Source organism: Eucyclogobius newberryi, unplaced genomic scaffold, assembly GCF_026437365.1.
Source record: "Eucyclogobius newberryi isolate DKJ021-1_F unplaced genomic scaffold, fEucNew1.0.hap1 SCAF_15, whole genome shotgun sequence".
Classification (NCBI taxonomy): Eukaryota; Metazoa; Chordata; class Actinopteri; order Gobiiformes; family Gobiidae; genus Eucyclogobius; species Eucyclogobius newberryi.
Window position 1 is genome coordinate 16,637,454 of NW_027315779.1, and position 137,727 is coordinate 16,775,180.

The 137,727-nt window shown below is 40.3% G+C and overlaps 17 protein-coding genes and 1 pseudogene across 25 annotated transcripts; 8 read left to right on the top strand and 10 right to left on the bottom strand.

Annotated features, from left to right (window-relative positions):
- Positions 1-556: 556 nt before the first annotated feature.
- On the bottom strand, positions 557-26,339 carry LOC140360895 (connector enhancer of kinase suppressor of ras 2-like). Of its 3 annotated transcripts, none has more exons than XM_072446354.1 (22): positions 25,960-26,339; positions 21,717-21,880; positions 19,172-19,374; positions 17,725-17,812; positions 16,881-16,922; positions 15,151-15,270; positions 13,039-13,098; positions 12,864-12,932; positions 10,768-10,914; positions 9,001-9,134; positions 8,302-8,498; positions 8,114-8,203; positions 7,120-7,304; positions 6,753-6,801; positions 6,497-6,675; positions 6,354-6,427; positions 5,587-5,658; positions 5,311-5,378; positions 4,164-4,264; positions 3,542-4,028; positions 1,797-1,996; positions 557-1,482 (listed from the first exon to the last, which is right to left on the bottom strand). In XM_072446354.1, exons 1-22 carry the CDS (start codon positions 26,021-26,023, stop codon positions 1,435-1,437), a joined length of 2,841 nt encoding a protein of 946 aa, XP_072302455.1. In that variant the 5' UTR covers positions 26,024-26,339; the 3' UTR covers positions 557-1,434. The 3 variants fall into 3 exon arrangements, with proteins under 3 accessions (XP_072302455.1, XP_072302454.1, XP_072302453.1); XM_072446353.1 differs by having other exon boundaries at positions 9,001-9,119; positions 17,725-17,830; XM_072446352.1 differs by having other exon boundaries at positions 17,725-17,830.
- A 1,000-nt stretch (positions 26,340-27,339) lies between these two features.
- Positions 27,340-31,156, top strand: nlrc3l1 (NLR family, CARD domain containing 3-like 1). The gene is made up of 7 exons (XM_072445665.1): positions 27,340-27,408; positions 27,694-27,953; positions 28,418-28,525; positions 28,588-28,665; positions 28,746-28,854; positions 28,932-29,172; positions 29,267-31,156. The coding sequence occupies exons 2-7, from the start codon at positions 27,757-27,759 to the stop codon at positions 30,823-30,825; spliced, it is 2,292 nt and encodes a 763-aa protein (XP_072301766.1). The 5' UTR covers positions 27,340-27,408; positions 27,694-27,756; the 3' UTR covers positions 30,826-31,156.
- Positions 31,157-32,341: 1,185 nt separating this feature from the next.
- On the bottom strand, positions 32,342-37,749 carry rnf121 (ring finger protein 121). Its single transcript, XM_072446356.1, has 9 exons — positions 37,585-37,749; positions 36,294-36,331; positions 36,052-36,193; positions 35,809-35,963; positions 35,610-35,717; positions 34,285-34,405; positions 34,073-34,206; positions 33,885-33,986; positions 32,342-33,334 (listed from the first exon to the last, which is right to left on the bottom strand). Exons 1-9 carry the CDS (start codon positions 37,660-37,662, stop codon positions 33,214-33,216), a joined length of 999 nt encoding a protein of 332 aa, XP_072302457.1. The 5' UTR covers positions 37,663-37,749; the 3' UTR covers positions 32,342-33,213.
- Positions 37,750-38,451: 702 nt separating this feature from the next.
- LOC140360897 (mpv17-like protein) lies at positions 38,452-41,096 on the top strand. Its single transcript, XM_072446357.1, has 4 exons — positions 38,452-39,141; positions 39,396-39,466; positions 40,033-40,062; positions 40,597-41,096. Exons 1-4 carry the CDS (start codon positions 38,835-38,837, stop codon positions 40,816-40,818), a joined length of 630 nt encoding a protein of 209 aa, XP_072302458.1. The 5' UTR covers positions 38,452-38,834; the 3' UTR covers positions 40,819-41,096.
- Positions 41,097-42,657: 1,561 nt separating this feature from the next.
- On the top strand, positions 42,658-48,462 carry LOC140360898 (ribonucleoside-diphosphate reductase large subunit-like). Its single transcript, XM_072446358.1, has 19 exons — positions 42,658-42,810; positions 43,361-43,449; positions 43,897-44,074; positions 44,138-44,238; positions 44,312-44,371; positions 44,457-44,496; positions 44,579-44,741; positions 44,815-44,956; positions 45,033-45,116; positions 46,147-46,308; positions 46,395-46,474; positions 46,549-46,750; positions 46,838-46,987; positions 47,064-47,285; positions 47,367-47,443; positions 47,546-47,681; positions 47,770-47,865; positions 47,946-48,134; positions 48,206-48,462. The coding sequence occupies exons 1-19, from the start codon at positions 42,792-42,794 to the stop codon at positions 48,395-48,397; spliced, it is 2,382 nt and encodes a 793-aa protein (XP_072302459.1). The 5' UTR covers positions 42,658-42,791; the 3' UTR covers positions 48,398-48,462.
- A 1,400-nt stretch (positions 48,463-49,862) lies between these two features.
- LOC140360899 (short transient receptor potential channel 2-like) lies at positions 49,863-55,398 on the bottom strand. The gene is made up of 12 exons (XM_072446359.1): positions 54,711-55,398; positions 54,434-54,634; positions 54,193-54,357; positions 53,645-53,819; positions 53,360-53,560; positions 52,388-52,550; positions 52,189-52,281; positions 51,904-52,096; positions 51,706-51,833; positions 51,576-51,642; positions 51,345-51,462; positions 49,863-50,865 (listed from the first exon to the last, which is right to left on the bottom strand). Exons 1-12 carry the CDS (start codon positions 55,380-55,382, stop codon positions 50,123-50,125), a joined length of 2,919 nt encoding a protein of 972 aa, XP_072302460.1. The 5' UTR covers positions 55,383-55,398; the 3' UTR covers positions 49,863-50,122.
- A 4,777-nt stretch (positions 55,399-60,175) lies between these two features.
- Positions 60,176-74,816, bottom strand: rb1 (retinoblastoma 1). Its single transcript, XM_072446361.1, has 27 exons — positions 74,562-74,816; positions 73,998-74,118; positions 73,576-73,679; positions 72,940-73,074; positions 72,821-72,859; positions 72,671-72,720; positions 72,413-72,523; positions 72,064-72,206; positions 71,897-71,974; positions 71,503-71,612; positions 71,354-71,431; positions 71,180-71,267; positions 70,986-71,102; positions 70,853-70,909; positions 70,747-70,778; positions 70,597-70,673; positions 70,297-70,508; positions 63,339-63,457; positions 62,858-63,000; positions 62,630-62,775; positions 62,245-62,349; positions 62,058-62,171; positions 61,832-61,980; positions 61,722-61,752; positions 61,498-61,640; positions 61,378-61,424; positions 60,176-61,074 (listed from the first exon to the last, which is right to left on the bottom strand). The coding sequence occupies exons 1-27, from the start codon at positions 74,669-74,671 to the stop codon at positions 61,010-61,012; spliced, it is 2,724 nt and encodes a 907-aa protein (XP_072302462.1). The 5' UTR covers positions 74,672-74,816; the 3' UTR covers positions 60,176-61,009.
- LOC140360900 (lysophosphatidic acid receptor 6-like) lies at positions 64,496-66,220 on the top strand. Its single transcript, XM_072446360.1, has one exon. The coding sequence runs from the start codon at positions 64,645-64,647 to the stop codon at positions 65,764-65,766; it is 1,122 nt and encodes a 373-aa protein (XP_072302461.1). The 5' UTR covers positions 64,496-64,644; the 3' UTR covers positions 65,767-66,220.
- On the top strand, positions 69,501-70,121 carry LOC140360401 (probable G-protein coupled receptor 174; annotated as a pseudogene).
- A 917-nt stretch (positions 74,817-75,733) lies between the features above and the next one.
- On the bottom strand, positions 75,734-83,600 carry slc6a7 (solute carrier family 6 member 7). The gene is made up of 14 exons (XM_072446362.1): positions 83,371-83,600; positions 82,631-82,844; positions 82,175-82,306; positions 81,368-81,578; positions 80,354-80,492; positions 80,141-80,275; positions 79,645-79,748; positions 79,451-79,575; positions 78,642-78,754; positions 78,433-78,570; positions 78,246-78,345; positions 77,957-78,075; positions 77,404-77,577; positions 75,734-76,372 (listed from the first exon to the last, which is right to left on the bottom strand). Exons 1-14 carry the CDS (start codon positions 83,416-83,418, stop codon positions 76,202-76,204), a joined length of 1,923 nt encoding a protein of 640 aa, XP_072302463.1. The 5' UTR covers positions 83,419-83,600; the 3' UTR covers positions 75,734-76,201.
- A 3,881-nt stretch (positions 83,601-87,481) lies between these two features.
- On the top strand, positions 87,482-89,328 carry LOC140360463 (SLAIN motif-containing protein-like). Its single transcript, XM_072445666.1, has 7 exons — positions 87,482-87,919; positions 87,986-88,122; positions 88,198-88,278; positions 88,384-88,473; positions 88,575-88,802; positions 88,877-89,002; positions 89,096-89,328. The coding sequence occupies exons 1-7, from the start codon at positions 87,552-87,554 to the stop codon at positions 89,326-89,328; spliced, it is 1,263 nt and encodes a 420-aa protein (XP_072301767.1). The 5' UTR covers positions 87,482-87,551.
- A 1,314-nt stretch (positions 89,329-90,642) lies between these two features.
- Positions 90,643-103,308, bottom strand: taf1 (TAF1 RNA polymerase II, TATA box binding protein (TBP)-associated factor). Of its 4 annotated transcripts, none has more exons than XM_072446364.1 (40): positions 103,189-103,308; positions 102,970-103,093; positions 102,784-102,900; positions 102,581-102,706; positions 102,228-102,469; positions 101,943-102,158; positions 100,943-101,179; positions 100,643-100,862; positions 100,469-100,573; positions 100,239-100,406; positions 100,012-100,139; positions 99,802-99,909; positions 99,543-99,716; positions 99,293-99,466; positions 98,814-98,918; positions 97,300-97,500; positions 97,079-97,220; positions 96,644-96,774; positions 96,129-96,209; positions 95,885-96,034; positions 95,684-95,803; positions 95,440-95,615; positions 95,143-95,375; positions 94,848-95,052; positions 94,618-94,783; positions 94,268-94,479; positions 94,086-94,194; positions 93,904-94,002; positions 93,647-93,824; positions 93,474-93,541; positions 93,289-93,411; positions 93,083-93,175; positions 92,918-93,002; positions 92,786-92,853; positions 92,557-92,673; positions 92,197-92,304; positions 91,972-92,064; positions 91,617-91,836; positions 91,150-91,321; positions 90,643-91,081 (listed from the first exon to the last, which is right to left on the bottom strand). In XM_072446364.1, the coding sequence occupies exons 1-40, from the start codon at positions 103,300-103,302 to the stop codon at positions 90,859-90,861; spliced, it is 5,931 nt and encodes a 1,976-aa protein (XP_072302465.1). In that variant the 5' UTR covers positions 103,303-103,308; the 3' UTR covers positions 90,643-90,858. The 4 variants fall into 4 exon arrangements, with proteins under 4 accessions (XP_072302465.1, XP_072302464.1, XP_072302467.1 ...); XM_072446363.1 differs by having other exon boundaries at positions 94,612-94,783; XM_072446366.1 differs by lacking the exon at positions 92,197-92,304.
- A 1,295-nt stretch (positions 103,309-104,603) lies between these two features.
- Positions 104,604-108,165, bottom strand: fam76b (family with sequence similarity 76 member B). Of its 3 annotated transcripts, none has more exons than XM_072446371.1 (10): positions 107,688-108,164; positions 107,208-107,272; positions 107,075-107,129; positions 106,822-106,977; positions 106,559-106,746; positions 106,428-106,478; positions 105,952-106,029; positions 105,735-105,867; positions 105,548-105,649; positions 104,604-105,469 (listed from the first exon to the last, which is right to left on the bottom strand). In XM_072446371.1, the coding sequence occupies exons 1-10, from the start codon at positions 107,772-107,774 to the stop codon at positions 105,380-105,382; spliced, it is 1,005 nt and encodes a 334-aa protein (XP_072302472.1). In that variant the 5' UTR covers positions 107,775-108,164; the 3' UTR covers positions 104,604-105,379. The 3 variants fall into 3 exon arrangements, with proteins under 3 accessions (XP_072302472.1, XP_072302471.1, XP_072302470.1); XM_072446370.1 differs by having other exon boundaries at positions 105,735-105,870; positions 107,688-108,162; XM_072446369.1 differs by having other exon boundaries at positions 105,735-106,029; positions 107,688-108,165.
- Positions 108,166-109,558: 1,393 nt separating this feature from the next.
- Positions 109,559-113,182, bottom strand: mtmr2 (myotubularin related protein 2). Its single transcript, XM_072446368.1, has 16 exons — positions 112,940-113,182; positions 112,593-112,686; positions 112,492-112,515; positions 112,346-112,412; positions 112,186-112,280; positions 112,001-112,105; positions 111,736-111,840; positions 111,569-111,652; positions 111,336-111,485; positions 111,059-111,247; positions 110,745-110,930; positions 110,469-110,675; positions 110,296-110,388; positions 110,108-110,221; positions 109,857-110,033; positions 109,559-109,794 (listed from the first exon to the last, which is right to left on the bottom strand). The coding sequence occupies exons 1-16, from the start codon at positions 113,014-113,016 to the stop codon at positions 109,630-109,632; spliced, it is 1,932 nt and encodes a 643-aa protein (XP_072302469.1). The 5' UTR covers positions 113,017-113,182; the 3' UTR covers positions 109,559-109,629.
- A 370-nt stretch (positions 113,183-113,552) lies between these two features.
- Positions 113,553-115,651, bottom strand: cwc15 (CWC15 spliceosome associated protein homolog). The gene is made up of 7 exons (XM_072446373.1): positions 115,599-115,651; positions 115,049-115,190; positions 114,861-114,973; positions 114,288-114,376; positions 114,084-114,194; positions 113,848-114,008; positions 113,553-113,773 (listed from the first exon to the last, which is right to left on the bottom strand). Exons 2-7 carry the CDS (start codon positions 115,177-115,179, stop codon positions 113,644-113,646), a joined length of 735 nt encoding a protein of 244 aa, XP_072302474.1. The 5' UTR covers positions 115,180-115,190; positions 115,599-115,651; the 3' UTR covers positions 113,553-113,643.
- Positions 115,652-120,645: 4,994 nt separating this feature from the next.
- Positions 120,646-129,614, top strand: LOC140360464 (uncharacterized). Its single transcript, XM_072445667.1, has 7 exons — positions 120,646-120,815; positions 121,425-121,649; positions 121,750-121,827; positions 127,966-128,016; positions 128,099-128,378; positions 128,543-129,508; positions 129,609-129,614. Exons 2-7 carry the CDS (start codon positions 121,504-121,506, stop codon positions 129,612-129,614), a joined length of 1,527 nt encoding a protein of 508 aa, XP_072301768.1. The 5' UTR covers positions 120,646-120,815; positions 121,425-121,503.
- A 159-nt stretch (positions 129,615-129,773) lies between these two features.
- LOC140360909 (uncharacterized) lies at positions 129,774-130,786 on the top strand. Its single transcript, XM_072446374.1, has 4 exons — positions 129,774-129,984; positions 130,311-130,361; positions 130,434-130,533; positions 130,620-130,786. The coding sequence occupies exons 1-4, from the start codon at positions 129,776-129,778 to the stop codon at positions 130,725-130,727; spliced, it is 468 nt and encodes a 155-aa protein (XP_072302475.1). The 5' UTR covers positions 129,774-129,775; the 3' UTR covers positions 130,728-130,786.
- Positions 130,787-131,230: 444 nt separating this feature from the next.
- Positions 131,231-136,459, bottom strand: plp1b (proteolipid protein 1b). 2 transcript variants are annotated; one of them, XM_072446376.1, is made up of 7 exons: positions 136,245-136,459; positions 133,781-133,967; positions 133,551-133,707; positions 133,032-133,209; positions 132,828-132,901; positions 132,586-132,651; positions 131,231-132,156 (listed from the first exon to the last, which is right to left on the bottom strand). In XM_072446376.1, exons 1-7 carry the CDS (start codon positions 136,246-136,248, stop codon positions 132,085-132,087), a joined length of 738 nt encoding a protein of 245 aa, XP_072302477.1. In that variant the 5' UTR covers positions 136,249-136,459; the 3' UTR covers positions 131,231-132,084. The 2 variants fall into 2 exon arrangements, with proteins under 2 accessions (XP_072302477.1, XP_072302476.1); XM_072446375.1 differs by lacking the exon at positions 136,245-136,459 and adding an exon at positions 134,218-134,469.
- Positions 136,460-137,727: the final 1,268 nt, after the last annotated feature.

Here is a 137,727-nt window from a genome sequence, read left to right on the forward strand (position 1 = left end):
CCTGAAATCTTTTAGTAAATCTGAATTTAAAGCACTGAGGACGTGTATTCTCGCATTTATTGTAATTGAGTAACTATTCTGTTGGATGTTTCTTTAGATACAAGGCTGGTTAAAAAATATCACTTTCTCATACCAAACTAAGCTGTTTTTAGCCCTATATTTTTAGATTTTCCCACTAAATTTGAATCCAGTCATTTATGGTCTGAGTATGCAGGGGATAAGGGTCAAATTAATCCATCTTGTCGGTAAAAAAAAAGAGTCGAAGACGGCAAATAAAGTAGTACCAAAGCGATGATCTTTTTTTTTAATCATTGATTTTGATAAATGAGTTTTTACTTTTTAGAAATTGTACATGTAAATGTATATTTGCTACATTTACAATTATATGTATTTTATGCACCAGAAGGCCTATTCATGAATTGTGAATTGTGGTTAAAATGCCTATTTCTTTAACTACTGAATTGAATTTTTTTTAAATGAAACTAGCTCTGTAATTATGCATACATTTAGTGAATTAATAAAAATATATATCTCATAGATAAAATAGAACACATGATTTGAATGTGCCATACTTCACATTTATTGGATACAAAAGTACATGGCTACAGTATGGCACACTTGTGCAAGGTCAGTTTGACAGGGAATGTGTCTGAGTTACACAAAGCATGCGTGTACATTTAACACTCAATAAATGCAAATGTCCATCTTTTCGTATTTTCCATAAACATTTACAAAAGTATTGCTGGAGCAAATTCATAAAAACATAATGCTTTAGGTTTTGTATTCACCAGTAGCTTAATTAATGCAAAAAAAAGATAAAACAATGAGGTTAACCACATGCATACAAAAATATACAGCTATTCTGAGCAATGCAGTTCTGTCCATAGTTGAACAACATTTAGTCTGTGCCCGTCTTTGAGGAGGAGCTGCTATCCAAACATTAACTGCAGCCTCTTTATAAATTATGATGTACATTCACAATCAATGAGGCACAGCACTTCATTTACAAGTAAAAATATGTTCACCTCAAGATGTTGCTGTTGTACCTGTAATATTTAATATACATTACTACTTTGAATGTAACATCTCTACACTCTGAGAACACACTCATACTCACAAAACATGCATGACAAAATGTTGTGTACAACTATAAAACCTGATACCTGGTACACAACATCATTATTCACACACACTGGACAGAAGAAAGGGAAAGTGGCCATGCATGTAGCAAAATAATAAACTCAAAGTGCTTAGTCATAAACTGTGCATCTAACTTTTAGATTAGTTGTCCTGTGCAATTATCCTTCTCAAAATCTGCTGTATCTCTGAGAACGAATGATGAAGGTGAAGATTGAGCGTGGATAAAACTGCAGTGCTGTTGGACGCTGGCAGCTCAGGCACAAGCCGAAGTGGAGGTGTTGAGGTCGCTTAACTTTAGCCCAGAAAGCCCAGTGAGCGGTTCGTGTCTTGAACAGGGACATTCTGCGGGAAAAAGAAAACATTTAGGTACAAAATAAAAAATATAACAAGGCTAGTGTATGTGACAGTGGTGTAGATTTACCAGTCAATCAGCATTCCTACTCTCACCTATTGTCATGTAAAAACTCCCGTACACATAGGGTGCTATTTCCTCCAGTTACACAATTTGTTTTTAGTATATTTTTATACAGTATGATACAGATCTCTGTCAGATTCTTTCATTTACTCTATAGTGAGCACAGGCTATTACGCTCTCAGCAGCATACAGCAGATGAATATTAATTATTATTATAAAGACATAACTACTTTATAACTACCTTGAGTGCGCTGTGGAGGACGCGTAAACGGTGCAGTTTGTCGTTGAGCAGTGGATCGTTGACTCTGCGTACAAATGAGCGCTTGTACTCCAATCGACTGGCTGATCTGTGCTCAGCCGAGGTGGACAGGCCCGACTGCTCCAGAGCCCGGTACAGGTCCCCCAAAGAGTCCGAATGCATCCGGCTCTCACGGGGTCGCCCTAAAACAGGACAGAGTCAGCCACAGACAAGGAGACACCAGAACAGTCTTTGAGAACATCAACCATATATAATGATATCATGTTAATCCTAAAGCTGAACTATGATGAAGTCATGTTTAATGTTTTAATTACATTAGGAAATCAATTTGAAAGCATTTAAACTGTGGGGTAAATGTTGCTCATAGGAAAAAAAATTCAATCAACGTGTAAGATTTTTCTAAAAAATAGAAAACAAGTGTTGCTAATAGAAATAGCCAGTGAAGACTAGATGACTGGACACTCTAGTAGCTGATTTTCCTTCCAGGGCAATATTTTCAACAATAAATAAATAAATAAATAAATGAATAATTGGTCTAAAACAAACATGTATTGTTGTTATTTTAATATTTTCCCGATTAGCTGCCCATTTATTTGCATTTATTTGCTGCCCTCTGTTGGTTATTTGGACAAACTTCACTGCAGCTAGACTTCATGTTAGCTTCATGTATGACTGTGTGGTGAGTTTGGAAAATGCGGGTTTAGGTATTGAAATAAACATGCTTTTTGTCATCTGCTTTTTATGTTTCTCTCGACTCGACTTTCCCAAGACTCTAGAGAAAGAAAAAAAAAACATGAAAGGACAAGAAAAGAAAAAAAAGAGCCGCAAGCCAATTTCTTTACATAGAGCATGAATCAACATTAACATGGGATGAAAAGATTTCTTCTTGCTTGAGCATCCAAACACAGCCACGAGGCACAATGAGGCCCAGAGATAGAGAGATAGAGAGACAGAGAGAGAGGGAGAGATAAAGAGAGACAGTGAGAGAGCGAGAGAGAGGGAGAGAGGTAGACAGAGAGAGAGATAGTAAGAGAGACAAAGAGAGAGAGAGTTAAAGAGAGAGAGCGAGAGAGTAAGGGGGAGAGAGAAAGAGTTAGAGAGAGAGATATATAAAGATAGTTAGAGAGAGAGAGAGAGAGAAAGAAAGAAAGGGAGAGACAGTAATAGAATAAGAGAGAGAGAGGGAGGGGTAAGCAAAGAGAGCTGGTGTGGGGGAAAAGGGTGATCTGCCAAGATAAATCAGTATCAAATCACATACAAAATGTGATCTCACTTAGACAACTGCCCTGAGGGTCTCAAGGGAACAGCTAATGGGCGGGCCACAAATCCAATCTAATCATGTGGTAACGGTTGTATTTATCGGGTGACATTTGGCCAAGTCTGCTTATTAGCAGCTTCCTCTTAATAAATCCACTTAGACAGTGTCAGGAAGGGTGTCTGGTCGAACGCTCTACACATCGCAAGGATCTAGTACATGGTAAGAAAATAATCCAATAACAAAATAGCAAAATTTGATTATTCAAGATGAATTCATGTTGTTATACTTTGGCCAATTAAACAAAGGGACATATATTTCTTAACATAAAATGCAGCACTAGTTTATAAAATATTGACAATCCCACTATCTTTAACAATGAGAAAAGTTTTCGTAGATAAAGATATTTAATTATTGTCTAAATCCTTCTTTGTTCATATTTATATTCCATATTGATATTTTGTCTGATTACCTAATTCCCGAGGGCGCTCCAGGTGGTAGTTCTGTGTTTCTGCTTGTTCAGACGCGGAGGCAGCAGCAGCAGCAGCTAAAATAGCATGTAGGCCACTGTCCCGGGGCAGTGTGAAGCTGCGGGGCTTGCCCCCCATGTCAGAGTCGATGCTGGTCCTGAGGGGCAGAGGCAGTGCTCTGTACTGCTCCTGCAGAAGGCTCCTCTGGTTGGGCAGCGTGGAGCGACTGCGGTACTCTGACACCTGGTCCCGGACCTCACACAACATGGACTCTTCTGCTGGGAAGGTCTGGAGGTACTGTATCCTGGAGGAGCTCCCTGTGGGGTCCTGCCAGGAGTTCCGGTGTCCTGTACTGCTCTTCTGACCCGAGGAGTAGCCGTTGTTTCCTCCATCCAGTGTTTCAGAGTGATAATCTTCATGAGAAGAGCGTGACTGGAACGTGTCTGAAGAAGAGAGATGCCCGCGCTTTGGCTCCAAGTACGGGCTCACCTGAAGAGACAGTTGGCCAATTAACGTAAAGCACAGATTCAAACTGTCCAAAATATTCAGTGTTTCCTTTGAAAAAATAAAAAATAATGATTTATACTGGAAGATACCGGCCAATATAACAATGGTTTAACTCACTGAGGCTGCTCTGGGGAAAGTGTCGTAAGGAGGAGGTGGACTGTCCTGTTTGGGCATCGGAGGCAACTCTGCATCATCATGGTCGCTCTCACTCCAGTAATCTGTCAAACACACAATAAACGTGAACGTCTATACACTAAGTGTATATGTATATTTTAGGATAATTTGTGTGTACATATACATGATTGAGCGCTTGAGCCTAATGTGTGACCATTATTTGCGACAATTAAAGTGCATTCAATAATAAACTACATACCAGCTGACATGTAAAAGTCAGGCACATCATTAAACCATTCAGTACTAGGTTAAGGCTTATATTTGAACAATTAGAACTGTTACAGCTAAATCCATCCAACTGTATTTCCACTTCCAATTTTTTTTCACTATTTTGACCAGTGTCAGGAAGTACATCAGAAGTAGCCTGAGATATGTATAAACTGTTTATGTACATTTCTGGAAGGCTCTTAGTTATAGGAGTTATAGCTTCCACATTACAGAGAGCGAGCCAGTTCAGCTGAGGTGTGACGCAGAAAAAAATTATATGCTCAAGACTCAAGGTGTTAAAATGTACTGAGATGGGCTCTAACCACCCACTATTCAACAACACTTAAGCTCATCTACGTAGACTTCTAAGAACACTATGTTTTATATGGTTTTGTATGAATTTATCTGAACTTCCTCCTGTGGGAAGCAACATCTGAAAATGAAAACCATTTACTAAAGTTAAGGACAGGAAAGGTGGAAAAGGTGTGCGATATGCTCCAGTTTTCATGACATTTCCGTTTTATTTCAAGTGATTTCGGGACAAAAATAAATAAATACAGTAACAAGATAATGAGAAATTAAGATGTGGAAAGCATGGTGGTGGTAATTTGTTTATGTTTGCAACTGTTTAAATGTTAATCTGTTATGTTATTTTAATGTGTTGTTTTGTATTTGTTTAAAAAGTACACATAATAACTTTAGCATTTTCTAAAAAGACACTGCAAAAATATAAATAATACAAGGCGGCCATGAAATGTATTGATCAATTACACCCCGAATCTCTCCTGCCCGTTTTACTCATCAGGCCGGAAGTGTTGCGTCAAGCTCCCTATGCCCTATGACAGATCAAGAATAAGCATAAAAAATATATGAGTCACCTCACCTTGGTCCTGTCGGTTTTTCTCCTGCTCCGAGTATCCTGCCACTGCCATACTGAGCCGGCTAAGCCACCTGAGTGGGAGAGCAGCACATCATGACGCACTCTGCTTAAAACAACCTGCATTTGACACCTCACAAAGCTGTCCTGTTTAAAGGTAGAGTGGGCAGCCCAATAGCCGGACTCAATTTACAGTCAGCATGGGGTAGAAATGGTGACATATGAAAGGGATTTGTGGGTAAGAGGTAAGTGAGTAGTGCAAGAAGAACCTCATTAACTCACCGGGACATGTCATCTACATCATCCGCTGCGAAATAGAAAGTCTTTATCTTCGGATGGCAGGCCTTGAAAGCACTGAAAAGGGGAGCAGTGGTTACATTACAGCAGATGTGTGCAAAAGACTGGGACATATGGTGCAGATTTACACATGAATACACAGAAAAGGGGAGTTTAGGATTAACTGGCAAATCATCACATATTTATCCAGAAACAGGTGGCAAGCAAAAAGTGCGCTGTTATTTTTGTCAGTTTCAGACTAGTAGCGACTGCACTGAATTTAATGGTTTGGTGGTTACAATTATATAACTAGAAAATACATGTCACAAAGTTCAATCATATCCTTTGTAGACAAAAAATATGTACTTTAAAATGTAATTCGCTATATGTATTTTCAAAAAATAATAATAATAACAGTAACAGTAATAAATAATGACAATGATTATAATAATAATAATAATAACAGTAGTATTATTATTATTACATTATGTAGCTGCAGCTAAATTTAAAACTTATTTACAATTATAACAACGTAACCTATGATCAACAATATGAGCTACAATAATCTGCCATTATTCTTCTCTTGGTCACCATTGTTTTATCTTTGGACCACTTTTGATAATGATCCCTGTCAAATCGTGTTGAAATTGCTGAAATTGTTATTTCTCACATATCTTTGAGAACAAACGGTCACACCCTTTACAGAATATGTTTAATCTTGAGAAAAGTATTAGTAATACTGAGTCAATTGTGCCGTTTCAACCAGTACTCACAACTTTCTTCTGCACTCAGTGGCCCTTTCGATCTTGAATTCTGGGAGGCTAACAAAACCCTCAGCTTTCTCATCCTATAAAAATGTATTAGTCATTATTTTATGTCATTGCGTTATACTTATGATAAATGTGTTTGTTATTACCTCTTCATTGATGTACCAATACAGACATGTGCCTTTTAGAATGAACCAGTATTTCTTCCACTTCTGTGAAAAGTAGGTTTTGGCGTCCTTCTTCTTCCAAAGCCAGCCCTCGCAATCACCTTGTCCTAGATCTCGACAGGAGATGCGGCGCTTACTGACAGAAGGCATAGGACTCCCCCCTGCACACACAATAAACAACACAATAAACACCTGTTCGTGGACATCACCATAAGAGCTTTGCCCTGCACAAACTCACCTTTACTCTTCTTCTTTGACCGAGACAACAGCGAGGAGCGATCAAACACCTATACAGAGAAAAAACAACACCATTACTGTCTGCATAATGTATGAAATCATGAATATACAGAACAATTGTGAGTTCGGTGAACCCCATCGCACAGTAGATTTGAACACCAAAAAAAACAATAAATCATATTCGAAAATAGTTTTAATGTATATTTTAATTTCCTTTTTGCGTTCTCTACAACCAAATATGCACATTAAGTACTATTTAAAGGGAAAACTAGTTATGAAGACGTTTGTTGTATAACATTTACTCACACAAGGATAATCATACAATAGGCAATGCTACATTAGCTCATTGATACTGAAGAGGTACTGACATGGTAGAGAGAGGCCGAGTCGGAGCTGGAGGTGGACCGCGACACTTCCAGGGCAGGCACCAGAGTGTATTGAGTCGGGCTGCTCCCTCTATCTGCTTTCCTACGGTTCTGACTCAAGCTGCGGCTCAACAGGAACTCTTCCCCAGGGCCTTTGTCCTCACTGGCGAAATGCAGCAGGGAGTTCTCTGTGAGAGGAAAATAAAGAACCATTACCTCACTATAGCCCACTATTCTCCCGGCTCTCTTTGGTCGCACTTAGAATGAAATTTATAATAACATTAATTAACACCTTTCTATTAGACCCAGCCTCACTCTTTTCACCACTATTGATAGAATATGATCACACTTTATCTTGTGTTAAACTTGCTGAAATCCTTATTTTTCATTAGTTTTGGTTGGTTTGGTTGCAGACTAAGAAATCTGACACAGTAAAGTGCCAAGATAAAGAGATCATCTGCGATGTGTGAGTATTCTGAAGAAAAATCCCTCCAAATAATAACAAAACATTTATGTTGTCTGGCTGGAAACAAAATAGAAGCAGGGCTTTATGAAGGGGTGTATAAAACACCTACAGAGCTCAAAGAAAACACATATCTCCATCATCCAAAGTGGATGCAAACATATCACTCTAGTCGTTTCTTTTGAGACTAAACTAAAGCAATCCAGAGTCTGCCCACTCCATTTGACACCTAACTGTGCAGCCACAAACACAATGTGAAAACCTCAGGAAAATATCAACTCTGTCTGCTGTTGCCAGAGCAACCGTGCACTTTTTATATCCCAATGATGGAGAAATAGGGCGATATAGAGGGAAGGTACAGTCACAGAAGGTGAACTTATGGATATGTTACTGATGTGCAGCATGTTATGAGCTTTGACAGGCCAGCTCATGCGTCGACTTGTGACTTGGAGATCTGAAAAGCTGAGGATATTATGGGATATCCACCCACTCGCCTCAGTCCCTCCCCTTCCCCTGTTCTTTCCTCCCACTCACCTCTGCGGCTCTCTCTCTTCAGCTTGGTCAGGTCCTCGCCGTCCCCGACCCAGTTATAATCCAGAGGCATGGAGATCGGCCTCAGCCTGCCTGTGGACCAGAATGTGTCTATTAAAACATTTTGTGTCTATTAAAACATGTTGTCTAAAAATGTCTCAAGATGTCTATTCATGTTTTGGGAGTCTCACCATATGTAGGCGTGCTGGCCCTGCACACGGAGCCCTGGTTCTGGTCATACTCGTAGCAGTACAAAATGGCGTCCTCCTCCACCAGCGGAAAATGCTGCCGACACTCCTGGTCCAGATACGAGTTTGGCGACTCTGAGCCTTTCGCCACGTTATTGTCCGACTGAGTCTCCTCTCCAGACAGGTTCCCCTTGTCCTCCCTAGCGTCACACAAATCATCAGTCAAATAAACAAAGAAGATAACTAAACATTGCTTAAGTTAATTACTGAACCTCAAATGCAATTTATTTGCAGGATTAAGATGATGATAAACCAAACATCTTTGCCTTGGCAGGTGGATAGAAAAGTGTTTTATAGCTTGTTAATAAGATCAACACGTGAATGTTAAATGGTATATGTGATCTTTTTAACAATTAACACTGGGCAAGGACCTCCTCTGACAGCAACATCTCATACAATCCCATTCTGTAGATGTTATTTTATCACAAACATTGATTGAAAATGGTTTGCAACAGCTCTTGGCTTTATTCAAACCTTCCCAGAACAACTCTGTCTAAGTGAAACAAATCTAAAAATATTCTTGGCATGTGTGGGGACATGATGAGTAATCGCTAAAATTAAAAACTGAAGAAGGAAACTTGGTAAATCTTGGACAAAACACTTGGAGATTTGCTTTTTTTATGGATAAGTGAGCATGTTCACCTGGGCGTGTATGGCTCATTAGGCGGAGGTGGAATGTAGAGGTCTTGAAGGGCGCAGCTTCCCCTTCTCGACGGTGTGCTCAAAGTGCTGGTGGGCGTAACTACGCTGCTGCTCGGGCTCTGAGGAAAGAGGGGCTTTGTTTAGGTGTTAGGAAGTGAGGGAGCAGACAGATAAGGCAGGAGAGGAAGAGAAAGGTGTTAGAGAGATGGACATGATTTCAATCAAGTCAGTCAAACAGTTGGCGGGGCTAAAAGTGCGGCTGTGTGATATCTCAGGCGTGGAATAAGTACAATGTAGGTTGCTCTACTTTCAACTGGTGCACACAGACACACAGGTCGCAGGGCACTTTAGTCTGACATTCATTTCAGGTCAAGCGAAATAGCCTCATAGCCGATGTATACATTCATATTCACTAAACGTAACCCTTTGTCTTGATGTAGAGCCGAGGGGCTGCAACAGAATGGAACTACATTTTGGCGCTAATAAAATACTTCAATTTTTTCCAACTAAAGAATGCAAATGTGTTCAAACTATGCAAATGTGTTGCATAACTAACATCACAGATGACTAATACTGGGGTTGTATTGTTGCTATTCTGAGTGTTAATAATATACTAATACTAATACTAATAATGAGAAGAAGAAGAAGAAGAAGAAGAAGAAGAAGAAGAAGAAGAAGAAGAAGAAGAAGAAGAAGAAGAAGAAGAAGAAGAAGAAGAAGAAGAAGAAGAAGAAGAAGAAGAAGAAGAAGAAGAAGAAGAAGAAGAAGAAGAAGAAGAAGAAGAAGAAGAAGAAGAAGAAGAAGAAGAAGAAGAAGAAGAAGAAGAAGAAGAAGAAGAAGAAGAAGAAGAAGAAGAAGAAGAAGAAGAAGAAGAAGAAGAAGAAGAAGAAGAAGAAGAAGAAGAAGAAGAAGAAGAAGAAGAAGAAGAAGAAGAACTTTTACATATTTTCTGTCCCTAAAATGTCAGCTGTAAAGATAATTCAATCTCACAGTGGAAGCTGAAGAATGGGGGAGGAGGGTACAAGCTGCTGGGCCTCGAGGGGCAGAGGACATTTTCTGTTTGGCCTGGGACTCAAAGAAAAACCATCCACTTTAATACACATCCCGCTTACTTTCATAACATGATTGGTGAAGCACAAGTAGGACAACAAATGCCATTCTCTATGTAAATGTCAAATGAGTACCCAGTGGTGCTATATTGACTCAGGATTAAATAACCAAAAACTCAAAACTTAGACATGCAAGTTTTCTGGTGGAGGGTCTGTCAAGTGTTTTACGGTGAATGTTTTAGCTTGTCCATCTCGTTGATGTTCACTTTTATACCGGCACAATCCAAAAATATTAAACATATATGAACAAGCAGAATACACATGTTTTAAGGTTCACTCCTCAACTTCCTGGAGAAACAGCCTCTACTGCATATGGATGGTTCTTCATCTGCCTCGAAGAACTGGTTCTGGCTCCAGCTCCACTGTCTATCTCGTGTCCGCCTGTTCATTTGAGGGAGTCTGATCTCTCCTTCACTGTGGAACTCCTCCAGATTTCTACTTTTTCCCAAAGAGGTCTGGTAGTTTTTCCTGGCTGAGAAGGAGGGTCTAAGGACAGGGGAGCTGGGACATTTGTCTAAGGACACAGGACAATGCCAAGTCCTTATGAACATTATGTTTAATCTGTTTTTTCACTGTCGCCCCTCGAGGCACCTGCTGTTGTGATTTTGGGCGTTATAAAAATAAATTGAAGTGAATTGAAATGAAATGAAGGTCTTACTTGCAGCGCAAGTGGTTTCCATCTCATGTTTTTCAGCAGAGCAGGAGTCGAGGTGAGCGTGCTCTGAGGGCGTTTCTTTAGTGTTAGGGTCACTCCGGCTGGATCCCCACGCAACATGTTCACCAGGTTCTTCAACTGCCAGCCAACCTAAAATAAAAAAATGAAATAGCAAGATCCATGATTTACTCTATGACAAATCTTGCAAAGCAACAATAATTTTTCTTCCAATTTAGATGGGGTGCACTTTTACAGCAGGGATAAGTCCAAGGATCAAACCCACATCCTTATAATTACAACTATCAATCCTTTGTTTCATTATCTGGCTGTAAGTGTATGGTAAAAATAACATTTTAACATATTCAAACCACAAATTGAACAACATTAGAACTCTTGTACATTCAATAACAAAAAGCTGGCAGCAGCAGTAGAGCACTAGGCGGTGACATGCTCGTAATGGCATGCATTATAATAAAGAGTGTCTAACCCACTTCTGTGGATCTTTGGCACAAAAACCCTCAGAGAAACACAGTCTGTGGCTGAACCAAATCTGCCATGTCCTGTTTGGAGAGAAAGTATCCTCTTGGCTGACTGCACTGAATTTCAAAGCATATTTCGAACGATAGCCAGAAAACGCAAGCATTTTTCAGCCACTGACCAAGCAATCACTTTATTTCCTTCCAAGTCATTTTTCACCTTGACAACAACAACATAGAAAGCTCAAAATTGCAAGTGCATTAAAGAGATCTATCAAGTGAAAATTCTTGGATCCAAGCCCCGTCTCTTGGTGGAAAGAGAAGATTGGCTTTGTTGTCCAAAAGTTATTAAAAGCAATGCTGCACTCACCTTCTCTCATACTTGTTGTTTCTACTTATACAGTGCATACTAATAATGTGTATCGATGATAGATTTTCACCAATGTCCCGAAAATAATTCATAAACTGTAACCAACCAACTAAATGTGATTAAGTTAACATGTCTAATTCCATAAGAGCAAAGTTTGTCTGTCAAGATGACTGGCACTGACTGTCAAATCACATGCCATGAATGCCATCTCCTGATAGGCAGTCACTTCTTCCAGCTGTCAGACTCACTCATGTCACTCGCAGATGCTGTTCGTTTAGTGAAGAAACATCGACTGCAGCACTACTGTCTCCTTCACCTCAACATAGCACTGTCTCCATCACCAAACCCACATTTACCTACATCAAGGCTATATTCAATCGTATCAATCTGCTGCAAGTTGAGGCATAATACTTTTAATTACCGCTATTTGAATCAAAGAATAATAAAATTTTTCCATTATAGCCAACATCACAGACATTTAATAGTCATAAGCGATTCAAAGATGTGCTGCCATACACAACAGATGTTTAACCTAATACTATACTAACCTATACTGCTAAAATAGAGAGATTGCAGTGTTGAGACTATTTATTTGAATGACAGTTTGGGATAACCAGCACAGAGCTCCTTCCATCAGGTCAAGGCAGTTTTCAAACTTCAAGGAACAGATAAAAAGTGTCAATGCTTAAAAAACAAGTTTGTTGGTTGAAAGTGTCAGTTTTCTGTGGGTGAACTGACTGAAACACAATACACTCACTGCCTGCATAATCATTACACTCCTCGCTGTTGCCCTCACAAGTAGTAATTATTTTAGACAATGGCAGCTATTTTTGAAGTGTGCACGACTGGAAGTTTGAGCTACAATTTTTTTTTATTTCATCTAAGTAAGTGTATTTCAAAAAACAGACATACGGTTGGTACGTTTGAACAAGACTAGTCGTAACTAGTTCAGACTAGAAATAATCATTTAGAAATTGAATTCTTGACACCATAAAGACAAAACCTAATAGCTATGATCTAATGATGTTTGCAACAAACATAAAACTTTGCAATTAAGGGGAATAATACAATGTAAATTGAACACAAACAAATGAACCAAAATGTATATCTTTTCTTACATTGGGTAAAAACACAGGACATACGTTGAAAACATTTAGTAGCCCTGAGACCATAGTTGCACCTGTTATACCCTATAGTTTTGAATCCACCTCGCATATGAAATCCAATTGCAGTTTACTGTCGATAGTACTCACCACTGTCTGAAGATTGACCTGAATGACCTCATCTCCTGCATGGATCTTCTTACAGCGGTCAGCCAAGGACTAAAAACATGGACAAATGAATTATTGGTCATTTTCCTGTTTCAAAAGCTCATAACTAAAAGCATGACGTCAATGACAAGTTCCTCAAGTATTGCTCTGTCCTTACCCCTTCTGTTGTGCCTGTGATCACATGCAGCCCATCATATGTTGACTTTATGTACATGCCCTAGGGAAGAACAGAGTCAAAACACTGTGTAAAACTTAACATGAAAGTAAACACAAGGCTCATTAAACAAATCAGCGTTGAAGATTATCCATGCAGACATTTGTACATCATAGAGGGGTCACTGCATGTTGACATATTGTGTTCAATCTGCTTGAAGTGGGAAATGGCAATTATTACACAATAGAGCTTTTAATAAAATATGTTTCAATTGGTCAGTTCTCAATATTTAAGATTTGTAATCCAACCACATAAAAGACTATACGTTTAGATTTGTGTGAGTAACAGTAACAAACTGTTCTTGTTTTTTCAAAATAAATAATTTGAACTAAACTGTTGAAAAGGGGATTTTATAGGGCAATATAGTGTTTAATTATAGTGAAAGCCTGTACCTAGAGCAAGGTTGTATGAAATGTTGGTCATCTTTCCTGAAGCTAAAAGGTTTCTAAAGAGCAGAGACACACTCTAACCCAGAGCCACGCATGAGTAGGCCTCACATGCCGACACACACATTAATGGCCGTCTCAAGACAAGTAAGAGGTTTATTTTTAGGTTGTTGTATTCAGGTTTTCACTGAACGCATGAGAGGTCTTCCATTGCCCCCCACTAGCTTCTTCCACTTCTATGTGGGGGTGGGGTCTACCCTCTGGCCTGAAGCGCCAAGTGCAGGTCAACTACATCAAGTCCAGAACAGAGTAGAGTGATATAAAGGCACAATATCTTTAAGCAAGTACATTTCACAGACAGAAGTCACAAAGTGCTCCACAAAAACACATTTACGTAGAATACAAAGACAGTTTGCAAATATATTTTTATGGGCATGGTGTACAGTCCAGTCTGAACATGGTTTGTTAAATTTAGCAGGCGATTCACATGCCCACAAGCTCTAGATCCCTAGATTCAGGGCAGACATCATAGGTCAAACTGATGTTAATGTGCACCAGTACCTTTACTCTACTACCTTGTAGTTGAGTATTGTTTAGCTAGAGTTAGACCAAACATGTTGATGCTGTCACATGGGACAAAAATCATGACCAGGAAAACTCACAGGGGTGGTTACAGTCCCATTAGCTGTAAAAGCACTTGACTCCTGGATTTCCAATGATTACATTGTGCCATACACAGTCACATGATGGTACAGATAGTCCAACAGGGCATGTTATATATGACACATTTCGACTGGCTCAGGTAATCTGACCGGTCTGCTTCAGAGCTCTTTGGCATGGTTATTAATTTGACATGCTCTGGGCAGAGGTCTGCCTAATGAACAACATCACCCAAACATGAATGTTTACTTGAATTATACTTTTTAATCTTAAGGCAAATTTGTGGCGCTGTGAGACATGGGTAAAGTGTAGTAAACAGGAAACTATTTTCAGTTTATTGTCAGCTTTTACTGCATTTATTTAATTTCTTTGCGCTTCTGCGCCGCGTCCAAGTCCAAAAGCTACATTTCAGGCTTGTTGCCATTCCTTACCACAGTTTCTTCCCTGCCGTAATGGCGTCCTTTACTAATTGAGTCACGTGGGTGCAGGAGCTCTACACTTCATTTAGTGCAGGTCTCCCCACCGGTATTAAGATAATAGTATGCATTTGAAGCACTTGCATGAACTTGTGCTTAAAATAATATTAATTTAAGATATATTCTTTGGTTCATTAGAAGAAATCAGCAGTGCTTTTGATACAGCAACACCTGTGAGGAAAAACATCAGGCCTTTGATGTCCTTTCTCGAGTATTCTGATAATTTTCCAGCCCACATAATGTAAAATTAAGACAAACTTCAGTGTATGTATACAAAAAAGATGTATTTTTGTAATGCAAATGGATATTGCATACATACTACATGGCCTAATATATTCTACGGGGTGAGCATAAATATTCTTACCTTTAGATTACCACAAATAATGCCAATTAACTCCACACATGCACGCTGTTTGTTAAGAGGAGATAATCCACCTGCAAAGGGCCTGTCTCCCACAGATAAAAGCCCTTTAATCACATAAAGTGGACTGTAGCCCGGAGCTTCACATATGGCGTGGAGAGAACATCCTTACCAGTCCTTCAGTGGATTTGATGTTGGCAAGCTGCACCACTTCTAAATGTGCCGCCTGGGACACCATTGGATCAGATGAAAGTGAGATGATGTGGTCGCAGACTTCAGACAGGGTTTTACACTGGGGAAGAGAGAATACATTTGAACTAAGGCTTCACACAATATCTAAAGCATATGCTGTAATTATTTTCTTCAAGAATATTGCAACATGGATTTCATTAACAAAGTTTCTTAAATGATGGACAAAATGAGTTAGTAATCAAATAAAATAATCCTATCTTGACTTAAAATAAAACAGAATACCGGTACTAAAAGAAATTGAGAAATAACTTCGCAAACATACCAATTTGTCAGCCTTGTTCAACATCATTCTTTGCCATTTTATTCTTATTCTGGCTTAAACACAAATTGTGTTGATAAACTGGAAAAATATTACATGAAGAGAGTAGCTTTAAACTGAATTACAAAGCAAATCACATTTTGTTCAATTAAATGAACACAGCTCATCATGTTTAGATATAAAACTTATATTTTTTATAGTGCAAAGTGTCACAATGATTCAAATTTGTCTTATTTGCAGATTACACAAACTTATTTGTTGCTAAGGAAAATTCTGAGTCTGAAATGCTGATATCAAACACCTGGTTTGACAGCAACAAATTATCTCTAAACTTGAGCAAAACAAAAATAATGTTATTTGGAAATCATGAGACAGTGAAGATTGAGAGAGTAAAGAAAAACAAATTTGTCTGTAACATTATTGATGAAAACCTTTAAAGAACACTATATACAAACTAAAAGTATTAGGTAGGGTCAAGTATTTTTGGACAAGCTTTACATACCCTTAACATTTAAATATAAAGGTGATTTTCAAGACCATATCAGCTTTTTATTATTTCAAAAATGTTTAAACTCAAGGCCATGATTAGCTTCCAGACAAATAACGTGCAAGACAAATAATAAACAACTACCAAGAAAGGTTGTATTGTAAGGGAAAATATGAATTTATTTATGGTATATAAATATATATTTATTTAAGTCTGAACAACTAGGAAACGTTGTTGTGTTAGAATATGGAACTGTGTGAATGAAGCTCTCAAACAATGTCCAAATATGGAACAAGAGTATAAAGGAATGATATTGGCAACCAATGCAGAACTAATTCAGTCTATCGGTTGGCATGTTATATGTATTGACACAAAAAACTCAAGCATGCAGTCATTTATTTTGTATATTGAAGCTTAATAGACTCAAGGGATTTATCAGTAAATTACAACGAGCGGCTCAGCGTCTCTACAGATTTAGCGAAATAGTAGTTATCTGCCTACTTGTTTCAAGCATGCTCACTCAGAACTGTCTTGCAAACACTTTCTACAGCCGCCAGGAACTTTTGGACATCGGATCACAAAATTTGGACTACTTTATCGATGGACTACAACTTTTCCCAGAGATCGCTAAATTAGAATCAATTATGGACATATGATTATTGTTTGGAACTGTTAATTAGAAGTACTCTGTTCTTGTCAAATCAAAAGTTGCCTCTATATATACATTGGTTATTTTGTGGAACTGTAAGGTAAGTAATTATTCAGAATATCCAAATAAACTTAAATCCATTCTAAATATTGAGCCACCATTTATTTTCACCTCTCAACATTGATAAGTATGTTTTGTCTGATCAGCATATTGACACTTGCAAACCATAGTTTGAATTGAAGATTGATAACTCACCACGTTAAGGATTTTGTTTTCGGTCTCATAAACGGAGGAGTCCTGGGGAAACATGCAGAGCATAGAGTTACCTCTAGAGAAGGTGTCAGAATATGAAGTTATTATTGGTAGTTCTGCTGTAGGTGGATGTAAGCAAAAAATCTGAGCAGCTTGGCACCTCTAACCCCCTTACACCCCCACACAGACATGCAACAAACACCAAACAAATGAATCACCAACGCGGAGGCATGTCTCAATCGCTTCAGCCTGTCTTTCCTCTGTCCTGTCCCTCCATACGCCCCCTGCACTCCCGCCCCTTCCCTCCTATCAGTACCGCCAACGGACTGAGAATCTCCCCACTTCCTGCAATGTATCAGACTCATTAGCAGTACATGTCTGCACTTGACAAGCTTTCACATCCGACTAATGTTTGAAGGTTTATTTGCATAATCTTTTAAAACATCTTCCACCACCACATCATCTATCATCATATCATTCAATTCCCTTCTTTAATGATCAGGGCTCCCATCTCAAAACATAACGCCGGTATCAGTGATGCAAGGTCAATATATATAATTATACTGTATGGGTAAATGTTTACAAATGCATATTGCACTGTATTTTTGAATATTTAGAATAATAAAAAATCTTGTATTCCTTTGGCAACTTTGATTCCACATATTCTACGGACCCAGAATAATTGAAGCTGAATACATCCACACTACTGCGCTGCTAGATCTCTCACGTCACTAATGAGCCCAATGAATAAGTGCCACCACCACTTCTCATTTATGTCACACATGATTCACTTCAAGAATAAAAGTACAACTTAAATTGGGCCCAAGATGATATGCTTTTTGTGTACCTGTTGTACAATTGTGGTCAGCTCAAGACACAACTGGATGACATTATTTCTGGTGACAGAGTAATCCGCAACTGCCGCAAACGGAGACCTGAAAAAGAAAGAGCACCTGGAATGAACCATTAGACCATCCTTTGTTCAAATGAATATCATTGGTAAAAGTCGTTATGTTAATTATGAACAATATTTTTAGTGGTATTTCATCTAGAAGCTGCTGCCAACTAGGGATGGTATGTTCTGAGATTTGTAATGATTGTTGTGAGAAGAAACATCATCATTTTACAATAATCCATTTTCACTGACACCATGGTCCAAAAAGAACTTTCTGAATAATAAAAAAGTTAAAATGACAAAAACAACCAAATGAAAACCAAATAAAAAAGCATGGTAAAATTCAGGTTTACTTTGGAGAAGGTTGAAAATAAATTACTCTTCCAAATTGTGCACAGTATATCTCAGTATATTTATATTGCACCCTGAAAAATCATGATAAACAAATAAGCAGTTAATCTTGGCATCGCTATTACCAACTAGATCCTCGTACATGTTTTTCCACTTGATGCTGATTCTGTAAATTGGTATGCATTTTACATTCTTCATAACTCATATACCGACTGCAATAAAGTTCTTGATTCAAATTCAACATTGTCAGCTTCAAACTGCACATTGATCAGACACAAACACTGGCTCATCTCCACAGAGAAATAAATCCACATAAAAATAGATTTGCCCGATGCCTGTGAGGCCCTCTCCCTCTAAGCCTGTTTTCCTTCCTTGTTTGTTGATTAGTTATGGAAATTGCAGAGAAAATCTAATGCAAATGTGGTCCAAACCTGCTCTAAAGCAGTCCTAGGATTAAAACAATGTTCAAAATCTCAGTGGCAAACAGACCAACAGGCTGTTTAATGTATCATTTCCACATCTGCAGTACTGCAGTGAATCTCATGCGGCTCATTTTCCAACTTATTTTTTATAACAGATGTGAAACAATGCTGTGTGCTCTTGTTACAGGGTGTAGATGACACTGATGCATGGGAATTATTTACATAAACATCAAGTCAAATTATGAGCAAAGAATTCTATGATTACTTGTAATTTTTTTTTTTGTACAAAAATATCTTAGTGTGGCCCCGATAACACACAAGTGAGGTGAAAAATAAATGGGGTGAGTAATTCATAATTATATGCACCAATTTAATCAAATGTAAATGACAAGTAGCTTTTTTAATAGACTTTGAATGTATTGACCGGTGAATAAATTGTTGGTGACTAAAAAAACTGTATTCAGAAGAAACTAAAAGCTTGAAATAGTTTCTTCGATGGACAAATATTTTTACAAAACATGTATACATTATCTGTGTTGACGGGTAAAGGGTAGGATCGTGAATATGTCTTCTAATATGTGATGTGTTTTGTTTAATGCAGGGCCACAGCACTTTGCGGCTCTCACCTGTCGAGCCACGCCAGCAGGCTCTTGGCTGCTGCGATGAGGTCCACCACTGAAGTCAGGAAGTCATTGGGCAGTTTTCGAGAGGCTTTGCCGTCGTACTGTCCGCTGCGGCGCCGCCCTGTGATGAAGTTCTGCAGATTCTTCGCTGATGCGTTTAGTTTATGAGAAAGAGTCTTTAGGTTCTCAGTCTCCAGGCCATAGTTCTAAGAAGGAAAAAGGATGTTTTACTGCCATTGTTTTCGGTTGTGTAGAATAGGTTTGTAAATGTGTTTAGGAGTCAAGTGAGGTCAAGGTCAAGTGAAAAAAGCCAACCAGCCAAGATTTTTTGGTGTAGGAAAGAGATTATAATTAATTGTCAAGAAATTCCAATGCAGACAATGTGACTAACGTTTTAAATAGCTTTAGTCACATCAGAACATGACATTACAATTGTTTGGGTACAATTGTTAATTTATTTATTTCCTAATGTTTACCAAGTTCACATTCTCAACATCTGGCCAAGAAGCAGCACAACACAATAATGCAATGATCATAAATCATTAAAATAGTTGTAGTAAGTAAGTGTTAAAAACCTAAGCATTGATCATGTACTAGACTCCGGATTGAGTTTTTGAATTGAGAGGGATAGACAAAAGAACTGAGTTTTAAAGTCAGCTGTAATCGGTTACAGTCACTGGCTTCAGAAAACTGAAATGAGGGACAAATAAATCAGCATCTCTGTCAAAGCGAATAGATTTGACACAGACTCAAAGTCAAACGTCAAGTCAAAAGTAGTGAGTTTAATTCCAAAGTTTCATAATCTCTTGAGTGCCCCATCTTTGGTTTGGGGCTGGTATTTGATTTCTAAGAACGTTCTTGTTTGATCCATTAAACTGCCCCGAGCTGACAAAAGGCCGGCCTAACCAGCACCATAGAAGAATACTGATCATGTGACCACTGTCATGTGAGGGAACAAACCAGTGTCCTGTTCAGCCTGTACGCTCAGCGCGACTGTCACTTCACATGTGCTTGGAAAGCTGAGCATTCGTTATCACTGACTATTGCTGACTATTGCACAAACACACACAGGATTGCTGCGGGCATCTGTCACCTCACTGTTTCTTGGGAGAGAACCACTAATCATATTTAATACAGCACTGCCTTTCGGACTTATGGCAAAATCCCAGTCTTGTCCAGCATGTGCCATGCTGGACAAGAGACTTTAGTCTGAGAGAGCATCTGTGACCTATGAACGTTAAATCACACATTGTGTGATACACTAAGCATCTGTGAGGTAAAACATTTTTAACTGAATATTTTGTGGAATTACCTGATAGGCCACAAAAATAACCACAATAAAGCCTGATTTTAAATGTTTTTAACTTTGCACATCAAGTTCTATAGCAGGTGCATAGGAGAAGGTGTGCGTAACGCTGAATAAACTTTTAAAAATCTTTTTAACTTGAAATTATCAAAGAGGACAATTTAATTTAGCAGTGGGGGTCCCGGATCAGTTTCAGGATTATTTTTGGGAACCCCTGAAGTAGATTATTTAAATTGACAACATATCAATTTGGGTACAGTTTAAGTACAATGCCAGGATTTTTAGATGCAACTGGAACATTGAACAGTCTCAGAATTACTCATAGTGTCCAGCAGTTATTGCTTCCTGTTGAACATGTTTGGTCATGATAAATTTGTATTAACAGGATGGTCGTTGTTGTTGTTTTTTTTTCATTGGAAACTGTTTTAGGTTTATTAAAAGTGCTAGCAAAATAGTGTAGGCTTGGATTAAACTATGATCATGTGAACCAACAAAATACACACATCTGGCACAGCAATATGTGCCTCTGTCTAATCCGCAGACCAACACACAAACTGTATTTGAACAAACACACTTTGTTGGATTCACTACTTTTCCTCTTGCACTTTTGGTACTGATTACCCCAGAGTAAAAGTCCCACAATATTTATTTCCCCTCGAAAAGGGTCTGGAGCCGATGGGCCATTTTGAGCAGAGCTCCACTAGCTCCATACAGCGGCTGCAGCTCGATTATTTCTGTATAATCTCTGTTTGCATGTAAATGTTGATTGGTTTATATTGAGCAACTACTGTGCTCAATATATATCATATGAGGTCATCACAGAGGTTCGTCATAGTCACTGGAGTACTAAGTGCTAATATAGCGTGAATAGTAGAGAATGACTAAACCAGTCACAATGTTGATATTGGTGCACTGGCAAAGATTCATAATACTGTCTTTATACATCACATGTGTAAGTGATCAGCACATCATGATAAAACAACTTGTACTTGAGAAATCACTTGAAGTAAAAGAGGCAGTAATCCTTGTCAGCACTAATGACATCTGGGAGATCTGCCCGCCGAGGATGTTTGGGGCTGATTATTAAAACTAACATGTTTCAGTGATGTCTGAAACTTTTTTCCTCACAGAGAAGGTCAGTGATTACTTCTTAAAGCTTCTTGCAGTCTAAGTGATGTGCACCTCTGATTACAACAGTTAAAGATGGGAATGTTTACAGTACAGAGTGGCGTTTGGACTAACCAGAGCACAAAGCAGATCCACAGCCTCCAGGATGAGCTCTTGGTGTCCGATCCGAGACACTCCCAGGTCCTCCAGCTCCTGGTGGGTGATGCGCAGCAGCTGGTCTCCCCCAACGTTCTCCCTCTCAAAGTTCTTTATGTACTGCTGAAGGCAATCGTCCAAACCTGGAGCAAAGCAAGGCGAGTTGAACACAAACAGACACACAGGTCATCTCATTAAGAGGCTAATGCATGGTGGCGGGTGAAATGTAATGGGCCATAAGTACACATTTAAGTTGTCTGCCTATAGCAGTTGTCCACTGAAACAAAGGGTATACAGCTGATAAAGATATGTTTCATTTTCATTTTCATTTATGATTGAAGTGCCATTTGTATGTGGCTCTAACACCCACTACAGAACCCAAGGAGGGCCGGCCTGGATAAGCTGCAATATCATGACTGCGTGGGAAGTGTCAAAGCAGTCATCTTTGATTGACAGTTGATGGGAAAACTCAACAATAACATTCACTTGCAGCACTTATTCTGTTCAATGACAACAATGTCATTTGTTTGTATCTTACTTCAGTTTAAAATAAATAAATAATTTAAAATAATATATATATATAAAATATATATAACAAATAATCTTGTTATGAAATGTCCACATGATGTATTAACAGAGAAAACCTCACGTGTGTACCTAGGTCCATCTTTCCTTTTCAATGTTCCAATAAAATAGCTTTTTCTTTTTGGATTGCAAAACTGTGCATATCCCCTCAATTGCCAGACAGCCTCCTGCATGCTTAAACACTTCTTCCACATCCTTCTGCTGGTGACAGAGAGAGTATCCTTTGTTAGTGTTTTCTATACCCTTAGCCTCTCTCTTCTCTCACAGCCCTGAGCTCATCTCAGAAAAGACCATCCAACACGTGACTAAAGGCCAAGACTCGCCCCTGATCAAGTATTCCTCTTGGGTTCGGCTGACAGTTCAACCAAAGGCTGGAAACTTTCATGCCTTTGCAAGAACCGTCAAACCTTAAATAATCAGCATGTTTACCAACTTAATTGAGTCTTATTTTGTCAATGAAGTATTTCCTGAGTTGTCATGGAAACCAGTAAGAAGGTTTTGGCAGAGGTTTCTCTGACTTGAGGGACAAATGAAGAAATAAGGGAAGACTTGAAGTCCTTGAGAAGAACAAACCTCAAAACGCTCACAGAGTGACAGCTTTTTTGTAGTATAGGTCTGGGGTAAATGCTCTCTATAATGAACAACCAAGTCCATTAGAGTCATGGGGCTGCAATTTGGGACAATATCTCATTAAAATATTTCTGTATAAAGAAAAGTATTGCAATTATATTGCAATTGATTAGAGTTTAGATTACATTACACTACATTTTAATCATAGGCTCCTGTTCAAAGTTCACATTTTAAGATATTTTCTTGCTAGTGGAGGAAATTACCTTGCAAATTGTGTCCATTAAAAATTGCGATTGTGCAGCCCTAATTGATGACATGATCTATTTTAAATATAAAGAAAATCACACATAACTAACATATAAACAGAGCTATTACTGTAATATTTTGTATTGACTCAATACAACTCCAGAGAACGTAACATCTTGTTTCATACTTGTCCCTGGCATGTTGACACTGTAATCTGTGCTACATGAGGGATCCTGCCCAGTCCCTCCATAGGTCAGATTATCAAACATGCAGAGGAGAAATTAAAAGTGCAGCAACAACACATTCTAATCTCTCTTTGACATAATCCACTAATGGCGCTGAACCAGATTGACAAGGCTGTTCGTTCTGTGATAATGGCAGTTTTGTGTGAATCTTGACATGATCAGTGCTAAACAAGAAGAGAGTAGGCTGGGCACAGCAAAACAACAGAGAAATAAACGGAATTATTTGGACAATAAGGGATTGTACTAAGACTGCATTGTCATTACAAAAAGCATAAACATCAAAATGCTCCCTTAGACATTGTTGTACAGGGCTTTTAGTATAATGTACAAGTACAAATGCGGATTATGTTTTTGTGTTTTTTTTAATATGTCCAGTTTAATTCTAAAGGGCGTAGTATAAAAGTGTATGCTGAATTAAGGTTTAAAATGTACATTGTCCAAATGAAACAGCGATTACATACAATTTACACAGTGCCATATGTGAAAACGAATATGATGGCAAAATCGTACAAATATATTAAATTTAAACTTTAAGTACACTTCACTAGAGTGGACAAATTGTCACTCAAGTCAGAATCCTTTGTGCTTACTTATGAGACCCTCTTGTTTGAACGGTCTTTGTCACAGCTGGGAATGGGGCACCTCTCTCACACAAAAACGCTAAAGGAGGAGGTGGACGGAGGGAGCAGCCCGTGGGATTGTGGGAAGGTCACAGTTTGGTCTCCAGTGTCATCCCAGAGCACTGTGCATATAATGGGACGTGTGAATGGTAAAGTCGCCAAAGGCTACCAGTCTTTATAGAGCTGAGGAGACAAGAACAAACAGTTCCCCTCCCCTGCACTTCGAATTAGCATTAGCAGGCTCTGGGCACTGAAACGGTGGCTGCTCCAATTGTCAAATATGGGACACTAAAGAGCTGTATCATATGAGTCACATTCAGCCTATGTTCCTCTCAAACTGCCACTTCCTCCAGTACCGTATAGAACTACTAAACAGCACTATGGCAGCTTGGCTTAACACAACTTTTTAACATTTGTTTTTCAAACCAAAGAAGGAAATTAGGTTTGTTGTTCAAATTGACCTAACTCTTCAGGTAAACGCCAAACTCTGGGTCACACCAAACATTCTCTGGACGCTTTTGAGAAATACTGTAGGATTGCAACCAACAAAGATATACACCTATTTAAAGCACTGAAAATGATATTACTTAACGCATGGCCATCATTGTTTTTAATAGTATAATTTCTGGATGTCTTAAAGGATGCCATAATGCATTAAGACAAAACCCCATCTGTAACAAACCGCACGGGCTTGTATGAACAGAAGCAAACCATTTGTCTGGTTTATTAAACTACTGTAGCCACCATGACTCACACCTGAACATTAATGTTCAATTTCACAACTGTTTCTTCCCCTTGCGTCTTTCATATTACCAATTCAGACTTACTGGAGAATCTGAGCCAGCCTGAGGTTTTCGTTCAGTTACAGCTTATGTTTTTACATTTCAGGGCCTTGTCCCTATTACAGGTCGCGTGCAGACGCATTTTACGTTCTAATAAAACGTGTGTAATACAACGAAACAGGCCTGATCTTCACTATCACCATAAATCTGAGGGAGTAGAAGAAGCAGCCAGTCCGTGAGTTACGACCCGGGAGGTAGGCATGGACTGAATGTGGATAATATTTCATCTGAGAGACACCCGAGCAAAACAACAACACCCAAAACAAAGAGGCACGACTATCTTATTAAGATACTTACTGGATATAATCTAAAACAATTTACTGAGCAGTGCAGACAACCTCAAAACACACACAATTTATATTATGCTATTTTCAAAAAATGAGTTTTTGTTAATTTCAGTTTGTCAGCTGTTCATCAAACAAAATATAAAGTTGTAGAATAAGTTCTATTAGCAGCCAAAACCAAGCGAGGACATAAAGGGTCAGGCAACAGCAGTGGTCCTGATGAAGCCTTATAGAACTCCTTCTTTAGCATCTGTAAGGCATCTTCATATCTCAAAAACGACCATTGTTTACTTGTAATATTCCCCAAAGAAATTGTAACTAATATGTATTATGTGCAATGGACGTACAAGTGATAAATGTAGTAGAAATACTAGGACCAAAGCAAAGCTTTGAGTAGGCCTACACTGTAACTTTAGAGTCTTGATCATCTAAGCATCTTAAACCAGCAGGGGCCTCATTTACTTAATAACAGGTAGGGCTTTTCTCAGTGGCCTCAGGTCTAGACCTGGGAGTGGTGCTTATTATTAATGTAATTACTGGATGTGTGCAGTTTGCCAGGGAGTCTCACACGTTAACACTGAGCGAGGCAAGACACAATAGAGATTCCTCAAACGCCCACAGTTTGGGTTTTGAGGCTCTGATCGCTACAAACAGTGTCAGCATTAAACCCGCTTTGAGGTGATGGGGAAGACAGTCTACAGGGGCCAAAGCCGGGATCAGCAGGTGTTTTCTTCTTTTTGTTGTGGAGATATGTGTTCAAAAGCGTTTCTATTCGTGGTGTTATTTGGCTGCTAGGATTAGAGTTATCATTATCCCTCTCATGATCCTACCTTTCATCCAGTCGACTACTTGAGATGAGCTCCACTTGCTTACTGGCTCCATCACGAGTGCCATGGCAGAAGTTTGTCTCGACAAAGAAAAGATCGACACTACCCAGGTTGTCTACCTCAGCTCCTTACAAAAAATGCTCTTGAAAATTGAAAGGAAAAAAATGTGTTTCGTTGCACAGATTGTGTGTTTTGAAACAACATTTGAGTGGGTCCAAAATGTGCTTTTAAGTGAATCCGAAGCGAGTTGCGCACATTCCTGCGCTGGGGACGCGCATCACAAAAGCTATTTCCCTTGTTCCTGGTGCGGGGCGCAGGGGCCGTGGTGCTGCTGCATCAGTGCTGACCACAAGTGTGTAAACACATCCCGGAGTGTCCAAAGATGCAGATGCGTCTGGATCCCTCTCTCCCGTGCATCCTCAGCCTCTGAGACTGGACCAACGCGCGGATGGAGACAAGTGCCACGAGGAGGCGGGAAGAAACAGGGAGGAGCTGATCGCCTCCTCCAGTCGACTTGAGGACCATTGTCATCGTCTGTTTGATCACACCAGTAGGATTTTACCCTTTAGTCTATTTTATTTTATTTTGAACCATTTAAAATCATCAAGTTTGGGCTTTATTTGGGATTTATTCGGCAATCAGCACTCCTCTCGTTACACTTTAAACCGATTCTTTCTTTGCCCCCCCCGAATCGCGCGGCATTAACTTCTCCCACAAAACCCTTATTTCGTCCATTATCGCTGCTCACGCCTCCATCTCACAAAGCGCAGTGGAGTGGAAACAACACGACACCAATGGGACAAGCGGGACGCACATTCCTCCTCAATCATGTCACCAGTTCCACATGGCAGCCTGGAACAGCCCATGTCATTCCTTCCCACAGCATTTATGCCATACGAGACAGTAAAATGCAGAAACCAAAGACAACATTTTAAACTGTGCTGCATAAGGTCACTACAGGGCTACAGGCAGTTTGTCATACAACCACTAGAGGGCATCATACGAGTGTAAAGTTAAAAGTCAAGTCACTGTTCACTTTCTGCACTACATATATACATTTAACTGTACATTTTGTGTACATATTAAGCCTATTTTAATGTTTTATCTTATAGCTTATTTTTTCTTATCCAATAGCAGATTTAAATTGTTTTTCTTTTTCACTTTATATAGGTTTTTTTTTATCATTGTTCATTGTTTTATATTTTTACCGTATCACCAAGACAAGTTCCTATGTTTGTGAATTCTGTTCATTGACAATGGCAATAATATGATATAATAATAAACCTTTTCTGATTCTGTATCTTTCACTTCGTAGCCCGCCTGTAGATGGCAGCAGCGTGGCATGTTTTATATTTGAATTTTATTATAGATACTAGAAGAAGACTTTGCTATTTCCTGGATCTTTATAAAAAACGATCAACTTGAAGAATGGACTAAGTGGCCCTTGTCACGGTAATATATCATATCTTTGTAATCAAACGAGCGTGTATAGGTTTCTCTAGACATGTTGTTTCTATCATTTATAGTTTATTTTTCTTCTTGGTCTAACGATACTAAATTGCAGTTGCTAACTTTCTTCTCTAGTTAGTTATGTGTGATGCTCAATGTTTATTTTACCACCATAAAATGAAATAAACCAATATAATTGAGTCTGTTATGTAAGTGTAAAATCTAAGACAACCAGATCCAGTTTAGGTAAATATGATCTGTAATGTTATTCCTGTCTTTCCCCTGCAGGTGGAGACCTGTTCATTTTAATCCATGACAGTTTGTATCTGAGTTGCTGCATGATACAAAATCATGGCAGATCCAGATCCTGAAGCAGAAATGGAAATGCCTTCACCAACAGGCAGTTTTCTGGACGAAGAGGCTTCAGCCAGCATGGAGAGCCTCCCCATCGAAGAGCAGGAGGAGGAAGAGGACGAAGATCTCTACTACATCCCAGAAAGAAGACCTTCTCTGGACCTCGGGCCAAGGCCTATGGAAACAGGCGCACTGTAATATACTTTTTTATTACATTGTTATCATTGAGTACAGAGGTATTTGTCAAGCAGAAAAATAACCCAATAATTGTATAAGCATTGTGAATTATTACTGCTGCTACTACTACTACCACTACTACGATTTATATTCCAACTACTTACGAATAAGCCCAAGTTACTCCTAAACCATTCATGGCAGCTATTACTTGTCTAATCCTAACTCCAGTTATTCTATTTCTTTATATGTTTTACCTTGGTAAGAAATATCATCAGTGTGCTGCACATGCATGCCAGGCTCCACGTGCAGCCACCGCAGAGTTTGATTCCCGACTCTGACTATTTACTGCATGTCCTCCCCTCTCTCATTCCCCATCATCAGTATAAATATGATAAAGAGGCAAAATATAAAATAAAATGCATACATGTCACTTAAAATCATTTGTACTTTTGTGTAACCTCTATTTTCATTTCTTTGTCAGTGTTTTTGTGGAGCGGCCCGAGTCGCCAGCTGAAAGCTACATGTCGATGAGAAGTGAAGGCATTGGCACTTCTGTCGACTTGACTGAGGATGAAAGCTCACTCACAAGGTAAGAACATAACATAATTTACCTGTGATATGATCATTTATTTAACATTGTTTTGGTTACAGGATCCGTCTGGAAAGAACAGACTCTTTTTCAACCTGTTACTCTGTGGACAGTGATGACTGTGAAAAAAGGACATTGAAGTATGTGTATTGTACAAAGAAAATTGTATTAGTACTTCATGCATCTCTAAATATTTACATTGTTTCCGTATTTTATCTAGGGTTACACATAAAGATGGTGTAGACTCAGTGGATGATATGTATCCAGAGTTAAAGGAAAACCTGACAGAGAGTCCTCAGCCTTCTCTGACAATACCGTTTGTTTTTAAGGTGAGTTTTTATCATTCAAATCGATTATTACATGCACGGTCCCCATATCAAAATTCTAAGCATGTATTTTCATCCAGGCCATTTGTAAAGTGCTCCAGCTGCTGAAACCCTTGGGTCTTGACGCCTTTCGAACGTCCTTGTGGCAGCGTTACCCACAGTCCTTCAGCACCGCTCTGCAAACCATGGATATTGTGGACATAGTGGACCGGATGCTCGAGCGCTACAGTCTGCGCGTGTGTCTGCAAATGACCAAGACCCTGCTGCGAGAACTTGAACTAAAGAGGCTGGTTGATTTTCTTGAGGATTTAGAAATACAAAGTAAGTAAATACCAAAACAAAATACAATCGAATCATAATGAAATTAATTTGTATTGTTATTGATTTGGTGTTTTATGGCGTCCTCGTTTTGCAGATGACGTGCGCTACGAATTAACTGAGGGATTGAAGAAGACTTATGGAGTAATTGAATGTTCAGGTGGAGATGAGAGACCTTTAGATGAAGTATTCACCGATGTCCATATTAAATCGGTGCGTGACAATGGTCCCAACACCGAACATGAAGTAATGTTTATACAAAAACCAGAAACCACGGCGGGTGAAGATCTTTGTGTCAAGGACATTTTCAGCGCCGATTTCATGGAGAAGCGAAATGAACAGTTGATTTTATTATATGGAGCGGCTGGATCTGGGAAGTCGGTGATCATAAGGAAATTGATCCACGAGTGGAGTAATCAGAAATCTCACGACCACATATCACTAATGTTTCCGTTACTGTTAAAGGAGCTAAAGCAAAAGTTTGGAGATTCTGTCGTTTCATTTTTAGACATTTTGCACTCACTCTATCCTGAAACCAAAAGACTGAGAGTTGAAGACTACTGTAGCAAAGAATGTAAGATCATGTATATCTTTGATGGGCTTGAGGAAATTGCTGAGGACATTAATTTTCAAAAGGCAGAGCTTGTTTTCAACATCCAAGAGCCCGCTAAATTGAATATTCTCATTGCAAACATCCTTAGAGACCAATTACTGAAATTTGGCTATTGTTTGTTCGCTTCTCGGATACTGGTGGACTACTGCATTCCCTGGGACACGCACCACTTTGTGTATGAAGCGCTTGGATTTAAAGAAAAGGAGAGAGACGAGTACTTCAGTAAGAGGTTCAGAGACCAGAGACGGGCCAATCATGTTCTCGCATATGTCAAGTCCTCCAAAACCCTCCACGTCATGTGCCATCTGCCCTTGTTCTGCTCATTGTTGTATGATGTGTGTCGAAGCATATTTAACAAGCAGGGCCCACAAGAGGAACTACCCAAAGGCATCACCTACATGTACACAAGACTGTTCCTAGCACTTATGCATGACTACCACAAGGACCGAAAGGTCACCATTGACGAGCTAAAATTCATAATGGCACTTGGGAGACGGGCGTTCACCATGTTGGAAAAAGGCGAGTACTTCCTGAGCATAAACTACCACAAAGACGGAGGAGAACCAGTGGATGATGTTGAAGCTGTGACTTACTGCGGCCTGAGCACTTTGTTCTACACCAAACCACTTCTGTTTGTCGAGGAGAGGCTGTTCAGCTTTCTCCACCCCACCATGCAGGAATACCTCGCAGCTCTCTATGCATTTCTCACATTTGTAAACGAGGATAAGAACATTTTTGAGCCACCAAAAGGCAAAATGACATTGAAGCTCAGTAGAAACAAGAAAGGCCCTTTAGATTTGTACAAGTATGCATTGGAGAGGAGCCTACCTTGTGAAGATGGTAAACTGGACATTTTTATGCGTTTCTTATTTGGTTTGTCCAACGCAAGAAACACAGAACTCCTTCAACAGTTTTTCAAACACAAAGTGAAATGGAATCCAGTTACGATAGAGGCCAGGGCGCTTATTAGGAAGAAGATGTTAGAAAACCAGTATCCAGCTAGGGTAAAGAATTTAGAGATGTGTTTAGAGGAGCTGATGTAGTACAAGTCAGAGACGAGCCAGCCTACTTCAAAACACTGAAGACATGTTTAAATGTCATTACTCATTCGTTTGAATAGCAAGCAAATCTGTGTTTAGAGCTTGGATGGAAAGACATCAGACGGATACATTCAAACTTTGTATTCAACAGCAAATTACACAGTACATTTACAAAAACAATTTCTGTTTTCCTTTATATTTCATGCGTGTTCATGCACTTCTAATAAATGGCTTATTCTTGTGTTTGTTGCAATGCAAAGTCATTGTTAATTTGATGAATTTTTGTGCTGCACCAAATGCATTCGTCACTACACAAGTGAAGTTGGTCTTGAAATCATCTTGTGTGACTTTCTTCAAAAACAGATCTCTTTGTATGATTTCTCCAGGCAGGGTTGATCTTAAACAGAGATTGTCAGTAGACATCCAAAGCTGAAATTTCAACTACACAGAGTTTCTTCAATACTCACTGTTCTAACTCCATAATTCTTTCACTGCTTGTTGTGTCCTCAGGGAATGTGCCATTAACAAGCCAATAGATGAGAGTAACGTCATCTTGGTTTGTGAATGCCTCACAGTGAAGCATCAGCAGCTTCCCTAATGTAGCCATATCAAATATCAAACAGCTGTCAGACAAACTGCAGGTGCTTTCACACTTGCACACACCACAAATCTGGGAATAGTTACTAACAGTAAACAAAGTCTACATCAGGACCCAAACCATGCCTTGTCATTTCTTGTAACTTACCTGGACGAGTAAATATGTGATTTTGAGCCGCTCCAATAATCGTTGGCATGTTATCTGCGACTACAAAGATAACTGTCATAAAACAATATTTCTAAATTAATGTTTGTTGAAAAATGACATACCTGTAAACCCAACTATGAAAAGGCAGCAATAAGCAGAAAAGGCTAAAACAAAAGATGAGTTACAAACATGGTGATATCATTAAGCAATGTACCTCCAGCTGCACTTACCTGTGAAGATATGACAGGGCTTCATTGCAGTAGGCGTTCTCTGGTGAGTCCATGTGTCCACTATATATACACAGAGAGACTTCCCTACTCTCGCTCACAAGATCATGCCAGGGCAGGGGAACTCCTTTGAAACTAGTACACATGTCCAAAAATAAATGTCACGAGTAAATGATGCATTACTGACTAATCCCTTACTTTTGGTAGCATTAGGATGCTATACGTCTGATACCTGTTCCCATAGCAAATGCAACCTATGTTTCACCATGCATTGTTTTATTGTCTTTTGCTTTCTCTATGTTCTATATGTATTTACCATGAAACTATAGAGCCCATTAAGCTAATAAACAGCAAACATGAGTAATTTTTAAAGTTATAAAAGGTTTTTCACACTTTACACTGTTGTTCCTGGCTGTCCCATTCAACCGGTCCCTGAAAAAAAAAATCTTGTGATCATGCCAGTACCTGTGAGGAAAAAGGTTGTGGATCGCTGCTAAACGTTATGCTGTGACTTTTTAGTGGATAATCATAAAACAATGCACACACGTTAAACCATGTTGATATTTATTTATTTTTTTTAACGAAATGATGACAGAAATGTTCAGTTCTGTCCCGTAATACACAGTAAGACCAATTACTAATGTAGGCATATACTGCGCGTAGTACCCGTTACTGTCCCACATCTAGATAAACCCGTCCAGTGACCAATTTCTCGTGTTTGAGTTAAAGGGTTATTCTGGATTCTGGGTTTTCAATACACAACACAAAGCAGACTATTCATTTTTAATATTTGGCCTGTTAGTACATTTACTATCATCCATTTTAAAGTATAGTTATTGGTGGTTACCCTTTTGTCTCATTACTGTAATAATTCCCAGATTTCTGTAGAAATTGGACTTGCATAAAAACGGAACAGATCGTTGTTTGTTAAGACATAAATAGTAACGGAAAATCATTTGACTTTGCTCTATGATGTCATCCGCTTTACAGGCATTGAGGCAAATGCCAAACAACTTCTCTATTTATAATCATGACGAAATTCAGGTATTGCCTTTTTGACCTTTTCTCTGCGTTTTCTCCACGGATGAAAATCCCAGAGTAACCCTTCAACTGCATATCGTTTTAATTTAACATCATACACTACATTAGACATCAATTAATAAATTACTAAAACGACTCTATGATCATTTTAGAGCTGCTTTGTAGGCCATAAAACACACAAATTATCACTATTTCAGTGACATGAAAAATGAAATCTTTCTTCCAAATTTGGATAATCAATAAAATAGATGCAGTTGTGTAGAGCTTATAAATATGTACAAAAGGGATAGACACTTTTGGAGATGTATAGTTCAATGTTAGGGCGGCCAGTGCAATGTCCTTTAATAATCTCCAAGTCCATTTCTGACATCTTGAGGTTTACTCCAAACCCAGGATGTAGTTGATGCCTTGCACAACTCCAATGATCACAGGTTGCCAGGCAACAAGGTACCGAAGCCAGTCCAAAAGTTGTCCATACATAACATGCGGCCTTTCCCAACTAGAAAGCGTGTTAAGAAACAAGTGCTGTAAAGTAAAAATACCAACACTTTAAACTCAGATATACAATAATCACTTCTGATATACAGTGGGGAAGTATTAGAACACCATGTGATTTTGTATTACCGATAGTAACCTTTGAAATGGTAACCTTTGAAATGGTAACCTTTGAAACTGTGGTCCCAGCTCTCCTCAGGTCATTGACCAGCTCCTCCTGTAGTTTTGGGCCGATTCCTCACCTTTCTTATCATTGAGACCCTCCGAGGAGAGATTGCGCATGGAGCCACAGTCCAAAGGAGATTGCCAGTCATTTTTAGCCTCTTCCATTTTGCCATTGATTAGCAGGTGTTCAAATACTTATTTGCAGCAATAACATACAAATAAATTCATACAATGTTTTTTTTCCAATTCTGTCCCTCACAGTGGAAATGTACCTATGGTGAAAGTTTCCATAATTTCCTCCATAATTTTGGGAGAACCTTCAAAACCGCAGGGTGTTCAAATACTTATTTTCCTCACTGTAGTAGTGTCAAAATGTTCCAAAAGGATACGGATTACTGAACGTCCGCTTCAAGTCAACCTTTTCTTTGCAGTACGGGCAGATCTGCTTCTTGCCCACAATGCACCATCCTCTTATGCAGAATTCATGGAAACTGGCATTGAATTAAGGCAATATATACAATACAGCGACAGACAGTTAAAGTAATTGATAAATGTACTTGATAACATTAAAGGATACACATGGTTGCAGGTTAGTCTGTACGTATTCTCAATGATGCCCTCCTCATTCACATCCACAAGGATGGGCTGACCGCACACAGCACAGATGTCATCAGAGAGGTGCTTGGTTGGCATTCCAGAGGCACTGTAATACTGAGACAAAGTGAGAATAGTTAAAATTTGTGATCTCGCACATGAAATCACTGCTTGCATTAAATCCATACAACTTACACCTATAGTGGATGCCATGAAATCTGCACACATTTCAGCAAAGTCCCTTCCAAGGACCCCATAGTAGAGGCCATAGAAAAGGAGGGAAACTCCAAAATCCATTGCATCTTCTGGTTTTATCCTGGAAAAGATAGACATACAATTAAATGTAAAACTGTAAAAATAAAATAAAGTATGCCATACAATCTGCCGTTTTGCAATGCTGAAAAATGTATCCATGCATGTGCTACATCTAGATTAGACTACTGTAACTCCCTGCTCACAGCGTGTCCTAAAAACTACATAAAAGCTTTCAAATGGTTAAAAACGCAGCAGCAATATCACTAACAGGAACTAAAAGAGAGCACAATACACGGTGCTCGAATCTCTTCACTGGCTCCTGTCGAGTTTAGAATCAAATTTAAAATCCTCCTCCTGACTTACAAAGCCATAAATGACATGGCCCCATCCAACCTCAAAGACGCTATATCATCCAAACAGAGCTCTTCGCTCTTAAAACGCTGGACTTTTGGTGGTCCCATATCACAGTCTCTTCATTAAAGACCAGGCTCAAAATGTTCCTCTTTGAAATAGCTTATAGTCAGGCCAGTTAGTACCAGAAATAAAAACCTACAGGTTCCCAGTTACGCTGCCCTAGGAGCAACTATGCTGGGGGAAGTCTGGCAGCTTGAGCACAATTCTGCGCTTCCAACTACATCTCCAATCAGCAATATTTAATATTCTAGTGCACTTGTAATCTGCTAATTACACGCTACCCTGTGGATCCTGATGCTCCTCAACTGCCTGGAGAAATGGTCTCAACTCTAAATAAACTGTTCCTCATCTGCTTCGAAGAACTAGTTCTCCTGAGTGGTTCTAGCACCACAGTCTGTACAAATTGAAGCGTGTTGGGACATTTGTGTTAAGACAGGGGATGCTGGGAGATTTGCAAATTTACTATGAACATAGTTTAATCTGTTTTTCACCGTCACCCTTTGAGGCAACTGCTGTTGTGATCTTGGGCGTTACAAAAATAAATTGAATCGTAATTTAATTGAATGTTTTACAATTGAATGAACTAGAATGACAACTTAAGTTAATCCAGAGCCTTAACCTGCCGATAGAGGACACATAAAATTAGCGTTGCACTAGCCCCTATAAATGACTGGCTGGGGCGGGCTGAGGTAGATGTAGACGAAACGGATTTCAGCGCTGAAACTGACAACCCAAATGAGAAGCTTATGTGAGACTTATTTGACTTTCTGGTTACTTTAATCAGCCTATTTTATAATCCTAGTGATCTAGTAAATGCTGGAAGTCTGTTCCCACAAAATACAAGCACCCACCTGAATATAAGATTTATGCCAAAAAGTGTAAACATGACAACGCTGTATCCAGCTATTCCAATAGAATAGCTAATCTTGTAGAGGAGCAGGAACCATTTGTACACCAACCTATGATTGGACATCAGAGAATGAGAATTAGACTGGTTAATTTTATTTAGTGGGGAGCCCAGTAATAATTCAAATAAACTCTGGTTTGGACCTTGGTGTGGTGCAGGCAAGTGGCTTACGAGTCGCACGAAAGGAGACATATGCTGTGATGGTGGAAAAGATAAACCAGGTGGTCAGGAACCTCCACCAATGGAGTTTGGTTGTGAAGTAGAGCGGTACTACCCACATTTGAAACAGGGTCACCAACTACAAAAAGCAGAATGGGAAAATTAGGAAGACAAATTCTCGATGCAGAACATAATTTAGAAAGCATTTAATCAAAATGTTGTCTTACGTTGTAAGATTTTGGATGTCTCTGCTTCCATTGGACCAGAACTAGCTGAGCAATGACTAAAGTGACTATCAGGATCAGCACCATCTCTGCGTGCATTGCCTCGTGGCCTCTGTGTTTGGCATGCATTTGTGCATGTTCCACCCTGTTGGGAGAAAATGAAATGGTCAGGCAAAGATATATTCTACTACAGAGCGTGTTTGGCCCAATAAACATAAATGCAATACAAGCATTCAAGAACAAACCTCCATTTCTCCTCTGGCGAAAGTTTGGACAAGTCAATCTAGACAAAAGAAAATTAAGAACAACACTTAGTAGGAGGTTAGGTGTATAGACGACCCTGAAAGCCATGTTAAATGGGATACAGTTATTATCAAAAGGTTATTCAAACAAATATTTTAAAGCTTAACAAATACTTTGATCCTTTATTATTTTTTTTTTTAATAAAACCTTTTTATTATTTTACAAATCCTTTTCTGTGGCTCTCCTGGCTAATGCAAAGCAAATAATAAAAGTGAACAAGTGAGGAGCTCTCTGGTTTTAAAAGTTGCTCTAACTAATCAGACAGCGCCTAACTAGTTCTTTCTTTAGGTTATTTTAGCCTGAAGGAACAGGAGAGCCTCAGTAAAGCTAAACTGAGAAACAAATATGCTTTGCAACAGGTTTTCCTAATTTTTTTTTAAAATGCATGAAGTCATCGTTTTACTAAATTTATTTTAAAAAACCTCTTTCACTAAGAGCTTTTGTTCTTTAAAACAAAAATTAAGTTTGTCAAGATTTAAAAAATCATGTTTTAAAGGTAGCTTTAATAAAAGCATTTACCAATTAATGTAGCAAATCTTCTAAATTAACTTTTTTATTTAAAGCATTTGTTAAGCTATGTATTCAATCATTTCTTGAACACTTTACTTAAAGCTTTACTCGATTTAATTTGGCCCTCAGAGTCCTCCATAGTTGTGTTGCAAGAGGTGGTCATCTTAATACAGAGTTTCTCCTTTGATTATGACGATGTAACACGGAATCAGGGCATAAGATAAACATGGACAAACATTGTGTAATGACCGCAAGTCATTACAATTAGTTTATTTTGCATAATTGTGACACTATGAGGATGGTACCGGAAGAGTTGCAAATTAACCCATTAATCTATGAAACCAGAGACTGCTCTTTGACCTGATCAGCCACATACGCTGCATTAGCTTTGAATATAAATCTGGCCCATTTGATATAAATCACACGTTTAACCGACCACACTAGGAACGGGCTTGGGCATATTAAATGTTCATACATGGATTGACTATCAAACAGTTACATTTATAGTTGTGTACCACTCACACTTTATGCTCTTGCAATACCACATAAACTATGCACAGCTGCATTAATATAAAGCTTCCCGTTTCTGTTTAGCTAGCTAGAATCAAAGCGCTGGTATCGTGGTTCTCTCAAACTGTGACAACTGCAACGGGCTAACACAGAGCTAGCCCTCATTCAAAATAATGTCAGATTAAGTGCTTTTGTAGGGTCACTGGATATTACCTGGTGTGCTTCGTCGCGATGTTCCAGTCCATGGTTGTGCTCTACACCATCCACCTCCACCTCAAACACCCCGGCCATTTTCAGAATACAGTTTTACCTTTCAGGGGCCATTAGCATTAGCCACACTCTTTAAAGAGGGACTTCCGGCTCGTCATACACTTTAATGATTTCAAAATAAAAGTAAGTTTACGTGTCATTTTCTGGTCCTTTTATAACGTATTTATGATAAACATACGTAAATAAAATATCTATCAAAAAAGGCATTACCAACGTATCTCTCAGTGTAAACATTTTACAACAACACAATGCAAACATTTCCCGATTAACTATTGCATTTAGGCTACTGCTATTAATAAAACACAAATCTATTTTTTGGCTGACAAAATAAAATAAATGTACCGGTATATAGTTTATTATGAATACATTCTATACAAATCGTTCTATTTCTATGTCTCTGTGAATTCATTTAAGTAATCACATTGTATTATTACATCACAAGTTTTGCTTTAAAGTTTTGCTTTAAAGTAGCAAATTATTCATTCTTAGGGTTTTTGTGTGTTCAATCATGTTGTCTGAGGACTACGACAAAGTCTGAGGAATAAAGTCTGGCGGTAATGCAACACTTGGATGCCAACCGCCATAAAACAACAACAACAACAACAACAACAACAATGGAAGGAGTTCTTTTACGGACTACGACAGTCTGAGGACTACGAAAAGTCTGAGGAATAAAGTCTGGCGGTAATGCAACAATTGGATGCCAACCGCCATAAAACAACAACAACAACAACAACAACATGTTGTTGAAATTTCTCATTTCACATAAATAGTAGTTGGTTAGGAAGTGGACACTACTATTGCTTGGTGCAATCCATCAGATTAGGGCTTGACAGACACGCAGCAGGATTTGTGAGGAAGGGATTTGAATAACCAGGAGAACACAAATGCTCTGCAAAGGTCTGCAATCAGGGTACAATTCTGAACAATTCAGATCCATTCGATTTTTTTTCCACTGGACATTTCGGACCATAACAAAACAGGATTTTTGCTGATGGAGATTTTCCATGGATGTTTCAATCTGCCTCTTCTTAGAATGTCATTGATAGGCTGGTATTAGTGACAGGGAATAGACACATCTAGATTTTAATTTGTTTTCAACTGATTAGGATTGAGATCAAGCATGTTCTTACAATAATCATCAAGGGTATCAATTTAGCTAAGTGATAAGTAGTACGTAATACAGGTTAAAAATGCGAAGGACAGTTTTAAAAGCGGCAGCCCGGCGGTTCCCTTGGCTGGCCAATGCCACTCTGTACGGCTGCATGTTTGCCAGTGGAGACCTGGTCCATCAGCTTTTGGCCAAACACGAACAAATGGACTGGAAGCACACCAGAAACGTGGCCATTGTGGGCTTCTGTTTTCAGGGACACTTCAACTATTTCTGGCTGAGAGCTCTGGAGCAACGCTTTCCTGGAAAATCTGCCAAAACGCTTTTTAAAAAACTGCTTCTTGACCAAAGTTTTGCATCGCCGCTGGCCACCAGTGTCTTCTATACGGGTCAGTGTTGAATACACAAAGAGAAATAAGTGCTTTAGACAAGGTTTAGGCACCAATATTTTTGTTTTTGTTTGTTCTTAATACTAAACTAATACTGTTATATGAAAGAAGGTCTATGGGTATAATTGTATGTTATAAATGTATGAACAGAAGAATACAGTGCAATATCTATGCCATCTATAGTTTGTTCATTTCTGTGTTTAAATAACATTTCTGAGAAATCCTAATGTACTGTATAATGTGACCTACTACAGGAGTGAGCTTCTTAGAAGGGAAGGAGGATGTCTTTGAGGACTGGAGGGAGAAGTTTTTCAACACCTGGAAGGTAATTTTACCCTTGTGTAGAACTACATTAAATTGTGTACAGTCTTAGAACCTAGCTCTAGGTGCATGTTTAGAGACAGCTCTGAGGTAGTTTATTATTATTATTAGTTTAAGATTTTTTGGCCTATAGGCATAATCAGACAGGACAATTTAGCATGAAATGGGAATGAGAGAGAAGGGAGGACACGCAGTAAATTGACCACTCAACCACCGAGCAGCACAACTCTGAGGTAGTTTATTGAAGGTCTAAATGTTAAACAACATCAAACATTACCTTTACATTTGGAGCTGGTTCGGTTCATCAGAAGATTAGTGCTGTGCCTCATTGTGGACTTAGAGCTGGGAGCAAACCAGATAAAGCACCATTGCAGGTCAATAGGTTCAACGTGAAATCCAGCTGCGGCTGAACATCCACCACCATTATGATTTGTGCTCTGTAAAAGATTAGGAACACAATTAGTTGGATAGGATGGAAACTGATTATGATAATTTACCCAAACTGTTTTGATTCTTCAAGGATACATTTTCAAGCATTTATGTTTTCTTTGTTTTACCACTCTCTTTCAGACTGGACTCTTGTTCTGGCCATTCATGCAGGTAATTGTTAGATTATTATAATTCATTGTTTCCCAATAAGAGATGACACTATGGTGGTAGTCTAAAAACAGAACATAAACTGGTATCACAATTTATACCTTTTGCATTTTATACCTAACACAACAACTACGGAAAAAAAGAGGCAACATTTCGGCAACTGGGCCTTCGTCAGGCGGCCCAGACGAGGGCCCAGTTGCCGAAACGTTGCCTCTCCACCTGTAAATAAATTTTTACTTGCAAGTAAGACAGTGTGCGGGATTTTCCCCCCTAGTACATTTAGCGTCAGCGTCTTGATATATACTAACACAAGAAGAATTTAAAGTACTACACTGTTCAATGAAACAACATTTAAAAAAAAAAATATACAAGTGACATTCTCCAAATATTAAATAAAATAACAAAAAAACATAAAAAGATTGCGTGTGCTGCGTAGTCTCAGCAGGAATCTATTGGGAAACACTGTAATTATTATATAAAAGCACTTAAGAGTTACATATGTGATGATAATATTAACCATTGTCCTTTCATCTTTAGCTCCTCAACTTTGCACTGATGCCTCCATATCTAAGGACCTCTTTTATGGCCTGCTGTGCATTTGTTTGGGCAACATTTTTGTGCTTCTCGCGTCAGAAAGGAGATGGGACAGCAGGTGTTGCATTTGCTTTCATTATGGACCCAAGAAAAACGCTACAGGACCTCGAAGAAGCCAGAAAAAAACACAAACTCCAAAAGGAGGACTTCTGGATTCACAAGTAGAGAGTAGAGAATCCAAACATATGGTGCAACATATAAGTGAATAATCCAGTACTGCATTTCTGTCACACCCAGGAACCTTACTCTGATCTTATATATACATTTACTATTGCATTATTAAGCTCTAAGTAAACTGATGTCTGCCTGTTTTTGAATATGTGTATGTTTTAATTTGTATTACCAACTAGAAGACAGTACCTAAGAATCTGTATGAGAAACAGCATGTGGGCTAATTTGTCTATAAAAAAAACTGAATAAACTAAACTGTGTGATTTGCAAAGTGGTGTGTGTGATAGAGTTCACTTTTATTGCGTTTGAAGTGGATTGTAATAAATGCATTTAAGACATTGCTCCAGTGATGGTGGATTAACATGGATCAGATCATTGTTAATCCCCACGACCTGTAAAATCCCGACCTCACAGATGGGAAAGAAAACATCCGATCAGAAACGAGCAGGCTTCCTTACCATAACCAATGTGCATAAGTAAACACTGGCTATGTTTACATGCACACCTAAAGCTGACTTTCATTTGATTATTTAAATTACTTTAAACTACAAAATTTGACCATGATTAGAAATAAATAAGATGTTTCTGCTGTTTACACATTATTTTAATATTCATAATTTTATATCTGAAAAGAATCTGTGCATTTAATCACAACCAGGGACAAAATAAAAGTCATGAACCAACCGATTGTGTCCAGGGGTCTCATTTATACAACATGGAATTCTTAATAAAAGGTGTGTGTACTGACAAAACAGAAACTCTAAATGTTCATCTCTCTTAGCAGATTATCTTCTGCCTCACCTTTGTGCTGATGCACAAAGTTCAGCATTTTTTGACCAAACCACTCATTTTAGGTAAAGTTTTCTTTTTATAAATCCCAAACTTAACGTAGAAAGTGACGTATGTAGAATTTTCGTACATACACATGCTTTATAAATGAGACCTCAGGGGCTTTAGTCCAATTATCTGTGATGTTTTGTTGAATATAGAGTAAACTAAACCCTTTTCATAGTCAAGCCTAGCCTAATTATTATGCATTTATCCTTTACTCTTAGAAAACTTGTGGCTGGAAATAGTAACAAATAGCATGTACTGTAGCTACATTATTTTCTATTTTATGAATACACTAAAATGATCACACCTTACTATTACTAATTTTATGGCAACTTACCTTCCAACAACAGCTGCCTCATCGTGGACTTTAAGTGTTACTATACAAATTAAACTAAATTGATTTAAGGCTGTTTTGCAGACAGTAGGTCAAATTTAACCTGACAACCAGAAGCAATTAAATGCCTGCTGCTCCTCTTCCGTCTGCTGCTCCTCTTCCGCCTGCTGCTCCTCTTCCTCTTCCGCCTGCTGCTCCTCTTCCGTCTGCTGCTCCTCTTCCTCTTCCGCCTGCTGCTCCTCTTCCGTCTGCTGCTCCTCTTCCGTCTGCTGCTCCTCTTCCTCTTCCGCCTGCTGCTCCTCTTCCTCTTCCGCCTGCTGCTCCTCTTCCGTCTGCTGCTCCTCTTCCGCCTGCTGCTCCTCTTCCGTCTGCTGCTCCTCTTCCTCTTCCGCCTGCTGCTCCTCTTCCTCTTCCGCCTGCTGCTCCTCTTCCGTCTGCTGCTCCTCTTCCGCCTGCTGCTCCTCTTCCGCCTGCTGCTGCGATGTAAAATCTCCCGCCAGATTTCGACAGTTACAACATACACCCACAGAACTGATGTCGGAATGTGATTGGTCATATGAACCTGTTGCTGTCTTTTCATTGGTTAAACGCTTTTCAAGAGTCGTCACTGATTGGTCAAGGTGCGGCTTGAGTTTGATGTAAATAACCGGTCTTTGACTAGTTGGCGCCTCAGTTTGAGATTCAACTGCGATCGTGTCCTCTCTTCTCTAGCTTAAGTAGCTATAAACTGGACCTTTTCTCGTTTTTCAACAAAGAACAGCCGCGTATAGTCTGTGGGAACAACCGTAATATTGGAAAAATGCACGTCCTAAAGCGAGGTAAGGAGCGGATGCGTGAAAGGATTCCGTGTGCAAAACTATTGTGCATTTATTGTAATTGAACTAAAACTGCTTCACTGACGACATTCGATAATACAGGGTTTTTTTCTGTGTATCGTGTTTAATAAACTTTTATTGTGTTTTTGTTTGGCTTACATTTTCGAATTGAGCACCTAACAAAGACAAAGGTCCGCTTTTGTTCATATTTCTCGTTCACAGAAGTCTTTGATTAGTGTATATTATGTACATGGTTATAATCCAGGTGAATTATGATTGTATATGATTGTGTTATTATCCACAGATGATTAAAAAGTGAGCTACTTAGTTGACACTTTTGGTGTTCGAGTGTTGGCGCGAAGCTGCAGCCTCTTTGTTGTTGTAACAGGTTGGACAGGTGTCATATCTTGAGGATTATTGTTTATTGATTATTGACAGTTCAGTTTTTTCCCCCCTTGTTCAATTTAAAAAAATACACATTTTGTAATCTTTAACCACCTTTTGTTTATCACCTAGTTTTTAAGTTTCCTTCACACAATATCTCACATTTCAGATGGACGTAAGGAAGCAGTTTGTTTTGACAAAATTACTTCTCGCATCCAGAAGCTTTGCTATGGGCTCAATGTTGACTTTGTGGACCCGGTAAGTTAGATTTAAGTTAAGTTGAAACACTGACATGTACACCAATAATCTGAGCTTCATTTAATTTCTGGAGTTGTTAAAGTTGTGTCAACGTTGTGGCATGTAATATCTATATCACGTGCCAATAATAAGATCTCCAGTTATCGTTTCATTTTATTGGCCATGTAGATGTTGCCTCTGACAATAGCATAGCATTCAGTCAGTATTTTTTCAGTAAACGTGTTAAAACATGTATTTTTAAATGTATTAAATGACAAATACTGTAGACATTTTACTTTCCACTGTTATTAGGCAGTTGGGTTAGTTTTTTTCCTTCCATTTTCTAGTATAAACTAACCGTTTACTCAATAGTAAGATTTTGCACTTCTTCAAAACAACATTCACAATATTACGATAACCTGCCCACCTCTACATCAGAGTCTAGCATTAAAACCTGACTTCTTTCAGGCTCAGATCACTATGAAGGTGATCCAGGGGCTGTACAGTGGAGTGACCACTGTGGAGCTGGACACGCTGGCAGCCGAGACCGCGGCTACACTGACCACCAAACACCCGGACTACGCCATCCTTGCTGCACGCATCGCCGTGTCCAATTTGCACAAAGAGACCAAGAAAGTATTCAGTGGTATGTATAGATGTCTGGGTGTTATTGCTTCGATCACGTGACTAACATTCAGGACCATTTCAGACGTGATGGAGGATTTATACAACTATGTTAATCCACTGAATAAACGTCATTCTCCCATGATTTCAAAGGACACATTGGACATCATTCTTGAGAACAAAGCAGTGAGAGAACTTAACTTATTTCATTTATTTTGTCATAGCAAATCTGCTTCTAACGTACTGTTCAATTGCGTAGCGTCTCAACTCGGCCATAATTTATGACAGAGACTTTACAAACAACTTCTTCGGCTTTAAGGTAACAACTACTCCATATTTTGTATAATTCCCAGCAATCCTTAACTAAGTATAAATGCATGATGTATTCTTTTTTTTTATTGTAGACTTTGGAAAGATCCTACCTTCTAAAAATCAATGGCAAAGGTCAGTAAAGACAAGTAAACCAAAAGGCAGTCTATCTGGATATAATGGCTCATGTTAATATTGTTCCTCTTTTGTTGTGCAGTTGCCGAGAGGCCGCAGCATATGCTCATGAGAGTGGCTGTTGGAATTCATAAACAAGACGTGGAAGCAGCCATCGAAACCTACAACCTGCTCTCAGAGAAATGGTTCACTCACGCCTCGCCAACACTTTTCAACGCTGGCACCAACAAGCCTCAGCTTTCCAGGTAAGTGCTGCTATCTAACAATTTGAACATTTTAAGGACAACTTTTACTAACGTTCTTCTAAATATCAAACAGTTGTTTCCTTTTGGCGATGAAGGATGACAGCATTGATGGCATTTATGATACCTTGAAGCAGTGTGCTCTTATCTCCAAATCCGCTGGGGGCATTGGAATAGCTGTGAGCGGCATCAGAGCCACAGGCAGCTACATTGCTGGCGTATGTTATATAGACCACAATCCATGGCAACCATCGTTTTTGGGTATTAACTTTTTCAACATCTGATCCCTTTCAGACTAATGGGTGTTCAAATGGACTAGTCCCCATGTTGCGAGTGTACAACAACACAGCTCGCTATGTTGACCAAGGAGGAAACAAGGTGAGATTTCATTCTAAATTTCATTTGATAATTTAATTAAAAGACAATTGCAGAAAAGCAGAGCAAACAGAACACCGCTCCCACAGTATAAAAAATACTTTTTTCACCCCTCATAATCTCTTGACAGACCCTTGTTTGCACTTCAGTACATTTAATCATCATTTAATTCTTACCTAATGAGAGGGCAGATAACATCCATTTACTTGCAGTATCTTTCTTCTAATTACCAATAAAATGATTGACATCCAATAAAATGATTGACATCTTTTAGATGTCAGACTTTATAACAAAAACTGTTAGTACTGAACACTCGCAATACTGACCTAACCTAATACTGATGTGCAATTCTGTCATATGTGCAATTGCTGTTGGAATTCATGTGCAATTACTGTGAAATTCATGTGCAATCTATGTACCGTCGTGACACATATTCATGTGCAATTACTGTCGGGATCACATGGTGATCAATGGTATTTATTTGTCTATGGGAGTTTTTATTTATTTATAGGAGATCTTCTACTGAAAGTGTTTTTCAGACTTCCTATAAGTGATCTGTTCTTCTGTATCTACCTCTGTATCTACCTGCGTTGCACCAATGAAATTTCCCCATGTGGGACAATAAAGGAATATCTTATCTTATCTAATCTTAGCCATAATTTTTCACCTTTTTGTATATGCAGTTTCCTCCATGTATAAAGCACACAAGAATAACCTTGGGTCCAACATCAATTGCTAAGACATGATTTTGTTATTGTATCCCTTTATCTGTTTACCCAGAACAGCACATTTTTTTTACAATAACACATCCAATGAACCAGTATTCCATTTTGGAGGGCTATTCCCATTTATACCTATTGAGATGCTGGTGCTGCATACAGTAAATTTGCATTAACCCATTTGGACTTTAAACTTGAGTGTGAAGCGTCCATTACTAGATTATGGTTTGTGCAAAGGTGCACACACCCCTTCAGACCTCCTCAATTCTTCTAATCTAAAAGACACATTTAATGTTTTCTGCTCATGTGTTTAGAGACCTGGGGCCTTCGCAATTTACCTCGAGCCATGGCATTTTGATGTGTTTGAGTTTCTTGACTTAAAGAAAAACACTGGTAAAGAGGAGCAGAGAGCTCGAGATCTGTTCTTTGGTCTGTGGATTCCAGATCTTTTCATGAAGAGAGTGGAAATCAATGGGGTGAATACGACAAACCGTACATAAAGAAATAAGGTTTTTTAAAGATTTTTTTTTAGACTCAATTAACAAATTCTTCTCTTTGAAAGGATTGGTCACTTATGTGCCCTAATGAATGCCCAGGCCTGGAGGAGTGTTGGGGAGAAGAGTTTGAGAAACTTTACACTCTGTAAGTTTATGATTACAAAAATGCGTTTAAACTAAGTTTATGCTTAATCATAATTTTTTACAAACATTTTGTAGATACGAGAAGGAAGGCAGGGCTAAGCGTGTTGTGAAGGCCCAGCAACTGTGGTATGCCATTATTGAGTCGCAGACGGAGACGGGGACACCTTACATGCTCTACAAAGATGCCTGTAATGGGAAGAGTAACCAGCAGAATCTAGGCACCATCAAATCCAGCAACCTGTGCACTGAGATTGTAGAGTACACAAGCAAAGACGAGGTTAATAATACTCTCCTCTACAACTAATGCCAAAAAGTAAATAACATTTATTGATCATTTTGTAACGTTTTTAAATTTAAATTGTAGGTTGCAGTGTGTAATCTGGCATCCATTGCTCTCAACATGTACGTTACGCCTGAAAGAACATTTGACTTCAAAAAGCTAGCATCTGTAACTAAAGTCATTGTCAAGAATTTGAACAAGATTATTGACATTAACTACTATCCTATTCCTGAGGTAATTTAAGCTTGTTTGGCTTTGATAAATATGTGTATTCTATTTTGTGTAGTTCATCTTATATATTTTGTTCTAGGCTCGGAGGTCTAACATGCGCCACAGACCTATAGGGATTGGTGTTCAGGGTCTTGCTGACGCCTTCATTCTCATGCGTTATCCATTTGAAAGTGAAAAGGCTCAGCATCTCAACATTCAGATATTCGAGACCATTTATTATGCTGCTTTGGAGGCCAGCTGTGAACTAGCGGCCCAAGATGAACCTTATGAAACATATGCTGGCTCTCCTGTCAGCAAAGGAGTGAGTAACTTTCACAGCAGCTAATATTGACCGAGATTCTGTTATCTGGTATATTTGTAATTGAAACGTGTCTTGTTCCAGATCCTTCAGTACGATATGTGGAACAAAACACCAACAGATCTATGGGACTGGGCAGCGCTGAAGCAGAAAATTGCCAAGTAAGTCATTAACATTTCTGGCAGTAATAACCTGGACAGCAGTTCTTATTAGGCATGTAACCATTTTTCCATCCACCTCATCTTCTGCCTGATAATTCACAGGCATGGTGTGAGGAACAGCCTGCTCCTGGCCCCAATGCCCACAGCCTCCACCGCCCAGATCCTAGGCAACAATGAGTCCATTGAGCCCTACACCAGCAACATTTACACTCGCAGGGTACTTTCAGGGGAGTTTCAGGTCAGTGCCAGATTAACTAAATGGCTTTAGTCTAAGGTGACCCTGAAAGACGTTTTCAGTCATGTTTTTACATACTTCTATGCCTCAGATTGTGAATCCTCACCTGCTTAAAGACCTCACTGAAAAAGGGCTGTGGAGTGATGAAATGAAAAACCAACTTATTGCTAATAATGGATCTATCCAGGTAACTTCCTAAAATATATAAATGTTGAATTAAACAATCAAGGAAATTAGTCAATATTATACCAATTTTCCTGATCACAGGATATCGAGGAGATTCCTAATGACTTAAAGGAGCTCTATAAAACAGTTTGGGAAATCTCACAAAAGATGGTCCTCAAGATGGGGGCCGACCGTGGCGCTTACATTGACCAGAGCCAGTCTCTTAACATTCACATTGCAGAACCAAATTATGGCAAACTCTCAAGTATGCACTTCTATGGGTGGAAGTTGGTAAGTTATTTCAACATGGGAACTTGAAAATGTAAATATATTGGCATTGATGTGTTTAACATGTTGTGCAGGGTCTAAAAACTGGCATGTATTATCTGCGCACAAAGCCTGCTGCCAATCCCATTCAGTTCACGCTGAACAAAGAGAAACTTAAGGAGGCCCAGGCAGTGAAGAGCAGTGAGGAGGAGACCAGGGAGAAGAACACTGCTGCGATGGTCTGTTCACTCGCAAATAAGGACGAGTGCCTCATGTGCGGCTCCTAAGCACTTTGACACAACCACGTATTCACCAGCTTTTACATGTGTTTTTAAATTGCTACTTATTTAATGTATCATGATATGTGTTTAGTATAGAATGCTATGAATGAAAATATCCTTTGTTGTTTTTTACTTTGTCTGGGAAATTAAATGTTTAATACAAATAGTCGTTTCTTTTCTTGTCTTATCATCAGCAATCCGTCTGCTTAGTGTTCATACATTTCTTTTCCGGTGTTGAGATCCCATGTACTGTGGGACAGATGATGCTGCAGGTGACAAATTAATGAAGTAAAGTGTCTGTGCAGCAGGCCTCGTGGGGCTGAAGTGAAACAAGCTGAGGCCTGTCACTTATGCACACAGAAACACCCGTGCTCACCGGTGATGCTACATTACATTGAAGATATTTCAATGTTTTCTCTTCAACAAAAGTCTGAACTAACCTAAAGGTGCAGTATGTAACTTTCCTGATGGAGGGTCCAACACTTGCATGCATTTTTATTGCTTAAAAACATTATCTGCTTGTCTCCATGTTTAATGCCATACTGTGGAACATTTCCAGGCAACACAACATCCAAGGAAATAAACTCCATAAAAGTTACAGCGTGCACCTGTGAGATAAAAGCCTGGCAAGTAATACATAATATGACTATTACAAAAAAAGGTATTTCCTCATCAAATGTATTTAAAATTATGTAAAATATTGTGTTTCATTAAAAAACATTATCAATGGGTGTAGGAAGGGTGATCAAAGTACTGCTGTTCATTACGTGAGTAAAAGTATAGATACACCTGGTCAAATATAACTACAATACAGTATACGTTAAAGTAGCTCAGTCAAATAATTACATTATTAAAGTACTGAAGTATTCGCAGATCTGGTCTTTTTTTGGCTTGAAAATATTTTTTTAAAACAGTGAGCGCCTTCTAAAGATAAGATGCAAATTGCCTGGTTCATTCCAGTATATAACATTTTGATAAATTATGTAGAAGATTAGACTAGAAAGACATATTTGGTTGGTACATTGGAAAAGGGAATTCAATCATTGTTAAAATTGTAGATATTAACACCTAAACTCAATTAAAGCCAAGTTACAAGAAAAACAAGGACATAGTGCCCAGAACCTGTGCAGGGGGAACCCTTTGTTGTGAGTCTGCCAGCATCTTTGAGCTTTGCGAGTCTTTAAATGGGAACAGAACTTTGTACTTTGAGTAGTCTTCTTTTCAATTTTTGTTTATTTTTAGAAATGTAGTGGAGTAGAAAGTACTGAATTCATCTTTCAAATTTTCAAATGTAGTGGCGTGAATAATAAGTACTCAATTCCAATAGTAAAGTACAGACCCTCAAAAACTGTTACTTACTAATACTAGAAGTACATTTAGTTAGTTACTGACCATGTCTGCACAACAGCATTGGAATTCTAAAATAAAATTGTTTAAGTTCAGTCAAAGTTAAATAAAAGTTGTTCTCTTTTGCACTAAAACATAATGACCATCTGAATGGTGGAAGTGATTGAAGTCACTCGAACTGTCCCAATACACTGTTGGATCTACAGCTTACGACTTGTAACAAACTACAGAAGTACAAGTGCTGAGTACAAGGAGGTTCTGCCTAAACACGCACACTACATCACAGGTCCACACCTCAGGGACTCGGACTCGAGGCTTAAACCCGTGTTCATTCATTGTCCCAACTGATTTGAGGTAAGGAACTCAAAATCCCTCGGCTGTTTGCTAACTTGGACCACAAACTCTCTTAATCGCTACATCCCCCTCCTGCGACCCGAAGCCTGTATCCTGAGAGCTGCTGCTGCCTGTTGGAGACGAGACCCCTGTTTTAGACCCAGGTTTGGCGGCACTTTCCTCTGGGATCTGTTCAAACTTTCGGCCTCTCATCCATTTGGGCTCTGCACTTTTGTTCTGTGCTTCCAAGTCTTTAAATCTGTTTACAAGCTGTTTGGTGCCAGCCTGTGCCTCTTTTTGGAGATCAATGTTTTCCTGGAATGGCTCCTTCTCTTCTTCCGGGATGACATCAGCTTTGATCAGATAACTTGACCCTGCTGTGGTCTCCTCTTTCGATTCCTGGTCAGTATTTTCATTTTCATCAATGTGGGTGTAATCGTTCTTGTCTTTACTTTCCTTTGCTCTGCCTTCCTCCATCTCCACCACCTCACTCTCTGTAGCCTTGGATTGATTGTCTTCCACGGGTTCCACGCCCGTCTCTGTTTTTTCTTTGTTTCCATCGTCTTGGTGCACTACTACTTTTAGAGATGAGGCCTTATCTTCTGGCTTACTGTTGAAACCTCTGAAGTTGTTCTTGGCGCCGATGATGTATTTTCCAAGGAAAGATGAGCCATCTTTTGAGGCGGTATCGCTGACGGTGTGTCCATCTTCAATCAGAAGCTGTTGCACCACTTTCATGTCAGTGTGTAACCTGCCCACAGCTTTGTTCAGCTCAGTGATACGATTCCCAATGTCTGAAAAAGTATATATGCACATTAGAGAAACATTTCTTATCAAATGTAACGCCTTGCTCGACTCTTTGTATTCTAGTACTTTACTTTTCAATGCCATTTTCTGTATAAAACTAGTCTGTCAAATTATAATAAATTAAACAATAAATTACATGATACACCCATCATAGAGGTCAACAAAATGGGGATTTTTTTAAACCCCATATCTTATGTTTCTATTGTTTTCAGATCCTCGAATGTGATTATTGATAATCTCAGATCGGGGGCAAGAGCCAGAATCTTCCATTGATTACATTGTATTTTGCATGAAATATCTAATAGGTACATTCACAAATAAGTAATCTGATTCTATTAGTGACAAGACTCACTAACTTTAACTGTATTACAACTAAATCTGCATTTTAACAGTTCATTTTGGCTTTTTGACTAATTTTGAATGCCCCCATCTGTATTAAATGTCATTGGTCTACAGCAATAGTTACCTTTCCTCTTGGTCTCCTCAAACTCTCTTCGCGCTGATTCAATGTAACGCTGCACCAAAGCGCCGATCACTTGCTGTCTATACGGTAGCTGGCCATCGTCTGAGCTCTTATCACTAGTCTAATGGGACAAAACGTGACAGAATATGAGACACTTGTCAAACATCAATGATAAGATATGCCTTTATTGTCCACACAAGGGGAAACATTAACTGAACTCAAATATTTACTCACAATAATTGGGGGATAACTGCTGCTGGAATTAGATGTGCAGCAGCAGCAAAGTCGCTTAAAAATTCCCCTGAAAAAGTAATAGAGTAAATGTTAAATGCAAATAAGCAGAATTACGTTTTTATGAGCGCACCTAAGGATGTAGAAGCAGGCTTTAGGTGATGGGATGACATTGAAGGGAACCGGCATTGTTAGGCCCTCTCTGAAGTAGCTAAGGTACAGTTTTGACCTGGCAAACTTCCACTCCACGTCTGCATCATCCTGAGGAAATGTTTTACAAGTCATTGGCATATTATCCAAATTAATTAGGAATAAAAGCAAATACACCTACCTCAATTTTCTGGAAGGAGTTGGTGATCATAGCAATCAGCATATTGAGAAGTACAATGACAATGACGAGGGTAAAGATGCCGTACAGAACCCTCCCGACAAACTCTGCCAACACAAACTGAGGCATGTCCACATACTCCTGGTTGGCCACTCCAAACATGGTCCAGAACAGGAAGTGAAATGTCTCGTTAAACCTGAAAACGTACACATTTACATGATCAACTCCGAAATGGCTGCTGATATTTGGTTGTGAGATAGTTCTCCCTGTGAAAACGACAATCTTTACCTGCCCAGATGTGGGGAGATGACATATGGTACATAAATATTATTGATGCCACAGAGGAAAGCTGTTCCAATGATCATCAGTATAAACATAAATCTGAAAAAGAGACAGCAATTACTTTCTTTATCAACCGTAACACTTCATTCCTGCGTATAATTACTAACAATGCAATTTAGACATTGTGAAAATTGCTTTACATTACCTCATCATATCGTCAATCATTTTGCCAATGGAGATCTGTAATGTTCCCAGAGACTCGTGGGCTGGCAGGATGTAAGCCAGTCGAGTGAAGCTGAGCATGCTTGTGACGGCAAACAGCACCTCCGAGATGAGCTGTGGGTCCTCCTGGTGCCAGTCATTGCGCACTGAAACGTGTGAGTAGATCCAAATACTCAGGGATCAAGGATATGGCAATATACTATGCTTCTTCAGAGAGCTCACGCTTCACTCTGATTGATTAAATTCACTTGTCACTCATTTAGAGCCTGACGACCAATAAGAGGAGTGGGCGGTGGAAATGAACCTGCTTGAGTCAGTGTTCGAGCGCCGAGATTCAGTTCACTAAAACACAATATAACCATCTCCTCGAAGACGGAGATCACAATTCAATTTGATCCGTCATGACATAATCTGTGATAATATCAATATTTTTGGTATTATCTTGATAAAAAATGTATTGAACAATCCATAAAGAATGTGAAAAATGTGCCTGTAAATGTCTCGGTTCAAATATTGTATAATAATTATAATAACGTAAATGGGCCGTAAAATGAACCATAGAAGTGCAGACATTTCACTTTCACTATACCATTATTAACCATTATATGGAAGATTACAGTAGATGTTTCAGTCCCTTTTGAGGTAATTACAATAGTTTTAATTATATATGAGACTCAATTCTAATTTTGCATACCTCCAAAACATCAATTGGGATGTTATCCTTTTTTGATACAACTCTACTTTTCATATTGCCCACCCCTACGATCAGGAGAGACCAATAACCACTGACAGGTAAAGGGAATAAAACAATCTTGTGGACAGAATGCAGCACGAGTTATTGCATTATGATAAGGTAAAGTGGATATGCACCGTTGGACTATTAAGTCAGATCATCTCAAAACCTGCAGCGCAAATGTTTTGATATTTATGATGTGGCCTGAACATTTAAACTCACCAGTTTGGGTGAAGTAGATGCACTCGTTTGATTGGCTGTTGTCATGACAGAGGAAGTATCCTTTGAGCATAATGACGACCCGCAGTGCAAATGAAGCCAGATACATACTGAGCACCATCATGTCCAGGCAATTCCACCAGTCCAAGAAGTAACTACGCAAGCCTTCGATCCACACTTCCTTACACTCATACCAGAAAAATCCTGCAAGATAGCAATTCAAATTTATAATAAAAAGGCGTGGTTTCTCAGAGTTGCTATAATGGAGCACACGGAGAGATAACATACCGACCACCCACACCATGTGAAAAGAACTGTGAAGAAGGTTTTGCTGCCTGGAGGCAAACTTGTCTCTGTACATTTCCATGATTATAGACTCTCCCAGCAACGTGATGAGGAACCACAGATATGACGCAGAGTGCAGGAGGAACTTGATGACGGGAATTTTGATTATTTTTCCAACCTGCGATCATACAGTCAGTTTGAGACAAAACATTTTTACACTCTTTCTTTATTATTCCCCTCATCTATTGTTCCACATAAGCCACCACCGAGATCATAATGTATTTTCATTTTCTACAGATTGTAGTTCCTAGCCTAGCGGTTCTTAAAGATAATATTTGGCTTTCCGAGTACCATCATCAGATTGAAACCCAAACTTCATCAAGCCTAAATTGGAGCTAAATGTGATCTACACATATGTAATGTAATAATCCACATATTAAAGGCCATAATAGTTAATGACAAGGCCAAATACCAGTAGGTTTAATAGCACCATGGTGGTTAAACACACCTATATCTCTCTAAGATCATTGTATTTTAGCTTTGAAAGTTACCTTAGACTTTGGTGCAATCCAGTAAACAAGACACAAGAAGGGCATTGTGAGGAAGATCCCCACGGACACAAACAGTTTCCAGGTCGTCCTGCTGCCTCTCCAGCCCGACAGGTGCCCACACCAGATTGACGACAGCACCTGCTGGCAGATCGGATGGGCCACAAACTGCAACAAACACACACAGGCAGGTAAAGCATAAGAAGAATCAGTGACGTTTTTACTTCAGTTTGACTAAAGATACCTGCTTCTGGTTGTAGTTGACAGCGAGTCGGAGGCGGGACAGGTTGGGTATTCCCTCCTCAAAGGCTTGTTCATCCAGGGCGTCTTGGCTCTCGTCCCCGCAGCTGTTCAGGATGGTGGTCACCTCACTCTGGTTTCGACACATTCCCAGTAATTCTTCAGCAAACTCCTGGCAAAGCTCCTCCAGGCTGAGGTACTGAGGCTTGACAAGAAGGATCACCATCATCACTGCTTTAATAATCTCATCGCACATGGGTCAAATATGGAAGTGGGCAAACCTTGAACTCCGGCTCCTTCTGGGAGAGCATACGCAGCTCCTTGCTCAGGCTGAAGGCACACAGCATGGCGTCATCTGAGGTGATGGACAGGTAGGCTCGGCTGGCGATGCCACGGTAGGTGTTTATCCGAGACAGGGAGAACTTGAGCAGGTCGTACTGGCGCCCGTTTCGACACTCCAGACAGGCACAGGAAATCTTGTGAGGCCAAGGAATCCCGTGGCCCTTCTGTGTCAGCATGGTCACTATGTCATACAAGTCCTTCTGACAGGCCAAGGTCAAAGGGGTCACACCGGGGGCAAACTGGGAGTTGTCAATAGAGTGGTCAAAGATGGCTTGGGAGAAGGAGCGTACATCCATCTTGTTTCCCTTCTCCTGATCCAGTCGGTCTAAGAGGCGCTTCACCACTCGGGGCTGGTTGGTGTCCACAGCCACAAGCAGTGCCTCATGGATTTGCCTAAAATCAAACTTGACCCCCTGTAAGAGAGCATCCATAGCGTCCTCATTGCCCAGGCGGATAGACAGGTTCAGGGCCTCCCTCCAGAGTCGATCCTCGGACTCATCGAGCTGCCGGATGATCCCGTCTCCCGTCTTCAGGAGCCCACACAACAGCTCGATCTTGCCCTCCTGGATCGCACTGAGCAGCTCTGGAGGAAAGCGCATCTTCTTGTTCATGATCTCCCGCCATTGCTCTGGCTACAAAAGTAAAAACCGAGATCATCAACTATGCAGAAAAGCAAAACATTTTAAAGGACCAATTAAATAGTATTAAGCTAATATAGAAAATATAAAAGAGTCTACAATTTTTTTTCAATATTAATAAATTAAATTGACTTACTGTGAGATTCTCCATTCCTTCCAATACGTATTATTCAAACTCTTAAATAACTATGCAAATAATTCTCAGAAAAGATGAGATAATAACACATCTGCTATTTTGTGCTCCTCTGATGGAGGTGATAGGAAAGATGTAGAAGGTTCTTCATTGAGAGGACGCCCCGCTGTCCTGTGATCATGTGCGACGGCTGACTACATGATTTCTGAACACACAAATTCAATAACACATTTGACTTTCCCATGGGCCACAGCCAATTAAAAAGTAACCAGTTCAAATGTGTCATGCTTGGCTGGGACTATACCATACTGTTTCTTCATTGAGGAGAAACGAAGTGCCGCCTCCCCATTGGAGACAGTGGCTTGGGATAATTAAATGGGCCGTTACTGAACAAGCAGCAGCTGTACTCGGCTCCCACAGGACACAGGAGTTCAAGGCCGGGGAAAAACAAGGAGCCTCAAGCAACCGATGATTTGTATTATTTTTTTCCTCTATATCACATATAAATTTAATTTAGCAATATATGTTAAAATATTTTTGATTGCAGTAAACATTTTTATACCATAACAAAATATTGAATGAATATAAACAACTAGTGACACACATGATAGATCTCCAAGAGATGCAATATTATAATAATACAAACAACAAACAAAAAACACATTTTATCGCATAAAGATTGATATACCACAAGGTATAATTTTGTATATTACTTTATTAAATACAATTTTAAAATACTGAAATGTAAGTTTGTGATAAAATGTGAATATATGATTATATTTCTGTGATGTATTTTATCTGCATAATAGTGATATTTTATCTGCATCATCAGTCTAAGAGAAGAACGGGTGTGTGACAAACTGCATTTGTTTGTGAAGGTATCATAAAGATGGGCCAAAGAATGTTGCCCCAGGGGGGGGAGTTGCACCCCCCTTGCAGGCTTTATCTCTACGGAAAAATACCAAGTGCCTTGATGTGAGGCTGACCAATGAGAAATGTGACCCGCCTATTCCAGAATATCTAATAAAACCAACCAGCATGGGAAAAAACAGTGTGAGACGCGGGGGTGAGACGCAGGAGGGTCAGCCAGGCTCCTTACAACTTTGTTCTCAATGTGTTAAGGAATAGCATCGGGTGTATGTCTCCATCTCATGATGGAGTTAATGGAGACGGCAGTCATGGAGCTGTTGATTTTGGAAATTTTGTCATTGAAGGCAAGGAGGAAAGAGTTGCAGAGGTCAGGGGAGGAGGGTGGAGTGATGTCCGGTGGCTGGAGCAGCTTGTTGACGGTGGAGAACAGGGTGCGAGGGCTCCGGTGGGAGCTGTTGATGAGGGTGGAGAGGTGGGCAGATTTGGCGGCTTGGAGAGCGTCACGGTAGGAGGAGATGTGTAATTTGAAAGCTTCGGCGTGGACGGTGAGGCGGGTTCTTTTGAGGAGTCGTTCGAGTTGGCGGCCAGTCTGCTTCATGGTGCGGAGTTCAGGGGTGTACCAGGGGGCGGGGTTGATGTATGAGACGGAGGAGGTTTTCCAGGGGGCTAGGGAGTCAAGGGAGTCGGAGAGGGTGGTGTTGAGCATGACAGCATAGTCGTCGGGGGAAGAGGGGGGGGAGTCAGGGGGGAAAGCAGAGGATATGAGCTGGGAGAGCGTGAGGGGGTTGACTGACTTGATATTGCGGTAGGTGATGGTGCGTTTTTTGGGGTTGTGGGGCGAGGGTAGGGGGGCAGAGAAAAGGATGCAGAGATGATCAGAGAGTGGGAAGGGGAGGGGGTGGGGCTTAGATATGGGTAGGAGAGAGGAACAGACTAAGTCCAGAGTGTGGCCTTTGGTATGGGTGGGGAAGTCAATATGTTGGGTGAGATGGAAGCAGTCCAGGAGAGAGAGGAAGTCGGATGTCAGTGGGGCGTTGGGGCAGTCAATGTGGATGTTGAAGTCACCAGTGAGTAGGAGGCGGGCAGAGAGAGAGGATGCGATGGTGAGGAGTTCAGACAATTCAGTGAGGAAAGAGGGGTGGGGCTTTGGGGGACGATAGATCAGGATAGCGGTGATAGAGTTGGGGAGGGAGAAGGCGAGGTATTCAAATGATGAGATGGATGGAAGGTTGAGGTTCAGTTCAGTGATGGATGTAGATTTTTTATGAATAACAGCAAGACCTCCCCCACGCCCGGAGAGGCGGGGTTTGGCAGTGTAAGTGTAGTTGGAGGGAGTGGCTTGGTTGAGAGCATAGAAGTCCAGGGGCTGTTGCCATGTTTCACAGAGGAGAAGCAGATCAATGTTATTGTCCAGTAGCAGTTCAGATATAACAGGTGATTTGTTGGCGAGGGAGCGGCAGTTCAGCAGTGCAAGGGAGATGGATGGGGGCGCGGAGATGGATGGGGGCGCAGGGGTGGGGGGGCGGAGGTTGCTGAGGTTGGCAGTGCGGCAGGTGGGGGTGACAGGGGGGCGAAAACTAGTCCAGAGTGAGGGGATAGGTGAGCCGTCGTTGGAGTGTTGGTTATGGGAGAGACCAGAGCCCCTGTGGATGTAGCGGGGCCGGCGAAGGATCCCAGCTGAGCTAGCTGCAGAGGCAGCAGCAGCTGGGAGACGGTGGTTATGGTTGAGGAGGTGAAGGTCAGCAGCGGTGTAGGTGAGTAGGCGAGAAGTTGGTGGAGCGGTGGCCTGGAGGCGTGGGAGTGATAGTCCGAGGAGGAGATGGAACGTAGCAGCAGATGAGAGTAATCCAGTTAGAATGTTGGCGGTGGCTAGAGGCTGGTTAACTAGAAGCTGGTGGGCAGAGAGTTGTGAAAAAGCAGCAGTGGACCGGGTGTTGAAGCTGATGGAGTGAGTGGCGTTGGTTGCCCCAGACCTTGTCTGCACGGCAGGGAGGCCCCGCGATACCATGACGGACCTCCGCAGGTGTTAAGCCAGCTGTTAGCTGGCGGCTAGGGCAGTAGATAGTCCAGGAGTGAGGGAGGAGATGAGCGATGGACGGTGCAGTAATGTCCGATGAAGTTAAGGAACAGGGATGTAGACAGAAGACAACACAGAGACGCGGGAACAAAACAAAACAATGGAAACGACTAACAAAACAAAGACGTTGGGACAGAAGCGGCAGTCCACATACCAGACGCCGGCGTTGCTCTAGCCCAATCAAGACGCATTTGAGTCCAGTTTTGTGACCAGATCGCCCCCGTCTGTGGAGCGGGGAAAGCAGAGAAACGGGGCTGTACCTTGGTTGTATGGGGCTGCTTTTCTCCGGGTGGAGCCGGTGCCCCGCTCTCCGTGTCTGCTCCTGTGGCGGGCTGGGGCCACACCTTCGCCCAGGTACAGACCTCCGGGGCGGCGGGTGCGGGAGCGCGGAGCCGGTGTTCGGGCACGGAAACGCCGGTGCAGCGGAGGAGAAGCGGCGCCGCTCGCTCGTGGTGCGTGCGGCTCGTGGTGGTGCGTGCCGCTCGTGGTGGAGCCGGTGTATCCCTTTTGTAGCCTATGTATCCCTTTTGTGGCCAGCCATGGTCATAACAAAGACCAGCATCACCCAGAACCATACCGCAGGGTCAAGGTCGAGAGGTTAGTGGACAGTCTGGTCCCAGTAGCACCTGATACTACGTATTTGATTCTATTGGGGTGTCCAGAGAGGTCCCTGACGAGAACTGACTGACCAGAGAGCAGTGGGTTTAAGGGCTTTCCGCTTGTACTTCTATATTTCCCATCACACCGCACACATTATAGACAAGATAAATTGTCTGTTTGTCAATTACAGAAATTAACCAATCTGACTCAAAATTTAGGACAGTAATGCTGTAGACATGTTGTGGGCCGAGAGAAAAGGAGTGGGTTCAATGTTGAGAAATGTGCATAACTTTTTGTGTGTAAAAGTGTCATTTTAACACCAATATGAAAGACATGTTGAAAACTGAAAAGAATAATATGTTTGGCATATGAGACAGTAGACTAATGCTTTGATAAACAGGAGGGAAATGTGATAAAATGTGAATATATGATTATATTTCTGTGATGTATTTTATCTGCACAATAGTGATATTTTATCTGCATCATTAGTCTAAGAGAAGAACGGGTGTGTGACAAACTGCATTTGTTTGTGAAGGTATCGTAAAGATGGGCCAAAGAATGTTGCCCCAGGGGGGGAGTTGCACCCCCCTTGCAGGCTTTATCTCTACGGAAAAATACCAAGTGCCTAGATGTGAGGCTGACCAATGAGAAATGTGACCCGCCTATTCCAGAATATCTAATAAAACCAACCAGCATGGGAAAAAACAGTGTGAGACGCGGGGGTGAGACGCAGGAGGGTCAGCCAGGCTCCTTACAACGGCTTGGCTGACAAAGTCCCCGCGTTTTCTCCCATGCATGCCACACAAATGTCTGATGTTTCTGTGTCGTTTCATATTCTAGGTTGAATTGTGTTCTCGATGTGTTACGGAATAGCATCGGCGTATGTCTGATTCCATGACAAAGTTTGATTTAAATATTATGCTTTAAAATATTTAATCATAAGCTTTAAATATTAATTCTGCCTTTTTTTTAACCAAATTGAAACACACTTTAACATTTTAATTATGGCAATAAAATACATTCGAAGAAATTATTTTAATAATAACTAAAAGGGTGGAAAAAAAACAGAGCCAGAAATCAGAATGTATCAGAAATGTAATGGGGTTTTATATTAAGTCCAACATATGCAATAATCAGGAAATAATGCACACAAAAACTGTGATAGATACTAAGGAAGTGGTGTTTTTATATGGCACAAAACTGAACTCGTTTACAAAACAAGTAATAAAATAATGTAATTAAGTCATCTTTTTTGTAAAATAACATAAAATCCTAATCTCAAAAATCCTACATTTAAAAGCTACTCAAAAGTACAATTTGCACACATTAAAAACCATTAACCATTTCCATTATTATGCACTGCATGTGAAGATGTGTCCAGATAATTATAGACTGTTCCTTGTGACTGTAGTATCAGGACGTCCTGTTGTCAGTAATGCAGTTCCCACCAAATGCTTCACAGCCACAAGCATCAGCTGATGCTCGTGTAAAGAAGCCATTTACTTTGAATTACGGCAGTAATCAAAATTAAATGGCTTTATATTTAGTAAAAAGTATCAAAATGACTGATAATGCCATTACGTTAAACTAAAAAATGTTTGTAACCAGTAATCACTGTTTTACAGTGAAATAACACAAATAAAGAAATTCAGTATATCATTTATAAAGTCATGATTTAAACATCTAAAAAATCCAAAATGACAAAAGAACATGAAAGCTATCTAAATTAATATTTCAATCTAGACTGTATAATTATTGTTCTTTGTTTTAAATCCTTTTAGAACATACACTCTTTTATAACATGAGTGAGTGAGTTTTATAACAAAAGCCTTCACTCCTAAAATTAAATATGACCCAAAAGTCTAAGGGTGCATGTTGTGTCAAACAGTGCAGGTTACGTTGGCTCAGTGTGCGCTTGAGTTAGTCCTGTTTCGATTCAGCGTCCTCCTTCATCTTTTGCTCCTGCATTCGGCTACGAGTGGAGGCTAAAAGAAAACAGTCAGTTCAATGAGACACAACAGTTGACTTGATCCAGTTATTTTTCAGTTCATTTAGGGAGAGATGCCCCACAGTCAACGTATTGTTGACATTAACAAAGGCTAATTTAAATGCATTAATATTTAAAATGATAGAACACAGTATGAATACAAATTTAATCAAAGAAAACGTCCAAAAATGACTGTTTGGTGATGAATGTTTGAAGTAAAAAAACAACAAAAAACACTACTCTTATTTTGCCAAACGTAGTACACAACATTATAGACCATAATGAGTGAATTGAAACTTACTCATTTCTGCAAGCTTCTGTATCAGGGTGGAGTCTCCACTAGATTTGCTGCAATCAAGAAAAACAAAGTGCCTAAAGTGCTCAACTAAAATGCAAATAAAAAGTTCTCATTTGAACAAACCTGCCGTCGGCTTCATCTTGACCATCAACATCGAAGCGTAACCTTTTCAAAGGTTTAAGACTAGATCCGTAATCCAGTGTCCTCTTGAAGGACCGATCACTGCTGTTCACCATCTGGTTAATCTTCTGGAAGCGGTTTGACAACTGCCAGACAAAAAAAAGATGAACAAAATTTTTCCCGTTTTTTTGTTATTTTTTATGGTTAGAAAACAAAAAGCTACACACCCCGAATGATTCACCGATTGATACCAGCATTCTGCAACGACAACCAACGCAAAAATAAATACAATTCTGTCCATTTGCGGCTGTGGAAAGCATTTATGAAAAAGACTGACCTGGAGCGCGGGGTCATAATGCCAGGAGACATGCGCGTGCTCTTCATTGGGGAGATGTAAACGTTGTTGCTTCCCGGGACTCGAAGGGGAGAGTTGGGGAATTTATACGGACTACAAGGGATTTGTGGGATTGGAGAAAGAGTTGGAGGCTGATGACAAAGAATGGAAGGTAAATGAAACTGATCTGATTTGAACATTTGAACGTTAAAAGGATTTGATTGCTCACCCTGGGAGATGCATACTGTAGGATGTTCGTCTTGAGCTTCTGCATGAAGACCTGGTTGTAGAAGACGATGATGGAGTCGTAGTTTTCTTCGGAGATCAGTACCTGCTTAAAGGTCTACAACAGGAAAAACAAGGCATGAATGCTGTAATACAATATAAAAAGAACAAACTCATAAGAAGGGGATTACCTCTTGTTTGGTGTTTGGCATGTTCTTGTAGGCTGTAACAATGGTCTTGAAGCGCAGATCTACACATTTCACTTTGGCGATGGCATACATGGCTGACATCATCAACTGTAAACAGACATACAGACAAAGGCGCATGTATTTTAAAGATTTTTTTTTCTCATTCTAGTTTTAGTTCTATGCCACAAAAGCTCCTAACTCCCTTGTATTTGCTGGCTGTGGACAAAAAAAAAACACTAAACTACTATTTAAATGCAGAAACATTAAAACAGGACAGTCCTGCTCTGCAACTCTCTGTCAGGCTGTTAACTTTTACGTAACACAACAGGTAAAACACACTTCAATAGAGCACTTTTAAACCCAATTTGTGTTCAGAAATCAGCATTACCTGGTCAAGATGGCGGTTCCTCATGAGCTCGTACTCGTGCTGCAGTGTGTGCTGGAAGAGAGTCCAAATGATGGGCTCCAGGTCGGGGTGTAAAGAAAGCAGGTAGGAGCAAAGCATCTTCAGCCTCGTGTAGGCCAGACGGTACACTGTGGCAATTATACATTTTATGGCAATTATGAGTTTGATAACATAAGGCATGAACAGTATATTAGCTTCATCTTGATTTACATTTTTTGTAGAAGAGACTGAGCGAGTTGGACTTTAAGTGTCGAGTTGGCTGAACAGCGAGTTGGGTTTGGGCCTGAGAGACGGGGGCGACAGGGGACTCGGGGAATAAAACCCGAATACCCGGGCGCAAGGGAGACAGATATCTGTAGAAACAAAGCATTTCAATGTCTGTGAGAAAAGATAATAATAATAATAATGATGATAATAATAAGGATGATAATAATAATAATAATAATGATAATAACAAGGATGATAATAATGATAATAAAAATGTTAATAATGATAATAACAATAATACTGATAATAATAATATAATTAATAGCGATGATAATGATAATAATGATAATAACGATGATAATAATAATAATAAGAGACTGAAGAACGGGTTTACTAGTCTTAAATGGCACAACTTGGTGATAGTTGATATATTTATAGTAGAATGATAAGAGTTAGTCTGTAAATCTGGGCTAACCGCACTCACAGATCAGCTGCCGTGTGGTTGTGCTGTAGTGGTTGATTGAGGTTGGCTGGAGTTTCTGCAGGTGTCTCTGCTGCACCGGCTTCCTTCTCATGCTTCAGAAGTTCAAAGAGCGGCGAGCCCTGAAAACAGCATTTATTTCACTCATCAGGAATCACACAAGCATCATTACACAGCTAATTAAGATGATGTGATGCGGGATGTGTGCTAGAAATGTCTCACGAGTTTTTACTTTCTTCAAAATAACCTGTTTGGTAAATATGAGTGTCTAAATGAACACAGTTAATGGACAATGGGTTGTTCATTTTGTTGATGCAAGAGCACACCCTTCTGACTAAGATTTGTACTGAAAAAAACAAAACACCACCAGCTTCTGTTAGAAAACTCTTAACTATAGGGTTAATATCTAATCTGTTTAATTGTAAACTATCCGATTTTGAAATTGCATTTGCCTTGGAGCACGGCCTAAAGCACAAATTACAGATCAAGTCTGAATCAGTGGAAGTGGTTGTGGATCCTAAAGCTCGCAGCAGCTGCACGTACAGGCTTGTTGCGTGTCAGTTTACCACACCCTGCTCTGGGCTGACAAATATCAAAAGCAAAAGTACATGTTGGTGTCTCACTGCACAGTGGTTAATAAAAAGCTTTGAGGTTAAATTCCTTTACGTCATCACCCAAAGAGGATGTCTAAGAGAGTACATTGATCTTGTGAAACTTATCTGTTTCAGATCCATCTAATGCACGTTTTATGTGTGGATAAACAAACAACAAACAACAAAAACGTAAGTCAAAAGGAAAAAGAATAAAGCCATTTAGTAAGATTTGTGTATGATGAATATTACCTAGCATGCATTGTTTGAGTACAATACAAACTTATTCTACAACACAATAATAATCAGCGGTGGGAGGACTTTGGTCTATAGAGGCTCCACCCTCATAGTCTTGACAGTTGAGTAAGTTCTTTGGGTGAAGCATTTGACTAAACACTCGTTTAACACACAGTGGCAGATCCGTGGACTAAAGATCGACTTTGTTTGGACTGGTTCAGCACAGGGAGAGTGGAAGATAACAAGCGGTTATCATTTATGAAGACAAACACAGGTTTTGTGAAAGGAAGACATTGTAACTACTTCAGAGAACCATTTGGATTTTTGGAAGAGAATAGATCTTCAACGGGCTTTGGATACTTGGGACTACTTGTTGAAAACTTTTTATGTGATTATTCTACTCCCCAGTGGAAGGCAAACTGTAAACTGCCAGTAACAGGAGGAAGTACTCGACTATATTTGTCTCATTTGAAACTGTAAACATGGATAACAACTCCTTATCAGTTTATAACTCCAGCTCCCACATACAGTGCAACAGAAGCGACGATTTCAAATATCCTCTCTACAGTGCGGTCTTCAGCGTGGTGTTTGTGGTCGGACTTCTCTTCAACACTGTGGCTGTGTACATTTTTGCTTGCACTCTGAAACTTAGAAATGAAACAACGACATACATGATGAACCTGGTGGTGTCGGACTCTCTCTTTGTCCTCAGTCTGCCTTTTCGAATAGTCTACTTTGTGAAGCGGGAGTGGATTTTTGGCCCAGTGCTTTGCAAGATTTCTGTGGCTTTGTTCTACACAAACATGTACGGGAGCATCTTCTTTCTCACCTGCATCAGTATAGACCGCTTCTTGGCCATTGTGTATCCCTTTCGCTCTCAAACCATTCGAACAAAGCGAAATGCCAAACTGGCATGTTTAGCCGTGTGGACAATAATACTTTCTGGAGGAATAGCTGTTGGCTATAAGTTGAAGACAACATCTCTCAAAAATATAAATTCTTTCACATACTATTGCTTTGAGAACTACTCCAAAGACCAGTGGAGGTCGGAGCTGTCCAAAGTGGTGATGCTTATCGAAACTGTAGGTTTTATCATCCCACTTTTGTTCAATGTGTTCTCTTCGGTAATGGTGCTACGGACATTAAAAAAACCACAGACTATCAGCCGAGGGGGAAACCTCAACAAAACTAAGGTTTTACGGATGATCATTGTCCATATTGTTATATTCTGTTTTTGTTTCATTCCCTACAACTTCAACCTCATATTTTACGCCTTGGTTCGCTCAAAGGTACTTAAAGGGTGCAACGCAGAGTTTGTGGTCCGCACCATCTACCCCATTGCTCTGTGTATCGCAGTCACCAACTGCTGCTTTGACCCAGTTATTTATTACTTCACTTCAGACACAATTCAGAGCTCCATCAAACGCAAATCTACAAGATGGCAAAATGAGACCAACCTTTTCAACAGACTGCAACTGGAGAGTTCCAGGAACAGTCCCGTCTCAACCCCCAAAGTTCTTACTTTAAGAACACCTCTATCAAATCTGAGTGAGTCTGCAAATGCTGACGCAAATTTGGGGATAATGAAGGGCACAAACCCATAAGCCAACACTCTTAATATTGTTATTTGTTCTTTTGTTGTGATTCATTGTAATTTGTGTATATTTTATGCCGTCTGTGTGTACAGGTCACATCTTATGATTGACTATGTTGAACCAGTATTAAACTAGTTTAAATTACTGTAGCTGTTGTGTGTGTGGAGCACATCATTAAAATTGGATTTTTTAAGGATCATAAGCACTTTGTAGATTAGCATAATGCAGTATTTGTGCAATAAAATAACTAAAGTATAATGTTTCATGTCTTTACCGCTCTATACCAGAGAAGTTTTAATGGAGTTTACCAAAACGTTAAAGATATGTGCTACAAGACTGAGCGTTACTACATTCCTCTGGACACTGTAGCCCCAGGGTCTACTGACATCATGCAGAAGAGTAAATTGTGAAACAAGAGACCTGCAAAGACACGTCTCACCACAGGATTCTACAAACCAGGGCACACTCTACGAACTGAGATGAACAAGTTGCAAGTGAAGCCAAAACAACTGTGTGCATTTCAAATCCATCCCATGCGATTTCTGCAGCTGTCTTCTAATTCAACAAAACACAATAATTTTCCCTCATGATATTCAAATGTTGTGAAATTCTTGTGATAAATGAGTGTCATAAAAATTATGCTATTTAATTTTTATATATATATATATATATATATATATATATATATATATATATATATATATATATATATATATATATATATATATATATATATATATATATATATATATATATATATATATATATATATATATATATATATATATATATATATATATATATATATATATATATATTAAATACACAACACATTTTCAATGTGTGGTTGTAGTTTCTCTAAACATACATTATTAGTGTTGGGGAAAATATATAAATTATACGATTCAATAATAAAGCACATAGGCACAAAAATTCACACATTTGTACATGATGTGCATTTATTTCCTATAGACAGATACTACATTATCCATAATCACCATGTCGTTGAGCTAAATAGTGACATACTTTATGGGACTACATTTTTGTGCATACAGATTTCAGTCCCCAGTGTGAAAAATACCTGCTAATACAAAGACTAAAACGGTCTTTACTAAAGACGCACAAGGAGCATGAACGGGAGAAGCTGGTGGCTTGTCCTTTAAGCAGAATAGAGTAGTAGTGACAAAGTGGGCGGGAACTAGGGCTGGGTATTGCAAAGACCCTCGCGATACGATACATATCCCGATACTGGGGTCACGATACGATACGTATCTCGATACTTGTATATTCCGATACAATTCCCTCATTACGATACGTATCCAGATAAGATTTTTTTTTAAATGTGTAATTTTTTTACTCTGGATAAGAAAATTAATGAAATTTCATGTTTATCCACAAAGCACTTATTTATAAATCCATAACTTCATACATCCAACCAACTGATCCAAATAGAAATATATGGAACACATTCTGCCTGAAGAGTGGGTCCAGCTCGCCTCCGACGGTCCCTCATCTGCCTGAAGAGTGGGTCCAGCTCGCCTCCGACGGTCCCTCTTCTGCCTGAAGAGTGGGTCCAGCTCGACTCAGACGGTCCCTCTTCTGCCTGAAGAGTGGGTCCAGCTCGACTCAGACGGTCCCTCATCTGCCTGAAGAGTGGGTCCAGCTCGACTCAGACGGTCCCTCTTCTGCCTGAAGAGTGGGTCCAGCTCCAGTCTCCTTGTGTCCGTCTGTCCGTCTGTGAGAGTCGGATCTCTCCTTTACTGGAACTCCTCCAGGTTTCTACGCTTTTTTCCCAAAGAGGTTTTTTTTGTAGTTTTTCCTGGCCGAGAAGGAGAGTTTAAGGACAGAGGACCCTGGGACATCGTCCCTCGCCACCACAGACATTGTCTGACTTCATCGCCACCACAGACATTGTCTGACTTCATCGCCACCACAGACATTGTTGATTCATTTCTCCCTGTGGCCCTCAGAGGCAACTGTTGTTGTGATTTTGGGCCTTACAAAAATAAATTGATTTGATTTGATTTGATGATTCTAGTATTGCATGTTTCTTGCCAAACAATTGGCCTGGTCTGAATATGCTGCAGCAGCATCTTCAGCACAGATCAGCTTCTGATCAGGTCCACAGCTCCTTCTCACCTCGGCCGAGAGGAGCTTCTGATCAGGTCCACAGCTCCTTCTCACCTCGGCCGAGAGGAGCTTCTGATCAGGTCCACAGCTCCTTCTCACCTCGGCCGAGAGGAGCTTTTGATTAGGTCCACAGCACAAACAGTAGATCAAAAGTACTATTCCACCTCGTTTGCACGTGTCATTAGCTTGTGTTCCGGCAGATTGAGCAGCTTCTGCTTTTCCAGCAGGTAACAGGGCGCCCCTCTTTAGGAGTTCGCTTCAAACTAGCCGCCTGGTCGATTCATAATAGATTGATGTTGTTTAAAAGTATTGATACTGTGTGCTGCCCGGTGGTCGAGTGATTAAAGCACAGCATACGTATGCCAGGCTCCGGGTGCGGCCGGCCGCAGTGTCGTGGGTTCACCTTGGCCTCTCCTGTCTAGTAAAGCCTACAGGCCACAAAAATCTTTTTTCTTTTCTAAAAATGTAAAAAAAATGACTCAGTATCGAGTCCGTGACGATAAATCGCTGTATGGATTTTTTTAACACAACCCTAGCGGGGTCCACCAGTTTGTCTCCTCAGACTTTCAGTTCTCTGCTGCTCCACTGATGTTACAACCTGAGGTGAGTAGAGCTGGGTTGAAATAATCGATTTTCAGATTTTTAATCGATTCGCATATTAATGACCGATTATCAATTCGTACGTCCAAAGATCGTCTTTTTTTTTTTTTAAATTCAAATTATTTTCTACATTTCCCTCAGTGAACTTCAATCTACCTTCAAGAAAGATAATCCAGGAGTCCTAAATTATCTTTCTTGAAGGTAGATTGACCCTTAACATTTTCATCAGTCTTCCAGCCATCAGTAACTACCAATACTTGTAAGATTTGCTGTTTAATATTGATATAATACTAGTTTTAATATGTTGCTTCTCTACAGGAAACGGTTCAAATACATTTTTCATTTTTAATAACATTAACCCCCGGATCGAATCGAAATCGGATCGAATCGGAAATCAGATCGAAATCGGAGCGAATTGGATGGGATCTGAGAAATCGGAAAAAAACGATTTTGAAACGTAAAAATTTGAATCAAATCGAAACCCAGCTCTAGAGGTGAGTAATGGGATTAATGCGTTTTAGTTTTTTCCCCAACCAAACTGGTAGAAAAAAAATCTATATCTACTTCATGATGCACGAAAATCTCAAAAATTATGCAGATATATCACAGGGACTGGTAAAACTAAAATGTAACATATAATTAATGTCAGCAAAACATGGAGCATATGGCATCTGTATGTCTTAATGTTTTCAACCAAATCTAATCAAACTAAACTGAGCCCTTAACAGATGATAAAGCTTTTTTATCCGTGTGAATTAAATTTACACTGATGTTTACCTGTTTTATGGAAACATTTAATCTTTTATAGGCAGCCTGTGTTTGTCCGAAATAACAAATATTAATTTAGCTCATTGTCCTTTACAGTTGATTCATGTCTCCTCGATATAACGACTCAGGTTTTATAGCTCATGAAATTCTTATTTGTTGCAGGTGTAACTGCTGTGATAAAGGAGACCCAACACTGAACTAATTTCCTCTTCTATGTGTGGTAGCACCATGTCTTTTATATGAATATGGACCAGTGGAACATGAGTCAAGAGCCAGTCAAACCAAGTGCACTCCTGTTTAACAGTACTGTGAACACAACCTACGGCATCATTTTCCTGGGTGGATTGGTGACAAACACTTGGGCTTTAACCAGATTGTGCCAAAGATCTCACAAGCTCAACAGCACTTCCATCTACATAATCAGCCCATCTGTTGCAGACATGTTTTTTTTATAGCGTCTCTACCTCTGAGACTCTACTTCTATCATGAAAAGGCCCTTTCAGTTAGGATCCTTTGGATTCCTGGATCGGCGCACTGCGTAGGGCTGCGTCAGCCGTGACACCACTCCCACAGTCCCACAGTAAGCACACACTCACCATCATTTACTGGTTCTGGGTGTGTTTCTCCTTTGTTTTGTCCCATATCATATCAACCTGTAGGGAAATACACTTACTCATGATGGCCTGCTGCCCAGCCGTGCCTTGGCTAAAGTAACCATGGCTATGCACTGAGTGGTGCTTTCAGTGGCCAGCTCAAACTGCTGCCTAAATCTACTCATCTATTACTTCTCCCGGAGACGGGTACAGAGAGCCATCTGCCAGAGGCCGTGGCAGCAAATGACACACAACACAGCAACAATCCACTGAACCTTTAGTATTTATCAATTACCACTAAATTGGCGGTTGTTATGCATGTTAACAAAATCCTCAATTAGTATTGTAATCTGAACCAAATAGCTAAATCTAACCAATCTTCACGTGCAGTTCAGATAGCATTCTCTTAATGTTCAAATAAAAGATAATACAATGACATCGTACTGACCGTGAGCCAGGCAATCTTCTCCATGATGAGGTTTTCACAGGTCTCCAGATGTTTGACGATTTCTTTGCTCAGAGTGGGCTCAGCTTTGATGAAACTCTCTATCACTTTGTAAAAGTCAAAAGCTGAAAGTTCAAAGACATTCAGGATCCAGGGAAAGCACAGGTTGCTTTCTGACGACTCATCACCATTTCCTCCAGATTTAAAACTGCTCTCTAATGACAATGACAGAACAGGCAGTATTATTAAAAGACTAAAAGACGAACACTATTAGTATAACACCACCATCAAGACATTACTCACCCCCATATGTCGCCATGACAACCTCTAGAGCACAAGCAAGAAGGGATGTATGAAATTTGGAGTCATTGAGCAATTTACTGTGGGGTAAAGAACAGGAAAGGTAATTACAAACCAGTAATATTACTTACAATTATGTGCAGAACTGCATACCTGAAATTCTGCACGGAGAGTCTTTTCTCTTCCTAAATATCAAAAATATTGCATGGTCAAATTGAAAATGTACATTTAAAATGTTATAAACCACTGTATTTCATACCGATTTCAGCATCGCCTCCATCACTTTATAATACAGTCGGACGCCAAGGGTGTATCTCTGATGAAATACAAACTTTTTGTCAAAATGTCCGTGGATTTAGTGTAAATTGTTATTGAGCAATCTTTCATATTACTTGTTTCCCAGTAGAAATTAAGCGTGGACCGACAGCCTCGCTGAATCTTTGGCTGAAGGTCTGCCCAAGAGTTTCCAGTCGTTTCAGCACATTTTGTGTGGGGCCCACAGTGCAATTCTGAAGAGAAATCCTTTAGTTACTTTAAGTGTCAATTAACTACAACCATATCTTCACTGTTGTGTCAAGCAACATACTTTAAAATATGTATTCAGATTGGTCGAGGGTCTGTCTCCATTGGAGACAAGATCACCTCGAAGTTGTTGAATAGATGTCATTGCAGCCCTAAGCACAAAAACAGATTAAAAAGAATAAACTATTATTCTCTCACACACGTTATTACCGTGCAGGTTTTACTTCTATAAACAGACCTGATTGGGGTCTGTGGCGGGATGCGGACAACATCATCTCCATGTAAAGTCTTCTTTGGTGTTTTTTCTACTTGTGTTCTGCAGATTAAAAAAAGAAACTGTCAACATACTACCACCACAGCCATTGAAAAAGATGGAGACTAAATTACATTTCAATTATAGGAGCAAGGATGGTCTCGTCTCCATCCAAAAACAGTCGGGCATCGAAATCCTTCTCCTGGAGGTAGTGCTCTTCATAATGTTGTTTTAACATATTAACCTGATAAAAACAAGTTATTTTTCACTTTTAATATCTGAAACTACATATTCTACATAAAAAAGCTCAGTTTAGTGTTTTTATGTACTAGCTTATGACAGTAGCATCCAGTAATAGCTGTTTTATAACCTATACAGCCTGACACACGGAGTCCACATTCTTTTGACACTATAGACCGCATATCCAACATACACCGACATGTGTGAAACAGGAAGCAGCTGCACAATCGGTTGCCTTTTTGACAGGGGAAGGCACAAAATGCAGCAGTTAACATTAGTGTCACATACCTGAGGTAAATCTACAGATTTTGATAGATCCAATGACTCCAAGAAAGCAATGAAGCTGGTCTGATATACGTTCTTCACCTGTAACAGCATGTTAAGAATGAGACGAATATATATTAAGTAAAAGGACTTTAATGAATAGTGAGTAAATGCAGAGTTCAAAGCCGAACCTCGTCAGCGTTGCATTCGTTTTCTTTACTTAGGGTCTCCAGCAACTGCACGTCCAGCTCTGGTTCAGGAGGGCGCGATTTGACTTTGGTTTGGCTGCGACGAGACGTACGTGTTGGAGGACTCTGAACTGTGATAGCCGATTCTGTGAGAAACATCAATTATAGCTTGTGTTAGCTTTAAACACAATTTTACCATGGGTAATATGATTTATTTGCATCTATGTTATCCCATGTGAAACTTTTGAAATGGTTTCTACTACAAAATCCTATTTGGACGTAATAGGTTAAGTAACACTTTTACACTTTATTGTATTTACAAAAAGCTTGTTAGCCACAAAACGCAGCTTACTGTAAAGAGGTTGCACAAGGTCTGCAGGACAACGCTTGATAAAAAATTCCATTGCACAAAGAAGCAGCTGGAAAGATATGACCAGGTCGTCCTCCATCTGCAGAGCTTTTCCTATAAAACCGAACATAAGCACAAGTGACATTTCATACAAATAATAACATAAAAAAAAAAAAACATATCCAAAGCGAGGAATAATGTTTAATGCTAGGAGAAAATGAAAAATGGGGTTTTGACGGATGTGTTGCTTGTGGAACGTACCTTTGGCCAAGAGAAACAGTGTCCAGCAACTTCGTGCAAGCTCCATGTTTCTAAAAAAAATCAGCACATTCATCACATTAACCAGGAAATACAATACAAGCAAATAGTTAACAAAATCAGTGCATTTAGTAAATATAAAAATCAACTTACCCTTCATTTGAGCCCAAAATAAATATATTCTTACATGTTCTGAAACAAGACATTCCGCGTTTTAGCTCTTCAGTTGCGCCATAATTCAGACTAAACAGCAGACATTTCACTCTTCTTACTTTTCAAACCTCTGGTAAAGAGCCAGAGTCACATCAAACTTCTTCTCCAGCCTCATTACAGCTGCATTCACTTTTGTACTGATGGTGTCCAGATTCACATCAAGTTTTCTCACCAGGCCCAGAAACCCTTTGACACTGCAGAGAGAAAGATAAACAGAGTGAAATACGGAGAATCATCATTAAAGCTGCACAATGCAACTTTACTGGTGGAAAGTTACATAATACACTGCAACACAGCGATTTTTACAGCTTTGCTTTGAACGTTCTACGGTGTGGAATTAAGCTTATCTTACATTTATTTAATTACAGGTGTTTATTGCTAAAAATCGATCGGCCGACCACAGACCTGAACTGTAACTTAGGCTGAGCAGAAAAGTTACATAGTGCGCCTTTAATGGAACAGTAATACAACCTGTTATGATATGACATTTATCAATATTAAAAGTATCAAAAGAAAACTAGTTTAACATATAGTCTCTATTATTGGCTTAATAAAGCATGAACAACAAATTGATCAATAAAGAAGAAATTGCTTATTAAGAAAGATTAATGTAACGCCTTTGTAAAGCATGAACAAAAGCTGTTAAGATGCAGTTATTAGAAAGTGATACAAATAGTGAGTTATGATAAACTTACTTCATATTTACCGCCTTAAGAAGCTGAGTCAGGGTGAAACATGCTGCGTCAAGGTCTGTCACGGTCACAAAAACACAAGCCCCCCACAGCTTTGTGCGACCCTCCTGCAACAAACAAGAGTGAATGGACAATGACTTCACTTTGACAAAACAAGAGCAACACACAGAGCAGTGTTTTCCAACCAGAGGTACGGGGACCCCAGGGGGGACGCAGGGACTTATCAGAAGGTACGTGGAATGATTTAGATTTTGTAAAGAGGTGACGCTGAACAGGATTTTAATATTAAATGTTCTATGAAAACATTGAAGCAAGGAAGCTTAATAGAAATAATTGCCAACAACAGATGCCTAAAGAATCGCCTGTACACAAGTTAGGGGGGCGAGACATAAAGGTGGCATAAGCTATAGAAAAAGCAAACATACCAGCACTTCATTTACAGTTTCTTGTATAGTTTTCCACAGTTTCCAGGCCTGCTCACACACCAGGTCTGACACAAGGAGGTTCTTGCAGAAGATGACAAACTCTGTGTCTTTATCTCGGTGTCTGGAGATGGAAAGAGTTAGGCACAAGGAGTAGTAGTAACAATAGGATTCACACGATACATTAAAGCTTATGGATAAAGACTGCTTTCAATGAAAATACCCCATAAAACACAGTCAAGTTGGGAATATCATAACCCAAAAAGACAAGACACCCAACCAGTGATTATTGTTTAGCGAGGAATATTTACATTATCTTGTTCACTATGGAAATCTTGCCATGGTATTATCATTCATGTGGTACTAGTGAAAAGGTGGTCACCCTTATCATAGAATAATAATGTTATTCCACTCGGTATTACATTGGTATGACCAGTGTATAGCAGAAGTATAACGTAACTGCATATTTTCTGTTTTAATCTGGCAGTCTGGTGGTAGTAGCCTGAATAAAACGCAACATGGACCCACGGAGCTTGCAAACAAACAAAGTCTAACATTGTGACTTACTTCTTCAAGGATAATACTGGGCTTTGCTTCTTGTCCGATGGAGCTCCCACTTCAGCATCGGCTTTGGCGAGGTCTCTTTGTGTCCCAGAGTTGCGCTTTTTGGGTGGCATTATCAAAAACAGGTTCTTTAATCGTAAACGCGTAAAGTATTACAGTAAAAACGTACAAAACAAGGCGATAGCACAGCGTAAACAGCAAAACACGAGTTCCGTGGCAACAATACAACACAATCCGGCCGACTTCCTCAATCCGGGGGTGAGGGGCGTTTGTTTTGTGTCTCGGGTTTCGCGGTTGTGTTTGTTTTAAAGATAAACTATAAAATACGTCGGGATAAAACTATTCTTGAAAATGGGTTAGCTTAACCTTCAATGTCTTAACACTGTGTCGAACAGATTTATGGCGCATAAAGGGATTCATAAGATAATCTAAACGTTGTATCTTATCATACCACGTGACAAAATGTTACGGCAATTCATAAACGAGCGAACCCAAACTCACATCAAGAAAACGCGGGAAAGTGTTGACGCAATATCCGGTCATTTGCATTTATGGCGTGTCTTGTTTCCAATAGTTCATGGTTATTTAGGCCAGCAGTGTTTATGCGCTGTAATTGTCTCTGTCATATATATACACTCAACTGTATTGTTTGCAATAAAAGCCTATCATGTATGGTTTTCCTTCTCAACTTTTTCCTGTGGATTATTGACCGTCCTCCTGTGGCGAAACCAGGTAAATGCAATGGTGTTTATACTGTGACGCCAATCATTTATTTTTACACAATTAACAAATCAATAAAATAAGGGCAAGGTAAATCGTTTTTAAAAAATACAAAATACAATCATTACTGTCATTATTGTTTCAGATTCTACTTTTAATATTAAATAAACATCTGTTATAAGCAACATGTGGACTGTGCGATAACAAGACATAATTTAGGGACCTAGTAAGAAAATGAACCTTTGCGTAGTACCCATGTAAAATACTAATGCCACCAACAGTTTCCAAAAACATGGAAGAGACCGGTTATTTACTAAACTTAACATACAAACTTCAGCGCAGTCTGTTGACTAAAGACCAAAAAACTAAATTCAAAAAATAAAATCTATTGATCTAAATGAAGTCATAAAATCGTTTAATAACTACGCAATTAAGACATCTGAATATCAAGCCTCTAGTTTGGCAAAATGTTACCTTTTTGTATCATCTTAAACAGTAACATCATAGTTTTATAAAATAAAGCCTTTAAAAACATGACACATGGTTTCATATGAGTGAAAAGCGAGTCTCGAGTTTCAGGTGACATTTTTTCTTAAACAAGATTGTGTTTTGACAAAAACCTTTCCACAATAATTTATTTACTGACACTGGCAATGTTAATAAATTAGAGAGTCCATATCATCCACATTTCTTCTCAAAACATAAAACGCCTATAACTATAATAAGTTCTTAATAACAGATCCATGAAAAAAACGTTGACGATTGTCCAGATGGTCAACAACTGGTAAACAAAAAAAAGTTATTTTCAGGAAATAAATCCAGGTGCACGACAGGTCAATCATTACAGATGCAGCTTCCAGAGTCAAGTTGTTTGAATGTAAGAGTTTCTCCATAAAATAAGTCTTTCCTTGTCCTGTAAGGCGTCAGGCTTGGCTCCCCACCTCCCACGTCATGGCGGTGAAGTCCATGTCTGTGAGCGTCACTGTAAACGGAGTCTCCACTCTCTCCGGCTCCACCCGCTCCTCCACTCGCTCAGTGCTGTTCAAATTGTTCACCCTCCAGGAGTTTAGAGGTCGAATAGATTTTTGAAAACGCTGTTAAAAAAGAAACGATAGCAAAGTCAATAAAACGCTTGTCATACACACAAAAAAGGGTCACACTGCCAAAACATTTTGTAAGACCGCCTTTAGTTTTGATTAGAGAACACTTTCGCTGTGACATAGTTTAAATAAGCTTCTGAAATATTAACAGATTTATTTCCACCCAGTGTTGGGAGTTGGCAGTTGGCAGTTGATATTGTATTGATGATGAGAGTGACCACGGCACAAAGCCTTCTCCAGCTCAAACACTCTCACTGGGGTTCAGATCTGTAGTACATTAGTTTCTGCTTCTCCTTAGATGTTTTCTCTGCTTGATGCCAATGATTTGACCCTTCTCAAACATACTGTGACCACGGGATATGTCTTTCCACATGGTTGTTTCTGAAATGAGAAGCAACTCACTACAAAATCGCTTCACCTTGATATTTTTATGACTCATGCATATTAATGAGGCTATATTGTTGTCTGGATTTCAGTTGATTTCCATGTCAATACTGGCCTGAATGGTAAAATTCTGCCAAGACAGCAGAGAGCAGCACTGAGCCTCTAAACACCTCTTGAAAAGTAAAAACCAAGACCATTCTAAATATATGTACAATACAATTGAATTTGTATTTTTAAGTGACAAGAGGTTTATTCATTTTGGAAACAGGATGTGATCAATACTTCCACTGACTCAGTATCAACACTGATTCATACTAGTATCTATACCAGAAAGTGTCTTATTTTAGGACTCAAATTTTGTGAAATGCAAAAGTCAGAGAAAAATCACAAGAAATTTTCCTTGTCATCAATATAGTATATATAGTATAGTATGGTATATTGACATTAGAGGCAATGCACAGCCCTAGTCAAAAGCAGCAATGATCCTATAGGAGGAGCTTAAATGAATCAAGGTGGCAGTGTATATTCAGCACACTTAGTTAATCTTTGCATGTTTGTGTGTAATGCAGGAGGGGCCCGGCACAAACTGTTGTATGTAACGAGACCTGAAAAGGACAGATTGAAATAGAGGTGATACTGACGTCTTTCAGCGTCCCAGTTTCTTTGTAGATGGCAACAATGCCCCAAATGAGGATCTGTAGACAGCAGGTTGTTGCCATGCACACACCGAGTGCTTTCCCCCACATCGGATACACATATGAGCCGTAGTGAAGAGGCGTGTTGTACATTTCAATGAAGATGTAAGTCAGGATGAACTATAAACACAGGAGAAAGACACTCAATAAACTTACAATGTAAAACAAAGGACAAAGCCGCATTTCGATTATTCACCCTGAGTTTCTGTTCAACTGCAGAGCTCTACTTATTAGAAACTGATTTTACTTTCCAATATCCATCCATCTCTAATCTACTTTCCAATGAAGTATCTGCATTTTTAAGCACCAGAGTTTATGATGAACTAGATCAAATTACGCTTACTGTGAGAGTAGAAATAGGATACAATCCAGAGAACATTTAAGAGGAAGTATAAATATAGCAGTATTGAATTTTCCCTGAGAATGAATAGAGTTGAATAGAATATATTTGCTTGGCTTTCATTAGTATTTTATACAAAAGAGCTGCACACGTGCTTACCAATAAAAGAAAAGGAGTGAAGAAAACCCAGCAAGCTTTGAAGTAAAACAAAACTTTGGTGCACCATGGAGGGCAGTGACGAATCATGTCTATGATGTCCTGACAAAACTGGTTCACTCCTATTAACACATAAGGCATTTCATAACAGTAAGACAATATATATATATATAAAAACAAAGACTGCAACAAATAATCAGACAATGCAAACATCCCATGAGGAGTAAGTACATAAACAGTGAGATGAAAATGACTGATGAAGCCAATGCAGTGGAAGATGTGGGTGTTATACCATAGCAGAAGGAGATGCCAAGGCACATGAAGAGCACGATTATGATGAGACCAAAACTGGTGCTGAACGAGTCAATGAGGGTGAACCAGTAAATGCCTCCCTATGAACACACATGACTGAAATGTGAGTGTGACGGCACATAGATTAACGGTGAACACGTCCATTGCTATTTATGCAGGTCACTTACATCGGTGATCAACAGGAGGCCCATAAGATAGAAGGAAAAACAGAGTGCGCCCAGGAACAAAGACTTGTGCAGTGTGTTTTGCCGGAGATGTGGAAACTCGTCCAGGACGGCTGTGGTGATGCCCTCCATGTTGCCGAACTGTGGGCAACAGAGCGTGGCATTATTGCAGGGAAAGGGCCCCGTGCACCATTGTCTTTGTGCGGGCTCACCAGAGTATCGACTCCCAGCATGAACAGCATGAGGAAGAATAAGATGGACCAGAATACGGAGCCTGGCAGCAGAGCGAGGGCTTCTGGGTAAGCGACAAACGCCAAACCTGGACCTGTAAAAAACACAACGCATTCCATACACATTAAATGCATATTAAAATGACATGATATGCACATAAACATAAATGGGTACTTCCTGTACATAGGGCTGTGCAAGTGATCACTTTTGTTTATTATTCGCTTGGTGCTTTTAAACAAAATAGTTTACGGCCAGTCCTGTAGTAAAAGTATGTGTTTTGGAGGAATTCATCGAATATTGTTTTGATAAATACACCTTTATATTGAAAGACATTTATTTTTGTATTTTTTAAAATCAATCTCATTTTGCAAAAGTAAAGGTTAAACTTTCTAGGGGAGTGTCCGCCACCTGCCTTAGAAATTATATTCCTTGGCCAGGATGTTCCACAGTATGGCAATTAATCATATCCATCTCCAAGGCCAAGTTACAGGTCAGATCAGTGAAAAGCAAACTCAAGGTATTTTTTAAGCAACAAAAACAGCTGTATTTGCATAAAGAAGGATACGTTTAAATACCATACTCTAGAACATTTTAGGTAAAGCAATATTACTTTTATGTGGCGGGACAGGCGTAACCTCCAGAAAAATGACATAGCACACTAAAGAACAGCAGTAATCCTTTGGTTGCACTGTGGGACTGGTTTTTCACAGGATCTCCTTCAAAAGGTGCATTCAAAATTGTACAGTATGTTTTCTGAATTTAAATAACTTCTGTAGAAAATGCAAAGTACCTGTGTCAGCCACCTCTCCGACCGGCACTCCCTTCCTCCAGGCCATGTGCCCCAGGATGGAGAAAATGGCAAACCCAGAAAAGAAGCTGGTGGCACAGTTCCCGACAGTGATGACTATAGTGTCCCTGAAAGAAACCTGATTTAGAAATGGGAGCGCGCCACATGAACATTGTGCCAATACAAAATTGCCTCACCTGATCACATTGTTGTCAAACTTATTATATGAGGCCATGGAGAGGAGCCCACCGACACCAATCCCTAAAGAATAGAATATCTGAGAGGCTGCATCGTTCCACACCTGCAGAGGACATCAATTAAACAGTCATTCAAACAGCAATAATAACACAGGTATGTACATGGTATTATCAGCCAGCCAGCCTGACCAAGCCAAAACACACATGTTTGCATTACAGAACAAAACATTTACATCTTGTTATTTCGGATGCATTTTTAATGCAAAGTAAAAATGCAGAGTCAAAGTTTTAAGAGGTTGAATAGATTTCGACCTCTTAAGGTCGAGAGTGAATGTTTTCCCATTGTCCAAGTAGTTCCTCTCCTCATCTGCTTTTCATTAAATAAAAGGAGATGAAGGGTATTTTGGTCATATCTAAATTACAACTCAGTTTCTCAAGTCTTACATGGATACTAAGGGCACATTTATGTTGTAAATGTTAATTTCAAGCCCAATACCTGCGCATTTGCTAATCGGGCCCAGTCTGGGGTGAGGTAAAAAGCCACGCCCTGCATCGATCCTTCAAGCGTAGCCCCTCTGATGATGAGGACGATGAGCACAAAGTATGGGAAGGTGGCTGTTACATACACTACCTGGGGAAAAGAACATAAATATAGACACACAGACATTATATATTGGGTTTGAGTTGTGAAATATTTCTTTTACTTTACCTTCCCAGAGCTGCGGATGCCCTTGAGCATGCACAGGAAGATAATGACCCATGCGGCCAGAAGACAGAGAGCCAACTGCCAACGCACAGGGCCTGGGTCATGGAGCCCCTCACTGTACACTACGCCCAGAACACGCTCACTAAAACATAGACATTCACAATGGCAATGTTTACAGGTACACCAAAAATATGATAACTATCTGATTTCAGATCAGATTATTCAAATATCATGCAAACAGTTACCTCTGATGTGAGTATTCTGATTTATTTCTGATTGTTCACACCTGCGCAAGTTTTGACCAGGAAAATGATTGCATAATTATTGTAAAAGTCATTGTACTTTGTCTTACTAATACAGTTACTCTAAAAATCCTTTGATTAACTGTCAGTGGGTGTTTAAGATAATAAGAATTCCAAAATCTGATTTTTACTGACCATGTAAATGTAATATTACTGAGATATCAGGGCAAGCTCTCCATAAATATAGGTACAATTCAAAGATTTTTGCCCCTAGTTTTAATAATGATAAATAATCATAAAATTGTGATGATTTGGAACACAATAATTGTGAGCAATAAGTCAAGGCTAGAACAGGACCAAACCAAGTCTAAATCAGGACTAAAATGGGCTTGAACCAAGACCAAACCAGTGTAAATGCACCACAAATAACTCCCATCAATATGATCATATCTCAGTATCAACACAAAAAGTAACTACAGTGTCTGGTAGTACACACAGAAAAAAGAAGGTAAGAACTAAGTAAAAACAGCAGTTTAATACTTGAAATTGTAGACTGAGTTATGGGACTAGAGCTTTTTCTTTGTATCAGGCAAAAAGGGTGTGAACGGTTAAGTCATTGTAAACAAAGTTTGAGTGTTTGAACTGAAACAAAGACTATGACCCCAAAGAAAAACGATGTCAAGTCAACAGCATAAGAGACGTGTAGTGCAAATGTACTGTATTTTAAATAATGATAATTATACTCAGTTTAAACAAAGCAATAAAATGCACTTACTTCCAGAATATTTCGGTGGGGCTGAGTCCTCTTGTGGTATAGTTCGAGCCCGCAGTCTGATTCCCACAGAACGGTGCATTGGCTACAGCGTCACAGGACCAGGGCAGGGGGCTCTGAAAAGAGCTGCCCAGGTAATAAAACGTCCAGGCAATGATGACATTATAATAGAGACACACAAGCGTGGACACACACAGCATCCCAATGCCAATCCCTGAAGAAAGAGAGAGCAGCAAATAGATTACTGCTAAAATGCAAACACATCATCGTTCAAAAGCGGCCTCAAAGGGAATTAGACAATCGTAGACAATATCCCCTCTTCTTATACACTCCAGCTGGGCCAAGTTATTAAAAAAAATAGCAAAAAACAGCCCAGTGGCCAGAAAGTACGGCGTCTGGGAGGTACAGAAATTGAACCTCTTCAAAAATGCTGTATTAAAATGGAGCCATAAGAACCTTCTTTATCTGGGCACCAAAAAGTCTACAAGTGGGACTAGAAATATATTCAAGTCATTAAAGTGGCCCTGAATCTAGCCTTCTGTGTTACAAGACAGAATTAGCATACATGAAATGATTAAATGTAATCCTTGTGTTACAAAACAAATGACGAGTCAGTCATGAGTCAGAAAATGTTCTTTGTCTGCAACTATTCAGGAATGACAGGTGACACAGGCCGCTGATGTTCTTTTGTCATTATCACAGGACTCTGCTCTAAATAGCAGGGTAGAATTCCTTCATCATTCACTAACTAAATTCTATTGTTTATCATGTTTTATTGGTCATACACATACGTAATAAATACTTTACTACCTTTCAGTAGAGGGCAGCATTTCCATACGGTGATGGGGCCGGCTGCTCCATATTGGCCTAAACTCAGCTCCATGAGGAACAGTGGCACTCCAGTGATAAACAGCATAATGAAGTATGGGATGAGAAATACACCTATGAGAAAATCACAGAATTAGATCCCTCTGATTTCTTTTCTGAAGAAGAGGAGCAAAGAAGACAGTTTGTTAGAATGTTTTTGTATACTTCTTAGACATAGTGACTTTGAGAGTGACTTCTTAACCTTCTATATCCAGCATCGCCCGAGCGATCAGATGCACAGTGTAATCAAGAACATCACCGTCTTTTTATGGCTTCAAAGTCTTAACAAATATCTCCATTAATTCTCATGTACGTGTGAAATAAACCAAAATCTGAGCACACCAAGTGCACAGCAGCACATTTGATGATTCAAGGCTTGTATGACTCTCAGAGACTTGCCTCCTCCATTGCGATAACATAAGTATGGGAATCTCCACACATTTGCGAGCCCCACACAGTAGCCGACACAGGAGAGCAGGAACTCATATTTTCCACCCCACTGTTCCCTTGGGATGACAGTGGGCACAGGACTGGGAGCTCTTGAGTCCAACGGTGTCTGTGTCCCGTTGTGGCCATTCTGAGTGACAGTGTGTCCATTTTTCTGTACTGGATTCTATCAAAGAAATGATTGAAATTAGACACAGGTAACATGTTCAATTTTATAATATTTCAATACTTCCTGTTCCTTTCCAAACGGTACCAGAGGATAGGAGGAAGTCATGATAATCTGTGTGCCCATTGTGTTGTTCTATTGTAAATGTGCTACAGCCAGGTAATAAACAAGTCACAGTCTCATGTAATAAAAGTATCCAACAAAACCTTATCAAACCCAAACCCAGTGTCAAATAGGTACAATCTTCATAAAACTCTAATAAAATAAATAAAATTCACTGGCCTACGGCGACATTCCAGAGGGAATGAATTTCCTCCAGTTTTGTTAAGTTGTGAGAAAAGTTTAGGTGAACACATCTGCTGAAAAACATTATCTCCAGTGTCAGGGCAGCTCCAATAAGACGAGGCGATGCGGACAAACAGGTTCAACCACAGAAACAGCTCAAAGAACGAGACTCTCTGTGAAAACTGCTTTAAACACAAGAGAAACACTACACGGCGGTGAAGAGCTTTACGTTAGTCCGTACCTGCGCAGCGGGGGTCCTGGGTGGTGCTTTGCCGCGTTCGTCGTGCATTTCCCCGCCGGCACCGGTGAAGTTGTATTTGTTAGTTTGTCGTAGTAGTTGTGGCTACATTTCACAAAGTAGAAAGTCCTCTCAAAACGGTCGCCATGTTCATAAGTGTAATCCAGGCCCGTGGCCTATCGTTGGTCACTGTTACCGGCTGTGTAACCGGAGGCATCAGCGGTGATGCAGGAAGCGACTGTGGGCGGAGAGATGCGCCGGGGCCGTGCGGAAGCGCGCAGGTGCAGCAGAGGTACAGAGGAGGTGTAGAGGAGGTGCAGAGGAGGTGTAGAGGAGGTGCAGAGGAGGTGTAGAGGAGGTGCAGAGGGGGTGTAGAGGAGGTGCAGAGGAGGTGTAGAGGAGGTGCAGAGGAGGTGTAGAGGGGGTGCAGAGGAGGTGTAGAGGAGGTGCAGAGGAGGTATAGAGGAGGTGTAGAGGAGGTGCAGAGGGGGTGCAGAGGGGGTGTAGAGGAGGTGCAGAGGGGGTGTAGAGGAGGTATAGAGGAGGTGCAGAGGAGGTGCAGAGGGGGTGTAGAGGAGGTGCAGAGGAGGTATAGAGGAGGTGTAGAGGAGGTGCAGAGGAGGTGTAGAGGAGGTGCAGAGGGGGTGTAGAGGAGGTGCAGAGGAGGTGCAGAGGAGGTGTAGAGGAGGTGCAGAGGAGGTATAGAGGAGGTGTAGAGGAGGTGCAGAGGGGGTGTAGAGGAGGTGCAGAGGGGGTGTAGAGGAGGTGCAGAGGAGGTGTAGAGGAGGTGCAGAGGGTGCAGAGGAGGTGTAGAGGGGGTGCAGAGGAGGTGTAGAGGAGGTGTAGAGGGGGTGCAGAGGAGGTGTAGAGGGGGTGCAGAGGAGGTGTAGAGGAGGTGCAGAGGGGGTGTGGAGGAGGTGCAGAGGAGGTGTAGAGGGGGGTGCAGAGGAGGTGTAGAGGGGGTGCAGAGGGGGTGCAGAGGAGGTGCAAAGGAGGTGTAGAGGAGGTGCAGAGGAGGTGCAAAGGAGGTGTAGAGGAGGTGCGGAGGAGGTGTAGAGGGGGTACGGAGGAGGTACAGAGGAGGTGCGGAGGAGGTGTAGAGGGGGTACGGAGGAGGTACAGAGGAGGTGCGGAGGAGGTGCAGAGGAGGTACAGAGCCACAGAGGAGGTGCAGAGGAGGTGTAGAGGAGGTGTAGAGGAGGTGCAGAGGAGGTGTAGAGGAGGTGCAGAGGAGGTGTAGAGGAGGTGCAGAGGGGGTGTAGAGGAGGTGCAGAGGGGGTGCAGAGGAGGTGTGGAGGAGGTGCAGAGAAGATGTAGCGGAGGAGGTGCAGAGGAGGTGCAGAGGAGGTGCGGAGGAGGTGCGGAGGAGGTGCAGAGGAGGTATAGAGGAGGTGTAGAGGAGGTGCAGAGGGGGTGTAGAGGAGGTGCAGAGGAGGTGCGGAGGAGGTGCGGAGGAGGTGCAGAGGAGGTATAGAGGAGGTGTAGAGGAGGTGCAGAGGGGGTGTAGAGGAGGTGCAGAGGAGGTGCAGAGGAGGTATAGAGGAGGTGTAGAGGAGGTGCAGAGGGGGTGTAGAGGAGGTGCAGAGGGGGTGTAGAGGAGGTGCAGAGGAGGTGTAGAGGAGGTGCAGAGGAGGTGTAGAGGAGGTGCAGAGGGGGTGTAGAGGAGGTGCAGAGGGGGTGTAGAGGAGGTGCAGAGGAGGTGTAGAGGAGGTGCAGAGGAGGTGCAGAGGAGGTGTAGAGGAGGTGCAGAGGAGGTATAGAGGAGGTGTAGAGGAGGTGTAGAGGAGGTGCAGAGGGGGTGTAGAGGAGGTGCAGAGGAGGTGCGGAGGAGGTGCGGAGGAGGTGCAGAGGAGGTATAGAGGAGGTGTAGAGGAGGTGCAGAGGGGGTGTAGAGGAGGTGCAGAGGAGGTGCAGAGGAGGTATAGAGGAGGTGTAGAGGAGGTGCAGAGGGGGTGTAGAGGAGGTGCAGAGGGGGTGTAGAGGAGGTGCAGAGGAGGTGTAGAGGAGGTGCAGAGGAGGTGTAGAGGAGGTGCAGAGGGGGTGTAGAGGAGGTGCAGAGGGGGTGTAGAGGAGGTGCAGAGGAGGTGTAGAGGAGGTGCAGAGGAGGTGCAGAGGAGGTGTAGAGGAGGTGCAGAGGAGGTATAGAGGAGGTGTAGAGGAGGTGCAGAGGGGGTGTAGAGGAGGTGCAGAGGGGGTGTAGAGGAGGTGCAGAGGAGGTGTAGAGGGGGTGTAGAGGAGGTGCAGAGGAGGTGTAGAGGGGGTGCAGAGGGGGTGCAGAGGAGGTGTAGAGGGGGTGCAGAGGAGGTGTAGAGGAGGTGCAGAGGAGGTGTAGAGGAGGTGTAGAGGAGGTGCAGAGGGGGTGTAGAGGAGGTGCAGAGGAGGTGTAGAGGAGGTGCAGAGGGGGTGTAGAGGGGGTGTAGAGGAGGTGCAGAGGAGGTGTAGAGGAGGTGCAGAGGAGGTGCAGAGGAGGTGTAGAGGAGGTGCAGAGGAGGTGTAGAGGAGGTGCAGAGGGGGTGTAGAGGAGGTGCAGAGGGGGTGTAGAGGAGGTGCAGAGGAGGTGTAGAGGGGGTGCAGAGGGGGTGCAGAGGAGGTGTAGAGGGGGTGCAGAGGAGGTGTAGAGGAGGTGCAGAGGAGGTGTAGAGGAGGTATAGAGGAGGTGTAGAGGAGGTGTAGAAGAGGTGCAGAGGGGGTGTAGAGGGGGTGCAGAGGGGGGGCAGAGGGGGTGCAGAGGAGGTGTAGACGGGGTGCAGAGGAGGTGTAGAGGAGGTGCAGAGGAGGTGCAGAGGGGGTGCAGAGGGGGTGCAGAGGAGGTGTAGAGGGGGTGCAGAGGAGGTGTAGAGGGGGTGCAGAGGAGGTGTAGAGGGGGTGCAGAGGGGGTGCAGAGGAGGTGTAGAGGGGGTGCAGAGGAGGTGTAGAGGAGGTGCAGAGGGGGTGTGGAGGAGGTGCAGAGGAGGTGTAGAGGGGGTGCAGAGGGGGTGCAGAGGAGGTGCAAAGGAGGTGTAGAGGAGGTGCAGAGGAGGTGCAAAGGAGGTGTAGAGGAGGTGCGGAGGAGGTGTAGAGGGGGTACGGAGGAGGTACAGAGGAGGTGCGGAGGAGGTGTAGAGGGGGTACGGAGGAGGTACAGAGGAGGTGCGGAGGAGGTGCAGAGGAGGTACAGAGCCACAGAGGAGGTGCAGAGGAGGTGTAGAGGAGGTGTAGAGGAGGTGCAGAGGAGGTGTAGAGGAGGTGCAGAGGAGGTGTAGAGGAGGTGCAGAGGGGGTGTAGAGGAGGTGCAGAGGGGGTGCAGAGGAGGTGCGGAGGAGGTGCAGAGAAGATGTAGCGGAGGAGGTGCAGAGGAGGTGCGGAGGAGGTGCAGAGTAGGTGCAGCGGAGGAGGTGCAGAGGAGGTGCAGCGGAGGAGGTGCAGAGGAGGTGCAGCGGAGGAGGTGTAGAGGAACCAGGACCATGTATCTATTATATTAGGCCAGGACTGGGGTTATTCCTGATGCTTGTTTGGTCAAACTTTTAAGAAGAAATGTACATTTAGTTCTTTAAGTTTACATTTGACCTCACGTGAAAAGAATATGTGTAAAATAGAGCAAAGCAACATAACCTGATCCAGCCACTTCTCAGTTTGACTTCCTCTGATACTGATTACATCCGTCATCTAAATGAGAACAGAAAGCAAGGCATTTAGACACAATACATAATGTTTAGTCTAAACATTATGTACAAATACAGCTGCCTGACTTGCTAAGCTGTGCAGTGCCAACCCTCGTGCTCTCTTTGGGTCTGGATGGCCCGCAGGCGTTTGTAATAGAACTCCTCCCTCCACAACGAGAATGTTTTTAATTTGTTTTGAGTTTGTTTGTTTTATGTTTAAAGCATAAACAGTAAAAGAAAAAAGAAAAGACGTGTGTTTAACCCGCCCTCTATGTTTGAGGGCTACACAAGGGCTAAACTCTGCACTGTGGAGGTTCCTCCTCTCCACTGCACCTTACAAACTGTTTAATCCACATAAGCTTGTGTTGCTTCTTTAAATCCAACCAATCTGTTGAGTGCATCCACTCAACGGTACAACTCAGATCTGGGTCAAGATTGTAGTATTCATGGGGCTACACCGTGAGATATAAGGCTTTATTATCTTTAATAATGGCCTTCTAACATTGGATTTGTACCCTTCGTTTCTTGGAATAGACATGCAAAATGGAGCTTCAAAATCAACTGAATGTGGACCAATACTTTTGCAACAATGAGTATGACACAAAGGATGGTAACAATATTTTGGTCGATGATTTTAAACTTTCATCTCTGAGAATGGACGGAAACTCAAATCCCGACTGCGGCTCCTGGGTGCCAAGTTACAGCGGCTCTTATACCATGGACGCCAGGATTAGGCTGGAAACTCTTAAATCTGGGTCAAGTTCACCTGTGCCGACCTGTACAATGAATGAGTCAATGTACAGCTATGATTTTTCTAAAGACATTTGGGAAATTGGTCGAAATGAACTCACAGCTTTGGACTCAGTGGATCTGATTGATGTTGAGGGAGAGGAGGAGGATGAAGAGAGTTGGTAGGTGACAGCGTCTGTTTCTATATTATGCTTGGTTCTTTGTATGAATGTTTGTGCTTCTGGCAGGTTGTATGTTTCACCAAAAGAGTTTACAGTCAGGGAGAAAACAGAGTCCACCCTCAGATGGTGCAGACAGGTCTTGGATAATCGCAGTCCTGAGATCGAGGCAGCCTGTCTAAAGCTGATAAACAGGCTTAATTTAAGTAAGTGATTTCTGTTTGTCTTTCACTCTACTTTTACAACTTGCACTATCAAAGTGTATCATTTTCTTCCAACAGAATTGAGTGGTGAGTCCAGACAACCAGATCTACAACAAACTGGCACCTTCTCTCTTAATTTACTAATGGACCAAACTTCATGTAATTGCACAGTCTTCTCCAGTTTTGGTAATACTTCTGGTCTTTTCTCTGAAATAAGAATGATATTAATGAGACTATTATGACTATGTTTTTCTATCAATACAGACTACAGCAATCATGACAGGCCACTTGACTCAAATTACAAGTTACTGAATATCACAGATGTTTACGACATTGCCCGTATACAAGAAGCCTGTGCGTAAAACTGTGTATTAATAATAGATTAGTAAAATTCTGTGTTGTTTTAGTGCACATTGCACAGTAAACAGAGAAACAACATGTGGTCTGTTTTGTAGGTTTGCGTCAGGAGAATGTCTACACACCCAGAGGTCCTGAGTCATCCTGGACACTTCCTCACTGCTCTAACACTACTGCAACAAATACCTATAACAGCAGCCACGGCTCTTGTAGGGCATCTGTGCCAGGGAACCAGCCAGCAAGAATAATTACTGAAAAGAACTGTCCAAACCCAAAAGTAACCCGACTTCATCAGTATAAGATGCTTAAACGTGCACAGAATGAAGGTTTTTGGCCATTTAAAATATAATAGGATTATGCCTGTGTGTTTCAGTGGTGTAAAACCAAACTGTTGTTTTAGGTTCCTCCAGTAGGTCCAGCTCACCAATGCGCACTAGTCTTCGCTCTCTGCAGGCAGTGAGGAGCAGTCGGAGCTTAGACGTGGATGACCACTGTCTTGACCTGATCCTTCACCCTAAACAGCCCAGTAAATGTAACTAGTTTGTTGTCATCAATATTTCATTATGCAAAATTCCATTGAAGCTAGTACATTACATCAATTGTTGTCTTTGTCTTCTAGGTATGTCATCTGAAAGAACAGGCTCAAGTTACAGGTCTTCGTCCCATTCGGCTCACCACAAGAAATCAAATGAGCCAGTCCAGTCCGCAGCCATAAGAAAATGCCAGAGGTCCCACTCACTGAGCCCATGCAGGATCCCACTCCCAGCCATGTCCTCTGAGGACAGAGTTTTTTCTCCTCCTAAAAACTTAGGATGTGCTAACTGGCTCCGAAGTGGAAGACAACTACATTGATAAAATTCAGTTGATAGAAATTAATTTTCACGTTCTAGAAGTTTAGTGATGTCATCTTTTCAGATGTGGGGCAGGGGCCTATATAAATCTATAACAAATTGACTATTTTTCGAAGAAACTCGCGTTGAACCGTTTCATTATTGATTTGGGATTGGCTTTTCATTATTTATTTATTTGGACATTTATTTGGAGTTGACATTTCTTCTGACAGAAATGTTGAACTTTGTTCCAGTTTTTGTTTCATGTGGTTTCATTAACCAGTAACCAAGACAATACATCTGCAATCTGAGATTGATTCACATGAACACATCTTTAAAGTAGGCCTATAGGTTTTGAAAACATATTTAAGTACAACGTTTATTTATTTATTATGGACATAGCATTGGACGAACCAGATGCAATGTTTTAAGTGTTATAGCAGAATATGCTAATTTTCAACACCTGTCCATTGGGCCAATTTAGAGTTGCCAATTTTACCTGCATGTCTTTGGACGGGGGAGGAAGCCGGAGAGAACCCACGGTAGGTTTTAGGTAACTTTACTTCAGTAAATATTAGTGGATAAAGTTAAAACTTTCAATGTAGAAAGTAGGTTCAACACCTGCTTGAATTCATGTTCTGCCTTCGAACATACAAAAAAAAATTAAAGTGACTTGAACAATGGATGAATTAACTTGCTTCTGTTGATCAAAAAGCTGCCAATTCTTTATCCTGATGACTTATTCATTGATGGTAGAGATGTCAAGATAATTCGGTTAATCGATAATCGAGATTATTCAGGTCACTATAAGTGCAAGAACCCAAAAATTATAATTGTGACAATTTTAGAAGCAAAATTTTATATTTTAGTCTAAGAAATAGACCTAAATGTAAAGAATCTGGTTGTTTTTGTCACAGTAACATGTTATGACCACAGGAATGAAAGAAAATTAAAGCTTCACTCTAGTTTGCTCACATACTCAATAATTGTAAATAAATGTTAAATATATATATATATATATATATATATATATATATACATATATATATATATACATATACATATACATATACATACATATACATATACATACACACGACTACTATCAATAATTTATACAAAAAATGTAATTTTTACATGGGCACTTTTTACTTGAGATACTTTAACTAAAGTTTTATTTTTTCTTCTGCATCTGTATTTTTCCTTAAGCAACTAAATTGAGTACGTCTTCCAGCACTGATTAATGTGAGATGCCGCTGTACTCAACTAATCAAAGCTATAATTTTGTTGCATCTCCCTCTGCTGGCCACTGTTGTACATGACAAATTAAACTCTGTTCTGTTCAATTTCAAACGTTCTGTTTATTTGTTTTATCTACACATAAAGAATGTAATTATGGGTGCAACGGCACCAATTAAACAATACAAAATGAAAAACGAGGCTTCGTCATAATGCTGCACAATATAAAAAAGTTGGATGAAATGCGTACATTTTACAAAGTATTTACAAACATGAAGTGAAATAAATGTCTTTTTTTTACATAGTTTGTCCACTAATTATCAGAGTCCATGTCACTGTCTCCTCCGATGGACCTGAACTCTTCGCTCTCCTCATCCTCACTGAGCTGGACTTGGGACAGTACAGCAGGGCCCCTCCTGTGAGCTTCATCCTCCTCATAGTCCTCCTCCTCTTCGCTGATGCCATACTCATCACCATTCCCCAGGCTCGATGGGGGCAGTTGACAGTGGCTTTCTGGGTCCTCATAACTGCCATAGCTTTGGAGAAAGACAAAACATTAAAAGATCCACAAAACATCTACAGTTGGAACCTGCATGATCTGTACCTGACATTGCTGTCATCCAAAGGAGGTTCATCTGGTCCGTCCCCATCGAATGACATCATACTCTCATCCTGCTCCATTCCCATGCGGGCGGTCTCCTGGGTCCTCCGCGGGGGCTGAGGTCTGATGTCCAGCTCTCTGTCTGAGTCACTGCCACTCTCAGACAACTGAATGGCTGAAAATGTTAAACGCACTTTAATATATGTAAGCCAACTTTTTTTTCTATGTTTTCTATTTTGTTTTAACTTGCTGACATGCTCTACAGACCCAGTGTAGGCCAGAGTGAAAGATTATTTAGGTAGGGAATATATTCAATAATTTTAAGCCATTCTGGGCAACATTGTCAGGAGCAGAGATCAACCACTTTGCAGCACCTGAGTCATTCTAAACTCTGCAGGTGGAGAGCCAGGGCCTTGTCTGGGACAATAATCATATTGTAATAAATAAAAGTGTGCTTTGACTTAACGCACAGGAGAAGGGGTTGTCTCCTTCCTCCTCGCTGGCGTCATCCTCTACATCGGACATGAGCAGATCCTGGTACAGGACACTGGACTGAGCAGGACGGTTCAACCTGCTGTCTTCTGCCTCATCATACTCCTCTTCATCTTCATCATGCATTCGTCTGCGAGGCGGCAGCAGCATCTCATCTTCATCATCGTCATCCTCCAGGTCTCCTTCAGCATCCTCTGCCTAAATACACAATACAGAGAGTTGTCAAGTTTCATGTGGATTGAATAGACTTTCTTTCAATATCCTTGCATCCCGTTACGACTGAATCCTTGTATAAATGGATTCAAAAACAATGATCAGGCATTGTAGTCTTACAGGAGCAGGGGTTTTGGGCTTTCCGTCATCATCCTCTTCAAAGCCTTCAATGTCCACATCGGACTCTTCTTCCCCTGGTCTTCTGTGACGACTCTAAACATTTAAGAATAAACATTTACATTGCTTATACTGTTTTAGAGAGAATCTCAACAAACGGGGTATGTTCAGGATAGTTAAAGGACAAGGCAGTGTGGTTGCAAGCCTAATTGCTGAACTCACTCATACCTGACCACCTCTCTTCTCTGGAGCAACCAATAGAGGTCCTTCAGAGAAAAGACTGCTGGTCTCTCTTGCCATGCTTGCTGAGGCCCCACTGTCGAACAGGTCAACAGGCTGGCTCGTGCCAAAAATAGGAGAGGAGGACCCCAAACAAAAAGTAAAGGAACAGAACCAAAAAGGAGTAAAGGAGAAAGACACAGGGTTGGATAAAGGAGAGACTACAATCAAGCAGGTACAGATGATTACAGATGAGGAATAGAGGGGTTAGTGCAAGTCAGGAATAAAGAGGAAATGGTTCTACATGTTGAGAGAGCGAGACGTCTCCCAGAAGTGGCCAAGGAGTGAAACTGCCTTAAAAAGGTTTACCTGAGGTGTATAAGGCCCAGGAGTCATTGGGTCCAAGCACTCCAGTTCAGCCGCATCCAGAGCAGCCTCTTTTGCAGTGGAAATGTCTTTTTCCAACTGGGTCAAGTGCTCGTCATACTGTAGGTACACCAAGAACAATTACTAGTAAACAACAATTATTATAATAACAACAAAAAGTAAGAAATATAACCATAAATTAATATATGGAAAATGTAACATAGTTACATACATCTGCCAAAGTCTGTTTGCACACGTTCACGATGTCTAGCGCCGTTTTGGTATATGGGCTGTCTGCACCTGAAGAAGACAATATTAAGTCCAAATGTTTTCATATGTCTTTAATAATTAATTAATTAATTACCATTGTACTTGATGCTGTTTCCGTGGATGTGACTGATATCCGAGAGGAAATACTCTCGGTTTTGATATTTGTGTTTAGAAATGTTCTGAAAAATGGCACAAAATCCAGTAAGTGACAAGCTATTTTTGTTGCTGAAACTATGAATATCTTGGCATTATCTTCTACCTTCCGGACAGTCTCCAGGTCCATGGGGTTTGCGATGACTTTGTGATAGTCTGGCACAAACTTCTTGTTGACAGGATGATGGAACGGCCATGACTACACAGAAGTAAATGGATACGGTCATTAGCATAATGCAAAATGTCCTTCATGTCTTAATAACTTTTGACCTTCATGAAAGAACTTAGTGAAACAAAAGGCTTTTTACTCACATCAGGTACTGCCATCATTTTCTGTGTCACAATATTGTCCAAAATAAAAGAGAAAGCAACTTGATCATCATCGTCCAGCAAAGGATTGATGGCTTTTTCCAGCCTCACTAGTCGATCTTCCTTCTACACAAACACAAATTAATAATGAAATGCTTATCTAGCCGAGGTGATTTTATAAAACTAACCTCTTTTAGTTTTGCATCACACAAGTCTAGCATGGACTGCGCTACTTGTGTAATAGGATGCTTTGCCCCTGTGATTGAATAAACAATTATGAAACAAATATATATATATATATATTTTTTTTTTTTTTTTTTTTTTTTTTGAGGTATTCATTGTAACTATATGTTGTTTGTACCATTGTAAGTGGCACTGTTCTTGACGATGAGCTCCACAGCTTCTCTAAACTCATCTCTAGACGGGTACAGTCGTTTTCGTACATTTTCCCTCAGGGTTTGCAGATCCATCGGGCGATTGATGATTTTGTAGTAGTCCTTCACAACTTTGGCATTCACAGGTGTGTGGAAGGGGTATGTCTGCAGGGATAACTAACATGATTCAAATCAAATAAAAACAGATGGGAAAAACAAGTATTTCATTGGGTCATGGTTTTACATTTGGATGATCCCGCATGTCATTGATGATGCTCTCCAGCACTGAAGACAAAGTCACCATGGGGTCAGTGCGTCTGCGATGGATGGACTTGTGTGGTTTCTATAAAATTAAAACAAATGGGTATAAAAGCTAGATTTTGAAAGTCACTTTTGACAACAAAGCTTTGATACATTAATATTTACATTTAGATAATCGCAATGCACAGCGCTGCCAACACGCCTCTTCTTCTTTGCTGGGAGCTGTTGTTTGGGGAACTTCAAAACCAAGGACTTTCTTCGCACCTCATCAGCACTGCAAGAACAGATCATATTCAGTCATGATCATCTGATAAATGTGAGGTAATATGACAGGGCCTTCATGATACCTTTCAATGAGCTGTTTGCCTAGTACAATTTTGGTGCCCTCCACTTTGATCAGCTCTTCGTTGTCATTGTGGATAACAGTCTTCTCCAGTTCTTCCTCTTGTTCCTCAGTCATTGCCACAGGGTTAGAGGGTGGAGCGTTGGTTTGATAGTACAGTGGACAGAACTTGTTGGTCCTCATGTGTCCAATAGCACCACAAGCACCGCACTTAAGCTAGGGAATAGAAGTCCAAATTAAGGAACACGAAAAAAAATTGGAAGCAATGGTGCAGATGCAAGTTTGAGCTTGGAAACAAACAGAGGGACAGGGAAGGAAAAAAAAATAGTATCGAGTCAGCAAGCTTACTTTTACCTTGAGGTCTGGCCTGTCCTTGGCCTTTTTGGCCTTCTTCTCTGGAGGCCCCTTAAACTTGTCCTTTTCCTGGTTTCGTTTCAGTCTGCGCAGCTGCTCCTGAATACGGCGACGCTCCTTTCTCATCTCCTCTCTGTGTTGCTCATCAAAGACAGCAAACTTTCGGCTGCAAAAAACAAATATCCTTAGCATACTCAAACCTTCATCATAACAAGTTAAAAGCCACTCACATGAAGTCATCATCCTTTGTGGTTCTGATCCTCAGGTAAGCATCAATGACAGAGGCTTTGCGCACGGTTTCACAGCGAACATACTCTTTGCCGTCCTCATCTCTGAAAGTGCGGTAAATCTTGAGTCTGCGCCCTGAAGCCGAGTTCAGACTGGTGACAGAACAAGTGTCATCATCTTTGTGGGAGCTGGTGGACAAAGAGCTTGCTGAAAAAAAAACAATCAAGCCATTATAAGATGTGAGAAGTAAAAGAATAAAAAGAAGAGACTAGCTAGTATAGATCAGATTAAACGTACATAACCCTTTCCGTCTGTCTTTGCGGCCCTTGTGGTCTCGGTCACTCTCCTCTCCCATCAACATCCTCTGGAGCTCCTTTCTCTCTTGCTCCTCGCGCTCCCTTGAAAGTTGCGAGCTGGTCTTTTTGTTTTGCAGCATGTTCTCAATATTCTTCCCCATCTCCTCAAAATCACTGTCCTCGGCAGAGCTGCTGTCTGTGTCAGTGGACAGCACCTCTGTTGACTCCAACACCCTGATGTAAATTAGAACAGGTAAGAACAAATCAGAAACCCTTAATAAAAACGCAGAAGTCTTACTTGTTCTGCAAGTCAAAGATCCTCTGGCACTCCTCCTTGTAGCGCTCTTGATGCTCAGCCACAGAGAAGCGTGAACCTCTGGCGAACTTACTCATGGGTCCTTCGCCTGAACGGGCTTGCTCTGTGGACATGGTTCTCACTACATCTATCACCTCCCATCGGGAAAGCTTCTTTATCTATTAGACACAAATGTTATAAAACGGCTTTTTTTTTCTTTTAAATACTAAATTTACTAAGTCCTTACTTCTTCCTCTGGTACACCAAACTTGCGTAGCAGCTGCTTGGCATTTTTCAAAGATAGTCTCCTCAAATCAGCATCTGTTCCCGTCACAGTCTTTTTGGCAGGCTGTGGTTCTTTGTCATCCTACAAAATCAAAGAGCAAACTTAATCAGATTCTCAATTGAACAAAAAAATTAAACCCAGTAAATTAAACCTCAAACAAACCTTCTGTTGAGTGGGCTTGTTGGGCACTTTAACATAAGAGAATCCCTCTCCACAACCAGTAGGATCAGCCACACCAGTGACCTCTAGAAGACATTTTCCCTTCATGGCTGAAATGAATGCTCTTGTGGTATTCCAGGGAGCAGTCCGAACCTGAAAGCAGGACAGTTTAGTAATGATTAACCCACACCTTTAATTAATTTAAATTAAAACTTAAAAACATAACAAAAATGTATTGTATTGATACCTCATCATCAATTTTCATTTGAAAGTCTTCTTCATTCTCCTCCTCCGGGGCAAAGAATGACTTCTCTCCATAACCAGCATCCTAAAAGATATTGAATATTATGCTTAAGTAGTATAATGAAAGATACATTGACATTACTGTGACGGAGCTGCCTAGTCAACCCTGTACTTCAGTGCCATGTTGCTCAGAGCCCACACTCACCATGTGTTTTGTTAACCGTGTGAATGTAAACCGGCCGGGAAATGAGCAGTGACAAGAGTTTGTGACGGGAGGTTGTGACGGGAGGTTGTGACGGGAGGTTGTGACGGGAGGTTGTGACGGGAGGTTGTGACGGGAGGTTGTGACGGGAGGTTGTGACGGGAGGTTGTGACGGGAGGTTGTGACGGGAGGTTGTGACGGGAGGTTGTGACGGGAGGTTGTGACAAAATCTGAATTTTTTAGTCTGCCATTGTGTTTTTGAAGTGAGCCCACGACATTTATACATCCAACTTCTCAGTCAAATGTGTCAGAATTACCTTAAGTCTCTGTTCTGCCACCAGCATGCTGTAGTACGCACAGCACTGTTCTGGAGACACCATGGCTCTGATCTCCTCTTCAGTGGGTAATCTGAAGTCGGGCTTCAGGACCCACCAGTTGGAGTCCATTCCTAGTACAACAAAAATCTCTTACACTGTGTTCTATCAATTCCACCCAAAACTTAAAACATAACATTTTAATTTAAAAACAAATTGTATCCTGTGAACCTCACTGTCCTTACAGCAGCATACCTTCAGGGTAAACTGAAGTAAATAGCTCTTTGCAATCTCATTTACCTGTCAGTCAATTCTGGGCACACACATTGTGAATCTCGGCTCTGAAATAGCATATCCTCAACATAACCTCGACATGTCCCTGATATCTATACGTAATATGGAATGTAGTGATAGGAAGGATATAGGGATTAATTGTACCTGTGCGTTTAAAGTCAGCACAAAGTTTAAGACGTTTCCTAATGCTGCTTTCAGAATGTGAGGGAAAAGCTTTTTTGATGTCTTCCATCCGGATCCTTCTGGGCCGGTCCTTGCTCTTCCAGAACAACCTGTAAATAAAAACCTACACAAAACAGGAGCTTAAAGCATGGAGGCGAATACAGAAAATGTAGATAAATTCACTACCGACTAGACCCACTCACCTGTAGGAAGTCTCTGATGTGTGTATTAGCTCTTTTGGAGTTTGGTCCCGGGACTTCAGACAGTGGACACTCCTGACCAACCACAAAGATATCCACCAGCTCTCTGACGTAGTATCCATGACGTGTTCGCAAAACCAGGAAATCGGTTTCTGGCATTTTGTGGCGGTAAATAGGTGCACGGAATAGATTGTTCTCAAATGCCTAAAAACATATATGACATTTATTAACAGTGTTATGGCTGAGTACTTATTGGTAACCAGAGTTGGGGGTAATGCGTTAGAGTACTCAAATTACTTTTTAGAGTAAAAAGGACCCATGTAATCTAGTACTCCTTAAGTAATTTTTTCAAATGACTAATTAGTTTTGGTTATTTAAAAGGCGCAATGGACGAATTTTTCGATGATTTGAGAACGCAGGCGGAAGTGCGCATGTGCACTCCCCCGTGCGGACTGATACAACACACACGTGCGTTTGTTTATTAGCGCGACGGATCGCATCACATCTCTCGTCTCCCGTAGATTTCCGTCTTTTATGAGTCAACTCGAACAGTCTATCTCCGTCTTCATTTTGTCCCGTACACTGAGGGAACTATATTATGATAGATCAATGCGCTTAGTCACGCGCAACCATGCTGCTCTCGGGGGACGGGTCTCATGCGGCTGCAGGTGAGCGGTAGGTGCGTTTTATGATTGATACGTGGCAGGACTAATCGGCAGTCCACGCCACGAGGAAATAAGACTCAGATTTGGGCCAAAAAAATCGTCCATTCAAACTTTAATCATCTCTGTGCCGGTCTCATCTCCTCACTGCAAACTTAGAGCCAGGTTTGTTTCACACCGCAACAGCAAACACCGTTTATTTCACGCCAAAGAGAAATAAACATTCAGAGTTTTTGAAAAACTCCTTCGTTATGACCACTATTTTGTATACGGAGTAAATGTAGGGTAACAGCGATGTGGTGAGTTTGTTTATTTTAGCTCTGTAGATTATTTAAATCAAACAAGCGTCGGCGCTCTTGTTAATAAGCAATGAAAAACACCACTAAAACATTTGTTTGAGGACAGGCTTACACATGCTCATTGTATGACTTTTATGTTGACAGATTGCAAAAATAAGCCAGTCAAACGCATTTACTTTGCTTGTTTATTTAATATTTTAAGATTATGTTACTGCATTCAGCAGGGATTGTCGGCAAACGATATAGGTTTTACAATACTGTTACTTATTGGTAACAGAGGAGTACTCTTAACGTGTTACTTTAATAACACAGTAGTGCAGCAACATAATGTATTTGTTTTCCCGGACAGTTACAAGGTAACGTAACAAGTTACTTTAGTAATGCTACCCAACATTGTAACACAAGAGTACGCTAACGTAATACTAGATTTCCACTGGAGTCACAAGGTAACGTAACAAGTTGTTTTAATGAAAACTCTACCCAACACTGGTTGTTAAGATTTATATCTATAAAGATGTCATTGTGACTAACAATGACACAACATGAATAAACCAACCTGCAACAGCTGTCCAGGATGAAGGGATCCAAGGAAGGGCGACGTGTGGCAGTAAACGGTTTCTCCATATTTACAGTCTGGTGCTCCTGGGTCCTTACCAGGTTTCTGAAGAAAATGAAAATATTTTAATAAGACAACATTTTAAAAATGGATTCACCTTGTTCCGCCACCCGACATAATCCACCTTCCGGTTGTATTAGTTAACATAAGGCGGCCGATATTGAGAGAAAATAAGTTCTACACAAACTAAAAGTTGTTTTCAGGCATCGGTGCATTGTTTTACTTGTTGGTCACGTGAACATTTAGCATATTTTAAACTTTATTGAGACTTTTCCCTAATTCTCCACTCAACAGTGCTCCCGCTCAACCAGAAGTGCGATTACAACGGAAGTACTGATCCATGACAAAAGGTGGCAAAAGAGGGCAGGGCAAAATAAGGTGAATAAACAGCACATGTAGATAAGTAATCTGAGACGTACGCGTTTGTAGTAGTTCTTTATCTTCGTGGCCATGCCCACTTGCATAATCAATGGAGCGTATTCTTCACTGTACTCTGCTAATATCAGATCTCCATCTTTGCCCGTTAGATCTTGAGGAGTCCGCATAAAAAACATATCACCACCTCCAGATGCCTGTCGCTCTTGTTCTCTCATCTGTGCAAAACAAAACATATTGTTGATAAAGCAGCGCCAAGATCAGGACAACATATTCAAATACGAAGATTTAGACCTTAGCCTTTTTCTTGATGTGTTTAAGCAGAGGTTGAACTGGATGTGGCCCTGGTTGCGCCAAAGCACCAAAAGAGTATTTTTTCAAAGCCGGCCGATGGAATTGACGTAGTTTCATGGGTCCCATATGCGTCGGGAAGAAAGGCTGCCTCAACTCCAAGGCGGGGATTGAATGCTGTTCGAAATAGTACATTATACAAATTGAAAAACTGGTGGATTTTCAAACCAGAAAGTAAACATGATTTTATCAAATTACTCACCTGAATAATGTTTCCCCCAAAGGTGCCTCGTAGGCCTTGTTGTTTGGGATAGTAAAACTCATCATTGGAGAGGTTCCAAGGGTCCTTTACCTCGGGCTGGGACATGTTCTGAGAAGAAAACATAGTTTAAGATCCTACAATAGACTGCTCAGCATTTGTATTATAGAAATACATTTTAACCAAGGCAAACTGTATCTTTAATATTGATACCTGCTGAGGCTCATCTTTTATTACGCCAGTCTTGCCCAAAAGGATCCGGCTTTTCTTGAGTGCAGTTTCCTTTTTGTTTTCTTTTGATGGCGAATTAGACGTGATTTCTTCCTTTTCATCTGGAATTTCTATAGGACACATGAGATTAGATTAAAAAACTAATACCTAAAAATGTATATATTTTCTGGAGAACTTGTTTAGTTGTCAGTTATGACTGACTATGATACCTAGAATAATGTTCTCATCATTTGGATCAAGTGTAAGAACAGGTGGAGCAAGAAAGTGATCCATTTCCTGGTCATCCCAGATAATATTGTCTTCCCAGCGTCCATAAACCAGCTCCTCATTGTCGATGGGAAAAATCGAATACCATGGATTGTCATCTTCATGAGATGCTATTGAGTGACGGAAAAAAAAATTAAACATGACACAAATAAATGAATAATGCAATCCATACTTTGATTATCCTGATTTTTGTCCCGCTTAGATCCAGAGATGATTGACGTTTTTAGTACAGGGGGTAATGGAGGTGGGACAAGTTGTGAATTACTTCTTGAAAGACCTGTGAAATTTAAATATACAATTAAAAATACTGTATGGTAAAATACCAGTTATTCACATTTAAGCTCACCCTGTTGTGCATTGTAAGCGTTGGCATTGCGGGTCATGCTGGAGGGGAGCCATCCTGCCAGGCTGGCTCTTTGGGTTTTTGTGCCCTTGTGTTTCACGTCTTCTCCGTTCCAAATAATGTCATCCTCCCACTGCAGCTGTGTTACCATCAGAAACAGCTCGTTCTCAAGAGCTCTACTCTCCTTGTCGCTTCCTTCTTCATATTCTTCATTTTCTTGCAGCTACAATGAGCAAACACAAAAACATTTAGACCAATGTAAAAATATGAGTTAATTATTTAACACATATTGGGTATATAGACCATCACTGCAGGATCAGCTTCATCTTTGGGGGTGTCTTCAGTCTCCTCCTCGTCCATTTCCTTTAGTTTGAAACCATAGTTGAAGTTGATCCCATCTTCAGGAACACCGAGCATGTCGTACCAAAGCTGAGCTGGACCATATCTCCATTCTGCTACTTTTGGTCTAGACTCAGTTTCCTTGTCCCCATCACCACAGGCTTGCGAAAACTTGGATTCTACTGGAGCCATCATAGTAATCTAAAAAGGAAAAGGTGTAGTGTTTGACAACAAGTACAAAAAGACCATAGTCCCACTCGTACAGTTGCTATGTGTATGCGATGTCATAAAGTATACCATCATGCAAAGGCACACAGGCTGCTTTCTGTGCGGTGAGGACCTGTGGTGCGGACTCGTACTGCTGGACTTATGTTTCACATTTTACATGAAAAGCGCATGGGATCAAAGCAGAAAGGAAGGGAATGCACATGCATTCTCGTCCCATATTTTCTTTGAGTCTAGGAGGGAGGAGGCGAGCACGAAGGGAACCAGGACAGAACTGCGTACGGAGGAAAAGAGGAACAAAGGCACGGAGAGACAGAAGAGAGACAGAGGAGAGACAGAGGAGAGACAGAGGCATGTGCAGAGGCATGTGCAGAGGCATGTGCAGAGGCATGTGCAGAGGCATGTGCAGAGGCATGTGCAGAGGCATGTGCAGAGGCATGTGCAGAGGCATGTGCAGAGGCATGTGCAGAGGCATGTGCAGAGGCATGTGCAGAGGCATGTGCAGAGGCATGTGCAGAGGTACAGAGGACGTATTAGACCATCTCTCGTGTTTAGAGATTAACCCCAGTGTTGGCACTGGGCATTCTGTTGCTCAAAACATGTGCGCACATTTCCTCAAACGTCTCGCATTCCCCTTGGCACGTTTCTGCGCCCTCCCACTTTGAGAAACTCTACCATACAGGGCTGCAATGTAGCTACAAAAATAACATATTCTACAGACCTACCATAGAAGACTTACCTCATCATCTGAGAGACACTGCTCTGGAGGAGGAGGTGGTGCATACTCGTAGACCCATCCAGACTTCTTCTCTTGGCCTTGCTCTGAGATTTCCCCTTCGGGTGGTGGTGTCCCGGGCTGATGATCTCTGTGCTTTCTCTTCTTCTTCCTTCTGGCGCTTCTCCAAACAGACGGCATGTTTTTTCCAGGGCCAAACAATCTTAGGAATCTGAGAACCTGGCAGATATTAAAGTCATTATTACAGTGCGAATGTTACGTGATTAAACCTTCAAGTCAGGGCTTTACTTTTCCAGGTCTAAACTCTGGGAACAGCTGGGTGACACCTGGCAAGGCTTTGGCGGCATCTTTCTGCATAATTCCAGCCAGCGGGAGGTTGAGTGGGTCTGGAGCACCTCCCGGGCCAGACTTTTGTGAAGGACGATCAGTTTCAGACTCGGAATCTGAAGAGCTACTGAAGTCAACTTTGTCAACAGACGTAGATGGTGCAATAATGGAAGGCAGTATAATACCATCGCCCTCCTCTGCCACTGTCACAGATATAATTGCAATTGTATTAATAAACAGCTTTTTTAAATCAATATGTAAATAATGTGTTATTATTTTGGCTGTACAATTAAAATAGGGAGGCCATTACATACCATTTGTGCCCGGAGCAGGTTCATCTTTTTTTATTGATGTGGGAAGAGTTGGCGGAGGAGGAGGTGGCATCAGCTTAGAGTCAATATCCTCACAGTCTGCATCATAGTTATCGTCGTCATCATCATCTTTAAAACAAAGGTATGTTGCAGTTCATCACAGTTATAGTTAGACGACCAGATTGCGGTTATTGCCAATTAATTACCAGGCTTCTTGCTTGGTTGCAATGAACCCATTGCCTGACGATACTTTTTTGTTTCATCCTCTGCAACTTCACTGATGTCAGAGTAATCAACCGCATCTTCAGTGCTCTTCACCCAACCTAAAATTGTGGCATATTAGAAATCAACAGAAAGTCTAAGCGTATTTAACAGAATAATTTTGTGCCCACCTTCTGCATCAACAACGCTTGAATCTTTGGTTTCCTCTGGGCTGTCTTCTTCATTTGCTGTTATTTCTGTAATGAGAGATCCGAGGCCAAGATTGCCCAAGCCAGCCAGATGTTTCTTGGACTCCTGCATGAAACCAAAAGAAGTATAACCTATACAGTATCACAGACAACACAACCAAACAGGAAAAACTTTCAGGACAGACAAACAATTAAACTTACATTGTCCAAAACACTGTCGCCCTCCAATTGCCCATCTTCATTTATATTTCCAAAAAGGAAGCCTGTAATCGAGAACGGACGGTCCTGGTCCTCATCACTATCAGAATCTGACATCCTGCTGAAAATATTATTTGAAATGACTATTAGGAAAATTGTGAAATAAGAACGTTCTTATGGCTTTCGTTTATTCAATTTTACTTTTTTTTTTGTTTTTAATCTCAACAAGGAGATTACGCTAGCATTTACGCAACATACAATGTAACTTAATTATGCATACAAACGAATGTTAATAAAAGAACATTAACGTATTTTAAGTAAAATCACAATAATACTGAAATCGTCTAATGTATATTTTAAATCTTATGTTGGGATAAAATGCTACGTGGTGCTAGCCACTTACTAAGCCTCTGCGGCAGATTCAATAGTTATTCAATAATTGAACAGGCTTCAAAATGCTCCACAACTTAAAATACATTTAAATAACATGTATAAATATAACTGCGGTGTTGAATCCGAACAAATATGCACACACTTGCCTGTAAAATCCTTATCCTTTTAGTCGTGTTATTTTGAAGGATAGAGCCATGGATGATACCCGGATGATAATAACTTCAATGGCTACCGGAAATGTAAAATGACCCGGATGTACTGTGTCGGAGAGATGAGGTCGGAGGAAAATTATATAAATAAAATGTTGTTCTTGTTTTATGGCGGTTCGTATCCAAGTGGTACATTACCGACAGAAAATTGTTAAAGCAAATAGTAAACTACAAATTACTGTTCACTAAAAGAATTAGAAAAGGCTTTCATACGTCATAAAGCGCTGGTGAGAGCCAGCTGCATGTTGCAACGCTCTCTTTTACCATCGCTGTGTGAAGGAAAGGTTTCGCAGGTCTTTCTTTCCTGCTGCTGTGAGACTTTACATCAAACACTATTAGCCCTGAACATGTGTCATTCATCTTCATAATCATGTGCAATACTGTCCGTATAACAGCTGTAACTAAGAGTGTCACTATTATTATATAGTATATGAGGTTTTTTCTAAGATTTTTCTGTTATTATTCACTTCTGAACTTGTTGTGTTGAAACACTGTATTTTCCCCATTATGGGACAAATAAAGGCTCATCTCATCTTATGAAACGTTCCTCAGCTGGGAGCCATTATGTGACAAGTAGTTCTAAAGGGAAGCCAAAATGAGGAAAAGAATTGAGCCAGTTTTTTTTTATTAGTTTGTAAAACAATAGTTTTGGAAAAGAGTACAAAAGTGATCCTGGACACCACAGTATGAAATCAGCCCAATTATGTAGGGTGAAAGGTTTGCTTATTTAAAGGCATTATCTACAGACATGTTAAATTTCAACTGGCCTTATCACATATCACTAAAACAATTACAAGTTATAGGTCAACGTATAAGCTAACCCCATTAATAATATATTTACTTTTTAATTTTTTTTTTTTTTTTTTTTTTTTTTTTTTTTTAGAAAAACTAAATAAAAAAGGGAAACAAGTAAAAGGTTTGACCACAATGCCAACCGGTATCGGGCAGTAAAATCATGCAATATGACAATCGTTCCACTAAAGAGAAACATCAATGCACTACAGCTGTCACACAGTGAGATGAGGCAGCCAGAGTCGTCCTGACAGCCAGTGTAAATGTCCATTGGTTTGTGTAGAGTGTTCTCTACAGTAGAGCAGCAGCTCACTGGGCAACCAAATTTGCATACATAGATAAGTTGAACATATCCTTAGTGAACAACAACTCGTCTTTCACAATCATGTCCATTTACAAAAATATAACTAAATGACCATTTATAAACTCGCCAAAATGTAGGGCTAGGAAATACATTTGAATAAATAAGGTAGCCTGACATCCATAAAAAGTAGGTGGATACATGAGAGTTGTTAGAATGCCATCCACATATGCAATTCATGCATTTTTGGCCCAGGCATCCGGCAGTGTTAAAAATGAGGGCTCTATCTTACCCTCCTCTAAAAGTCGCATAATCCAGTGGAAAATTCACCATACATTATCTAAAATAAGTTGATATTTGATCTTTTTTCAACAATTGATTATCCATGTACAACATGGTTTACCAAATAAAAGCACAATAGTGTGTGCAATATGGAAACAAATGACATTCATTGTTTAAGCAATGAAGTTGTTCTCTGTTAACCACTGCTCATCAGGTGTTAGGGCAGCAGTAGTGAGCTTCCTGTTCGGTCAAACTTTTTTCCTTTCGAAAGGGCTGCTACCTGCTTCATCAGCTCTCGGTTTTTGGCCTAAGAAAACAGATATTTAACATTTAATAACCATTAATTACTACAGTACGCAATGGTTTGTGTTAAATGTTAAATTACTTGTTGTTGTTCCATTGACTCTTTGTGGGATTTCTCCATTTGGTTCATCTTAACTCTCATGTTGGACTCCTGATACTGAAAGTCTGCTTTGAGCTCTGTCAGCTATAAGGAGAAGATGATGATACAATTGGTATCGTTTAAACGGCTAGTATTACAAACAGATGTGCAACAGTTGTAGATTCCTTGCCTTTCTGTCTTTTTCCAGTATAGTCTGATCTCTCTGCTGTAAAAGTCTTTTCAGTGACATCACTTCCTCTTTGAGCTGGCTGATGAGGATGAAGTTGTCTGTTCCACCAGAATCCATGGACTGAGTGATTGAACTACTGTTGAATATATTAAAAACATTAAACAAGAAAATAAAAAGAGAATAAAACAAAATTACACAACCAGAAAAATAATAATACCTGTCTCCATTAGATGGCTTCAACTCAAGCTTTGGTTTCTTCTTTGGAGTCTCTTTTTGGATTGAAGAGGATTTATGGCTGCAAAGGACAAGGAAATAATACAGTAACAATTTGACTATACAAGAAATAATTACAGTCCAAATAAATGGCATCTCACTATAAATTGTTATTCAATCCGGTCGTCTAACTTTAGTATATGCATTTCAAACTAGAATTTAGAGAAACCTGAAACAAATATTGTAGAATAGTCTTTCCATAATAGGGCAAGAAGTGCAATATGTCTGCAAACTTGGCGTGGATGGGTTATTAGGAACGAATAAAGAAACTTGGCCCAGCCCAAAACAATGCTAAATTTTAACGATTTTAAATATAATTAGTATTGAGCTTACGATCAGCAACATGCATGCGTTCTTGAAACCACTGAGTCCTTCGTTTCAACCCTTTAATAAAATGATACTGTGAAAAGTAAATTTTACCTCTGCTTCCACATTCCCTGCTCCTGTTCAGGGCTCAAACTCCCACTCAGCCTGAATACAACAGGCGCACCATTAGTGAGCGATATACAATACTGTTGACAATGCTTGGAGGGTGACGATTATGAGCATACTTGTGGTGGGAGCTGCTGTGTCTGTGTTGGTGATGGTGGTGGTGATGATGATGTGATCTGGAGTGGTGGTCCTTCTCATTGAGGGAGGAAGAATTTGAGGAGCCAAAACCTTTCCTTTGCTCTTTAGTCTTCTGCAGGACACGTCGGTACGAAAGAGTACATAGCCAGCAGAGAAGCTTACCATCCACCTTTAACATGTAAAAGCCGCACACAGGTTAATTTCATTTAGACTTGAAGTTTAAGTAATGCTACCAAGTGATCACCTTTCTTCTGCCTTCCTCTTTACGATCAAAAGCACACTGTTGTTTGCACTGCTCACAGGTTTGAGGAGGTCCATATTTTTTTTCTGAGTTCGTACATCGCTGACACTTGGTACCAATAAAGGCCGCAATAATATTACAGTACTGGCAAGGTTTGGGCTGGAAAAAACAAAATATAGTCAACAACTTTACAGACCATAGAGGGGAAAAATATAATACAGTCAAATTGGTCTTTATTATAACACCAAAAACGTACTGTTCCAAACTGTTTGACATTCTGTGCACACTTCTTACAGATAGTGTTTGTTTTGCTGGGGAAAAAAAGGCTTAAATGAGCTCAGTAAGAGGAAAGCGTGAACAAATAATCATAATTACACATTCATTTTCACCTTTCTTGTTGAAACTCTGATCTGCAGAATGTGCACTTGACAATTGGATGTGCAATGCGGCACTCCTGTGAAAACAAAAAGTACTTTTAACACAAGGTAAAATAGACGGGTATAGTAAGACCTACCAATTAAAACTGAACGAAAAAGCCAACTTTAAAGAAGTCAGTATAGGTCGACTTTGTCACCCCTTCTTCAACAAGTTGTAATGATCAAACGGCATTAGTTGAGGAAATTGCAAAACCACAACCGTAAGTTAAGTAAAGGCGCTTGTCAAGCTCAATTATGCTACTGAACCTGTTACACCGTTGAGTAATAGACGGCACTTCGCACAACATCCAATTGTTACATAATAGCAGCACGGCTAACCCACCCAAATCTCACCCGGATGTCAGAGAACAGCAACATCGACATTAGCCTGGTATACAGTTTGTACTTTGATGATCAAAGAGCACAAGACACACAAAGAATCACAGTCCAAACCTTGCACAGCTGCTGGCCTTGAGACAGCTCCTCAAAGGGATACCGCTGGTTACACTTGGTACAAGCGTAAAGAGCCGACGTAGACATCCTCTCAAACTGATGTCACAGAGCTAAAATGGCCTAACTGACTGAGCAGATCAACAATACTATTTTCTTTCTCGGCCTTCACTAATCGAGAACTAAAACTAACGCGATGTTGGCATCAAGCGCTAACATTAGCTAGCGTTAGCTCTATGGGCTAAGCCGCGGAGGGCTATTCAGAAATAGATGCAGAGGAACAATAATCTCCAAAAATCTATGACCTCTGCGGTATTTAGCGCTGTACTACGGATCTACTACACATGTATGGCATATTTAATATCACTCAACGGTAAACAATACAGGTAGCCCGGATTAGTTTAGGTTTCACTATTCTCGCTAAGAATGGTATTTTCCTGTTTTCTTCTTTTTGTATCGGCGTCGTCGTCATGTAACCGGAAGTCGCCGACGCTCACCATTAGAAGTGAAAAGTATCGCGATACTTCGATACATCTAGTCGGGATTCATTTTTTTTACGTTTTAAACCAAGAGAGCCAATCCACGACGTGATTTCAGAGTAACGTTTGGAAACAGAGTATTTAATTAAAGGCTGAATACTTAAAATTTAGAGCAATCTATCCCTGCCGAGATGCAACCAAGCCACACACAATACATACAACACACAAGTTCACGCGTCAATTCATAGACACATTTAGGATTATAAACATTTATTATGGTTCCGTACAAAACATTTTTTTTTAAATTATTTTACTTTACCTTTATTTAAGGCACAGCTAATTTACATTCAATAGACTAAAGGTGTCCAAACTATGGCCAAACACGTCCCTCAGGCCTCCTGCTGAATTGGCCAAAATTATCATAGGCAGTACTTCAAATGTAAGTATTTCTATAATCGTGCCTTTAAAAACTTTGCATTGTGATACAAATGTAAAATAAATGTTCCAAGCCAAACAAAGGTACTGGGGGCTTGCTTGTCAAATTTAATGTAACACTGAATATGTTTCTAAATGCGTACCTCTGTGAAAAATATTTGGACACTCTTATAGATACAATAGTCAATTTACTTGTAAAACATTTGCTTTATTGCAGTCATTCTTAAACTGGGGTTCCAGAAGATCCTTAGTGGGTCCCCAGAGGTTCTTAAAAAAACAGATCCTTCAGAGGTAGAAAACAGATTGTGTGAATTTGAATAGATGGTTTGCATGTTAGTTTCTATCCTCACTGTTCTGTAATACCTCTTTTAACCAGTTATCAACCAATATTTTTTCTTTATAAAACATAGCTTTTCAGGAAGGATTTTTGGGTTGTCAATGTGTCCACAGGTCCACACTGCTCTATTGCATAGTTAAAAACAAACTGATATGGATAAACAAAAGCTATTACCTAGTATTTGCAGCTGTTGTTTGAAGGTCATGAACAACCAGGAGGCAACTAGCAACATAATCAAATAGGCCAAACCCCAGTACCAAAACACTTGGAAATAGATGTCCAAGATGACACTAAGCACGCAGTATTTGGTCACTGGACTAAAACTTGTGATATCAATTAGAACTTGCAAAATGTCTATATCACTGCTCTTAATCAACAACATATGTCACTGTAAGCTGCAGATGCATTTGTTTTGACTTATAAATAGCCTTTATAAGCAATTTAAGGGAATGCAGCAATTTAGCAATCTGTTATACAGTTCAATCTTTATAATTCTTCAAAAACTAACACTGGTTAAAACCCTGTTTCAGTTTAATGCAGTTGTATCGCTATGAGCACTATAGCTCTGACACAGGTTCAGTCCTGTTGTACGCTTAAGGCTACATCACTGACGCAGTGCCAGATACGGTGTAATGACGCTTTTTGCAGCACATTTTATATGTAGAGGGAACCCAGTCGTGAGGGTCAAACACTGTCAAACAAAAGTCTGCACAGGGGTGATGGAGCGTGTGGGAGACCCTGGTTGTTCTGAAGAGGATGACACAGAGCGATTGGTAACCTCACGATGAAGCTCCTCCACCCGCCGCTGCAGTTCAGCACGCTTTGCCAACAGCTCCTTGTAGCGCTGATGGACCGGTTCCTGTAAAGAAATGTAATGTTTGATTTATTTAGAGCACAGTTTAATTTCTTGCCCAGAAATACCTGTGGTCTCATCCGGGGATTCCAGCGGATGTAGTAACCAACCCAAAGCTCTAGGTGGCGCAGGCTGACAACGGGGAACAACACATGATTGCAGTAGTTCACATACAGTGGATTGGTGAAATCATCCAATTGGCTGTTTATATACGACCACAAGGACACAGTTCTCTTAGGAATCTCCTGTGAAATAAAAGTTAGGTAATTGCTTCATCTGTTGAATTTGAATGTGAAATAAATGACAATCAAAAACTCACTTCCTTCATCCTCTGTTGTTCACTGTTGCACAAAAATGTACCAAAAAGACAGCTATACAGATGATCCAAAATAGTCACCAGGAAGTATTCATTAAACTCAAAAGCTGCAGGGAACTAAAAAAACATTTTTACAACATAAATTGTATAAGGGTCGTTCTTAACATGGTATTCAATGTAAATAAACTAACCTGTCGAGTGAGCTGCCAGACACAGTCAATAAACTGGATAAAAACAGGTGAGCGGTCTGCATCAGTGTGGTTTTTATCTCCATGACCAATGCGCTAAGGGAAAATGATTAACAAAATGTCAACTGGATAAAGTTAAAAAAAGAAAGAAAAAGGCATATTAAATCATCACTCACCATCTGGAAACGGTGACCAAAACTGAGCCACTCTTTTTCAAGCAGCACCTCAAATCCACGGATAGTGCGGTAATAGCCATCAAGCATCAGCATGGCCAAAGATGTGAGCTGACCTGTGCGGTCCCAGCCATCGCTACAATGAACCACTACTGATGTTTTTCCAGATTCAACTTTATCAGCAATTCGCAATGCCCCAGCCATGATCAGCTAAAGACAGAACGCACAAGAACAAGTTGGAAGAATAATAGCTATAGAGTTTAGTGGCTTAAGTATTACCTTGATGTGTTCTAGCCAGTGAGTGGACTCCAGATTGGAAAGCCAATGGGAGTCCTCAATGTTCGGATAAACCACATCCTTAAGTTTACGAAGGGACTCTCTCATAACATGAATATTGTGAATGTCCAAAAAGACAAGTTCAGCGTTCTGGTAGGCATCCTCACTTTCATATCCACCACCTTTCATCTGGAGGAAGAAAATCAGATAGGTCAGATAGATAAACCTTGTGTGGTGTTTAAAGTCTGTGCTTACAAATATATTGCTGTTTAAATGGTACATAAGATCTAAACATTGTGCCAAGTCAATGTACAAACCTTGTTGGCAGCAGCGTTGACACTGGGCCTGGCATCAAAAATGAAGAGTTTGTGAGACTGGGCATTTGCATCCATTATGGATTGGAGGTACTTCTCATCTTCTTTACTGCGTTTGCCATTCACACCAACCATAGGCTGACTACATCGTGTGATTGTAGCCTGACTCTCTGGATGAATCCAAGACAAAACCTAGAGGGATATTATGCATCACTGTACCAATATTTGTTTTGGCTGACAAAAATATACAACAAAGTATGCATATTTGCGTGTTACTCACAGGAATTCTTCCTTTAGCCCTGAAGGCAGCTACCCTCCTTAATTCCTCATCTGGCATGTTGACAGGCACTGCCAGTGTTGATGGATAGGTGTCACAGACTTCATAGTGGTCATTTACTTTTGTTATTCTCCAGCTTTCATTAGGAATGCCCTACATATACATAAAGTAAATAAAGCAGTCTCTAAATAGATATTACATTTTAAATGAAGAGTGTGTCCTTTATAGTAATATACCTGTCTTTTGTACTCAGCGAAAACATCATACACCTTCCATCCATTTTCAGGAAACACTTGTCCATACTGAAGGGCAAATATTTGCTATCGAAAACCAGGAGAAAAAATCTTTAACACACATCACGGAAAAAGTTGAAGCAGTAGCCAATGTCGCTAAAAACACTCACCAGTCCATTGGAAACAGGAAATGCAAATTTCATCAGCACCTCAAAAATGGACTTCCTGAGAGTGTCATCCATCTGCTTGTGTGCAAAACGGAGATTACGCATATCCTACAGACAGAAAAAACAAATCATAGACACATTCAAAGAACCTTTATAAAACAACAGTGAGTTGGTAATACTATATTATTACTCCTTAACATTTTGATTTATGTCATCTTCAATAGTTCCTACTTCTGGAAATATAGATTTTCTTTTTTTCTAACCACACCTTGCATATAATCCCATATGAGACGTCTCCACGGGTCGAGGCATTCCCAATCTTCTCCACTCGACTCATCACACCAAGAGGCAGGTCCAGCACAAATACAGGTTCCTGGAAAATGTCTCAAAGTAAGCCAAGGTACTTGTAAGTTATGGTAAACAATCACAAGAAAACAAACAAACAAAACACACTCTGTCCATGCACTTAAAGAACAATCTGTAGTTGGTGACAATCACGGTTCCCCTTATGGCTCCAATGAACGGGCAGAAGTAAGTGACATCTTTTGCTACAAAAATACATGTTTTAGTAACAGTAATTAAAAACTGATTTTATAAGCACAGGGAAACATACCCACGTCTTGAACAGTTTCATTTGGGAGGAGTTGTGGCTCCTGTTTGTCTGACTCTCTGTGGATGTACTAAACGGGTCAGAATCATGAAATGATTAATAACAATACACAAAGAAGTTTATTACAGTGGTCAATGTTGTGTCCCAACCTTTACAGTAGCTTTGGGTTTGACCTAAGTAACAAAGATATGGGGGGGGGGAATTAGGCCCAATAATATACAGTAATTGGGAGATTTGTAGCGACACTGACCCTGAGCTCTGAGGACATGTCCGTGGATGTGGACTCAGACGACATGGAAGAGGGCTTGACCTGGGCAGAACGGTCAGAGCGGGACGTGGAAGAACTAGAGACAAGAAATAACTCATATACAACTTTTGAGAAATAACACATATTGAGATTGTGTTAAAACCATTGAGTGACTTTAACAAGCAATGCGTAAAACTTTGTCACCATCAACCCAACTTGCATATGCCACCTACCTTGCTAACTAGTGATAGTCATGATTAACTTTATCAACTATCATCTCACACAACAAAGCAGTCATAACATAGTTATAAAGCTACTCTTTAACTTTTAAAAACACGATGGATATTTACCTGGATAATGAATCAACGCTGGGTTGACGAGAAGAGCGTTTCGACCCCAAACTGTCAATACTTCCACTTTTCTCCATGTTTTTGTGGTTTAACGTTGGTCGAACGTACACGCATCCTTTTTACACGGCATAAATAGATATGAAACCGCCGATAAGTCTACTTAAAGCCCTTCTTGGAGTACAGAAAATCCGCACCAACAAAAGGGAGCTGCCATCTTTTCCCAGCAGCCTCCCAATCCCTCAAACAAGGGGATGATTGTTCAGGATGGCGCCCTCTACCGACTATATACACTAATAACCTCTATTACGTATTTGCGCTCACTAGTGCTGTAGCACAAACGTATATATATATTATACATTGCATTTAAATGACATATTACTCTTCAAACGACTGGGTTCAAACATACATTTGAATATGTCCATAGATACAAGAAAATATAGTTAAACTACAAAATTATACATTGGCAATTTAGTTTAGTCTTTATTTGAAGGGACAATGTACAGACATTAAGCTCATAAAAAAAATGAAGTTAAGAACTAGATTGTAGCTAAAAAGCTCATTTCCATCTGCAGTCCCTGATTTAAACGCAAGCTAATTTATTAGATGATTCACAAATTTAAAAAGTGAAATGAAAATTTTATTTAACATGTATTTACAACAAACCAGTATTATGTCAGCCTTAAAAGCATAAATAAACAGAAAAGTTATTTAACATATTTCTCCATAAACTTTTTGTGAAACTCAGAACGCAGGGTGTCATTTACAAAACGTTTTTCCTTCCGAGCCTCGTCCACTCCTTTGGCACAATTCTTGAAAACAACATCATCATCCCACCTGAAAGATGAATCAATGTCATAAGAAATTACTCCCTCATTACAAACTTTATTTATACCATTTCCACAATTTACCTCCTTTTGACTTTGAACGCGCTCTGGATCTGGGTGGTCTGTTGTTGTTGTTGTTGTTGTTGCTGCTGCTGTTGTTGTTGTCCTGCTAAGTTAATCAGTGGATTCCCACTCAAGATGTTTTCCATTCGGATTCTCTCCTCTTCAGCCTTTTGCTCACGGTCCTACAAATAAAGCACACTTAAAAAACTTTACTCAAGCAAAATGAGAGCTCTATTATAACAAAAATGCTGCTTCACCTTGCGTTCTTGCTCCTCAGCACGCTCCTTCTTTATTTTCTCCAGCTCTGCCAAAAGTGCTGCAGTGTCATCATCATCACTGTCCTCCTCAGAATCCTCATCTTCCTCATCCTAAAACAAGTAACCAGGATTTATGATGATAAAATTATCTCTTTGATTATTTTAGATGAATGAAGACTCAATATCTCCAATAATGGGTCTTACATCAGTGAGAGGGTCATCTGCATCAAGGTTCGCTGCAGGGATTTGATCCAGCCTCAGACGCTTGGAAGATGAAGATGACGTTGTGTGCTCTGAGAGGTGCAGTAATAAACATAATTGTAACTTAACTCTTACCGAAATTTGTGATTTCACTTTAAAAGGCGCAATGGACGATTTTTGGGCGATTTGAGAACTCAGGCGGAAGTGCGCATGCACACTCCCCCGTGCGGACTGATACAACACACACGTGCGTTTGTTTATTAGTGCGACGGATCGCATTGCATCTCTCGTCTCCCGTAGAGTTCCGTCTCTTCAGAGACAGCTCGAACAGTCTTTCTCAGTCTCCATTTTAGATTTTATTATAGAGGGAACTATATTATGATAGATCAATGCGCTTAGACACGCAGAACCGTGCTGCTCGTGGGGATGAGCCGCACGCGACTGCAGGTGAGCGGTAGGTGTGTTTTATGATACGTGGCAGGACTAATAGGCAGTCCACGCCACAAGGAAATGAGACTCAGATTTGGGTGAAAAAAAATCGTCCATTCAACCTTTAAGTGAAGAGGAGACTCTAACCTCTCGGTCCTCTCTCCCTGGTTTTTTCACGTGCAGCCACACGCTCCCTTTCTTCCAGCTCCCTGCGGAAGTCACGGGCACGGACCTCCTCTGGGGCATCCTGTGTGGGTTGTCTTAACAAAAAATATGTTGCAGATTAAGCCATTACAGCACATGCAAATTTAAAGTAAGCAAAGTCCCCAACAAACCTGTATTTGATCTTGGTATGTCCTGGTAGATCTCTGCTGGAGTATTGCTTGGACAACGCACTCAGGTCTCCCTCTCCTTTGCCTCTTCCTCCTCGCGCGGGCTCAAACGTGGGCCTGGCAGCTGTGGTCATCGTGACTGGCTCTAAAGTACAGCAACACACAGTATACATGAACATTACACAACCTTAATAAAAACACATACCGTAGGACTTTTAAACAAACCCAAATATAACTACAGACATTAAACTTAAGAACTAATTTCCATTATTTGTAATCCACTGCAATGGCGTTCTCAAAACAACAACACAAAGCCAAATGGAGTTATGTACTATCTTGAGTAAGTATATCTATAAAAAGATACAAATAAAACAAAGACAAAAAGGCTAACAAGCTAAGTTGCTAACAAGCGGTTACAATTTAGGCGTGTGTGAGAATATCATCTCAAATCCGTATGGAAAGAAACGACTGATGCTTTGAGTTGGCAATAACACGTTAGAGCATTAAGGCCGAATAAAAGTATTATATATTATTTAGAAGTTGGAGGACATACCGATCTGCTCCTACAGCACGATAAGCGGAAGTGTTCAAAATGGTTATGGTCGCTCACAATGACGTCACGTCCGGTCGTTGTAACCGCACGGTAGGCAGAAAACCATGGATCTATTATAATATCCAGAAAACACAACACCGCGAACCATCTGTGGAGCTAATAAGAAGAATCAGAAAAAGGTGTTTTGCCGATGTTATTGAACAAAGTTCGCGAACTTGTTTCCGCGTTAAGGCGCAACATAAAACAATGAATTATTATAGAAAACTCTATACATAATAAACAGTCAAATCACCAGATTTGAGGTCACAGATTTCAAGGTCAAGATCATTCCATAAATTCACTCCTTTCACAGAAAGAGTTGTCAGTTATCAGAATAAGAATATAAATTGAAAAATGATAATGAAAAGGTATAATATTTGTGGATCATATTTCTAAATATACTCCCATTAGGCCCCTGCCCTCTAAGCAATAACCTCCTCATCATCATCATCATCATCATCATCATCATCATCATCGTCGTCATCTTAAATTTTCTTGAAGAAAACAATAACAACAATCGCTCGTATTGAAACAGTTGACACAGTTTCGAGCCCTGAAGCGCCTACGCTACAAAACACCGCAATGAAAAGTGATTAGCGCTGATCACTTGACTTAGATCAGGGGTGTCCAAACCTTTTCCCCCGAGGGTCGCGTTTCGAAACTTATACAGAGCAGTGGGCCACAGACAACATGACAATGAAGTCAATCATTCAACATTTTGCATTTGACATAGTAACAATGAGCTCCATATCGTTAACAAGACTTGTATCATTAATATTTGGTTGGTATAACATAAACTTGTTTGAATTTGTCCAATTTTACAGTAAAGAGTATTTAGCAAGAAGAAGCCTGAGGGCGAACAAAAATTGGTCTGATTGGTATTTGGCCCCCGGGCCACAATTTGTTGTTGTTGTTGTTTTATGGCGGTTGGGATCCAATTGTTGTTGTTGTTGTTGTTGTTGTTGTTGTTGTTTTATGGCGGTTGGCATCCAAGTGTTGCATTACCGCCAGACTTTATTCCTCAGACTTTGTCGTAGTCCTCAGACTCTGTCGTCGTAGTCCTCAGACTCTGTCATAGTCCGTAAAAGTACTCCTTCCATTGCTTTGGTGTTCCAAAGCCCATGAGGTCATGATATGTCTTTGTGACCGGCTTTATTCCAGGGAGACTCTTCTTCATCTTCCTCTCCTTCTTTGACGTTCGGTGCTTCCACCGTACAGCTTTATTCTTCAGGCTTCATTCTATAGGCTTTAATATGTCCACTGATGTCGCCGCTTGGTAGCCGTGCGTCTACGAGACTGGGCGAGGACAGGAGACCACCCCCACCCCCATCTCGTCACTCTGATCACTCTGACTCCCCACAAGCAGACCCCCATCACTCCGACTCCCATTTAGCGCCTTTAGCCTGTTTTCTATATCTGCCCAATCAAGCTCCTTTGTTCCAAGGAATCTCCCTGCAGCTTTAGCAATGATCCTGATCCTTTCAGTTCTGCTTTGAGTCTGAGCAGCACAGTTTACAACATCCACCATAAAGAGTACAAAATCCTCTCTATCCACAACCAGGGTATTCTCATTAATTCTGGAACCTGCACACTTGGGACCTCCACTCTTGAAACCTTCACACTTCTTGGGAGCCACGCTGGCCTCTCTCATTTCGCCCTGGCTGGGAGCAGCGCTGGCTCCTCTCTCTGTATTTACTCTAAACTCGTTACTTGAAACTTTCTTGACTGCATCTGCATAGGATATACCTTGAGAGACCTTTATTTTCTGCACCTCAGCAGCTCTTTTGCTAAACCTGCATCCCCCGTAGGCAGAGCTATGTTCTTCCCCACAGTTACAGCACTTCAGTTTTGCTCCCACGTCACACTTCCCATACTCATGATCTCCTGCACATTTACCACACCTTTGCCTCCCTCTACAGACCGCTGCAATATGCCCAAAGCGCTGGCACTTAAAGCAACGCAGGGGCGGCGGAACATATGGCCTGACGCTATAGCACATGTACCCAATGAACACCTTACTAGGCAGGCACCTCCCTTCAAGTGTTACCATTACCGACAAGCTGTCACATCTTACCCCAAACCGGGTCACCTTCAAACGCCTAGCGTCCACCACAGTAACTCCCGTCAAATTCTCCTTAACTTCATCCACAGACGTCGCCGTAGGGACACCTATGATAACTCCTCTGACCGTGTTTCTTTCAGCATTAGACACAAGAATGTCCTTTCCACCCAGACGTTTAGTTCCAATCGCCTTCCGTTGCTGAGCCGCGTCCTTGCACACGACCAGCAGCGAGCCATCTCTAAGGACACTCGCACTCTTGATCACTCCCACAGCTACAGTTAGGCTCTTTGACAATGCCACTGAATTCCACTCCTTAAAGGATGCACTATCCTGTGCAAGCTTTATGATCACCTTACAGTCTCTGCTCTCACCCCGGACATCAATAGCTTCAGCCTCATCCTGCTGCTCATTCCCAGAACCCTCGGACGAGCTAAGGGACTTTTTACGTTTCCGGGCACGAGCAGCCAGAAAAGGCTGCTCCTCCACGCCGTCCAGAACGTCTTCCATCCCCGATCCACTCTCCTCCGCCATCTCCCGTCTCTCCAGACCGGGTGTTGAGCAAGGTTGTTGTTGTTGTTGTTGTTGTGACTTCCCCACAATTTGGACACCCATGACTTAGATGGTTCGTCTAAAGAAGTCTAAAGATTAAAGTCTAAAGAATAAAGAATTGAAGTACAAAGAATAATAAAGTAGCGGTGGCAGCGACAACGACAACAACAACAACAACCACCACTTTAGCTCTCTTTTTCCCTCTTTCGATCTCTCTTTTTCCCTCTTTCGATCTCCTTTTTTAACTGTATAGTGTAAAACACATAATTTGAAGACGTACAACTACAGTAGGCGGCGATAAATGCACCTTTTCAGTTGGCTGCCAACCGCCATTAAAAGTAACAACAACAACAACAATAATGAAGCTTGTCATGTGACTCAGACGGTTCACGAACCGCTGTTGTTTCACGGGTGTTTTACTAGGGGGCTTTTGTCTCAAACTTGAGTTCATTGTGGGCTTCAAACGAACCACCAACCGCCTGTCTTAAGACTCTATTAAGTCCCAACTTGCTCCACAAAGTTTTTAAAAAGTGCCCATTGGAACCATGTTGATTGACACGTGAGTTACACGGGTTAGAGGTCAGAAGCCCGTGTGGATCAGGAATAGTTTTTGTGTCAAGAGCTGCCCTTCTCGGATGTTGCTGCATTTCCAATGTAGGAGAATAAAAGCGCAAATGAATTGAATAAAATATGCTGTGTCCCTCCACAGAAGGAAAATGTAGTTACATTTATTTCATCAAATATATTTTTTATATTCATATTATTTGAGAAACACAGTAGCATCAGTAATACACACAACTATGGATGTGGTAGTACTAAAACATATCACTAGATGTCCCTCTGGAGAACTGTTTCGAACCGTGTTTCGAAGCCTCGAAATTTGGGTCAAAATGTGAAAACAATGCTTTGCCGTTTCATGAGGCTTCACTTTGCCCATCACATATTTTTAGAACTTCTAAACACGAACGTGACTTTTGGGATGTGAGGAAGCCACAGCAGTTCCTTGGTAAATACGATAGGGGCCGAATACAGTATAATTTCAAAGCGCTCAACAATGTTGTTATGATTGTTTTCAGGACAATGAAAGTACTTTTGCCATAAAAAATAACAATTGAAAAAAAAATATTATATTAATGTCACCACAACATGCTGAAATTTATAAATATAGTAGTATACTTTGTGCTTTAATATGTGCTTTTGTTATACCCATTGTTTACACTGCATGGTCCTAAAAAGCCATGTCTAAAGCCAATGTAAGCAGAGCCACTGTCAGTGTTCACATTTAGGTACCAGAACATGCCTTATCTCATGTCACATTGTGTTCTTCCCTGGTGTTGTTGTTGTTGTTGTTATTGTTGTTTTATGGCGGTTGGCATCCAATTGTTGCATTACCGCCAGACTTTATTCCTCAGACTTTTTCCTTCCCTGGTGTTTACATTTCTTTAAAGCATACTTCACATTCTGTCAATGGCATATGAAATACATGGCACTGTCACTTTGTGACAGCACTTTGATTTACAGGATTGTTCACATTCTTCATTCTTAGAAGAAAAAAATGCACTCATACGTCGGCACTGTGAAGGCAGTAATGCAGGGACACTCCACTGTGGCTCAGACACTATTAGAAAGAATTTATTTTAATTTTTTTCCTTTTTCTGGATTTCACAATGCAGCACCAATAAAAAAGCTTTTGAGTATTTCATCAAGATCCAGTCACTTTTAATGATCAATTACATACTTTTTAATCACCCGTCAGTAAAAACATGTCATTTTAGATTTTGGAGGAAGTGTCAGTGTGTCATGTTTTGTGTTAAATGGCACCAATGATAAAGTATGTGTTGTTTATATTAAGGAAATTAATATAGAAAGTGTATTTGTTTTTGAAAACTAAATAAAATAAAATCGAAAGTTTTTATATATATATATATATATATATATATATATATATATATATATATATATATATATATATATATATATATATATATATATATATATATATATATATATATATATATATATATATATATGTGTATAAAAGGGGGAAATACTACACATTTAAGTCCATCACAAGGAAGTAGATTTTAGGATAGATCACAAGCTATAAATTCTGTCAGAATGATGTTTTATTTGTTTTAAGTGCATCACCTTCACTCAAATTAGTCTTTTTGATGGGGGTGGAGAGACACTTTAAACATCTGGTTAAAACAGTGAAATGTTTTCACACAATGTAGAGGAACACAGGAAATAATTTGTGCAAAAAAAGAGCAGCAGAATTTGGTTGAAACCTAACTTCTGAATGTGTCATTTCACACTTAAAGCAGCATTAAACTATGCATCAGCAGCACCTGTCTGTCCACTCTGTCTCCGAGAACAGGACACCCACTCACTCGATGAACCAGCAGCTTCCAGGTGCTTCACACCTCACAGGGAGGAAGCTGACAGGAGGGAAGGGGGTGGAGAACTTTTGGTTAAAGTCACAAAACACACATCCAATCTGGGCTATTTCAGAGCTGCAGAGGGGACTGTGAGGACCTGACACACAGCACTAAAACAGCTGACTAGAGGTGAGAATGCAATTAGACTTCACAATGCTTTTTAGATTTCCTGTTCATCTACTATGCAAGCTGGGTCATTACCAAGCTGGAATGGCTTTCATCTACCAAGCATAATGAATGTGACCCGGTTAATTGGTGTTGGCAAAATTCCAGAAAGATTAATAATACAAGATTGATATGCTAAGTGCGGGTCAGATGTTAAAAGCCACATGCAGAATACAAAAATGATGGTCATGTATAAGTAAACATTCTGCTTTGGTCATACTTTTATCCTCAAAGTAGGCATCTGCTAATGGAGAAGATCCCCACTGCTAAACAGAACAGTTTTAAACAAATTCTTCAAAAAAATTAATGCAATTCGTGCAGTGGATCTATTTTTTTTATTAATATGAACCGGCGGTGGATAGGTTTATGTATAATGAATAATCAGTGAATGTGCCAATAGAAACAGGTTATAGAATTTTGAACAATGAATTAAAAAATGTTACATAACAGGTTTTAAGTACTAGCAACTAGTAACTAGCAAAGACGGGGAATACCCACAGTGCAGGAAGGAAATAAAAATAAAAAATGTATAGCTAATCTAATTCACTTTCTCTTTGATATTTTTTTACAAAGGCCATATTTAAAGACTGCATTATGTCACAAGGTGAAGTAACCTAAAATCGATCAATAAAATGTCATCAACAATTTAGATATGTGTGCTGATAAAAAAATAAAAAATAAACTGAGTGCAGGCATTGAAAGAGAGAAGGTGCTTCAAACCACTCAAGTACGGACATCAATCAAAAGTGATCTGAGCTGGATCCAGAAACTGAAGAGAGCAGCAGATGTAAAGGAGAGGTTTGTTACCATTTAACATTTGAAAATCACAAGAATTTACCCTGATTCATCCGGTTTGCTTTTGAGAAAGGCACTTACACATCTTTCCTGGTGTTTACAGCTCAAAGATCGAGAAGGACGAAACGTCTCTTTCATTGAGACAAGACTCATACGTGTTGATGACTGCCAAGAAGTTTGAGTAAGTGCTGGGGGGAAAACATGAAATTGATCAACTCTGACTCTGCAAAAAAATCATGCAACTTTTCAGACCAATATAATAACAATATAAAGAATGCAAATCCCCAGCATTAAACATGTTGTGAGTTTGATCAGGAGAAGGATGAATTTTCATTTATTTCTATTTTTAGCAAAAAGTCTGAAATTTGCTGCGATGCGTCTACTTTTCTTTCAATAAATTGTAGAATTAGTTACTTGTCTCAGAGATAGTTAATAAAGGTGTGTATGTATACATTATTTTCTAAAATTACAGGGTTACGTTTACTTTGAGTATAAAGAGATATAAGAAGTTTCATGATGTAATCCACAGTGTCCTGCGGTGTGACAAAATCGTATTTAAAAAAAGACAAGTTACCATACAGAAAATCTAGGAGTTCAACTGTCAGGACAAGCACACAAGAGTTCAGAGTTTAGGGACAAGAGTTCAGGGTTCAAATTACAAGTTACTCTCCAAATGACAATATTTTTAAAATAATTTTTGCATTTTGCTACAAAGCCATGTCACACCGCACAGATATAAACACAAATGCCAAGTACATTTTTAATTGTCATTGTACTCTACAATTTTACATATAGACAAGAGAAACCATGATCTCTCTGGGTGGAGTCTGCATGTTCTCCCCGTGTTACCGTGGGTTCTCTCCGGGTTCTCCGGCTCCTCCGACCGTCCAAAGACATGCATGCGTTAGGCAAAATTGGTGACTCTAAATTGGCCCTAGTGAATGAATGTGAGCGGAAACTGTCTGTAATGTCTATGTCTCTGTGTTGGCCCTGCGACAAGTTGGCCACTGTCCAGGGTGTACCCCGCCTAAGGCCCAAAGTCACTGGGATAGGCTCCAGTCACCCGCGACCCCGAAAGGGAACAAGCGGTAGAAAATGGATGGATGGATGGACAAGAGAAACCAGTTAAATCAAACCCATCAGTGTACTGTAGTTACCTTATGGTGGCGTCACCTGCTTGTCTCCATGGAGAGAAGTATCTTAACGTCATACTGTGGAACATTACAGGCAAGACGATAAAATCTTTAAAAGGAAACAGGCAGGTTGCAGACACTCTAAAAGAAAGGTGACATTGTATAATCTGTGTAATCCCTCATTTGCCCAGGAGTGTTCCTTTGTAGAAAAAGATTCAGTTGTAGTTGTCTAGACAGTTTTTAGAAAACCAAAATGTTTCGTCTCTCATCCAAGAGTCATGATCCGCAGATTGAGAATGACTCTTGGAGAGTCGAAACATTTGTTTTTTCGAAAAAACAGTGTCCAGATGACTATAACTGAATCCTTTTCTACAATGTAGTATAGTTTACCTTTACAAATTCAGTACAAGTTATGAGACTGGCAGAGAGTCAAAAATAAACCGGTCTCACTTCTTTGTTGTTAGTTACTAAAGAAATGTACACTTCCTGCAGGTGCAAATGCCTCAATGTGGTGGGAGCATGCATAAACATTAGGTTAATTCTGGGCTGGCTCTGCTGCATTCTTAACAGGCTTGGGTGCTGCGGGCTGACCTGTGCTTTAACAGGGGCACTGTCTGAATACAAACCCTTTGAATTTCCCCCGCAGGCCTCAAGCAGCTCCTTCAACATCTGTGTAATTAGCTCCAAAAAGGAATGTCTGTGAATTCCAAATGAAAATACCAACAACAGTTTTTAACTGATTGAAACAATGCAAACAAAAATCTAGGATTAAGGAAACTTATTAGGAGTTATTTTGATTGCTATGTAAATATTAGCAAGTTTTCCCTTCATCAAAACCTACAGTCATTTTCTCACCCACAGAGTTGTTGCACCGGTGTTACATCACAGCCTCTGAGAAGCATGTGATATAGAGACACGCATAGTAAATTATTCATTATTACAGACATATTTGAGCAGCAAACTAGCCAGTACCTTTATTCACGCAAAAAACACCAACAGAGAGAGAGAAAAAAAAAAGTGGCTCAGGGGTAAAAGAAAGGCATTTGTCAAACATGTGCGGCATGTGCGATGCAACCCGTTTTACCGCTCCTTAGGAAATCAAAATACTTACACACAGGCAGTACTTTGTGATTAAGAAAAACACTCTCCTATATTTTGGGTTCAAAATTCTATAATTAACCATAATGCAAGAAGTTCCATGTCCATGTTATTTTTACTAATGATCTTGTAGTTCAAGAAGGATTTTGAAGAACCCTATAAAACTAATGTACTCTTTATTCACTGAAATTATTACAGAATGTCATATGCATATTTGCAACCAAACATGATGTGTTCTTGAATAATTAATTAATTAATTAAAAGCTAAACTTTATGATGCCATAATTTAATCTCAATTGTCAATTTGCCATATGTTTTCCAGGCATCTATTTCTACAATGTAAATGTTTTGTTGTGCCCGTCAAAATAGCTTTAAAATTATTACTCATAATGAAATATAACATAGCTGGGAGCTGGATGTTGTTTTAATATACAAAAAGGGACAGATGTGCCATTAGAATTTATTGAACATTGTGTAATGTGAGAATTTTGACAAACAGCAAAAAGGTTCTAAACTGATGGTTTGCCAGGGAAGATCACTTAATTTTATTCAGTAAGTAAATAAATAACAGTGTGGGGGAAAACATCCTTGATTAATCCTCTTCAATGATACTGGGTTTTTAAAGCCAGAGTCCAGTAGTAACAGCATTTAAATGAATAGTACAGCCTTGCTTACTAATACAAAGCTGTGCTGGCATGCAATTAATATTAACACAGTCACCTCTCTGGCCAGCTGACAAACAGAACATGCTGCAGGGGAGGCTGGGGACGAGGGATACATACACAAGTAGTGTAAACCCATTCACTATTTCAAAGTAAATCAACATGCTCTGTTCATTCAGCTTGACTCTTATTAAATTACACAGCTAATGGAGAGAGTGGTGAGGAGCTAAGAGGGGGACCCAGCCTCTGCAATGTCCCCTACCACCTCCTCATGAGGCAACACGGACAAGACGTCACATTCAGTTACCAAGTTGTGCCCTGACAAATCAGGGTTCTCTCTGACTGCATAGTGATTAGGAAAAGGGTAAAGTCCACAGCTCTGAAAACCTTCCTTTACAATCTTTATCCCGTCCTCCTCCTTGGCGATCTGATATGTGCTTTTAAAAAGACAGGAGAATTCCTTTTTACTAACATTAAAGTAAATATCAGTTGTACTAGTGTTACCCAGGAGTGCAGCAAAACGCTGCTTTAGCAGCACAAAGAGTCCTACATCAAGCGGCTGCAGGATGTGAGAGCAGTTAGTTGGAAGACAAATCAGTGTGATGCCCTCTTTACGAGCCGATTCTACCACCTCTAGACTCACAGGGTACTTGTGTCCATCAAAAATCAGAACAAGGGGGCGTTCCTTTGGTCCCTGAACAAGAAAGTGTTTGAGAAACCATCTCCTGAAGAGTTCAGTGCTGATGCAACCTGATTCAGACCATCCATACAGAGCACCAGGAGGTCCTTGGCTTTTATAGCACACACCACTGGGATAAGCCTTTGAGTAGATAACAAATGGCGGAACATCCTCTCCAGCTGCATTAAAAGAAGCGAGGACAGAAATGTTGTCCCTGGAGCCTGGCATTGGCTTATATCCCACACTAGATTTAGGCAAAGACAGCCTTTTCCTGCCAAGCTCAAAAGTCATCTCACTACAGTTAAAAATTTGATGTGGTTTGTCAATTAGTCCGTGAGAGGTCATCACAGAGCTCAGTAAATGGTAAAACTGATCCACTGCTTCTTTCCTCACACACATAGTCCTCCCACGGGCCACACTCTCAGCTGGCTGAATGCTTAGATTCTTCTCTTGCCGTTTTCTGAAGTTAAGCCACCAGGTTTGGCCTAATTTGGAGAAGGCCACCCTCCGGTGCTGCCGCCTATAAATCGATGAAGCGAAAGACACCAGCTGTTGCTTGGTGAGTGGAAATCCATGTCTGGACATGTACAAGGAAAACTCCACCAACAGCTCCTCATCAGAAGACGTTATGAGCTGTGCAGGTCCACTGCGGCTCCCTGGGGTCACCCGCCCGCTCACTCTGTCCCCCAGTGATGACTTGGGTACTCCAAACTGCTTTGCGGCCTGCCTTACCGTACACCGCCCTGACTTCACCTCAATCAACGCATGATCCATGGCCTCCTCAGTCCATCTCTTTTTTTTTGTTCTACCAATTTTGTCCAAATGGTTTCTGGACGGCATGGTCTTGTCTGGGGAGACAGAGAACAGGCATGCATTAATGATGAATGTGGCATACATAGAATTAATCTTCTGCACAATTATTACACGTGAAATAGTGCAATTTGTGTGAAACTCTACCAGAATCATGTAGAGAAAAACTCTTACTGTATGTTAAGGCATTATGTTTTATGATCAATCTCCTAAAATACTAAGGAGGCACATACAAACTACATTTATATTGCACTTACTTTAGGTGTGCGTTATAATTGGGAAACTTCCACTCTGGATATTTCTTTGTCATGTCGCCGATCCAAAAAGGCTAAGCTACTGTTATTGTGTGCCACAGCTACCCACTTATTAAATTGTGCTGGATTAACGGAGTTGATTAACCTTTTTAGTGAAAAACTTTATCATTAAAACTGTATAATATAAGACTCACCATTTCATTTATCCAAGTGTAAACTCAGCTGGTCCTTCTTCAGTCGATTTACAGAAGGACAGTTTTTAATCGTTGTTTTCGCAATAGTTTCCCATTAAAATCACGCATGCAGCTTTCTATGGTATGGTCGATTAGAAACTCCTGTTGTAGTAAGATCCATGGCAGCACATGTGCACCGTTAGTTCATAGATCCGTGCACTCCTGTTGAAGCGTATTTTGACCGGAAGTAGCAGAACCAATATGGAGTCTGTGTTGTTGACCTTTCAAAATAAAGTTCCAATGTATGGTGCATCCATATGTTGTTAATTTGATTTCGTTATTTAAGAATATAATCCCCTGATATCTCTCTATATATTCGTGTGTGTGTGTGTGTGTGTGCGCGCGTGCGTGTGTGTGCGTGCATGTGCGTGTGTATGAAAATGTTTTGTTCCTTGCTGATTAAGGTACAACTTCACTGACTTCACTGAACAGTCATCTTGCTTTGATAGAGATACAATAGCCAAATCCTGAAATCCTGATCTTGAGAGAAAATACGTTTTATACAGACTAAAAAGTTGATTTCAGGCCGCCTAGGGAATCGGTGCTTTGTTGACTTATTGGTCACATGAACATTGGACATTTTACACAACTCAATCTACTTTATAGCCTTTTTTAGCTAGTTATATTTTCCTTCACTTTCAACTTAAAGGTTGAATGGACGATTTTTTTGGCCCAAATCTGAGTCTTATTTTCTCATGGCGTGGATTGCCGATTAGTCCTGCCACGTATCAATCATAAAACGTACCTACCGCTCACCTGCAGCCGCGTGTGGCTCGTCCCCATGAGCAGCACGTTTCCACGTGTCTAAGCGGTTTGATCTATCATAATATAGTTCCCTCAGTGTACGGGACAAAATGAAGACGGAGAAAGACAGTTCGAGCTGACTCAGAAGAAGACGGAAATCTACGGGAGATGAGAGATGCGATGCGATCCGTTGCGCTAATAAACAAACGCACGTGTGTGTTGTATCAGTCCGCACGGGGGAGTGGGCATGCGCCGAAAAATCGTCCATTGCGCCTTTAAGTGAACGGAATTCCCGCTTGACCGGAAGTGCGATTAGGGTAGAAATGCTGTATCCGTGGCCACAAGAGGCAAAAGTGGGACGGGACGGAATAAGGTGAACAGCAAGACATCAGTTTAGTTTAGCTGTGTCTTGTCCGGCTGATTGACCAGAGTTTAAGTGTCCAGCAGGTTAAACCAGAAACTCCTTCGTCATCGACACAATTGGACCTGAGTAGGTCGTCTTTAACCATGGATCTGTTACATTATCTACTGACTCAAATTGGGGAATCATAGTCATCAGAATGTTATCAATGCCAATACCAGACAGTTTTGTATATTGACTAAAAAGTATATTGAATAAAAATGTACTCATATCTGTATGGTGTGCTGCTAAAAGAATTAGACTTATTAAAAACTGTTATTCAATTTTATGATTTTCACCCACTAGATCAGCAACAGGACCTCCTCAATCACCAAAAGAACTGACCAATCCCAAAGAGTATGCTTTTTGTATTTTAAGTAACTATTTTCTTATGCAAAAACATTGCACCTTTTTGATCACTTTTTTTTCTCTCCAACAGGCCAGACACGTCAGAAAACACATTGCCTGATCCTGTATCGCCTGAACCAACTGTAGCGTCAACAACTACAGGAGAAAAAAATGATGTTGAACCCCCCAAATCAAAGGATACTGCAGAAATCTCCACAAAGGTTGTGAAAGAAGGCGGTGAAAATGAAATAATTGAAGCGCATATTGTGAATGATGCAGCATCAGTAGATGAGTCCGTAGCTAGTATGGTACCAGACATATTAGCTGAATCAGTATTCAAATCTCCACCTCCTCAAGAGAGTTGCAATGAGGTCTCTAAGGCAAATGCTTTAGATGTTTTATCTGACTCTTTAGTAAGGCAAGGCAAGGCAAGGCAAGTTTATTTGTAGAGCACATTTCATACACAAGGCAATTCAAAGTGCTTCACACAGCAGTTGCAGTAGTAGAGCCAATACTAAATTCAGAATCTGATGAGGTTTCTAAGGCAAACACATTAGATGCTTTATCTGACTCTTTAGTAGAGCCAATACTAAGTTCAGAATCTGAAGAAGCTGACGTTAACCCAAGCTCTGAAACAGCAACTGACCAAAATGCATATGAGTCTGCAGAGACTGGTCTAAATGGAAATACAAATACTTTGAATGATGATAAATCTGCAGTCGCTGATCTCCCTCAAGTCAGCCCGGCATCTTCTGAAACCCTGTCAACTGCAAAGGAAGTAATTGTTCTGTCTAAAACAACAACAGTTGAAGTTACTGTTGACCAAAATGATGCAGAACTAGCCCAAGAGGAAGCTTGTGCAGAGGCTGAAGTCGCAAAAGAACCCGAGGTCTCTGCTATTTCATCAGATGGAGATGTACCCCAAGACAACACAGAAACTAAAGAAACTTACTTAAATTCAACAAGCGAGGTATCTGGAACCGCAAGTGCTGAAGTTGATGTTGATGAAAATAATGTGGATCCATTGAACACTGGTGAGGAGGCTTTTGAAGTACCAAAAGAACCCGAGGTCACTGATACAATATCAGATTTGCCTCAAGATAACGCAGATCCAACAGAAACTCAGACAACTTCAACAAAGCTTGTTATCATAGAGTCAAGAACCCCAAATGCTGAAGTGATTGAACAAAAAGCACCAGATATCACTGCTATTTCATCTGATGTATCTTTGGCGGACTCAGAAGTTCAATCACCGGGTCAACCTTCTACAAATGGAGACAAAGGTACAATTGTTGAGGATGCCGATGTTGCTGTTCAAGGTACAGCCGAAGAGGTACAAAAAACAGAAAATGCTATTAGTGTGGTAGATCCAGAGGTTACTGGTCTAATAGAAGAAGAGGAGAAGGATTTGGAGGAGAAAACTACGATTGATGAAACGGTGACCAAGGATAGTCTAAAAAATCCAAATCAAGCTGAGCATTCAGTTGTTTCTGAAAGTGCAGTAAGTGAAATGGTTGAATCGAAACAAAAAGATCAAACAACTGATGATTCAGTGCTGGTCACAGATACCTTAGTTGTAACTCCTACTGAAAATGCTGAAGACTTGAATAAGGTTGAAGAAAATGTCCAATGTACAGCTGAATGTTCAAGTCAGACTCCAGGCCTGGCAGAAATGAATGAAGATGTCATTTTTAAAGCAGAGCATGTGGTGGTTGAGTCTTCACCAGAGAGTTCTGCTTCGGAAGTTGGAGAAAGCAGTTCATCACCCATGATCCCTTTTGTGGCTGGTGAAAATCAAGCTGTTTTTGATATAAGTGATGCTCTTGACGTTGTTCCAAATAGTGAACAGAGCAAAGAAGAGGCAGAAACGTTAGAAATAACCGATACATCAGATGAAGTAACCGCTGACATAACCGTGAAAGAGTCTGAAGCGCTCAAAGACTCGAGTGGAAAACAACTGTCAACAGATAACAACAGGTATGTGAAAAGTTGATTGAAAAACATTATCAAACCTTTGTAGTTTCCTGTATATTTATTTGAGATTGACTTCAAATGCCTGGTCATAATGATGCTCCACAGTATGGCATTTAACTTATATAAGTTAAATGCCTATTTATATATATATATATATATATATATATATATATATATATATATATATATATATATATATATATATATATATATAATGCTGTTGTGTTATTATAATATTAATATTAATATAGTATTTGCTCAAATTCATATATTTTTGTAAAATTGATTTGCCCTGTGTTCTAAGATTTATATTGTTTTGTGTTGTTAAGTGCACCAAGTTCAGTGGAAAAGGAAGAAACCAATTCCAAGTGTATTTTGAGGTATTTTAAATGTCTCAAGTTTTGTTGTTTGTTATTATCTAAATTAAAATGTAAATATTATTTTGGCTTCAGAGATGGGAAAGAAGTTTGTTCACACTGTGACCAGTTTATTGGGCTGATAAAGCTCACATTCTCTTATCCCCCAATGTATCTCCATCCTGACTGTCTCAAGGTTAGTATGTCTTTCATTAAACAATACAAACGTTACGACAACTACAGCTGTCACCTAACGTTTATGTATTTGATGAATGTTTTTAGTGTGCTCTGTGCACAAAAATCCTTGGAGCATTGCTGACTCCCTTGTTCGAACACAACCATCGGATCTACTGCTGTGACTGCTACGACCAGGTCTACAGTCTAAACTGAGACAATTATCTTTTATTTGCTTTGTTTTATTTACCCCAATAATTTAACTTTAATTTGATGCTGTAACTATGGTTTTATTTACACATTATATTCATATTTCGTTTTTGTGTTATCTCTTTATCATGGCATCTGTATTCAATCAATTCAAGCACAATGAGCATTAAACTGCATTACCGAAATAACAACTCAAAGAAAGGTCTTATTGCAGCTTGACAGGACTCGACAGGGTCAGCAGGAGAGTAACAGCACTAAGGACAAAAGTGTAATAAAAATAATATAATCATAGCATAATTTAATAGGATGGGAAGATTTACTCGTTATTGTTGATTGACACTGGAAAATTAGCACAGGACATTAGAACATTAGGTTGTGGTTGTTCACAATTGTACAGTCAAAATGTGTATGTGTACACCAAAATTTCCCCATTGTGTGGACAAATAAAGGCTATCTTATCTTATCTTATCTGTATGTAATTAGGAATATAACAAATCCACACAAAAAAATGTATTTTAATTGTTTTTAATCAACAAACTATGCAACAATCTGTAATTAACATTCCAGTCTTGGAGTATTACATAAAACACTGAAAGCAGCATTAGCACCCGAGAGCTTCTTTTATGCATTGTGTCCTCCCACACACTGGTGTTTTAACAAAGCAAAAAGTTTAAGTGAGTAATGTGTTGAAGGGAAACTAAATGCCAGATTCTCTATCTTGAAAGCTTTGATACATTCAGATTTACTTTTAGTCCACATCATATTAGCAAATATTAGGTTAAATATAATGTGCTTGCAGCATTATCACATCCACCTTATGAAGGTGCCACCTTTCTGTGGCCCTTTCTCTATTTGTGTGATTTTACATACAACTGCCAATCTTGACAGCAAATAAGTTATTTACAGACAAGCCATTTTCAAGCCACATTATGTATTTGTTTTTATATATACTAAAGCAAAACAATTTACCAATGAAGATGTTTGTGTATCCATTAACACATCTTAGAGTCTTACTTTTTAAAGTTTTTTAGAACAATATTACTATAGAACCATTCATCATAGGTCATACTTGACAATTACAAAATGATACATACTAGAGGGCGCTGAACAAGTCCAAGAGAATCAGCAAAGCCTAAAGTTTGGTGTTGGGGCTAAAAAAAAACAATGCTTCATCTCTCCCTGTTGCTCATAAGGACAGTTATGGTATACCTGTGTCAGTTATTGGACAGTTTTAGAGAAATAGCCGGTGATCCGTGTGGAAGGTGCTGTGACACAGAGATGAATGGGACCCAGTGATGTGTGCAGTGACTGTCCATCTCACAGCCAAAAGTAGAGCTGGATCTGGATGGATGGAGGCGCGGCGTTAGCGGATACCTTTCCTGCCAAGAAACCGCAGGACGGCGTAGTTGTAGGTGGTGGCGACAAGATACAGAAACTGCAAAAGGTAGTGTCAGAAGACATTCAAGTTTATTCCTCATTATTAGGAACGCAGACCGGTTCATTTTCTATAAAAGTAACAGTAACACATTGGTTTATTGCAGCATCGATAAAGTAGTTCCATAATTAAGACCTATTAAGTGTGTTTGTTTCTGAAGTGCAGAATAAAATGGAGGATAAAAATAAGTTGTTTTTAAAATCCAAGACTGTGATTATGTCACATGCCAGATGGGGGTAAGAACAAGTTTACTAACTGTTGTCAGAATAAAATATATGCTGAACCTGATTATTTGTGTCTACACACACACACACACACACACACACACGCAATTTTAAATAAATAATACTTGAAGAATGAATCCGATAATCAAAAACACAAGATTATGCTAATAATAATATTGTTGAGAAAAAACAACAAAAGTCTCACCAGTGCTAAGAGCATGATTCCCGCTCCTGCAAATGCAGCTATGTAAAGGTCATAGACCACATGAAACTAAAGACACAAACATATCATCATTAAATATGTTCCACAGTTCATTTCTTACATACAGCATCCATGGTAACCACTTTTTGAGCATAAAATGGAAGTTTAAACTCTAGATATTTCACTTATTCACTTCAACAAGGACACATAATGTACAAAATAACACTCTGAATGAATAGACTTACTTCACTGGCTTTGCAAATGGATGCCAAGGTCATCCCACATGCTTTGCCTGGCATTGCATTCCAGGGAAGAAGACCTAAAGTAAAGACATGACACATGTATCACAGTGGAGCAAGATTTCATTACTTATTCAACCACAGCACTTCCATTTTGTAAAGACTATTTAATCAAGCCACATTAGTATTTTGTTCAGGTGGGCCACATACCATACTGCCTGGCATCCATGCATATCCAGTTGTGCTGATTTATGCTGGGGGCGGTGTCTGCCAAAATGTTGATGTTGTGGCAGGTTTGCTCCATGTTGAACAGGAAGAACAGCGGGATGATGCTGAAGGCGAACACCACAAGCCAGATGAAGGCCAGGATGTACGTCACTATAATAAACTAAACAGAGAAAGAACGGAGGTCATTCAAAATTAGCAAGGTTAAAGCACAAGGCCATATGGAGGTGCTATTAACTAAAGTTACCACAAAGATTCCAGTGTTTTTGTCTTTGTAATTTGTCATGTAACTGTATCGTCAACACCCTATCAATGATTCAAAAATCAACTAGTTTAGTCAACACCTAGATGTTAGTTAAGTAAGATGTCTGAGTTAAATCTTCAAACCCTAAAACATAACGTTGCCTTGCATTTATGTTTATTAAATCTTGCATATCCGTTCATATGTCAGCCCTTGACCCCTCCCACCCGCACCCCTCGTATAGGAACCCTTTCTCTCCTCACCGTGAGGCTGAGGCCCCGTCCACACTGGGTGCTCCTGAACTCTCCAAACTGCTGCTTTACCGCACTGGTGCTGTAGAAGCCTTCAGCCAACAGTAAAATACCGTAGAGAAAGAAGAATGAGGCCAGGCCATAGATGACATACTGGAAATACCTGATACTGTGAAATCAAAAGGAAAGCACAATTAGAAATACATTACACTCTAAACAGTTTGTCTAAATGTGTGTCTTACAAAGAGTCCATGACTGCATAGTCCTGAGGGTTACGAGCAAAGTGGGTCTCAACCAGGACTTCTGTGTGGGCCAAAGCTTGGTGCCCAGCACCGCAAAATAACGCCGTGCCTGCATAGCACAACAGGGTGGCCACCAGCGAGGGGTATGGGATCGCCCCAATGCAGCGGACACAGCAATCATAACAACCTGAGGGGGTATAATAGATGAGCACACAGGCGGCACATACCGCACACACGATCACACAACACATCAGTGGACCAGCTCTGGAGAAGGACAATCCTCCACCATCACATCCACTAAGGAAGACAAACAATCAACAACATCAGAAATATCCCCAAACCGCGTCCAAAAGAAAGAAGCATGCCTTTCGGTGGAATGAATCATGCAAATATCCACAGAGTTAATCAAATGGCAGAAATGTGAGAGAGGAGAGCACCTAAGGCTTTGCAAAGCCAAGGCTGTCTGACTGGAAACATCTGCTGCTTCTGCTCCTGAACGCCTCGACAAGAAATCTCCCACTGTCCACCACTATAATGTCCAAGCTACAATTACCACAGCAAAAGAGCCCTGTCTATGCTGACTACATCGATGTGAGAAGCCCTGCGTTGTCCAGCCCTCGGGTGGTCAGAGGCGTCACTGGGAGAATGGTAGTGCAACATTGGCCTCAAGAGCCACGAGAAAAGAGCTGCTCTTTGTGGATCCAAACACAATATCGATTGTCTTTGCCAGAGGTGGAACAAAGGGCAAACAAACAGAGACAATAGTGCCACAACACACAGGGGTCACCAGGACACCGGCAGCACTGACCTGATGCCACCCTCCCTCCACTGGAACCAAGACATTTTTAAAACTGGACCAAAACAAAATCAAACAAGTTTGATATTTATATTGAGTTTTCAAGGGGAAAAACAAAAACAAAACTAAGCAGCTATGTATAAATAGTAACAGCAGGAGGAGTGCAAGAGTCCCAAAATGTGCACGCCCACTCTTCTGCTGCAACACTGTGTACCCACTATACACAAGCCAATGTGCAGTCAGTGTCCCTATGCTTTTCCTCAACTTCCCAAATAGTGCACCCAACTCGCACTATTTTTGCTACACAGTAGCATGTTTTTGATCATCCTTTGGTTCTTGTTCATTAGAAGATGCACATAATTAGCTGGACACATGTGGGAGCGTGTGACCTCTTTCAAATGAGTGCCCTGACATGGCCTTGGCATGAAGGCAGTTTACATCACCAGCAGCCAACTCAGACATCTGATTTAGAGACACAGGGAGGAAGTTTGAGGTCATCTTAATAATTGGGCTCATTATTCAATGAATCAGTTATTCGGTATTAAATGCTATAATCAGGTAAAACTTGGCTAGGCTCTTTGTGAAGCTGGCACTCTGTAGGTTTGGCCTTTGATCTCTGAGTTACTCTGATTATAAGCGGTAACAAGCAATGCCAAGTCAAATCAAATTTTAAATCCCACCTGGATTTATTTTGGTAAATAAAGCTGTTGTTGGGAGATGTCGTTTGACTTACAGTAGACTGAGCATTTGTTGGGTTTTGACTATTCCATTTTCAAAGCTCAAACATATATCACAGTTAATGTTGTAACAATTGTCGACTATTAAATCGAGCCCTTCGAATAATTTGCATGCACTCTGATTATCCTGGCAGAGCCATGTTTGAGCTTCCCATAAGAAGAAGATATCGTTCCATTAAATGTACATCTTGTCACATACACGCCATGACAAGTTTAACAATGAACTTTGATCTTGCACTTTTATTTAGCAATCTAATCTTCTTTAGCTTGCTTATTTTATAGTGTCAAAATGTTTCTTGGTACTTTTAGTGGTCTGTAACCTCTGTCCATTGTTTGTGTATGTGGTTGTTTTTAATGTGTTACAGTGCACTGCATGTTTTCCAATGTGGTTTTCAAACTACAAATGGCAAAGTAACTAAACTAAACTAAAAATCAAAAATAGGGACTTGTGACTATGAAGTTATAAAAGGCCTATTCAAATCCTGCAAAGTTTAGGCTTATTTTTATTTGTGGGTTTAGAGTACAAAGTAATCCTGATTCAGCCCAGAACAGTTGATATAAGAGGGTTACAGCTTTCTCTTTTAAATGCCATGTAGGAGCTTGACAGTTCACATTTACAGATGGTTGACAAAAAGGAATAAATCAAGAAAAATCCCACTGCTGCTTTACAGGATCTCTAAAAACGCCAAATGTAATTCATTTATCGTATACAGAAAATTGGCTCTAACATTCTAACATTTGCACGCCACCATCGGAGCACTGCAGAGAACAACGAATAATAATAACTAATAATATGACTTGCACTGCTTGGAGACAAACATTCAAATCAGATCGGACTCTTTTAAGGTGTACATCAGTAAGTTATTGACACGCATTTTCAAAGCATATTCAAAATAGCTGATAAAAGTTATTAAATATTCAGAGCACTCACCCATGTCCGGTAAAGGTGGTTTGAGAGACTTATTGAAGTTTTTCCCCCAGATGCCCCGGTGACTGTAGTGATATGGGGATAAGAGAAGTTATTGGGCGCCGCTCTTATATGAATCTGACTCAAGCTTTTGTGTCATCAACAATAGAGCACATCTCCCCGAGTCTCATCTTAAAGTAACAAAGGCCCATTTCAGCTGCCACTCATTTTTATAGGCGAGCCAGTTTGGGAGAGATCCAATCCTTTCCATTATAATCTTTACGCTTGGATATTTGAAGACAGGTCTGTGAGATTTTTAGCTTTATCATTCTATTTGAGCTCCGTTTGAATTGAGATATTGTATAGATCCATAAATATGTTTGTACATCTACTAAATATATCTACTAAAGGATGTGCAAAAAACATATACATGACATATAACAAATACTGAAAATACTGTATGTTTGCCACACTATTTCTGTTCAAAAGCATAGACCCTGTGTGATAAAGATTGTATATTGGGTTATGTGGTTTAGACTACATAGAACATTTGTGCAACAAGCATAGTTCATATACTTTCTGCTCCCTCGGGTGAGATGACAGACTCTATAGGATGACAGTTTGTCTTGAGAGTCCTCGACGGAAACATCTTTAAAAAGTGCACAACGTAAAGACAGAAATAAATTGCGATGCCAGTGGATGACATTGATGAAGTTGACTAACAAGGGTGACATTGAGGGTGGGCTCCAGCTGCGCCCCCCCATCCCCTCCCTCCGGTTTGACCCAGTTGATGTCAAAGCTGAGATGTGGACAAAGAGGCCAGTGTCGGGCAACAAAAACACCGACTTTTTTGAAAGATTTCTGCACACCGCCTTTCACAAATGAAAAATATTCCAAATATATTTACAATGCTTTCAATTATCTATTGTCTATTCACTGTGTGAAAACATATAAGCACACTGAGGGGATTCATAGCAATTTGCAGAAAGAAGATAACTACAATATTTATCTTTCTACTCTGAAATCATCCAAATGTGGTCAATCAGAAGCTTTTGGGCAGTGCACAACGTCACACACCTCCGCCAAGGCATTGTGATAGTTTGTAATTTAACATTCATTAATCCGTGGGTTGTGCCAGGTCTCCTTTTTTGTTCACTTTGAACTCGGAACCATTGGCACAATATATAGCCTTGCTTCCATCAGCACTGGTTTCACAAACAGGTTCATTTTGGAACGTCACGGGCCGCTTCTGTTAATGGCGGGGTCTGTTGTGTGAGCAGCTGATGTCACCCAAACATTACCAGTGTTTTCACTATTCTAATAAAATAACGAATTCACAAAAGGACGTTTAGTAATTCCAGGTTTGTGTGGCGATGAGACGTGGCTAAAGCTAACAAGACACAACTTCCGGTTTATGAAAAAAAATTCTGCATTTATTTCATTTATCTGTGCCTCTAAGCAGCATTTTCATGTTTATTTACGTAATGCGGTAGGTAGTGTTGGATAC

Coding starts and splice junctions, on each gene's coding strand:
- cwc15 (XM_072446373.1), bottom strand. CDS start 115,179: ATGACCACAGCTGCCAGGCCCACGTTTGAGCCCGCGCGAGGAGGAAGA. Junction 114,377..114,860: donor CAGGGAGAGAGGACCGAGAG/GTTAGAGTCTCC, acceptor TGCACCTCTCAG/AGCACACAACGTCATCTTCA. Junction 113,774..113,847: donor GCGTTCAAAGTCAAAAGGAG/GTAAATTGTGGA, acceptor TTCATCTTTCAG/GTGGGATGATGATGTTGTTT.
- mtmr2 (XM_072446368.1), bottom strand. CDS start 113,016: ATGGAGAAAAGTGGAAGTATTGACAGTTTGGGGTCGAAACGCTCTTCT. Junction 112,687..112,939: donor AGCGTTGATTCATTATCCAG/GTAAATATCCAT, acceptor TCTTGTCTCTAG/TTCTTCCACGTCCCGCTCTG. Junction 110,034..110,107: donor AACAACAGAGGATGAAGGAA/GTGAGTTTTTGA, acceptor TTTATTTCACAG/GAGATTCCTAAGAGAACTGT.
- LOC140360898 (XM_072446358.1), top strand. Junction 43,450..43,896: donor ATGTTGACTTTGTGGACCCG/GTAAGTTAGATT, acceptor GACTTCTTTCAG/GCTCAGATCACTATGAAGGT. Junction 44,372..44,456: donor ACAACTTCTTCGGCTTTAAG/GTAACAACTACT, acceptor TTTTTATTGTAG/ACTTTGGAAAGATCCTACCT.
- LOC140360895 (XM_072446352.1), bottom strand. CDS start 26,023: ATGGCACTCGTGATGGAGCCAGTAAGCAAGTGGAGCTCATCTCAAGTA. Junction 7,305..8,113: donor GAAGAGAGAGAGCCGCAGAG/GTGAGTGGGAGG, acceptor TTCCTCTCACAG/AGAACTCCCTGCTGCATTTC. Junction 1,997..3,541: donor GGAGCGCCCTCGGGAATTAG/GTAATCAGACAA, acceptor GTCCTGTTTTAG/GGCGACCCCGTGAGAGCCGG.
- LOC140360464 (XM_072445667.1), top strand. CDS start 121,504: ATGTGTGCTGATAAAAAAATAAAAAATAAACTGAGTGCAGGCATTGAA. Junction 121,650..121,749: donor GCAGCAGATGTAAAGGAGAG/GTTTGTTACCAT, acceptor TGGTGTTTACAG/CTCAAAGATCGAGAAGGACG. Junction 128,017..128,098: donor GAACTGACCAATCCCAAAGA/GTATGCTTTTTG, acceptor TCTCTCCAACAG/GCCAGACACGTCAGAAAACA.
- LOC140360897 (XM_072446357.1), top strand. CDS start 38,835: ATGCGAAGGACAGTTTTAAAAGCGGCAGCCCGGCGGTTCCCTTGGCTG. Junction 39,142..39,395: donor CACCAGTGTCTTCTATACGG/GTCAGTGTTGAA, acceptor GACCTACTACAG/GAGTGAGCTTCTTAGAAGGG. Junction 40,063..40,596: donor TGTTCTGGCCATTCATGCAG/GTAATTGTTAGA, acceptor TTTCATCTTTAG/CTCCTCAACTTTGCACTGAT.
- fam76b (XM_072446369.1), bottom strand. CDS start 107,774: ATGTCTACGTCGGCTCTTTACGCTTGTACCAAGTGTAACCAGCGGTAT. Junction 107,273..107,687: donor AAGGCCAGCAGCTGTGCAAG/GTTTGGACTGTG, acceptor TTGTTTTCACAG/GAGTGCCGCATTGCACATCC. Junction 107,130..107,207: donor TCAGAGTTTCAACAAGAAAG/GTGAAAATGAAT, acceptor TTTTTTCCCCAG/CAAAACAAACACTATCTGTA.
- slc6a7 (XM_072446362.1), bottom strand. CDS start 83,418: ATGCACGACGAACGCGGCAAAGCACCACCCAGGACCCCCGCTGCGCAG. Junction 78,076..78,245: donor TGGCATCTCCTTCTGCTATG/GTATAACACCCA, acceptor ATGTGTTAATAG/GAGTGAACCAGTTTTGTCAG. Junction 76,373..77,403: donor AAACTGGGACGCTGAAAGAC/GTCAGTATCACC, acceptor CTTTTTTAACAG/CGTTTTCAAAAATCTATTCG.
- rb1 (XM_072446361.1), bottom strand. CDS start 74,671: ATGCCACCCAAAAAGCGCAACTCTGGGACACAAAGAGACCTCGCCAAA. Junction 73,680..73,997: donor AAACTGTAAATGAAGTGCTG/GTATGTTTGCTT, acceptor TGTTTGTTGCAG/GAGGGTCGCACAAAGCTGTG. Junction 71,975..72,063: donor ACGAATGCAACGCTGACGAG/GTTCGGCTTTGA, acceptor ATGCTGTTACAG/GTGAAGAACGTATATCAGAC.
- LOC140360909 (XM_072446374.1), top strand. CDS start 129,776: ATGATCCCTTTTGTGGCTGGTGAAAATCAAGCTGTTTTTGATATAAGT. Junction 130,362..130,433: donor AATTCCAAGTGTATTTTGAG/GTATTTTAAATG, acceptor TTTTGGCTTCAG/AGATGGGAAAGAAGTTTGTT. Junction 130,534..130,619: donor TCCATCCTGACTGTCTCAAG/GTTAGTATGTCT, acceptor GAATGTTTTTAG/TGTGCTCTGTGCACAAAAAT.
- nlrc3l1 (XM_072445665.1), top strand. CDS start 27,757: ATGGCAGATCCAGATCCTGAAGCAGAAATGGAAATGCCTTCACCAACA. Junction 28,526..28,587: donor GATGAAAGCTCACTCACAAG/GTAAGAACATAA, acceptor TTTTGGTTACAG/GATCCGTCTGGAAAGAACAG. Junction 28,666..28,745: donor TGTGAAAAAAGGACATTGAA/GTATGTGTATTG, acceptor TATTTTATCTAG/GGTTACACATAAAGATGGTG.
- rnf121 (XM_072446356.1), bottom strand. CDS start 37,662: ATGGCCGGGGTGTTTGAGGTGGAGGTGGATGGTGTAGAGCACAACCAT. Junction 33,987..34,072: donor AGACTAACCTGCAACCATGT/GTATCCTTTAAT, acceptor ATTCAATGCCAG/TTTCCATGAATTCTGCATAA. Junction 33,335..33,884: donor AAGCGGACGTTCAGTAATCC/GTATCCTTTTGG, acceptor CACGCTTTCTAG/TTGGGAAAGGCCGCATGTTA.
- LOC140360900 (XM_072446360.1), top strand. CDS start 64,645: ATGGATAACAACTCCTTATCAGTTTATAACTCCAGCTCCCACATACAG.
- plp1b (XM_072446375.1), bottom strand. CDS start 134,257: ATGTTTCCAGTCAGACAGCCTTGGCTTTGCAAAGCCTTAG. Junction 133,968..134,217: donor TTGGCTTTGCAAAGCCTTAG/GTGCTCTCCTCT, acceptor ATACCCCCTCAG/GTTGTTATGATTGCTGTGTC. Junction 132,902..133,031: donor CATGGATGCCAGGCAGTATG/GTATGTGGCCCA, acceptor TCTTTACTTTAG/GTCTTCTTCCCTGGAATGCA.
- LOC140360899 (XM_072446359.1), bottom strand. CDS start 55,382: ATGAACAAGAAGATGCGCTTTCCTCCAGAGCTGCTCAGTGCGATCCAG. Junction 53,561..53,644: donor TCACATGGTGTGGGTGGTCG/GTATGTTATCTC, acceptor GCTATCTTGCAG/GATTTTTCTGGTATGAGTGT. Junction 52,097..52,188: donor ATCTCCCCACATCTGGGCAG/GTAAAGATTGTC, acceptor GTACGTTTTCAG/GTTTAACGAGACATTTCACT.
- LOC140360463 (XM_072445666.1), top strand. CDS start 87,552: ATGGAGCTTCAAAATCAACTGAATGTGGACCAATACTTTTGCAACAAT. Junction 87,920..87,985: donor GAGGAGGATGAAGAGAGTTG/GTAGGTGACAGC, acceptor TGCTTCTGGCAG/GTTGTATGTTTCACCAAAAG. Junction 88,803..88,876: donor TAAACGTGCACAGAATGAAG/GTTTTTGGCCAT, acceptor CTGTTGTTTTAG/GTTCCTCCAGTAGGTCCAGC.
- taf1 (XM_072446363.1), bottom strand. CDS start 103,302: ATGTCAGATTCTGATAGTGATGAGGACCAGGACCGTCCGTTCTCGATT. Junction 99,717..99,801: donor TTGGGGGAAACATTATTCAG/GTGAGTAATTTG, acceptor TATTTCGAACAG/CATTCAATCCCCGCCTTGGA. Junction 94,784..94,847: donor ACAAAGGATGATGACTTCAT/GTGAGTGGCTTT, acceptor TGTTTTTTGCAG/CCGAAAGTTTGCTGTCTTTG.